This window comes from Neolamprologus brichardi, chromosome 1 (genome assembly GCF_056152115.1).
Source record: "Neolamprologus brichardi isolate AB-2024 chromosome 1, ASM5615211v1, whole genome shotgun sequence".
NCBI classification, from domain to species: Eukaryota; Metazoa; Chordata; class Actinopteri; order Cichliformes; family Cichlidae; genus Neolamprologus; species Neolamprologus brichardi.
In genome coordinates, this window is record NC_142104.1 from 37,611,434 (window position 1) to 37,719,278 (window position 107,845).

The 107,845-nt window shown below is 40.7% G+C and overlaps 2 protein-coding genes across 7 annotated transcripts; both read right to left on the reverse strand.

The window, feature by feature from the left end:
* Nucleotides 1–797: 797 nt before the first annotated feature.
* Nucleotides 798–63,554, reverse strand: ksr1b (kinase suppressor of ras 1b). Of its 5 annotated transcripts, none has more exons than XM_087841638.1 (21): nt 63,506–63,554; nt 62,634–62,866; nt 44,256–44,396; nt 19,956–20,103; nt 17,401–17,803; nt 17,029–17,192; nt 16,843–16,909; nt 12,912–12,995; nt 12,751–12,812; nt 11,382–11,494; nt 11,051–11,225; nt 10,232–10,286; nt 8,139–8,184; nt 6,812–7,063; nt 6,519–6,715; nt 6,222–6,318; nt 5,769–5,902; nt 5,546–5,677; nt 5,009–5,144; nt 3,429–3,559; nt 798–2,788 (listed from the first exon to the last, which is right to left on the reverse strand). In XM_087841638.1, exons 2-21 carry the CDS (start codon nt 62,826–62,828, stop codon nt 2,707–2,709), a joined length of 2,814 nt encoding a protein of 937 aa, XP_087697764.1. In that variant the 5' UTR covers nt 62,829–62,866; nt 63,506–63,554; the 3' UTR covers nt 798–2,706. The 5 variants fall into 5 exon arrangements, with proteins under 5 accessions (XP_087697764.1, XP_035767268.2, XP_087697767.1 ...); XM_035911375.2 differs by having other exon boundaries at nt 798–3,296; XM_087841641.1 differs by lacking the exon at nt 63,506–63,554 and having other exon boundaries at nt 62,634–62,957.
* A 20,856-nt stretch (nt 63,555–84,410) lies between these two features.
* On the reverse strand, nt 84,411–105,461 carry wsb1 (WD repeat and SOCS box containing 1). Of its 2 annotated transcripts, XM_006799296.3 has the most exons (9): nt 105,057–105,458; nt 103,619–103,787; nt 95,833–96,116; nt 94,397–94,528; nt 93,108–93,208; nt 91,031–91,203; nt 87,344–87,457; nt 86,518–86,625; nt 84,411–86,321 (listed from the first exon to the last, which is right to left on the reverse strand). In XM_006799296.3, exons 1-9 carry the CDS (start codon nt 105,094–105,096, stop codon nt 86,159–86,161), a joined length of 1,284 nt encoding a protein of 427 aa, XP_006799359.1. In that variant the 5' UTR covers nt 105,097–105,458; the 3' UTR covers nt 84,411–86,158. The 2 variants fall into 2 exon arrangements, with proteins under 2 accessions (XP_006799359.1, XP_087697791.1); XM_087841665.1 differs by lacking the exons at nt 84,411–86,321; nt 86,518–86,625; nt 87,344–87,457 and adding an exon at nt 88,312–88,585 and having other exon boundaries at nt 105,057–105,461.
* Between the last annotated feature and the right edge of the window lie 2,384 nt (nt 105,462–107,845).

Consider the following 107,845-nt stretch of genomic DNA (forward strand, 5'->3'; position numbering starts at 1 on the left):
TCTTCTATAAAAGTGCATAACGCCACAGCTGCTGAAACTCACTGTCACAGATATTGTTGTTATATAGCGTAGGCCGTAAGAATTAAAATCAATATATGTCAGAAACCGTAGCAGCACAAACGATAATTTTACCTGCACAAATCAGCACAAACGAAAGACTAAAAACGTAGACCATTTTGGTCCGTTTTGGAGCAGTCTGGGGGGATGGTGACCTTTGAATAACCTATAAAATAAAGTTTAATATCTCAAAAACCAAAGCAGCACAAATGATAACTGTACCTGCACAAATCTGCAAAAACGAAGCACTATCCACTCTAATGCCTCTCTAACGCCTATTTGCCTTTACTTTTCATGTTGGTGGGGGGTCAGCTTCACTCTGGCTAAAAAATCCCCTCTTGCCCCCTCCAGGCGGTCTTTATCCTTCAAGTTCAGGTCCTCTACCAGAGGCCTGGGAGCTTGAAGGTCCTACGCAATATCTTTTATTTTCCTAGGACTGTGCTCTTCTGGACAGAGATCTCCAATGCTGTTCCTGGGATCTGCTGGAGCCACTAGCTTGCGGGTCACTGCACTGAGTGCTCCGATTACCACTGGGACCACCGTTACCTTCACCCTCCAGATCTTCTCTTCTCTGAATCCTTAGTACTTCTCCAGCTTCTCGTGCTCCTTCTTCCTGACGTTGCTACGGCCCTCTTCTTCTGCATCTCTACCACCACTATGTCCAGTTGGTAGTGTAGATTCATTTAAAATAAATGTATGGCTATTTTTACAAACACTGTTATAAAATAGTGAACACCAAGTCACTGTTCAAAATATCAAGTTTAATGTCTTAAATTGTTCAGACAAAAAGCCTTGAAAGTATCAACAAAAAACAGAAAAATGGAAACAAGAAAAGGAAAACAATCCACCAACAACAGCCTCATACATAAATATAGTACCAACAAAAACATTTTAAAACTCAACCCTTGCACAAACATGTATAAAATACAACGTGCAGTAAAATACTGTATTTACATATATGCATTAGTTCAATTTTCTCATCATAGATTGGGCTTTGCCCAACTGGTGAAACCATTACATACAAACACTTTTGGTGAATGTACAGCCTGAGGAAAGAAAACTCACAAACACAACAGTCATGTCTTGCTCACTAATACAAATTGCGCAAGGGTGCACTGCTTCTTGTCACAATCTTCCTTATACTATAATGAAAACATTCTTTCTATTACTGTGCTTCCGCTTACTGTTGTCCTATAAGAAGTTAAAGTAGACAGATAACTTGTATCTCTTCTTATATCCCACTGTGGGTGGTATCACTCAGTGGTTTGCCCTCTGATAAATTAATGATGACTAATCAGGTGGCAGTGTGCGACAGCTGCATTCTGTCAAGTGTTGTTGGAGCACTGCAGTGTCTTTCTATCGTGGTTTCGACACCACAACATTCGTCATCTATTCATAACTACTTAGCTATTTCATAGCTTCAGGGAATCTTATAAAATTGCAACAGAAATTAAAAAAAGCAAAGTTGTTATTTTGAGGGAATTGTTTTTCCAAGGGTCAGTTCAATCATCTTTATCTTTCATTGTGCCAAAGTGGAACATAAATAGTAACTCATATCTGATATTTATTACTTTGGTAGAGAAGTAAATGACTTCCGTGGTGCCTTTTGCACTAAAGTGAACTCAGTCTAGGCAAACACTTTCAGTTTTGGAGATATATTATGAATCAAAGAGGCAGAAATTCCACATTAGAACAGTGGTAGACTGAGAGACTGTTTGAGTCAGACTGTTAATGCTAAAATTATATCTATACTCATATTCTTCAGTGTGTAGAAAATTTGTAAAAAACAAAAAACAACAACAACAACAAAAAACCAACCAAAAAGCAGTTTCTGCTAAGAGCTGTCGGTTTCTCTCCACTAGATGTCACTAGATTGCAGCCAACTGAATTTTGTTTTCTTCTCTTCCAATTCAAGTACCTAATGGTAGCTATGGTGGCTGCTGTAGGACAATAAACTCTGGAAAAAACTAAATCAACAACTCAAGATTAGAAGAAGATTAGAAGAAATCTGCACTGATGTATCTTATTGGACTAATTCTAAGTTTATGAGACTGCATCATAATTACATAATAATCAATGTATATTTATAAGCACAACACTTTTTCTGTTAAGTAACTTAAAAAATTACTGGGTGTATATTGTGAACCGACCCTTTGAAAGTAAACTCTGGTGGAACCCTTGAAATAAATTGTATTTTTAATTAGAGCTGAAACCAGCAGCTCTTAGTTAACTATGCAGATAACTCAAACAGCCATGAGACTATGCCTACACTCACATTTAAACATATATAAGAAGAATTACATTCACTGAAGGTTAGAAATGTGGGGGGAAAGTAGGCACACAGGTTAATCAAGGGAAAAGAGATAAAGATGAAAGCAAAGCATTTTTAGACCCAGGTATTATGATGTCACTGTTTTCAGTGGTGTCCGAAATTACTTCCTCATTTACTTATAATCTATAATCTTCATTCATTTCAATTACATTTTGAAAGGGCTTCCAAACTCGTGAGCAGAAGTGACATCCCTGACAGAACTTAAAAGGTTTCATCTGCTGGTTTTCATCTAGAATACAAATTTTGGCTAGTGCATGCATAATATCCGATCTTATAGGAAATCTGTCAGAGCTGCATCTTTCATATCATATTTTCAGTCAATTTAACAAGCTTTCACTGCCTAACTTAGTGATATGCTGATGGCAGTGATGTCTCAGGCATTCATAAATTTCCAGTGGCCTTAACCAAAATAGGAGTGGACCCAGGAGACAAACAGGAATGTTGGAAAACAAGTAAGCAAATAGAAAGATAAGGAAACAAGATCATAGATAAAGATGGAAATGCAGGACCCAAAGGAAGCCGTCAGGAGATGAGGCACAACAGGAACAGGCCAAGGTGAATCAGGCAACATCCAGAGAAGAGGAAGTTGAAGACAGAAGAAAAAGAGAAATGCAGTACATTACAGACTGTGATAAACACTATCACGTATCAGAAGAAAAAGTAAAGATAGTGCCTAATTTGCCAGTTAAAGTAGAAAAAATGCATTTACTTGATACATTATTCATTCGTTCCTCAAAACAAAACAGTAGTCACATTAAAAACAGTCTAAGTATGTACATATATATCATTTGATCATCAGCAGGCCAGCTTTACATTTTTCACATTTCTTTAAAAAACACTATTTACAGCATTTTTGTTGACTGATGGTGTAATGGTTCCTCTTAGCTTCATAAAATTTCAAATTTTTCTGAAATGAAAATGTAGATTTTGATGAGCAATGACTAAAATAAACAGGTAAACATTTTGAATGTTGATGTTATATAGTGTAGTGGGTTGGTTCACCCAAATTATGAATTTACTGTCACTCCATGACACTTACTCTGTTGTTTTCCAGTGTCCAGGGTGAGAAAGCCTGCGGTTGAGTTTAGGGAGTCTGTCCAGCATGCCTGCCAGCTGGGTGAAAGGTGGCCTGTCATCTGCCGTAAGGGACCAGCAGGCAGACAGGATCTCCTGTTGGGACGGTAGGTAACAGATAGAACATGGTGATTGGTTGGTAATCAAATTTTAATCAATATGAAAATAATAATAATATAATCAATATTAATACTTTTAATACTTTACACGTGTTGCTATCCAGAAGATGCCTTTTAAGAAAAGATTTTGCTTATTTCAAGACGATGCTAAACAAAATTTGTTGAGAACTGAAAACATTTGATGCATGGTGATGAAACTGAAATTTTACAAATTTATGCCTTTGCTTTCTTTCTTTACTTTTCTTTACTTTTCTTTTTGATGTCCTCTGAAACCCGAGTTGCTGCTTCAGCTACCGCCTGAGCCACATTTAGTTTGGCCTTTTGGTACCCATCAGCTTCCTCTGAAGTCCTACAGGCTAATCCAACCTGATAGGACTCCTTTTTCAGCTTGATGGCCCCATCACCTCTGGTGCACAACTTCTGGTTCAGGGATTACCACCACAAAAGCCATCAACCACTTAGGAGCAACAGCTTGAAACAAGTCCTTGGCGGACGAAGTTTGCCCTGAGTTCCAAAAGCCTATGGAAGCTGTAGGGCTGTCTTGGTTGACACGGCTCTACAAACATGGCATAGAATTGTGGGGTGGTGCCTCTATACTGGCAGACTGGGGTGGCGGTTCCTATCTTTAGGATTGGGAACCAGAAGGTGTACTCCAGTTACAGTTACAGCAGTTACACTCCTCAGCCTCCCTGGAAAGGTCAATGCTATGGCACTGGAAAGAAGAGCTTGTCTGTTAGTTAAACCTAGGATACAGGAGGAACAGTGAAGATTTCATCCTGGTTGCAGAACACTGTACAAGCTTTTCAAACTCTTAAATATATTTGGAGGCAGGTGAGAGTTTGCCCAACATGTTTTTTGCAGACTTGGAGAAAGCTTTTGTCTGTATCCCTTGGAGTGCTCTCTGAGGGCCGTCTGGTCCGTAACTATGAGCCATTTGGTCTCTGTACAACTGTTGGTCTGCCTTACTGGCAATAAGTCAGAGTTGTTCCCTGTGGGTGTTGAACTCAGCTGGGCCTGAATTAGACCAGACCAGTGGTGAAAGTAACAGCTACATAGCCCATGTGTATCCTAGAACCGGATGTTGATGTAGTGGAGAAGTACAAGTAGCTGGGTGTAACATCAACAACAGTCTAAACTGGGAGACCAGCACAGAAGCTGCATAAATCACATTGAACAGCTGTGTGGCAAGGAAAGATGTGTTCGGTGTTTTATTTCTACCATTCGCTCTTACAACACTAGTAATGTCATTATGCTGTGCTGTGTTGATGTTGAAATGCAATACTTATGATTATTATGATGATTATTATTAATACTGCTGTTACATCAACAGCATTTCCCACATTGGGAACAAAGGAAATATATATTGTAAATTGGTGACAGTTACCAACAGGGTCAGTTTTTTCGTAGACATGATCTTCAGACTCACCGTGACCTCCTTGCCCAGATTGGACTCTAACAGCACATTCTTAATGCCTTCATTACGACCCACTAGCCAGATTATAGTTTCCACAGGCTGGTTGGTAATTGGCCAGTCTCGCATCTGCAGCTCATACCAGATTGTGCTGGAAATGACACAACATCCTTTCATGTACTACATTCTTTTACATTTTCTTACGTCATGTGCTCAAATATGCAACATGGAGCATGAATAAAATAGAAACAAAGGTTTTAAAAAACTGTGTGCAGTTCTAGCTGTTGCACATCATGTCTGGATAGCTGAATTTATGGTTCTACAAAAACAATTTTACTATGTTAGCTGGCAACAGTAAAAATCCTGATTTAACTTCGAGAAAACCAAACAATTAAACAATTGTTATGTACCACAGAAAACACAAAAACAAGCTAATATGAAATTATAACAAAGTAAAGGTTAAGAACCTAAACAAAGGCAGAACTGCATAATATAAACTATAGCTTCAATATCACCTTAATAGTTTCTAGTATAAATGGCACTAGTCAATACCCAAAAGCATAAATATCAGCAGCTTTGGAGAAAGGCAGCTGGTCCTCATCAACCTCTGGGCTCAATTTTCGAACAATTTCTGGAGCCAGGTAGCAGATCCAGCCCTGTGGTATCCGCAGCACATTCTTTCTTCTAAACACAGAAACACGGAGAAGAATAATTAGGAGAAAAAACATGGCTCACCATAAATTTATTGCCTAGATGCAGTTTCTTTCACTCTTACCTGCCTTCTTGTACCACACCAGACATTCCAAACAGGCCAAAGTCTGTAATCACCACCTTGTTTGTGTCGTAGAACACATTCTTGGACTTCAGATCCTTGTGAATGATGCCTTTAGCATGAAGATAACCCATTCCCTGCAACAAACAAAGATTTTCTGAACAAAAGATATTCCTACATTCACAAAAAGAAAATGAAGATGACCCAACAGTAGATATTTTTAGTTTCTATGTTTAAAGCCTCGTTGTGTAGATTTTTATTTTACGTGTGACACTAAACTTTTTCAAATTGTGGCACTGGATGAGGGGAAGCACCAAAACATGCTGAAGTGCAGCATATTTCAATCTTGACATTGTATCCAAAACAGTACATTTTCCTACTTGTTATATAATGTACATAGTGTATGTTTGTGTGTAGTGTATTTATCAACCAATAGAATATGCAGGTATTACTTACCTTAACGATTTCCTGTGCAATCTGTCTGGTTTTATTTATGTCCAGCAGGTGACCTCTTTCTCTTACAACAGAATACAGAGTCAGACCCTTACAGAAACTGCAGAGGAAACACATGCAGTATGGTTACAAAATAAACATCACATCACAAAAAGTCAAAAAAACAGCAAACAACTTTTTGTATAGAACTTTATATACAACAGTGCACATATGCACTTGTGGTTGGAACTGCACTTGAAATGGGGGGAAGCCAGCATAAGTGACAATGCAGTGTTTAGGTGAGCAGTCATGCAGCAGTACCTGGTGATAATAGCAAGATGAGGAGGAGCCATGCATGCACCCATGAACAGGATGACGTTCTCATGCCTGGTCTGCCTGTAGTTCATAACCTCTTTTTTGAAGACTTTCAGATGATCCTGGTTGTTGCCATCAATCTCTAGAAGGCGAATGGCCACCTCACCATGCCAGCGACCTTTATGCACCTTACCCCAGCGACCCTGGACATAAAGCCAAAATTTAAATTAATAATAATGTTTTTTCTTTTCATTTTTTGAACAGGATTTTATATCTCTATGATACAAATCTGCTTTCACCTTTCCAATAAGCTCTCCCAGCTGTAGTTGCTCATACGGGATGTCCCACTCCTGGAGGTAGACACTGGTCTGGCTGACCTTACGAGAGATGGGGACCCCAGAACGGCCAACAGCCCGACGGCGGCATATAGAAGAGGGCAGATCATCCAGACCATCTTCATCATACTCTTCCTTGGAATAACTCTTTTTTGCGTCAGTCTGGTCAGCTTCTTCTTTATCCATAGCTGTGTAATCTTCCTCTCCTTCCTCTTCCTGTAACACATGGCAGAAGAATGAAAGTGCACACTGATGTTAAACACTTTGATATCTATTACTGGAAATAGCAGCACTTGGTATACAAATGTGAAATAGGTATTGCAGTCTTATAATTCTCCATTCAGACCAAAAGTATTTTGGATAGTTATACAATTCTTGTGGTTGCTGGAAGAAATATTTGATGGAATAAATAACATCCATCAGTATGAAGAGTATGAAAAGATTGCTCCACTGGGATGCTGCTCCCTTTCAGCCTGGAAAGTTCATCGTCATTAGGAGGAAATGTTTACCAATATCTTCAAAGATAATGGCAGGCAGGAAATGAGCTTAAGTTAAATAAAGAAATATAATAAACCCAACTAAACATCCCAGCAAATCCATTACAGGCTAGACCTCAATCCAATAGAGATACTGTGAAGTAACCTCATATAGACAGTCACACTGGGTGTTGTATGAATCAGCTGGATCTGAAGCAGTTCTGCGAGGAAAAAAAACGTCCCGAACACTCGATAGGTCTGATGTTAATATAGCCAACACATCATTTAATGTTTCCACCAAAAAAGTACTGCTTAATGGGAATGTTCAATACAGGACCTTGGTTATGGCTGTAGGATCATTAATGAGAAGACACGAGGATGGGTCTCTAACAAAGTACTAAAATAAAGTTTTTAATACATTAACAAAGCAGCCCAAAAACTTGCTTTTGCTGAAGTATTGTGTGTAGATTTGTGAGACAAGAATGAATTGAATCATTTGAACAAAAGGCTGAGAAATAACTAAATTAGAAACATTTGAAAGAAGCTGAAAAGTTACCAAATGGATATCAGTGTCAGAAAAAAAGGAACATGCTTTAGCACAGTGCATTAGCAAGTACTGTAAACCAAAGGAAAATGACATGAGTAAAATATACATGTAATGGAGACAAACCAGCAAATCACATCCCTTTCCCTTCATCTTTTCAATTTAATATACTGTAATCCAATCCAATCCAATTTGATTTATAAAGAACTTTAAAATACCCAACACAGGAAGTGCTGTACAGAAAATAAGTTATGTGGCTTCTATTACTTACCAGTCCCTGTTCTGTGGCTGTTATATGTGTCTCAGTAATCACCATCCTGAAACCAAAGAAATTAACAAGAATTCACCAAAATTTGTAACAAATTAATTTATCTTTAGAATAGCTACATTTGGAAACTTGCTGAGAGCTACTGGCTGCCAAAACGGCTCCTCTTTCTCCTCTTTCCATGTCCCGGCATTGTGCTGGGCAGCAAAACTATTTTGCTCCAAACCCTCCTGGAGCCTTATTTTGTAGAGTTTGCATGTGTGGCTTTTATCCAGGTGCTCCAATCCAAAAACACCAGCCCGCATAAAGAACTATATTGTCAGTGGCTGGGTCTCTGACCCAGCATTGTGAGTGTTTTATGGTAAATTTGTATTTTCTTAGAATAATATGTGTAGTTCTAGTGTTGCATTATTAGTTAGGTTTTAGTTGAGCCTATTCTAGTTTAGGTCCATCTATGTCCTCTTCTGTAAGTCTGTTCTGGTTTCCTTTATGTAGTCTGCCATGTATTTCGTGTCAGCGTATTTCATGTTGTCTAGTTGGTGCTGTCGTTTCTACGTCTGTGTTTCCTGTTGTATTTTGAAGGTCTGGCGTTTCCTCGTTCAATGTGCTTAGTTTCACACTTCTCCTCTGGTGTCACTATGCTCATGTGATTCCACTTCCCCTGATCACCTCTTGTGTGTATTTAGTCTGCGTGCTCCATTCTCTTTGTCAGAACGTCTGTGTTTCCACGTCTAGTCATAATCATAGAACTCATAGTAATCTTAGTTGCCACCGTTATCATGTTTGATCAGAATTTTCAGTTCGTTTTCCCAGAATGGGTTCCAGTTTAGTTGTTGTTCTTGTTTTGGGCTCTGTTCATGTCTACCAGTCTGAATAAAACAGCTCTCTTTTTGTTCAAGGCTCTGCTCCGTCTCCCCCAATGTCCGCACCTCATTTTCACACTCTCGCAGTCAGCTCCTGCTGACCGTGACATATATGAACAAATGGCTTACAGTGTAAGTGCCCTAAAGCTAGAAAAATGTAAGATTCTACTTTATTCTCCTGCAAGGAGGCAGACCCAGGAACGTTTCCTAAAACCACAAATAAAGGTGGTCAGTATTTTGATAGGATGTAATATCAGCAGAAACTCAGATGCCATGGTAGATTTGTTTCCAACTCATGTTATCTTAGGAGTTTTACAAATTCAAGAAAATTTTGTAAATAAACTATTTTTGAGGTTTTAGTTTATGTTTTACAAAAACATTATCAATAATAATTTTGAATATCACCATAAATACTATTTATGTACAGTGTGTGCTCTCTACATAGCAATACTGGATTTTTTTAAGAGAGTTTAAAAGAAAAACCGTAATGATATACAGGTCAATCTAACAATACTTTTAAAAAGAAATCTTAAAATTTGCGTTGCTCTGGTGGATAAAGAGAGAGACTCACTGTGTCGATATAAAAAGAGGAGGAAGGCTGTAAAACCTTGCAAAAGAGTCCAATGCAAGTCAATGTCATTGAAGCTCACCTCTGTTTAATGACAGATGGTGAGTTGTCGAAGATATCCTCAAATTTTCTGCCAGTGCTGCCATTTGTGCTGTTGTTAGGTGCTGCTAACTTGTGTTAGTGAAACTTTCTTTTTAGTGGATCAAACGCTTCAATCAGCTGTTGTTCACACAGCTCATAGTAAACTGGAAAGGGGAAGGTCGCATGTCTAATCTCGTGACAATAAGCAATTGTGACAATATTGGGGATAAATAAGTATGTTTATGTACACGTAAGCTTTCATGTGTTAGAGACGTCGATTGAGGTAAGGAGGAAGAGGATGAGGGGGAAATAAGGAAGGAGAGAGAGCAGCGGTGGAGGAGGAGAAAGAAAGAGAAAGGAGAAATATCAAACTATACCTACAAATGTTAGATGCTAATATACAGTTTGAAAGAGCCATTTGTGAACTTTAAAGTAATTTAGAAAGTGTACTATGTAAGTGGACTGTTTGGTAAAGCACTGCTACTGTTTGAATTCCTACCAAATCGGACTTGAACTCATGATAGTAAGTATAGGAATGAAATAAAAGTGCATCACTGGATCGCTACATGAATGTTGTATTCTCTTACCCAGACTCATTGTGACTGCCTGAATGCTGAACGCTGTGTGTGGAGGCAGGAACATCTGTTGGAAAACTCAGCTTGAGAGCACTGCACTACTACAAAACTACTTATCATCATTCAAAATTGATACTTGGATACTTGCAGTACATGACATGAGGACAAAGGATGTTTGAAGCTGTCAAACTATCACGTTTGAGCATTTAAAAATGTTTTTAACCAGTTTGACAATAAAACACGTTACAACAATTCTTTGAATGGTTCAAAGAGATCATGATGCTCACATGTTCAATCATTCACTTGACACTTTTAAACATGAAACTGGTTTTGCCATACAGCCCAGTTTTAAAATAAAAGTTGGTTATTCTCAAAAATCTACATAAAAACAGATTAAACTGATTTTCATATCATTTTAAACTTATTTGGAATAACTCACCAAATATTTTTTTTAATCATATTTTTGTAATCAATGTTTTTTTTTAACACAAAAGGTGCAGTTTAAGGTATACCTGGAATTCTCCAGCGTTTTTTTTTTACAACTGAAGAAGCGTCTTTGATGAGAATTGAAACATCTTCATAAATTAAAGATGTCCAGCTGTCATCTTTTTTTCAAGCTCTTTTTCAAGACTCACAGGGCTGTAAACATTCCCCTAGTCCCACATCTCAACAAAGTCTTCCTGACAACAAATGAGGCCTTATTTTTCACAAAAACACACTTTTCACTTTTGTTAGAGATGTAATTTCTACAACTTTAATATTTAATTGAATTTATAGTTAAATATATCGTTTCTAAGAGTGAAACAATGCTGTCTTTATTACGTTGCATACCTGGGAAGTTGAAGCGGTTGTCCCAGGAGCTCTGTGGTGATGGGTTAGGTGGGGGGGTGGCACTTACGCTTGGAGGGTTACTCTGCTGGAAATGTGCTGGAGAGGAAGGTGTGGAAGAGGTGGCTGATGACGGGTTACTGCTGGATTCCAGCTGGTTAATACTGGGGACAGGGTCCTCCAAACACACAAGGAGTCCATCATTTCAATTATTTCACATTATTTATTTCTTGCACACTGATCTCAACAATCTTCTCCATTTCAGTATTGAAGAATAGAAAGAGCTACAGCAGACCTGAATGAGATATAACACATATTAGAAAGCTGCACTTACCCTTTTGGTTAGTGCCTTTGGTAAGGTGCCAAACTGCACTGAGACTTCGGCTGTGTGATCAATCCGATTGTTGATGTCTGATGGTACCGATTCTGCCCTACGCATCCTTGGCACTACCGGTCAGATAAAAATACAAGCTTTGAGCTTAAAATACTTTCAAAACTTTACAATTCCTAAAATAAAATAAACAGGCCCTAACATGTTAGATTCTTGCTGATACTATCCTGCCCATTATAATATCCTTCCTAATATGCTACTAGTGTAACTGTCAAAGCTAATGGGAGTCCATTACAAAATGAATAGCATTGTTGCCAGTAATCGCTAGACTTTAATCACCTGGATGATTTGTCTACAGACATTACTAAGTGCTGTCATGTGCCCTCATCTTCCCTTACTTCCCCAGGCTGGGTTTGCATCTCCTCCCGGGGTCCATGTTGTAGTGTAGAGCGGCACCAGTTGTGACCTGGCGTACCCTTTGTTACTGATTTCTAAGAACTACAACTGACCACAAAGAAAAATATAATTTCCATAACAATTTTCCTAAAACTACAAGTTGTAGCATATTTTCCCACTTATAGAACTGAAAAGAAACCTGTTACCCACTTTTATCTAACATATTTTCCCCCACATTTCAATAGAGTTATATAACAAATCAGTGGTAATCCCAGTATGTTTACAAATTCACTAGATAACAGACTAACACTTTCTTTTTTTACTCTCCTTTACTCATAGAATTGAGCAAATGATCAAGGACTGCTGGCCCTTAGGTAGCTAAATTTAAGTGGACTGGCTCTTATTTAGCACTATTCTACTCTATCCGAGTACTTAAAGCATTTATACAGCATGCCTCATTCACCCATTCATACATGTACTTTTTTTTCCACGCAAGTGCTTTCTATCTAACTTTCACACACATTTACACTCGGCTGACTGTATCAGAGAGCAACTGGTTATTAGTATCTTGCCCAATGATATTTGGCATGTAGACTGGAGTATACAGGGACAGAACCACCAACCTACTGATTAAGGATGACCTGCTCTACCTCCTGAGCTACAGCCCCACCCATTTCTGAGCTCTGGATAACGGTTTCATCAGTCAGGACTTTCCATACTGATATATGTGCGGCTGTGAGTAAGCGCATAACTATTTGCCTGCACTGCTGTGCATGTGTTGCACATGCATGAAATGGACCAGGTAGTAAGTGAACATAGGTGAGGATGACCAACCGGTCACTGGTCAGGGCCACGAATGCTGGAAATTGGCTCGTTCCAATCTCTGGCCAGTCTAACCAGGAGATTTCTAATGTAGTCTTTAACACCACTAGACCAGTAAAGTCACACATCACTAAATTATTTTAATGTTGCTTACATGTAGCAAATGATATCCGACATGAAGGTGCATCTTTGGTACACTTGTTATGGCACTTTAACCTGTGAGGAGAAGAATACTCTAAATATTACACTAAAGAAGTCATGACAAGTTGTACTGCAGTCTGACAGAGTGCACGATCTTATCTTTACAGTTCTTACTTGCAGTGTTTACACTTGACACCAAACATCATGCTCTTAGAACAAACTTGACATGTTTGGGAGAGCCAGGACTTAGTCGAAAACCTGCAAAAGATACGGAGAACAAATATGACAAATATATTGAGAAATGTGTTTAAGAATTTAGTCAGGTGATAATAGATGATGAGTAAAACCCGAGCCTTAAATTTTGTGACTATACATCTAAATGTAGAATTTTAATTTATAATAATTTCATTTAGAATGACTGACAGTGTAAAGTCATATAGTGACTTCTGCATGCTGTGAATACAAAGGAATTCAGGAAAGAACAAAAACATCTTGTTCATCAAGCTGTTCTTAAGCTAAAAAACGTAAATTTCTCCTGATGAAGCCAAAGGCATGATGACAGATTCAAATATCATTTCAGTCTGCTAATAAGAATAACATTTCATATGTAAAAAGGAGTATAGTATTACATGTAGTATAGAGGAGTCCAGTATAGTACAGTATGAAATAAACATACTACATGTTTACATAAAATTTCACTCAAATTGGACTCAAAGGTTATTTCATGGGCAGGTATGGGCTATTCCTTTATTCCTTCAGATAAAATCAAGATCAACCTCGACCAGACTGACAGCAAGAAAAAAGTATGGAGAAGGTGTGAAAGGGCTCATAAACCAAAGCATACTACATCATCTGTAACACGGCGGAGGCCGTGTGATGGCATGTGGGTGCATGGCTGCCAGTGGTGCTTGGAAACCCGTGTTTATTGATGATGTGACACAGGACAGAAGCAGCCGAATGAATTCTGAGGTGCTAAGAGACATACTGTCTGTTCAAATCCAGCTAGATTAGGCGGCCTTTCATAATACAGATGGACAATGACCCAAAACATATAGCCAAAGCAAACCAGGGGTTTATTAAAGGAAAGGAGATGAATATTCTTGAATGGCCACCTGATCTTAACCCAATTGAGCAGGATTTCGCTTGCTGAAGACAGAAAGGCAACAGCAACTGAAAGCTGCTGCAGTAAAGGCCTGGCAGAGCATTAAAAAGGAGGAAATACAGCATATGGCGATGTACGTGATTTCCAGCAAAGGGTTTTCAACCAAGTATTAGCCATTGTAAGTAATTAATTCAACTACTTTTAAACCCTTGAAATTAAGGGATTGTTTTAAAAAAAATGTTCTAGTTCCTCACATTGTTATGCAATCGTTTTGTTTAACCCACTGAATCTGAAAGCCTGCACTTCAACTGCATTTGAGTTGTTTCATTTAAAATCCACGGTGGTGATGTACAGAACTAAAACTAGAGAATGGGTTTCCTGAAATAATGCAGTGTGAATACTGACAGCTGAAAGGTTTGAGTTAGATTTTTATAATTGCTCAATCTTGTACAGCAGTGTGTACACTGAATATGCTGACTCATCCACATGAAAGCCAAACTGCAGAACTGTTGAAAGCTGAAGTTCACACAAAAGAAGAAGTTTCAAAGTTTCAAAGTAGCCAAACATCTTTAAAATGTGCACTAGAAAAAGCTAATGACAAAAGAAAATTTAGAATCATCAAATAAATGGGAATGAATATTGAAAGCTGATTTCTTTAAATCACTTGAAGAGTTGTCTTATGTGTTTTAAACATCTAAACCCAAGAATCTTAAAATCTTGAAAGAAAAAGCAGAATATCTGCATGTCTACTCTAATCTGCTGTGTGTGCAGATCAATGACTTCTTCTCAAACAGGAAGTCAGTAAAATAAAGTCGAATGGACAGCAGCATCTTGTCAGAGGACAGCGTGACAAACACTTTAATCGAGGGTTCGTCAGCATCTTCTTAGCAGAGGTGGTGACATGCCACATTCTGCTTTTGTTGCTTCATCTCAAACAGGAAGTCAGTGACCCGCCTGAAAGTGGAGCTAAAGTTCACAAAAAGTAGCCTGTCATAAGATCCTGCAGAGTCCAGATTCTCTTTCACAAAAGGGCTTATTCAAATCTTTGGAAAGTCATCAACTGACACTAAATAACCTGCTGAGTGTGTGTGTGTGTGTGTGTGTGTGTGTGTGTGTGTGTGTGTGTGTGTGTGTGTGTGTGTGTGTGTGTGTGTGTGTGTCTGCAGGTAAAATAGTTTTTAATCTTGAACGGTTTTGTGAGTTTTATTTTCAGACCAGGTCCATGTTAGTGGGGAGATACAGACAGACGTTATATTAGGTTAGATGAGTTGAAATGTGGGAGAATCCACAAAAAGTCATCTACTGACCCCAACTTCCCAGATTTGAACCACCTATCTGCTGAAGACAAATCCACCAATAAAAAATAAGCCTGGAGTTAACTGGCCAATCAGAATGCTTTATCCAGTTACTACTGCCATACTGTTACTCTGTGGCAAATTCCTGTCAGATTTCTCTCGGTGCACTGGTTGAAAAACTGCTTCTAAATCCAAAACTGTAATGCCTAAAAAAAATTAAATTAAAACTAAAAAAAAGAAATACAGAAGATGGAATGATAATAATCATAATAAAGATTAGGATAACAACAATACTGTGAATGGTTATCTGCATTCACACTTGCACAAAGATTATGCAGATGATATCACTGATATCAAGATGATATCAATTTATTGATAAATGAATGTCAAAAGTTTTATGTTTTTAGTTCACTTTAGCTTCAGTTTCCAGATTTTACGTTTTGAAAATGTGTAATTTTAGTTTAGTTTACATTTTTGTGTTAGCCGTTTGTTTTTATATTCTAAGTGGTATCTCAAAAAAAGCCTAATATGTTTTAAGAACTACTGTACATGTCACACAGTGGAAATTTGTATTTATCTTGTATATTGTTTTTATTCTGATTTTTAGCATGTTTAGTGTTGTTTTATTTGCATGGTTTTATTCTGTTTCTATTGCATGGGTTTTAGTGTTTTATGTGACATAGTTTTTAATCCACTGTGGACTGGCTACACATGGGACAAATTAGCTGATAGGGACCACCTGCCGAGGCATGGGTGTGTCCAGAGGTGGCCTATCAGCTGTGTAAAGACCTTTTAAAAGCAGGCTAGCTGAGCACTAAAGGAGAGAAGCTTCAGAGGCTGGAAGGTTGATGCTAGAGGGCCAGCGTGACATGGCGATTTGTGAGTAGGGTCTCTACTGTTGTTTACTGGGTGCAGCTGGGTTGGGAGAAGGTCGCCATGGCCATGAGCCACGGCCGCGTCTAGGACCATTGTTCTGGCCCCTATTTGTTATTTTACAGGACACCGATGCAAGGGGAGCTGTGGCGGTGGTCGCATGATGGATTCGGGTGCAGAACGCAAGCTGGGCTGGGATATGATGGGCCAGTGGAAGGACAAGAAGATGGGAGGCTCTTCCTTGCCTGCCGAAGACGGGGCTGGCGTGGACTCTGCTCTAAAGAAGGAATTCCTGGCCTGCTGATGGACCCATAATGAACATGTGGCATAATTATAGCAGGGTTTATTTTAGTGAATATAGAAAATGGTAGTTTTACGGGTTTTAGGATTCTTTTATTTAGTTTTACTAAATTGACAACATTTTATTATGTACATTTTAAGGGTGTTTTTTATTTGTGCTCCCTGGCACAAAATAATCTGATCAGACCTGCTTCATCTCTGTGCCCTGGGTATCTCACTCGCTTGCTCCACCTTGTATTTTAAATAATCTTTCTTTTTAGTAGGACATTCTGGCGCGACTGCTTTAGTGTCCCCATGTGTTACATACAGACAGACCACTTCATGACATGTAAACATCCCAGACTCGACATGCACCAATTCCTCCTGATAGCTGTTGTGTTAACATTTCCTGTTTATTTTATTTGGCTTAAGTTAGATGCTCAAAATATCGTTTCAGTTAGTTTTCGAAACACAATATGTAAAATGCATCACCTGCAGTAGTGGCCATAACATAACATGTGATAACTAGAAGTTTTTTTTCAAACTGGTTACTGACCTGTGGGTTACAGCCAGGCCAATGTCTCTTCTTATTGTATGGGGGGAACTTCTCTGCATGGCTAGATCTGTGAAGAATATTAGAAACCAGCATATCAAAAGAAGAGATTTTGTCAAATTGATACAGAGAAGGGCCAAAAGTCTATGTGAACAGAAATCCACTCCGGTAGCTTTTATAGAAACTCACTGTCCAGTAAGATGGGGGCAACGGGCATCATGTACGGAGCTGAGGCTGGGACAGGGCCAGGTGTTTGGGCAGACAGCAGAGGTGATCTTAGACCTGAATCTTCAGGACTGATCCCAGAGCCGTTGATCTGAATAGCAGCCAACACTTGTTTCTTCTTACAGGCCCTGCAAAGACACCGACAAATTTGTAACTCCTACGGTGAAACCTCCTTACACTATAAATGTGATTCATGAATTACACTATAAGGATAGACAAAATGATTTTTTAAAATAGTTTTCACAATTGTGGAGATAGGAAATTGATTCAGGAAAGTACATAGAAATCAAAGTAGAGCTGAAAATGTATGACTGCAGAATTCCTTCTAAAACCTACTTGCGTGTCCCAGGATCCTCGTTGGTCGTGCGGTTGGTCGGCTGTGAGTCATGACTCTTGTTTTTCGTCAGTGCAATATTGGGAAGCAGTTGCAATAGTTTGCGAGAGGGTGGTGGTGGTGTGTGGGAGGACTTGAACGTGTGGGTCTTTGAGACCTGTGTTAGCGAAGGGGTGCTTGATTCCAAAGAGAACGGATCACTCATGCTCTCAGCTGGTACAGTTGGTCTCTGGTCATCTGAACAGGGTACCACTGATATAGAGATGGAGCGGCCATGATTGTTGTTGGGTTTTAATGAGGTAAAAGGGCTACCAGAGCTTAAAGAGGGTGTAACAGGAGAAAAGGGACTGCTGTCCTGTTGTGACTCAGAACTGCAGGAGCCTGAGGTATGCCTCAGATCACCTCCTAGAATTAAAGACAGTTTGGATCATTACTTGTGAAATACAATCAGTCTGATCAAACTTTTAACACCTCTGTAGGAGCTGAAAATTATACTGTATTATTTAGTGCCAATCCTCATTTCTTTATATTTTGCTTCCAAGGAATAACCCTTTTTTCTGTAATTTTTTAGTCATCAGCAATAGTCCTTTCAGATTTCTGTCTAAAGGTTTTCTTTTGACAGTGGCTGTTTCTTCACTCATCGTCAGTTCACTCCCTGTACCTGACCATTTTCCAAGAAGCATTTGTTTTGTTTGTTCAGCAACCTGAGACTGGCCTGTGAATTACTGAATGGATAAAACAGTTTTTTGTCCAAACATAACAGGCAACCTAGCAAAAAACTTTTTTAAAATTTGAATCTTTTTAATTTTAATGTAATATAATGTAATCTTTAGGCGCTTCATTCACACATCTTTAGCATGTCACAAAAACACATAATTTGTTCCATTTTCTTTTAGCTTAATCTATGAAAAAATCCAGTTACAAAAAATTTGACACACATAAAATAGTATTTTTGCACCAACAAGTCCCGAAGAGTCTTATATACTGTACTTCCATGTATGCACACATTTCAATAAATTGTTTCCCAATTTCCTTGCAAAAATATGATTAGAGGACTGACTCATTACTTTTGAACAGTGCTGCATTTTAGTAATAAAACAATTAGTACAACACAAATGGCAAGAAGAAATCCAAACAAAACTAGAGACAATGGGTACATTCAAATACTTAATTTTGTTAAAGAAGGCTCTAAGCAGAGTGAAGTGACCCTGAAGTCTCTATGCAGCAACCATAACATGAGCTGTTCAAAGGCTCCAAATGCTCAGGAAAAGAACTTCAATGCTTCATTACCTCCTTAAAAGAGAACACATCAGCTAGGGCTGCTCAATTAATCGAATTTTAATCACGATTACGATCTGGGCTTTCAACGATCATTAAAAATGACTGAGCTGATTATTAGCCCCTCCCTCATGCTTTACTCTCGCGCTGCTCCGTGTGGCAAATCGAGCGCACCTCTCTGCATTTCGAACACGTGTCACAACAATTAAGAGCAGCGGTCCCCAACCTTTTTTGCGCCACGGACCGGTTTATGCCCGACAATATTTTTATGGACCGGCCTTTAAGGTGTCGCGGATAAATACAACAAAATAAAACTAGTACCGGTACTGAAAAAAAGAAAATGTATTCATAACACATGTGAAAAGACCAAGGTAAACGATAAAAACGATAACAAAATAACGCTGAAAACCGATAAAAACCCTGAAAACTATACATTTCACACCTGAGCCTCAACTCTCGCGGCCCGGTACCGGTCCGAGGCCCGGGGGTTGGGGACCGCTGATTAAGAGGACCCGAGGGAAGCTCGGAAAGCTCAGCAGAAGTTATTTGGAGAGGAGAGTGACTGCTGTTGGTTGAAAAGAGGTAAAAAAACTTCAGTGGTTGGAAACATTATGGGTTCGTGGAGTCAGACGTGGATCAAGTAGACACAGTGTGTAAACTTTGCTACAGTGTCGTAGCTGCACCACAGAGCAACACTGCAAAGTTCACTAAACATAGATGTTTACATTTTTCATTTATTTCTTATATTGCAAACATTTGCACTGTTATCAGTATTTGCACACTATTTTATATTATTTTTTGACAATCTTTAAAGTCATTATTCAACACATTGTTATTGTTAAATAAATATCATCAAATAATTGAGATCTCAATTTCAGTGAAAATAATCGTGATTATCATTTTTGCCATAATCGAGCAGCCCTAACGTCAGCTGTCCTTTATGTGACGGCATCCTTCACAATATTACCCCACAATTCATAGCTGCGCACAATCTGACCATTCATGAAAAAAGTCAACATATGCTAGATTACATCTACCAGGCCACTGACAAAATTCATGGAAATGGAAATATATTAATTTTCTTCAGTGGAATTTAGTAAGTGGGGTTGTTTTTTCAGCATCTAAAACAATGTAGTAGCCACCTCAGATGATTAAAGTATGAATTGTAGCACTGCTGTTAAAAACATTCTTGTATATACCTCCCAAAATATCCTCTGATGAATTATTCTACAAATGACTCATGAAAAACAAAACATAGACGGGGAGGTTCTTTGGTCACCTGTTTCATTAACACTCTTTAGACAGGAGAGAGCAGCAGTGAGGCGAGAGCGATCCTCTGAGTTGGAGCTTAGGCGTCTCATCATGTCCTGCAGCTCAGAGCTGGACATCTGCAGCAAGCTGTCCACCGAGAGCTTCCCTGCTGCAGCCTGCATGACACAAGGATGACATATATCACCGACACTCGCTTTTATTTATATGCCAGATTTTACCCAAAGTGTATTCCCGTTGACTTAAAATCCAAGTATACCAAAATATAAGCAACACTGCAACCAGCAAAAATGTGTAAACTAGAAAACGAGAGAAACAAAGAAAAAATGATGACCAAAAAACAAGAAAACCAAAAACAGCTAAACAAGAAATATATATTTTTAAAATTCAATAACTTGTATTTTGTGGACTTAGAGACATTCATCCCTCTGATCATCCTGTGGGCAGCGGTTCAGGAGTACCAGGTGACTAACGTGTTATTATGGGCCATTTAGTCACTGCAGTAAGTCGGACTCATTCCAGTGAGACCTGGACTCTGCCAAAACTGCCCTTTCTAAAGGCTAAATGCTATCCATAACTTTTATGAAAAGAATTTGTGGGCCAAGGTCTATGAGAAAGCCCAGTAGCCTAGGGTTTCTGATTTGGTAGCCTCAGGATCATGTTCCTGGTCTTCACAGATGTTGTTGGCCTCACCAATGAGTGACCTCCAGCTTGCACTAGGGTGGTTTGCAGCTGAAGTGGCTGGGATGAGAATCTACACCTCCAAATCTGAGGTGTAGATTCTCAGCAAGGAAATGGTGGAATGCTCTCTCTGGGCCAGAGATGAATTGTTGGCCCGAGGGAAGGAGTTCGAGTATCTCAGGGTCTAGTTCACAAGTGAGGGGAGAGTGGCGCAGACGACTGACAGACAGACTGGCACAGCATCTGCAGTACTGCAGATGTTGCACTGGCCTGCTGTGGTAAAGAGGGAGCTGAGCGTGAAAGCAAAGCTGTCAACTAACTGGGTGATCCATGTTCCTACAATCACAATGAACAATGAATAAATGAATGTGCTTCTCCCAAAGCGTGTCTACATCGGCTGAGGGGCTTGATCATTCAGGAGGGGCCTAGCGTACGCATGGAAATTGAGAACCAGTTCTTGTAGAGAACCAGTTCCCAGTAGTTCAATTCCTTGGAATTGTTAGTCTGCTTGCCTATCGATTCTGCTTATTGGTTTCACTTGTACGTATGCTACAATCAGCTAATTTCAGTTTGTATGCAGAAAGAGGCAAAGAGTGGTGCAATCTGAAGTGTGGATATGAACATTACTTTTAATTTTATTGCAAAAAAGGACACGAGAACAATGATAAACTGCAAACTGCAACCAAGACAGGAACAATGCCATTTTGCTGCTAACACAACTTCAGCTCTTTGCAAGCATCTGTCTGCATGACTGCAAACATTTTCTTCCTCACCACAGTGATTCTACTTTAGAGTCACTGTGGCGATCACTTTAAAGTCTCTTTGTGCTGGCTTCATCATTGCTTTATGCTGTTATATTCATACCTAAATACTAAGAGAAAAATCATGTGTGTGTAGAACAGGGATTTATGTTGGTGCCTCCCATGTGCGGGTGAGGCCCAGGATACAGTGAAGCAATTATGACTTTGTCTCAGCTTAAACTGCTGCCCCCGCAAACTGAGCCCAGATAAGCAGCAGATAAGCGACAGCTCACATTCACACACTGTCATTTTGTTCCTGTGTTAAGATGCAGTATGACACTATTTAGCCAAAGGCAGGTAGGTACTTCATTTTATAACCCATGGACATGTTGTTTCATCCCTTGTTACTCCACTATATCTTTACTCCAGCCACCTTCAGCTACTGCTCATTTCTGGCCTTTTCTGTATTCAGTTTTATATTTAATGATGAAAAAGCATGTTCCATTTAGTTCAGATCAGGCAACTGGCTTGGCATTTGAACAATAATTCATTTCTAAGGAAGAAAGCAACTGGAGGCTTCTTCAGTTCCGAAATGAAGAAGCCTCTTGGATGACAGGTGAAATATAAAGAACTTCATTCAGCTTCTTTCCAAGCATCTTAGTCTACTACAGTCCCGATCAAAAGTTTAACACGATCTTCGATCCCAGGCTGCCTCCTGGCTGCATGCCAAATATCCTTGGGCAAGATACTAACCCCATGTTTGCCTACTGGTGGTGGTCAGAGGGCCCGGTGGCGCCTGTGTCAGTGCACCCCAGGGCAGCTGTGGCTACAATGTAGCTTGCCATCGCCAGTGGCCAATGGGTGAATGACTGAATGTAGTGTAAAGCACTTTGGGGTTCTTAGGGACTAGTAAGGCGCTATATAAATACAGGCCATTTACCATTTACCATTTTACTCTCAGTTAAAAGTTCAATGTCTAGCGAGCAGAGACATTCCTTCACAGTAACATGTCCTGGATCTTTCATCAACTAACCCTGCAATCCCTCCACCTTCCTTCTTACTATTCAGCTGGGCATCTCTGTCGCGTGAAAAGTGAAAAAGCCAGGTGCAGCCATGTCTCTGTGAAGCATAATATACTGCACTCCCAATACTCCCTTTGATGTCTTAACAGCCTACTTAACAGCCTACAGTTTCCTTTGAGATAACAATGAGCCTGCACATTAGAGGATGAAATTAAGATATGAGGAGGCAATGTGATATCACAGGGATGTTCATTACAGTCAAACAGAATGGTTTCTTAAATCACACATATCACAAAGGCCACCATCCCTTATTATGGACTGGTTCTTATATAGCGCTTTTCTACTCATCTGAGCACTCAAAGCGCTGTACACAACTTGTGCATTCACCCATTCAGACCCATTTGCACAAGCACATCTTTCTAAGTGCTTTATAGCTAACATTCACACACATTCATACTCCGATGGATGCATCGGAGAGCAATTTGGGGTTAGTATCTTGCCCAAGGATATTTGGCATGCAGACTAGGGGAAGCCAGGAATCGAACCACCAACCTTCCAATCAGTAGATGACCTGCTCTACCACCTGAGCTACAGCCACCCTGAGCCAGAGACCTCACTTTTCCCATAGTGACCGATGGAACGGACGGTTTATATTTTCTTCACCTCACTTTCAGCCTCTCTCCAGCCCGGCACCTGCAACGTCTCCTCTGATGTTCTTGCGGTATGACCAAGCTGGCTTTGGTCAACAGCGGTGTTTTGGAGATCACTAAAATCCGGCTCCAAGTGTATGTAAACACACAGAGCCACTACGCTCAGCGTGCCCCCCCCCATCATGAAAAACGTAACAAAGACTGTGAGACCATAAAAACAAGGAAGAAACGACTAAGGTCCAAAAACTGAAAACTTGGAGAAAAAAAGACTAGATTAGATACAACTATAAATAAAATATATAGAAAAACTAAACTAAACTGAAAAAACTATGGGAGGCACTGCAACAGATCGCCACTCTCACAGTGAATGAAAAAATGAGGCCATTTATCAGACTGAACCTCTGAAAATAGGGCTATATATATAAAAATGTCTGTAATTATAACACTTCATGCAAAATCTTAGTAATATCCCTCAAACTAAGCTTGCAGTTTAATCATATTGATTGTTTTCAATTTACAGTCTACTGTGGTGAAGTACGAAGGCAAAAATTATGTCTTTGTCCCACACATTAAAAAGGGCACTGTAGCTACAATATTATCAGACATTCCCCGGAATACAGAGTGAAAAACACATTTAGGGAGAGGCAGAGGCATTTCCTTTGAGATAACAATGAGCCTGCACATTAGAGGATGAAATTAAGATATGAGGAGGCAATGTGATATCACAGGGATGTTCATTACAGTCAAACAGAATGGTTTCTTAAATCACACATATCACAAAGGCCACCAAAAGTAAACTTCAAAATGAAAAGTGGTAGAAAGGGATCTTTCAGCCAGTTGTGATGTAGTCTACTTTGTTCTCATCATGGTCCAAAAGCAGACAAAACCTATTTCACATCTAGAAATCTAGAAGTAGTTGACCTTCAAGAGCAGAGGTGTCAAACTCAAATACACAGTGGGCCAAAATTCAAAACTAATGTTAATATTTATTGAAATATATTTATTCCTCCAGATATAAGAATGAATCTTTTCTTATGGACACATTTTGCTGAAAAACTGAATATGGAACAAGCAAAGCTTAATACTAAACAATATATATATTAGCTGTATAATACCAGTAGGCCAGCTCTAATAGTAATTTGGTATGGCTTCACGGGCCAAATGTAATTAGGCTGCGGGCCAAATTTGGCCCGCGGGCCAGAGTTTGGCACCTATGTAGAGGGTTCTCTTGTCTCCACAGAGCAACACTGGTGCACTGTGTGTGTGTATACACACAAGGGTCACAAATTAATATCATTTTAAAATTTCAAGAGTTTCAAATGTTTTTAAGACTTGGCTGTAAATCAGTCTACAACTGGGTGGAGTCTAGAACACAAAAGATGTGGTGGTGGAGCAAGCCCATGCAGAACTTTTTTTAAGTAATATGGGTCATATTATCTCAAATCAACATAGGCCTTCTGCCTGACAATCTCCATGTGCATAGAAATTTTGCAGTCTAAAACTATATGGCGTGGTGTGAAGATATATATATTTATGTGAAAAGGTGAATTCAGCCTTTCACCACCACTTACATTTTTTATTGCAGACTGAAATCTGAGGCAATATTTGCATATTACCATCCATCAAAATTAAACAAAAGTTGTCCTGTAAAATCCCATATTTGAGCAGACTCTAATAAAAACCTTCACATTGCAAAAGATAACTATTAATGCATAGTTATAGGTCACAAAATCCAGAAGAAAACACGTAGAACATATTTTAATATAAAATCCTTAGTCACAAAAATTAAGAAAATTATATTATATTGTCATTCTACTTTCATGTTGAATTTAACAAATATAACAAGCTATATATTTTTTGTTTTACTGATAAAACAAAATATTAGTAAATAACTAATCTGGATTTTCCAGATGGTGCTCTCATTTTAACTAGGGAAATATTAAATATGTACATATTTTTCATTTTAGAGAGGTGTTGTCCTGGGGGAGTGAGGTACAGTTTTAAGCATACTATGGGGGATTAAAAATTCAAGCAGCAATGTAAAAAAAATCATACATAATAATTAATATAGCAAAATAATTAAACAATTAAAAGTGATGAAAAAGGGATAATTTTACATCAGTACACTTGCCAAGCAAAGCTGCTGTGTCTACGTGACACATTTGGAGTCTCATACAAGATGCCAACCCTTAACGCTTAATCCTAACACTTAACCCAACCCTAATGCCTAAAACCACAACCGCAATCAGTAAGCTGGCTGTCTAAATGAATGCAAGAAAAATTGCAATAATTTTATATATATATATGAATGACAATTTTTCTCGCATTCATTTAGACAGTCAGCTTACTGATTGCTGACTGTATATAACTGTATATATATATATATTAAAAAGAAATTCCTGAAAGTGTTGCACAATTTGCACATTGTTTTGCAGACTACTGAATCTCTGCTGATCTCCACTTCTGAGAAACTGTGATTCTCTTTTTATAAACCACCTGTTTCTTTTAGTAATACTTACTTTTCCACTCTTTTGTTGCTCCTAGCTTTGAATAAAATACATACACACTTGTGCACCCTGTATGGTTTAAAGTAAAACACAATAACTCTAACAATCTTTGTGAAGCACAAATAAACACATTCTTGTTCATGTTCTAACTGAGGAATAGGAAGAGTTGGAAACCAGGAATCTTCAGGAATCTATGTGTACGGCAACTAATTCAGTTGCACAGGTTGAGTCAGGTTTCCAAATTCATGGCATGTGTCTGAAACAGGCATATCCGAAAACGTTAGAGCACTTATGCAAATATGTGATGTCTTGATGAATCGAGCAGATATTTGAAGTTTACACAGCACCATTCTCGCATAAAAATATCTTAAAAGTTTATTTTGTGACCCAGACAGAGTTATATTTCAAACTCTGCCACTCTGTGTTCCTCCGCCACTGCCTCGTTTGAGTTTTGGACGAAATGAATTCTGGGATATTGCATTTCGTCATTTCGAGCTGATTGGAGACCAGAACAGCCAATCAGATTTTTTTGCATCCAAGTCTGTGATTGGCTGGTTTTGTGGCACAACTATAACGGTGTAGAGAAAGAGTTGAGCGCGCACGGGCAGAAATGTTGAGAGCGCGAGCAACACATTGCGAGCGAGCGCAAATGCAAAAACTGAGCGAGAGGGGCTGCTGTTGTGTGTGTGTGGATAATAGCAAACACTGAAATAAATTTTTTGCACGCAGCAATGAATTTTGTTCACTCAAATTCAGCTTTTCTTCGCTCAAAATAAAAATAACGCCATAGCAGCACAAGAGTCCACATCTGGGCACTCTACAAGATTATTTCAAACAGCTGGAATACCTGGGGAGTAGATACACTGGAGAGGAGGAGAGGTGTGACACCATGTTCCAGATAACTTGGATATTGAAACTTAGGAGTGATGTCACTCCTGAGTTAGCGTGTTCCCGAAAAAGCACGGAAAACAGGTTTGTTTTGGTTCTTAAGAAGGTAGAGTCATTCAAATATCACTAACAATATAGTATACTGCTTTTTTGTTTCATTTAACTCTGGGTTGGCTGGGGTTGTTCTGATATTCTGAGTAGGAAAATTTAGTCGAAAACTTGGAAATTCCAACTTTCAACTTATTCAGGAACACACCATGAGTCCATAGCAAGTATGGAAGAAAGAAGCACCCAACTTAAAATATAACCATTAATCATTCTATTTCTTTTTAAATCCATATTGCAGGGTCAGCAGTCTAAACACCTGGACACGTCTTACAGCTCTTTTGATTCAATTCAATTCAATTCAATTTTATTTTTAAAGCACCAAATCACAACAACCATCGCCTCAAGGCGCTTGGAGGGACACCAAGCCAGCCAAGAGATATAATCTCTCCAGCACATCTTGAGTCTTCTCCCAAGCCTCCTTCCAGTTGGACAAAATGACTCACTGCCAGAAATCCTTCTGTCCAGATGCCCAAACCACCTCAACTGTCTGCGTTTAGTGTGGAGAAGTGCTCTATTCTGAGTCCCTCCTGAATGACCAAGCTTCAGCCAGTTTCTAAACAAGAGTCTAAACATAGATTGACCGGTCAATTGACAGCATCAATTTCACAAAATATAAAATGCACCACACAGGTCCATCACTGGTGATGTTACAGCATTCTGTTGGTCAATCTTAAACTCCACTCTCCTCTTACTCATGAAAACTCCTCCACTTAAGGTAGCACCCCTTCATGAACCAGAATGTGCACTCCACCCTTTTGCAGCTGGGAACTATAGCCTTAGACTTGGTGGTGCTTATTCTCATCCAAGCTGCTTCACATGATTGCAAACAAGTCCAATGTGACTTGGAGTTCATTGGCTTGATGAAGCGGACAGTCTTAGGACAAGATCCTAAGACTACCAAACCTCACACTTTCTAAAAACGGGGCTGTACCTACATATTCTATTATGAAGAGAATTGGTGAAAGGGCAACCCCAGTCCAACACCCAACAGGAATGTCTGACTTAGCCCATACTTCCAATCTGAACTCTGACAAAACTTTTTAAAGCTCAGTATTCAATGTTATCACCAAAACTTAGGTTCAGAATAGATGTTTCATTTAGAAAGGATGAAGCGCCATACTCACATCTGTTGTTTATGTAAAGCAGTTTTCTTAAGCCATTGTACTGCATTTCTGCAATATTACCATCTTTTCCAAACCTTAACCAGAACTCCCAGAGGCTAATCAGAAAACATTTAAACAATGATGTTGCTGCTAAAAACGAACAGAGTTTTACTTTGATGTTTTGGTGTAAAAAACCTGATGTTAGTGCAGTTAGTTGGTGCAGTATTACACTGTTCCAGAGCCTTGGCACCACAGACTGAGAGGCTCTAACATCCCTAGACTTCAGCCTTGTACAGGGAGAACTAATAGATATTAAGCTTGTCAGCGAAGACAGCGAGCAGTAGTCTATTTCACAAGAAGTTGGAATAAATAATCTAGATGTGATGATGTCATTTTGCATCACGAGCCACTTACAGTCCAATTTGATCTTAAGAGGCCTGGACCAGTGAATTTCCCTTCACTGAGATTGATTTTACATGTGATTCAAAGTCCAGAGAGCAATCAAATGTTACACCAGATTATCAACACTGGTCTTCACAAATAAGCAAAAGGAAGCAATCATTTCTAATTCTTGAATACATATCACGAGGAGTTATAATAATAGCGTCAGTCTTGTTAGAGTTTCAATCAAGGCAAACATTCAGCTACTCTGGTCTATCCAGCTGGTGAGACTTCAAAGATTGAATGATGCTGACTAAAGGAAGGGTGTAAAAGGAAAATTACAAAGGACCCAGAATTGAACCTTGTGGAACCCCTTTGGTTAGAGAAGCAGTGCAAGCTGAACTTGGAGAACTTGCTCGGCCTAACAGAGAATATCCTTCCAAATAAGTAGTAGGAAAACCAGTCTAGTCATGATATAGAGATACTAGCCAAAACCTTGAGCCTGTTTGTGGTCAACAAGATGCATGTCCCATCACCAGCAAAGACTTTATTGTATAAAACTGTTGCGAGTTCCTCTTTTAATAAACAACACATTACACCTCCCTGAAATTATCCCAACACAGCCACTGGCCTTCAAAGTATTACTGTAATGGTCAGAATAAGTATGCAGTGAAAGAACAACCTATATATTAAATGTAATTTGTGTTCTACACGTCTCATCCAAAAATATGGAAAAAGTTAAAAAGACTGGCGAGACAAGACAACATTTCACACTTCGCAAAACTGATGCATACCGATACCTGGGTACTGCCTGGGCATGCCCAAGCTGACGATGTTTAGGTGATGAAACCCACCCTCCAAAACAGAAAAAAGAAAAAAAGAAAGAGGTAGAAACACTAACAGAGAGACACTGCAGTTAAAACTTTTCCTTTAACCTTCGATATCCAAATGACACTAATGACTGCTTAGTGCCTTTTCGGACATTCTTAGTCACACAGAAATACATTTCTGAAGAAAAGCCAGAGCTGAATGACAGAGTCGGTACTGACAGGCATGTGGGTATTCATAGTATGTCAAAGGCAAACACAAATCTGTATTGATACCCACCACTGCCAATAACGACACACACACACACAACTGTCCAGAGTACACACGCACTGAGAACACGCAATGTGACTATCTGAAACAGCAACAATAAGGAAATGAAGGAAACACTTTTCCTAACATCTGTATCACAATACATACGCTGAAAACCAGCAGACAGAAACAGCAGAGCTTTGATTATGTACATTACCATGAGGTTGACAGTATCTTTTAAACATTTGAGCCCCCGCTCTCATAATCCAGGCACTGTACCAGAATAATCCGTAAGCGCAACAGGCTGCTGGGAAACACACAGAGAGCCAACAAATCTTCCCACAGCTGTTATCACACTCCCTCTTTTTCTCCTCCCTCCTTCTAGCACTACCCTCCCCCTCTTTCTTTCTCACTCTCTCTCAACAAGGTTTTTCGCACGTCTCCTGACTTGCAAACACGGTACATAAATGATCATTGACTCTCCATGCATACGGTTTCATTTTCATTTTTACTTTTATGCGCTACCCTTAGATTAACATTTGTAATACTGTAATAACTGACAGCAAGTGCTTCATCATTATTATCATTCTTATAGTTATTTTTATTATATTGTTTAATCTACACTGAAATGCACACTAGACTTTTATTCAAAGCAGAGCCCTGATTTTAAGAACCTTTTTTCTGGTAACACTCCATTCAAATGGTTATCTATTTGATAAGCTTTAAAGCATTTTTTATAGTTACATTTCCAAAAGCTACTCTTTTTGAGTGTATGTGTCTAATCAGTGCTAAACCCCACCCTGCCTCAGAAGAAATCCTCCAAATGAATAAGATGTGCATTAGCGTTGTATGGTAATGCTAACTCCGGCTAACTAACTCCTGCTAAATGCAGTTACATGCAAAACACCTGCACTGAAAATGTTACTTAAACTTAATTTACACACATTTGAAGAAAGGTAATAGGAGTTAGGAGTGTGCCACATCATATCATCAGCTATAATACCAGTTTAATTTTTATGGTATAAAAATGTGATATCATGATATAGGCTGGCATAGAAACGCCATGCATTTACATTCCCTGCTCTGTGCAACAATGAGACAAGCTCGGACATGTATAAGAGAGTTGCAAGAGTGACGCTGATTACTTAGTACCAAAAGAGCTACTTCAACAACCTCCTACAAAGTACAGTACTTTGCAAGACAACTGCTCCCGCTGAAGGTGGAAACAACAAACTTGTTTTGCCAGTAGAAGATAAAATATTGTCGCATACATATGGGCTAGATAGGAGAAGATGCTTGCAGCTGCTATTGTGACCCAAGCATGAACAAATGGCTCCACAGTTGGCCCACTCACTGACTGCACTCGATATGACAGGAAGAACAAATAGTGGTTACATGATGGAAACAAAGGACTTTAAGAAGCTACTCAAAAAGTTTGACACAAGACACACTACGAAAGTTAGAAAACATTTTTCAGTTTTATTATGTGACAATATTACGTCACATAGTATTAGTTATTGATTTATGCTGTGTCACTGGATATAATGGTGTCTCACTATTATTGCACTATAATGCTGCTGGGACCTTGTTTCTATATATTCATACTCCAAATTAGGAAAAGTGTTATCAATGGCAATCACTGGAAAAGAAAGGTGGAATATGCCCTTCAATTACTTATAAATGCTGTTGCTTTCAATTCAATTCAATTTTATTTATATAGCGCCAAATCACAACAAATGTCGCCTCAAGGCGCTTCATAGATACAGAGAAAAGCCCAACAATCATATGACCCCCTATGAGCAAGCACTTTGGCGACAGTGGGAAGGAAAAACTCCCTTTTAACAGGAAGAAACCTCCGGCAGAACCAGGCTCAGGGAGGGGCGGGGCCATCTGCTGCGACCGGTTGGGGTGAGAGAAGGAAGACAGGATAAAGACATGCTGTGGAAGAGAGACAGAGATTAATAACAGATATGATTCAATACAGAGAGGTCTATTAACACATAGTGAGTGAGAAAGGTGACTGGAAAGGAAAAACTCAATGCATCATGGGAATCCCCCGGCAGCCTACATCTATTGCAGCATAACTAAGGGAGGATTCAGGGTCACCTGGTCCAGCCCTAACTATATGCTTTAGCAAAAAGGAAAGTTTTAAGCCTAATCTTAAAAGTAGAGATAGTGTCTGTCTCCCGAATCCAAACTGGAAGCTGGTTCCACAGAAGAGGGGCCTGAAAACTGAAGGCTCTCCCTCCCATTCTACTTTTAAATACTCTAGGAACAACAAGTAGGCCTGCAGAGCGGGAGCGAAGTGCTCTAATAGGGTGATATGGTACTACAAGGTCATTAAGATAAGATGGGGCCTGATTATTTAAGACCTTGTATGTGAGGAGCAGGATTTTGAATTCAATTCAATTCAATTCAATTCAATTTTATTTATATAGCGCCAAATCACAACAAAAGTCGCCTCAAGGCGCTTCACAGATACAGAGAAAAACCCAACAATCATATGACCCCCTATGAGCAAGCACTTTGGCGACAGTGGGAAGGAAAAACTCCCTTTTAACAGGAAGAAACCTCCGGCAGAACCAGGCTCAGGGAGGGGCGGCCATCTGCTGCGACCGGTTGGGGTGAGAGAAGGAAGACAGGATAAAAGACATGCTGTGGAAGAGAGACAGAGGTTAATAACAGATACGATTCAATACAGAGAGGTCTGTTAACACATACTGAGTGAGAAAGGTGACTGGAAGGGAAAAACTCAATGCATCATGGGAATCCCCCGGCAGCCTACATCTATTGCAGCATAACTAAGGGAGGATTCAGGGTCACCTGGTCCAGCATTTTGGATTAGCTGAAGGCTTTTCAGTGAGTTTTTTGGACATCCTGATAATAATGAATTGCAGTAGTCCAGCCTGGAAGTAATAAATGCATGAACTAGTTTTTCAGCGTCACTCTGGGACAGGATATTTCTAATTTTAGAGATGTTGCGCAAATGGAAGAACGCAGTCTTACATATTTGTTTAATATGTGCGTTGAAGGACATATCCTGGTCAAAAATGACTCCAAGGTTCCTCACAGTGTTACTGGAGGCCAAGGTAATGCCATCCAGAGTAAGAATCTGGTTAGATACCATATTTCTAAGCTTTTCAGCACCGAGTACAATGACCTCAGTTTTATCTGAGTTAAGAAGCAGAAAGTTAGTGGCCATCCAAGTCTTTATGTCTTTAAGACATATTGCTTTCAAGCAGTAAGCATCAATAAATCATAATTCAGCATTTATTTTTCTATATATATTCACAAATATATAATATTATCACAAATGTTCTTGAAATATTCTGATATACATATAAGTTACATTGCCAACACCTGATGACAAGCAAATGCTGTTTGTCATTAGGGTGGGCGATAAGTCAACATACAATCCAATCCAAATAGAAAATAAGTAATCTATAATTACTATAGATAATCCAGATAATCCATACATATAATGGACACCTGGGTGAAAATCAAATCTCAGGATGTACCACATTTCACGGATCACATTAACTTGGTGGACCGAGACATCAAATTCACCAGGGAGGATATGAAAAACGGCAGGTTAGCCTTCTTAGACTGTGAGAGTTCCATTAGTAATGGGGACATCTAAAACCTCATGTGTACCGGAAACCTACGCATCAGTATTTAAGGTTTGACTCTCATCATCCACTGGAGCACAAACTGGGTGTCATCAGGACGCTACAACACAGAGTGAACACCATCCCCACAGACACAGCGGCCAGGGAAGCAGAAGTCTCATCACACATCACATCAAGAAGGGCAAAGGGAAAGACCATCTCTGAATCGAGGAGGGGGCCTAAGGGTACGACTTTCGTCATCGTACAATGCTGTGATTGCAGCCATTCCCCAACTTTCTGTGAAGGGTACTCATGGCCATTGATCAGTGGGCTTTGATCAGTGGTTGTTGATCAATGGTCATGAGAAATTGCATAATTATGACACTTTTATTGTGTCAGCAGACTATTTGGGGTCATTGTCATGCCAGAAAAATGAGGCCTTTGCCAATCCAACACTTTCCATATGGTGGATCAAAATCTGACAGAAGTTTACTGTTTTCATAATTCCATCAATTACGAATACAGTTTCAAACCATGACAGTTTTTACTTATGGCTGTAGACACTCCTCTCTATACACATTGATAATAACTTGATTCATCATTTCATAAGACCTGTTTTCTTGTACGCTCAAGTAATTTGAAGTGATAATAATTTACTTTTGCTTTGATGTAGAAGGTTCCTGAAAACAGATAAAATCTTTAATTTAATTTACAAGAATAAAAAGTACAATAATTAAATATAAATTAGAGCACAACAGGTAGTTAAATGCTTACAGGACTAAATGCCTTTCCAGTTATTCAATTAATAAAACAGATCTGTTTTAGTTTAAAGTGAGCATGTAAGTACACCATAAAATAAAAAAAATGCTATGTGCTGAATTATTAAAGCTGAGGTTCACTTCCATAGTTCATCAGGTAAAGGAGCCTTATTTTTTCCAATTACTGAATACAACAGAAAAGCTTTAAGTTGTCAGCTTACTAAGTTCTGCCTCCTCATGCATTTTACTAAATTGGCATAGTCCTGTAAGTGTTGTAGGAACATGCCTGATTCTAGCTATACCCCTTGGGGCAGTGCTTATCTCTTACACAGTAATAAATGACAGGAATGCACATGCAAAATGCAAACCCAGAGAGAAATGCGCACAAATATGGGTGGGTGTGTTATAAATCTTTTCATTAACAGTTTGTTCACATATAGATCAAAGAGCACGCTGCAAATGACAAGTCTAGTGTCCTTGGACCTCTCCCTTTCTAAAAGGAAATGAAAAATTTAGAAATAAATAAAATAATATAATATAATAATTAAAAACCTGTAGCAGCTGGATAGCATAGTGGTTAGACTACACTCCTTTAGAGCAGAGGATCAGAGGACAGCTGGATACTGGAATGCCTAGAATTGTACAAGATCAACAGGACCCTAAGAGCCTTCATCAGGAACTCAATGGGGATGTGGCGTACAACACTAGAGGCCAACTCCAAGCCCATAGCACAAGTCACAAGTCAAGTGCGGGATCTGCATAGGCCTGAACCCCCTCAGTGAGATCATTAACAAGACTGGGTACAGATACCGACTATGGAACGGAGCAGTTGTCAGCCACCTCCTGTACATGGATGACATCAAGCTGTATGCCAAGAGTGAACGAGACATCGATTCACTGATCCACACCACCAGGATATACAGGATATATTCGGGCTGGAGAAGTGTAGTCGGATGATAACAAAGAGAGGGAAGGTAGTCAGAACTGAGGGGATCGAGCTACCAGAAGGCAACATTGCAGACATAGAGGACAGTTACAAGTACCTGGGGATCCCGCAGGCGAATGGGAACCATGAAGAGGCCGCTAGGAAAGCTGCAACCACCAAGTACCTGCAGAGGGTCAGGCAAGTCCTGAGGAGTCAGCTGAATGGTAAGAACAAGATCCGGGCTATCAACACCTACGCCCTGCCCGTGATCAGGTACAATAAGTACCCGATCACCATATATATATATATATATATATATATATATATATATATATGCGCACAGAAAACAAATGGCAGGAGCAAAACAGCACCAACTGGTAGATAGAGCAGTCGCCCGAGACTACAAGACCAGACTGACCAACCTGTGCACTGCCTAGATCGACTAGAAGAAAGCCCACATATGGATCCTGGAATGCCTAGAACTATACAAGATCAACAGGACCATAAGAGCCGTCATCAGGAACTCAATGGGGATGTGGCGAACAACACTAGAGCCAAACTTCAAGCCAAGTGGCAGAAGTCACTGTCAAGTGCAGGATCTACCAAGAAGATGCTCTCTCCCCACTGCTCTTCTGAATAGGCCTGAAGCCCCTCAGTGAGATTATCAACAAGACTGGCTACAGATGCCGACTACGGAATGAAGCAGTCGTCAACCAACTCTTCCACAAGGATATCGTCAAACTGTCTGCCAGGAGTGAACGAGACATCAATTCACCAGCGATAGATGGCCATGGTGATAGATGTAGATATACTGAGTGATGCCAACACAGGGCATACATGTAACCAAGTGGCTGGCATAATATACAAGAACATCTGTGAGCAGTATGGCCTGTAAGTACCAAGGACTCCTTAGCCTCCTGTGAAGACATTTCATTTCTGGAAGAAATGAAGAAAACGTGTATGTATGTATATATGTGTGTATATATATATATATATATATATATATATATATATATATATATATATATATATATATATATATATATATATATATATATTAGGGGTGCAACGATACACAAAATTCACGGTTCGGTTCGGTTCGATACTTTGGTGTCACGGTTCGATATTTTTTCGATACAAAAAAAATGTTCATGCTTTTTTAATTTGTCATTTATTAAAATTATAAATATATATTTTAACTCAAAAGTACAGTTTTTAAATTTAATGTTGCTGAAACAACAAAGTAATAAAAAAATTAAATCTATCTGATTGAGGAATCACTCATCTTTGGAAAAGAGAGTTTATTACAGAGAAATGGCTCTTTCCAAAATAAAAGCTATACTATACGCTTCTTCTGGGCTATATTCTCAGCAGCATATTAAACATATCAGGTCCCCATAAGGAGAATCATGTGCTAACGGCTGTCTAAATGACTCTGGTAAAGTTTGTAGCATGCGTGCTTGTTGTTTTTGTCTGCTTCCACTTGTCTTTGCACTAGGATGATGTCGGTGTAAATGTGCAGTCATATTCGTTGTGTCCCCACTAGTGCTGTCAGCGTTAATCTCGTTGAAATGACGTTAACGCCACAACACGGCAAATCTCCGTAAACGAGCTACCACGGATCGCCCCGTGCGTGGGGCTGGACGGCGTCAACACGTTAACGAGCTAACTGCGTTAACGCACTAGTTCCCACCAATGTAATTGAGCATTGCGTGGCACATCCAACATACTGTTTTACTTTGTCCATGACGCGCTTACCTTCAGGGTCATACGTCACATGAAAACCACAATAGTTCCAAAGGCCAGATCTGAATGAGGGTGGGGGAGGTTCAATTTGCCATGTTGCAACGAGAGCTTAAAGCTTAAAGCTTAACTTCTGTCTCGCTAGCTTGCCCTGCGCTCAGTGAATCTGTGTTCGACTAGTCCGCCTAGGCTGCACTGTCGAGCGCAGATCCACTGAGCGCTCAACACAGACAGCATCGTCAGAAGAAAAGTTGATAAAATAAATTAAAAATTTTGTATTGTTCGATACATATGCGTACCGAACCGAAAGCACTGTATCGAACGGTTCAATATCGATACGAGTATTGTTGCACCCTTAGTATATATACATATGAGATGGGCAACTCTCCCCCTTATTTAGAAATGTGTAAGAAAATATGGATGAACTTTTTATCCATTTATTTCTCACCTGCACTATCTCTACTCCATGCAAGTTCACTTTTCCACCCTCCTTCTCATTCACACACATATATTCTGTCTTGCTTCTATCAACTTTCATTCATTTTTGCTCAGTCTTTCCATTTCTACATTCATCAGTTCCTCAAAGTACTACTGCTATCTTTTCAATAGAGGTACTCCCACTCTTTCATTTGTAGCACATTTTCATTTCCATTTCCTTAATAGCTCAATCTTTCTGCCTAGCCAAATGATACAAGTCCCCTTCTCATTCCTTAGTATTCAGTCTCACATTCACTACAAGCCATCTCTTTCTTTGCTGTATGCCTGGCAATCCAGCACTACTGTCTACTTTCTTTAACTCCCTGACTATTCTTTGCTAACCCCTTCGTTTAAATACTTTCCTTTACTTCCTTATTCCACAACTTCCACAACAAGTCTCCTTCTCCTTTTTCTCTATGTGGAGGATGCACCAAATACCAAAAATCAAATCACCTTTTCCAGTGAAACAATATGGTACTCTCTCTGAGCTTTTAATCTGAACGATCTTAATCCAAAAGTATGCATTAAAGAAATGTTAAACCGCCTGTATACGCTGGCGTCTTGTCCTACCTCAGTGTGCTACATATGATTCCAGTTTGCTATGCAGCGCCTTCCATGCGGGCTGACTGTCAGCCCGATCGCCTCCTGCTATTAGCTCCTTAGCGCTTCCTTGTCCACCTGTCACTTCCTCCTCAAGCCAATGTCAGGGGAAAAAAACAAAACTGAGTCACCCTGAGGTTTGAACACTACCTTCACTGTTTGTGTGCACTTTTGTTTACAAAGTGCTTTCAACATGTGTATATCCTTGAATCACTGTGTGTGTGTTGGTATGTGGCTGTGGCTAGTTTGGGTGTGTATAAATAGCTCACTGGGGAGGGACAGAGGCTTACAAAGCAGCTGACTCAACACATTCTAGTTTGAGTGTGTGCTCATCACACAGCAGTATGGCTGGTGCTCTTGAAAACACTGCAAAACTCTGTCCAGCCAAAGTACGACATACTTACTAACTATAAAACCTTACCATTCTGCTTAGACACCTGGAACAGTACATCAGAAAAATAAAACATATTCAGTATAATGACGTCAAGCTAAACTGTGAATGACAGTTATACATCTGACTAAACTAAAATAGCAAAAAAATGTGAAATGTTAGGAAATACTTTTGTCTTTGTAGCATATCCAATAGCAAAGAAAAACCCACACATATCTCTGACATAGAATAACATCATGTTAGGAAATCTTGCTACCTTTAGGAGTCACCGCAATGTATCATTAGCCTCCATCTCACCCTATCCCAAGCATCTTTCTCTGTCACATCAACCCTTTGCATAGCCTCCTTCACTACATCCATGAACCTTCTCTGTGGTCTTCCTCTTTTCCTCTTGGTTGGTAGCTCCATATTCAACATCCCTTGTCCAATATGTCGACTGTCCCTGCTGTATACATGTCCAAACAGTTCAGCCTTGTCTGTCTAACTTTGGCTCCAAACCTCTCAACTTGAGCAGTCCCCTCGTTTTTATAAACATTTCCCTTCTTATATTCATTTCTAATCTTGTACATCCTGGTCACTCCCAGTGAAAATCTGAACATCATCAACTTCACATCCAGCTCCACCTTATATCTTTTTGTAATTGCTACCATGTCCAAGCCATACATCATATCAGGTCTCAGTGCCATCTTGTGAACCTTCCCTTTCAATCTTCCCACTATCCGTTTCTCACAAATCAATCTCTTCTTCACCTCTCTTGTTCATTGTTTTGGACCATTCGCTTTAAATTGGTTGACAGTGACAATGTCATTGTTGGCGTATGAAGAGATCTGTGCACTGGGGCCCTTACACCTATCTCCATCTCAGTTACACATATGTGTCGCCAGAAAACCACATCATCTGTAAAACACTGACATTTATTTCACTTATTGAAGACTAAACTTTGGACAGAAAGGCCCACAAAGAAACAGCAACTGAAGCCGCTGCAGTAAAAGCCTGGCAGCACATTAAAAACAGGAAACCCAACATCTGGTGATGTCCATGAAATCAAGACTTCAGGCACCATTGCCAGCAAAGGGTTTTCAAACAAGTATTAGAAATGAACATTTTGTTTTCAGTTATTTAATTTGTCCAATTACTTTAGAGCCCCTGAAAGAAAGGGATTGTGTTAAAAAATGCTTTAGTTCGTCACATTTTTATGCAAGCTTTTTTTTAAACCCACTGGATTAAAGCTGAAAGTCTGCACTTCAACTTCAAGTTGTTTCATTTAAAATTGACAGTGGTGATGCACAGAACCAATATTAGAAAAAGGGTTGTCTCTGTACAAATATTTATGGACCTGACTGTGTCTTTGGACTATGAGAGGAAGTACCCAGAGGGAATAGGTAGAAATGAGTGCTTGTATGAATTGATATAAATGAATGGGGCATGTTGTACAGAGCACTTTGCTACATATGAATATGTCCATTTACCACCTATGGTATCAATTTCAAAATCCTACGTTGCCTTGAACTAAGCCTGGAATGGCGCAGCTACATCTGCAGCCTGTCCACAGCTTGGACACAAGCATTTCACTACATGTTGTAATGTGTATGTGACAAATAAAATTAGAATTTGATCTTTTAGTTAACCCTAGAACAAGATCATGGACAGAAATGAGCTTTCTCTGAAGGGTGAATGGGCTTTTCCTTAGCAATAAGGTGAGGAGTTCAGCCATTTGGGAGGCACTCAGAGTAGAGTCACTACTCCATATTGAAAGGAGCCAGTTGAGGTGGTCACCTCCAAAGTAAGGTGTTCCAGCCAGGGTACATCCTACCGGGAGAAGTGCAGGCTACACTCTGGACACGCTTGAGCGATTACATGCTTCGGCTGCTGACTCATGACTCAATTTCAGATAAGCAGAAAAAAAAATATAGCTAGATATTGTTATTTTAGATTTTAACTTTTATTAACGTGGCTGTCATGAATTTTCGAATAACATACACAATGTGCATGATTTATAATGCACTGTACAATGCGCCACACTTTTTAGTCAGAATATATTAGTTATTAGTTATTGAAGTAACATGCTTTCATATCATATTTAACATCGGTTTAAGTGGCAAGTTTTTTGTTGTCTGTTTGGAGTATAACCTGTTGCGTTCATAATGCACGACCCGAGGTGCCCCACATAACCGGCATGATTCATTATTGAAGAAAATGCCTTTTTTTGGTTTTCTGACATTATCTATGAAATAGTTTAAATTTAACTTAATATCTGACTGTTTCTTAGTTTGAGACTACTCAGATGTTTTTTTTTCTCTAGTTTAGTCGACTTGGAAATTAGTCACCAGCCATTCCTAGTTTAAATCAACCTCTGCTTCGTTTTTCCCCTTGACGCACTCGGGTGTGGACCAAAACAACCACACCAAGACCCTTTGTAGGAGGTGGCCTAAGCTGTTCATTTATGGAATGAATGTGATCAGAACTGATCCAAACCAACTATCAGATACCCAAATTTGAGATAAAAAACATCCCGTTGCCACTTATGCTTTATATTCAATGTGGCAAGGTACTATAAATGCGCAAAGGTCATATGCAATGTTCCCTCTAAGCTGCGCGCATGCGCAATTGCGTACTGCTGGCACGGTCTCTGTGCACAGAAAATCTGCGTTGAGCACAAAAAAAAAATCTAACCTGAATTGCAATTAAAATTAAAACTTTAACAATTCTGTTTTGCAGTGTTAGTCAGTAAGTGACTGGCGGTTCCCATATGGGATTAGAACGATGCCACCTTATCCCATAGTCCAGCCAATAATGCGATTCACATTCTTATATACGCAGCTAATCAACGTGGTTGACAGCGTCCTTATGTGCGACACCGGTGTTTTAGCTAGCAAAGCGGCGTGGATGATGTGGAGTGAAACCACGTTAATGACAACGTGTACAACCATTGGAGATGTGAGCAGGACAGACGGAACAATTGACGGAAAAAGTGTGGACTTTATACCAGTTTTTAAATTGTGTTGATCGGTCGCGTAAAACCAGAGTTATGATAAAAATATCTGCAATGTTAGTTTTATACCTGAATATTATCGTTGTTTATATTTACTGTGGGAAGAAACAGTAAAAACGGCGTTTTATAAGGAAAACGCTTGAAAGAGCTCTCCGCCTGTGAGCAAAAACAAAACCAAAAAAACTCCACCCTTTCCTATTGGTGGAAAAATGTACCATGTCGACCAATCAAAAAATGATATGGCAACATGGCATTTAGATGTTTAGGAAGGGGGAAAGTTTTGGAGTGACGGCGGTGGTTTGAGATTTACAACGTTTAGAGCAAATCTTGTGTTATTAGTGTGTAGTGTAGTCCAAGGGCGTAGATTTGGTTTTGGCATTGGTGGGGACGGATGATTCAACCACCAAACTCTGCCCTGTTTCTTTTTGTTTTTCCCTTTTTGACTTTGCTTCTTGATATATATATATATAAAAAAAAAGGAGAAATATACTTGCCTACATATGCTATTCTATATGCTTTTAAACCATTTAAAATTACAATTCATCTTTTTTATATGTGAATTATATAATGTTAAATTACAAAATACATGCAGTCACATATGTGCACAACCAAGTCATCATCCAATTCCACCTGTGATCTTGTGTCACCATCACTCTCTGAGCTTTGTGTTGGTTCTTCTGTCACCTGACAAACAGGACAAACATGACAATAAGAATAAAATGTGGAGCTGCTTCAGTGTTTCTGTCACTTTGTGCAGATCTTGACTCATCAGTAATGTTTGTAGGGTGAGTGCATTTTTAACTACCTCATGATATTTTGTCTCAAAACTTAACCCTATGAATATGTCAGTGCCATTAGGATGAAATTATTGTGTGACCAACATTTTAACGTTAGACATATAATTTTAACAGCCTCTGTAAACTAATATCCTGGCTCGCTCGAGGCTGCCGTTTTCTCTGACAGTTTCAATCAAAATTAGAAATGCTGCTCTGAGACTGAGAGAACTAATAGTGCTGCACGTTGTGCAGTTAGTTTCCAAAACAAGTTATTCGTGGTTACATACAATTTTAGACTGATGTGGGCCAAAGCCTAGCATAGCCTGTAACGTTATTATGAAGGACACATTTTATTATTTTTTTTCTTTCTATCGGTTTTGTTTTTCTTTACTTGAAGAGATCAAATTATTGGTGAAGACAATTCAATAATAGCTGAATATTGGTGGGGACACGTCCCTTCCGTCCATGCCAAATCTACGCCCTTGTTGTAGTCAATAGTTTTGTTGTGTGTGTCAGAACAATGAGGCGACTGCTGAATGTTACAGGAGTTACAGCAGTGATACATCTCCTGTTGTCAGGCCTGCAGGTATCAGGCTGTTGTTCTCATTTATCTCATAGTGGACAGAAATCGTTTTTTTGGAGTGGCACAAATAATTTGTGTGGCATCAAATTTGATGCAGAAACACCTGCTTGTTCTGTAAATAGTTTGAAATGTTTATTTAAAAAAACCTCTTGGCTGCATTTCTAGGTAAACAGCTGCAAAAAACATGTTTGCAAAACTGAGTTACTTTTTTGAAGAAGTAACTATATAATTAATTGCCCAACATTGGTCATTATATACTGTATTTTGCAGACAGAGAGTTACAGGACTCTCTCCCAGACCACAGACCACAGACTCATAATACAAGTCAGAGCTTTATTTTAAAAAAAAAAGAAAAAGAAAATAAAGTTGTGTTTTCAAAATTGGAGTTCAAGTTATTTTTACTTCCAATAGTGTTAACATAATACACAGGTCATGAACAAGATTTAAATTTTCATTGTAAGTGGGCTAAAGCGGTTAATTAAAAGTAGTCTAACATAAATGTAAATGCTGTAATTTGATTACTTTAATAAAAATGTAACTTGGATGGATTCAATGCTGGCGTGACCACAGTGCACACGTCTGCTGTCGCTCACAGTGGTCCAAGGGACGCTCAGGGAGTTTGTGTGTTTGCTCAGACACATGAGAAATTAGAGGGAACATTGGTCATATGGCCTAGCAGCTAGCTGTGAAATGAACATAAATTCTCTATGTTTTTCAATAGTGTTATTGGGTAATACCCCAATAACACATCAATCTTTTGTGGCGGAGGGGTAAAAATATCAGTAGGCAGAACAAAATTCTGGAGTTTCCAGATGGTACTCGAATTAGTCTACAGCTAAGAAATAGATTTTGTGAAATGTATGGATATTTTTCATTTGTGACACCCACGTTGTAGGTATGGAAGTAGGGGTGGGTGATATATCAAATATACTCAATGTATCACAACCTTTTTGACATATGCTGGTTAAAATGGTTTTATCGTAACCATCCACTATAAATTTCAATGACACTATTAAGCTGTCTATCAGTTTTTTTTCTCCCACATGCTGTGAATGCATCATTAATCCTCTCCCAACTGGAAATATTTCTACCTGGCATGCATGTTTATATACTACCAGATAGGGAAAAATATGTAGACAGTGGGAGTTTCAGATGAGCGAGGGAATGAGACTCGCTGTAATTTGGATTTCACAAAGAGGACGACAAACAAAATGTGGTAATTTGCAAAACATGCTGTAATACTACTGCCACTAAAGGTATAGGTACCACAAATTTATCCCAACAGCTGAAAAGTCATCCACTGTAAAATGAAGAATGTTTTAAAGTCTGCATATCAACCTCTCCCCACACACCAAAGAAAACATGAAATAATTCTAGAAATAGTTCTTTTGTTTCTGTAATTTGAGACATACTGTGACAGTACTGTCATTGTGAAAAACCTCTGTGTGCAACTGATGGTTAAAAAATGGTTAAAATGAAACATTTCAATTAATTCAGATTTTTTGTATTCAAAGTAGGAAAAAAATATTGAATTTTTGATTTGATTGAGTATACCAATCCATTTTAAGCACTATATGATTGAAGATAAATAATTATTTTAACATATCGTAATATGTATCGTGTATCATGATATAGCCAAAAAATATTGTGATATTAGATTTTCCTCATATAGCCCAGCCCTATATGGAAGTTTAAAATAAAACAGCATATAAAAATATTTTATATATTTTATTTTCCATTACTGTGAAATACAGCTAGTATACCATTCAGAAATTGTCCTTGGATATCTATTGCAATGTAAATTTTTCTATTAGTGTTTAAATATGGAATATTAGATTACGGCTTTTTAACATATATTTTAATTAGTCAATACACAAGCATTTAGTGTATCTGTCCCAAATTCCAGATCCAGGTTCAATTTTGAAAAATTTCAAACTTTCAACTTTGTTGAGTTCAATAGATGAAAAAAAGCATGAAAGTAGATGAAAGGCCCATTGTTCAAAGTATTTCATATAGGAGGCTAAAATTTCACAGCAATCATTATATATGTCCAAATTTTAAACCAAAAAAATTTACAGGCAAATCAGTGACGGGACCAAGAAAATGTAATGATTTGAGATGGATTGACCCTAGAAATGTAATGCAAGGTGAAAAAGGCCTTGAATTGTGTATAATAAGATGTGCACTAGTAGATAAATAATGTGTAATAATAATGTGTGTTTTTCCATATACAAGACAAATTGTGTTCCACAAATATAGTCAGGTCAAAAAAATAAATAAATAAAAGTACACATACAGACCTGTATGAACTGTGGCGTGAGGTCAGCTGTGAGGAGCCAGTCCTCCAGTCTTGGGTATTGAGCGAGAGCTTCAGGTCTTTCTCCTTCTGGTATCCTCTGCCTCAGCTGTAGCTGTGTCCACATGTACTTGGTCAGCTTCACCTATAGTGGAAGGCAACAAATACAATGTTTCACTCACTAAGGCACATAAAGAAGAGGATAAAGTCTGATAAGGATTGTGCTCCAGTGACATAAGCAGTATTGTTTTGGAGGAAGGAAGGTTCAGGGTTTAAGTAGTCATCATCATGGGCTCATCCAATTAGAATGAGAATAAGCAGTCATCAATCATTTGCAGGTTTTGTCTTTTTATTGGATAACGGGTAAAGGAAAGACACACATGAAGTGCTATCTCTATAAGGACATGAAGTATGATTTAAGCAATTCAAAATGATACATGAACTCAGGAGACTCAAAGAAAAACTCACCTCAGCTGCCGCCCCATGTGGGAGTGAAGAAAGAGTGAGGGGTAGGTGAGTGCAATTAAGGCCAAGCACCACACCCAATCAAAGGTGAGGAAAAGAAACAAGGTGCATCTGGTGAAGTGAATGTGCTGAAAGGTGAGCCTTTACAACAAGTATAATGGAACAACTTTAACCTCCTAGGACCTGGTGTCCACATATGTGGACGTCACATTTTGGGTTGTCTAGACCAAAATACTAAATTTTGCTCTACAAGGGCCTAATATCCACTTATCCTGCCACTGTTCTATCGAAATTTAAAACAAATGTCCTCATATGTGGATCTCATTTTTCTCAGAAACAAAAATCAGGTAAAAAATAAAACTCAGGTAATCCTTGTTTTTACATTCATCAGGTCCCAACCAGCCCAAATAGCAAAGAGAAATTAAAATGCATGCCATGAAAGAGTTCGGGTCTAAGGAGGTTAATGTACAGTTGTGTCAGTGTCCAAATATATATGACCTAAGTGTTGTTGTTTTTGGGGTTTTTTAAACCTGTTTACTGAAAACATATTCCAATTACAGCTAGATAATTCACACTGACATAATGTGTAGACTCTCAGCTTTCATTTAATTGTATCCACATTTAAATTGGATGAAGGGTTTTTAGGAGTTTCAGCTCCTTAACATGTGTCACCCTCTTTTTAAAGGCACCAAATGTAATTGGACAGCTGACTCAAAGGCAATTTCATGGGCACGTGTGGGCAATTCCTTCATTATGTTATTATCAGTTAAGCAGATAAAAGGCCTGGAGTTGATTTGAGGTGTTGTGTATGCACTTGGAAGATTTTGCTGTGAACAGACAACATGCATTTAAAGGAGCTCTCCATGCAGGTGAAACGAGTCACCCTTAAGCTGCAAAAACAGAAAACACATCTGAGAAATTGTTACACTATTAGAAATGGCAAAATCTACAGTTTAGTACATCCTTAGAAAGAATAAGAAGAAAGAAAGAAAGAAAGAAAGAAAGAAAGAAAGAAAGAAAGAAAGCACTGGTAAACTCAGCAACACAAAAAGACAACACCAGTGGATGATCACAGAAGGGGTAGGCTTATCAATATCCAAGTCAACCAAAAAGGAAAGACTGCATAAAAGTAAATACAAAGGGTTCACCTCAAGAATAGAAAGGTTAGACTGACTTCGCTTACAAAACAAACAAACAAACAAAAAAAAGCAACATCTAAAAAAGCCAGCACAGATCTGGAAAAACATTCTTTGGACAGATTAAACCAAAATCAACCTCAACCAGAATGATGGCAAGAAAAAAGCATGTTGAAGGTGTGGAACAGCTCATGATCCAAAGCATACCACATCATCTGTAAAACACAGATGGCTTGAGCTTGGTGCTGGCTTGAGCGTAGCACTTGGTGCTCCTCCCAGCCCCCATAAATAAACTTGTGTTTACTGATGATGTAACACAGGACAGAAACATCCAAATGAATTCAGGTTGGTGTTCAGACACATACTGTCTGCTCAAATCCAGCTAAATGCAGACAAATTAATTGGGCGTATTTCATAATACAGCTGGACAATGACCCAGAACATACAGCCAAAGCAAACCAGGATTTTATTAAAGCAAAGAAGTGGAATATTCCTTCCTTACAAAGAAATATGGAATATTTCATATTCCTTTGTAACTACACCTAATAGCTTGGGTACTCATTTTAATTAAATTAAAATAAGCAGTAGCTAAAGGGCAGGTAGGACATATTTTAAATTTAGACCTGTGTATCATATCAACCATAAATGTCAAGTAACGTACATGTAAAGCAGTAGTAAGAAATGACACAGACCAGCCTGAGGAAATCCCCCTGACTAGTGGTCCACACCAGACATCTGCTCTTTAACGGTCATATCAACTGTTAAACTGAGTGTGAAGTAACTGATGTCTCTGACATCACTGGCACACAGCTGATGATGCCCACCAGCACTGTTCCATTGGAAGAAACACCTCTTTGGACGCTTACCCTAACCCTTAAATGTTGCTACAAATGAAGCAACAGACACAAAATATAATAGCAATCAATGAAGCGAGCAAAAAGCTAGTTTTATTATACTAAGCAAGAAAAACACAAAGAGTGACAAATAGTAGAAATACAAAACAGGAAAAGGTACTGTCTGCTGCAGGCCCAAATAAAAGGGAGAGTTTGATGCACCATTTGATGCACCGATCAAGTATTACCTACAGGAGAAGCAGGTGATTATGTGACACAAGGTCTACAAAAAACACGCAGAGGTGGTACAAAGGCAAAAAATCCAAAACGTTTGAAGTCCAGTGCGATGTTTCTACAGTTTGTCATCTAACTTGTAGAAGATTTTAGAGGACTTTAACACCTACTGACATCAAAATGCTGACATTGTTTTCCAGCAGGACTTATAAGATCCCACCTTCGTGGTTCCAAAACTATTAGCAAACAGTTTACTGACCCCTTTATTACTGTGCTTAATTGACAGGAATCCCATGAAAAACACCCAATTCAGATTATAAACAAGCTAAAACCACTATAAGAGAAAATTGGGCTTAAATAGTACATTTCCAGTGGCACAAGCTGATTACCTGCATCCTGGCATATTAGAGGCCACATTAAAAAAAACATATATCGCTCATCTTAGAGATGAAGTCGAAATTCTGAGATAACATCTAAATTTCTCATTTACTTGAGAAAAAAAGTCAAAATATTATTTTGCGAAAAAAAGTCAAAATGTACTGCTGAAAAAATGTTGCAGAATCTGCATCTGAGCAGAAGAAGAAAACCTAGCATTAATCTAAAGTCTAATCATTTTACGTCAACAGATCTAATACACCTACATTGTTCTAGGATAAATCATCTATGTGGTGACAATATTCATCTGAAAAGATACACAAAAAAAGAGGGGGGTGTGCAAACGAATCTGTTCAGACAAGATAAAAGAAAAGGTACAAAAAGGTCAGAAGGAGGAGGAAAACTTCTAAGAGGAAACAGAAAAATGACAAAAGAGAAAGCAAGAGACTGCAGTTGGGAAACCACATGGGGCTTTCCGAACTCTAATCAACACTTTACAGACTACCCTATTCAGCCACAGAGAAGAGCCTTACTGTGGCTAAATTGTTCCACTATATTAACTGTGTTCAAAGTCCCCTCAAAATCTACCTTTGCAGAATTATTTTAACTGAAATTCCAGCAACAACTGTCAAGTGTGATCTGTATATTGGCTTGAACAAACAATAACTTGACTTCAGATAAATAAAAACCTACCAACAATCTCATACATGTTGTATATCTACAATGTAAAGTGCCTTGAGGTAAACGTGTGAATTTATGCTACATAAATAAAATTGAATTGAAATTGAATTCAGTATTCGCCAAAGGAAAGGGAGAAAGAGAACGAAGTGATGAGCAGACAGCGTTACACCAACTGTAAACACCTTTGCCCTATAACATGCAAGGCCAGCCAGACGAGGAACACGTCCTTCTTCTCCTCCCACTGTCTTCCAAGTCAGTTGACTTTCTTGCCAAACAGGCCTTGCTCATAATGCGTGGGGAGAGCCACAGCTAAATTTAGCCTCCTGCTACACATACACACAACAAGCACTTGGTGCTCCTCCCAGCCCCCAAGAGAGTGAGCAGTAACAGCTACTCCTCAGTTGCACCGCATATTCACATGCACACAAAATATATTGAAAAACTCAGACCAGCCCATCTGGTACCATCTTGATCTTGAGCTGGTCAGTTAAGTTTTTAATCAGTTTAACTGCTTTGGTGTTAATGAAATCAACAGGTGCACTAGAGGGGCAACAATAATATAACCCAAACCAAAACAGGAATGGATTTACTTTTCTGACTGAAAGGGTCAGTGTCACTACTGCATGAGGCAACACCTGGACCCTACAGTATAGGTAGTCCAGCGGCTCCAGGATGGCACATCAATAGGTCCCAGAAGATTTACTTTGTCTTCCAGCACAGTCTTAAGAACATGGAGGAGATTCGTGGTAGAAGGTCATTAACCCATCAGCAGGACATCTACTCTCTTTTATGCAAGGAGGAAGAAGAGAAGCATTGCCAAAGCCTTACAAACATCCATTCTATTCATTTTATATAGCGCCAAATCACAACAGGTGCCTCAAGACACTTTATATTGTAAGGTTAAAAACTTACAATAATTGAGAGAAAAAAATCCCATTTAACAAGAAGCAAACCTCTAGTAGAACCAGGCTCAGTGAGGGGCAGCCATCTGCCACAACTGGTTTGGGTGATGGGAGAGAGACAAGACAAGCGGTGTGTTAGCAAATAGACAGTAAGCTAGCAAGCAAACAAGAAACATTCATGGGAAGCCGCCAGCAGCTTACTGTGAGCTGGTTCCACAGACAACGGGTCTAAAAGATGAAGAACCTGCCTCCTAGGAACCACAAATAAGCCAGCAGTCTGAGACCAAAGCACTCTGTTAGGTGATGAGCCCTATGCACATTAAAAGATGACGGGACCTGGAGGAACGCACTGCGGAGTGGTAGAAGCAGCGCAGAGCTAGCAGGGCCAATGAGAGAAAGTGACTGTGACTGGTGTAACGACTACTGTAAAGAACTCCCAACAAAGGCTGCCCTATGTGTTGTGCTCGTTCAATAGTAACCCATACATGTTATAGTGGTAGCCACCTGTCTAGCACAAGCCTTGCCGTCAGCGGAGGCATCAACTGGGATGGTGGCTGACCTCACCGCCATGCACCGGTAGCATGATACAGTGCACCAGTGCCAGCTGGAGAGACTACGATACCAGTCCAAGTGCCAGACAAAAACACTGGAAGGCCTGGTTGCTCGGGCGGGCTCCTCTCCGGCACCTATGCTGCTCCCTCCAGAAGTGACAGGGACACTCCACAGGATGGGGGAGGGAGATGATCCCGAACATTCTGCTAACATTCGCTACACCCGCCGGGACATCGGTGACCAGTACCAGATATTTGTTTCGTGTGTCTTTCATCACATGCATAACATCCCAGATCACATAGCGAGACCACCGGGCTCTCCGTGGATTGATGTCGGATCTAGAAGGCAGCACAGATGGAGGTGGGAGAGGAAGCAAACAGGCGTCGTGCTATGGCTAAGGAATGAACCACACAAGCCACCTCTTCTGAGCCTATATCTCTCCAATGCCAGATCCCTTGTGCATAAAATGGATGACCTGGAATTGCAAAAAGTGGGAAATCGCTAAGTTCATGACTGCTGTGCCTTAATCGTCACGGAAACCTGGTTTCAACCGGGAATACCCGAAAGCTTGTGCAACAATGGGGCAATTATAAACAGACACTGCTCCTTGAACCTCAAGTACATGTCTGTAAGATGCTGGCATTTTTTTCTTTTTTTACCAAGAGAACTAACTGTAGTGATTATCACAGCTGTGTACATTCTTCCTGATGCCAATGTAAACATCCATCCTGCTGAATACCATTAACGAACACCAGCGTCCCACCCTGCGGTGATTTTAATAAGGTCGACATGAAGACTGTATTCCCAAAATTCTATCAGCATGTCAAAAGTCCCACCAGGGGAGAGGACTAGGGGTGGGCGATATAAACGATATACGATAGAAACAATATAAATTTGGCCAACTATAGAGATTTTGACTATATCGCTCTATCGCGATAGTGCTTGTTGATGATGTCATCAAGCTGCGGCTATTTTGGTCAAAAGCATCGCAGCGGCTACAACCATTATCATCTGCAAATTATGGCGGGCGACAGTCATGGCAAAGAGATGAAGCACTTTTGAAATATGGGGAAAGCCAAAAACTGCGCTTCCTGCACTTCCGTAACATTGATTCATTAATGTTGAATTCTCTTGCAGCTGCTCTATTCCCATGTTGTTTCAGTATATTAATAACTAAGCTTGTATTGTGGATGAATAATCTCAGTTGTCCTCCTGACTGAAGTTTGGCCCGTGTAATAGCATCCTGTTATGCGATTGCATTTGTCCCTGACCACCAGAATCCCTCACGTTAACTTTTATCGAGTGGAAAAAAAGTTAGCGTTCATCCTTCAGCTTCACTGTGCTAATGTTATGCTAACATAGCTGTGTCGCTAGCAATCACGTAGCACAACATTATATACCAGGTAGTCCAACTTCAGTAACCCTGCAAATGCCACTGCTGTTTAGTTTTCTGTCTTCATTTATGTTGGAAGTGGTAGCAGAGCTGTACGTTTTAATTAGTTTCAAAAATCTCTCAGTCAGAACATGCTATATCATGTTTAGGTGTAAACTAGCGAGCTAACTTCCTGTTAACTTCTAACTCCGTTAAATTTAATAAATTCTGTTTTCATGGATGCATGGATGTAAAACTTAATTGTTACACCCGATAAAGCAGTAACGCTGATGATTTAATTAAAGATGAAAGAATTTAGACCGTTTTTAACTGTTAGTGTTCGTTTGACTTTGGGACCTGAAGGGGGACGGAGTTTAAGACCCAGATTACTCCGCGAAGCTCCTCACTACGGCAGCCGTAATGCTCTGACAATCCATCAAGCGGTGCAGCATACCAAAGTTGTACTAAAACATTTTTTTTCTGCATGCCAAAATCGGTTCGAGATCAGTAAGCACAACCAGAATTCATACATAAGGCTCTTGATTTTTGAGAAAATTAAAGGATTTTAAGTGTGCCTTATAGTGTGGAAAATACGTTATACAGAAGAAAAGAATATATCGTGATATATATCGTTACTGCACATGCTTCAAATTATACCGTGATATGAATTTTAGGCCATATCGCCCAGCCCTAGAGAGGACACTCTAGATCATAGGTGTCAAACTCTGGCCCGCGGGCCAAATTTGGCCCGCAGCCTAATTACATTTGGCCCGCGAAGCCATACCAAATTACTATTAGAGCTGGCCTACTGGTATCAGGGCTCGCAAAATCGCTAGCCCGACGTCCCGGGGCTAGCGATTTTTCCAGTCGGGCTACCAAAATCTATCTCTGCCCTGCCCGTCGGGCTATCATAGGAAGGAAAAATGTATGTCAATGCTTTTGCATTCTTTCGGAAATGTAGCTGGGTAATTATGTCATTGGCATCGGTGAGCCACTGTCAGTATGTGACATATTGAAATCGCGTTTGAATTTGCACTTGTTTTTTGCTTTCACTTTGCAATCGCTGAACTGTGTATAGAGAGCGACAGTACTGATTGGTGAGTGACGATAATTTGCGCACCAATTCCTCTGACATCGTCTTATCAATCGTTAGCTTACTATGCAAACATGACAAGTGAAATCTCCCGCAGCAAGCTTAAACATGTGAGAGGTTGATCGCACAGAGAATCGCTGAGCGTTATGTGAGTGCGTGTGTAAAAGCAGCAGGATATATATTTTAGTTCTGCTGAGCCAAATAAGACAGGTCAGGGTGAAGAAGGGACAGCCAAAGAAAAGCTTACCACAAAACGGAAAAGTTATGACAAATCAGACTATGAGGCAAAAAGAAAGCGCAGCTTTATGGTTTCATGGACAAAAGAATTTCTGTGGCTGCAATATGACGAGCTAAATAACCAGGGCTGCACAAGTGGTCCGCAGGTGCGCATTCGCTGTCAAAATACAAAACGCGCACAAGATAAGAAGTTGCAACGCGTGTTTGCGTACATAAGATTTTCTGGAGGAGGACAGACATTTGTTTAGAACTCTTAAAGATGTTGAAGAAGCAAACTCCTTTAAACAATTACTTTGGTGTTCCTCCACCTCCAAAGAAATGTCAGAAGGAGTCCGAACCATAAAAGAAGCACGTATTCTCGGAAAAGTGGTTGCAGGAGGTGAGCTGGCTTCAAACAAATGATGAACGCACAGATGTGGTGCGGAACGTGCCGTGAAAATCCCACTCTAGCGGACAAAAACAGCCTTTTATATGGACGCAAACGCGCGTTGCAACTTCTTATCTGGTGCGCGTCTTTTATTTTGACAGCGAATGCGCACATGCGGACCACTTATGTGCACCCGTGTAAATAACATAATGTTCTGCCGGGTGTGTTGTTGGTTTTCCCTCGATTTCTGAGTCGACAAGCGCCTTTGTTACTGGGACCAGTAATTTTAAGAAAGGCCCCCGTTAGAACCCATGAGAAATGCAAGAAATGCATTATTGCTCAGTCTGCAATATCTTTCCCAGAACAAACACCAATTGCAAATAACATACTAAAAATAAACCTGAAAAATCTGCTTAGAACAGCGTACTATGTTGCAAAGAGTGAACTACCACTGGCAAAATTTAGCAGTCTTTGCAAACTTCAAAAACCCGTGACTTCAGTGGAAAATTCAAATTCAGGATCTGACACAGACTGATTCATGTTCTACAGTTCTTACAAGTTCATAGAAATTTCTGTTTAATTAGAACCAAGTATTTGAGTTGATGATTGTAATTTTTATACAATGTTGTAATTTGTGTTTCAACAATTTTTTGATTAACATCAATCAAAAAAATTGTTCTCTTTTTTATTCGGGCTACTTAAATTTATTTTGGGCTACCAAAGACTGAAGAGTCCCAGCCCGAAGGGCTACCAGGGATTTTGAAATTTTGCGAGCCCTGGGTATTATACAGCTAATATATATATATATTGTTTAGTATTAAGCTTTGCTTGTTCCATATTCAGTTTTTTAAGCAAAACTTGTTTGAGTCCATAAGAAAAGATTAATTCTCATATCTGGAGGAAGATTTTTTTTCAATAAATATTAATGTTAGCCCGCGACTTTGTTCCAGATTTGAATTTTGGCCCACTGTGTATTTGAGTTTGACACCCCTGCTCTAGATCATGTTTACTCCAACATTAAGCACACTTATAGAGCCAAACCCCTCCCCCAGTCTGCCCACCTCTCCCTCCTGTTCTCACCAACCTACACCCCTTCAGGTGCAGTCCAGGCCTACCACAAAGACTATTACAACCTGTCCTGGCCTGCTTCACAAAGACAGACTAGAACATATTTGAACACCAGGACCTAGAAACATTCACAAAATCAGTACTGGACTATATCAAGCTCTGTATCGGAAATGTGACTGTGGACAAAAACATTCGGGTTTTCCCAAACCAAAAACCATGGATGACCAGCCATGTCCGCACACTACTCAAAGCCAGTACGCTGTCTTCAGGTCGGGCGACAGAGCTTTGTACAGGGCTGCTCAAGCTGATCTGAAAAGGGGAATTAAAAAAGCCAAGACAGACCATAAAAGAAGCATAGAGTCCCACCTGTCCAGCAACAACACATGGGAGGCGTGGCAGGGCATACACCACAGAGGCTGTGCTGTGAAAACAGAAAACCTGAGTAGCTGGCAGAAGATTAATTGCTTCTTCGCCCGCTTTAAAAAACACCACACTGCCTCAGCAGAGCAACAAAAATCATCAAGGACAGCTCCCACCCTGGTTTTGACCTGTTCAGCCTGCTTCCCTTAGGAAAGCGCTATAGGTGCATCAGCCCAAAGACTGACAGACTTAAGAACAGTTTCTTCCCAAAAGCCACAACCACTCTGAACTCACACGCGCACTGACAACACGGTTTCACCCCCCAATCCCAATGACCCCTATATACAGACTACACAACTACCATCACCACTGTGCAACACTTAAGTTGCATGCAATAGCCCACACTGTAAATATATAACACTATTTTTTTCCCAGTTATTTGTATATTTGTACATTTAATATTTTTGATCAATATTTTTGTTCATATATATATAGTGCTGCAGAACTGTGCACCTGTGCACCCCCCTTTCTTTCCCACCTGTCTGCACTGAGTAGGAGGATGCTCTGTAAGCTTATTGTACATGTGTATAGTGACAATAAAGACATTTTACTCTATTCTATTCTATTCTATTCTTCTACTCACACCCAGTTGTTGGTGCCAAAATGCCACCAAGAAATGATTTTCCAGACAGCTCAGTACAACCGGATGGCTGACCACACGGGATATGATAAAACTCCAGAATGAGTCATAGCCTGATTCTATTGGCCAGGTATCAGGGGGAATGTGCACCCCAGCATATCCTGCCTGACATTAATAGTATCTTTGTGCTTGTTACCATTAACGGAGGTTCCATATTTTTTTAATAAAACGAAAGTTGTAGATTGGCCTATAATTAAGACAGGTGGGTCAAGTGATGTTTTTTTAAGTAACGGTTTAATTACTGCAGTGTTAAAGGCCTGTGATATGTAGCCCATTAATAGAAATAGACCGATCATATTTAAGGACTGGCAGCACGGTGGCACAGTGGTTAGCACTGTTGCTGCACAGCAAGAAGGTCCTGAGTTCAATTCCACCATCAGTCTTTCTGTGTGGATTTTGCATGTTCTCCCCGTGTTTGCGTGGGTTCTCTCCGGGTACTAGGGCTTCCTCCCACCGTCCAAAGACATGCAGCTTGTGGGGATAGGTTAATTGGAAAATCCAAATTGCCATTAGGTGTGAATGTGCGAGTGAATGTGAGTGCGAATGGTTGTCTGTCCCTGTGTGTTGGCCCTGCGACAGACTGGCGACCTGTCCAGGGTGTACCCCGCCTCTCGCCCTATGACAGCTGGGATAGGCTCCAGCGCCCCCCGCGACCCTGAAAAGGATAAGCGGAAGCGAATGGATGGATGGATATTTAAGGACTGGTAGGACATCTTTTAGCAGTCTTGTATGAATGGAGGTCTAATAGACACACTGATTAATTGTAGGAAGTGATTATGAAAGTTACTCAGAGAGATCAATTGGACAAAAAGTCTAAAAAAATATCAAGAGTATCAACAACAGCTGTACAAAATGATACATCTGTAACACAGTTCTGAATATTTTTTACTCTAATGGTTAAAATTTTATTTGTGAAAAAATTTATGAACTCATTACTAGTTAAAGTTAACCTCCTAGGACCTGGACATCACATTTTGGGTTGGCTAGTCCACAATACTAAATTTTGCTCTACAAGGGCCTGATTTCCACGTGCGAGGCCATTATGCTGCCACTGTTCTATCGAAATTTTAAACGAATATCCTCATATGTGGATCTCATTTTTCTCAGAAACAAGAATCAGGTAAAAAAAAAAAAAAAAACTCAGGTAATCCTTGTTTTTGCATTCATCAGGTCCCAATCAGCCCAAATGGCAGAGAGAAATTAAAAATGCATGCCATGAAAGAGTTCAGGTCTTAGGAGGTTAAAGGAATGCTTGGCTTAACAGAGCTCTGACTGCACAGTGGGAAGAAGCCTAGGCGTTGTTCCAATTTTCTTCAAATTTAGTAATGAATAGTGAGCTCTTCGATCTAGACAGAGGTTTTTATAGAGCAACAAAACTATTCTAAATTAGTGAGACCCCATTTCCTCTTCAGATTACAGGATATCTGCTTTGCACGTTTGAGAATTATACCAGGGAGTCAAGTACTTCTGATTTGAGACTTTTTTCCCGAGGTGCCACATTGTCCATGGTTGTATGCAGTAAAGAGGTAACACTTTTAACAAGATAATCGACTTTTGTGGGAGTAGAGTTTAGGTAGCTGATCTGCACTGCTTTGACACATGGTACTGAAGTAGGTAACGGTGGAGGAATTATATTCTTAAATTTAGTTACAGACACTTTCAGAAAGATATCTACTATAATGAAATGTATTCCCAACTGCTGTATAATACATTATTGTAAAAGTAAATGTTATTAAGAAATGATTAGACAAAAGAAGGTTTTCAGGGAAAAGGAAAAACAAAATGACACTGAATAGGCCACTGGTGCAAATGTCTTTGAACAAACAAGCAGAAACAGACTTCATGAGGATGGCCTGAGGGCCTGATGTCCTCCAGTTGGCCAAGTGCTCATTGCCCGGCACTATGGAGCCGGACTGGCATTTGCCATAGAATAGCAAAATGGTTAGGTCCACCCTGTGCTTTTCACAGATGAGAACTGGTTCATTTTGAGCATCTGACACTTTCAGGTTGCATCTAAGAATGTCCAGGAGCTCCCCCAGGACACAGACTGTCATCTCATTAAGAGCATGCTCCGACGTTGTCTGGCATGCATGCAAGTACACAAGTATATGGGGGCAATAAACTAATGAGTACCATTTTGAGTTGCTGTAGTGAAATTTCGACAAAAGACTAGTGTGTGTGTGTGTGTGTGTGTGTGTGTGTGTGTGTGTTATACCATGTGCTGTAGAATTTTTTATACAACCCAAACACCGTAAGATGATATGAGAGATGGACATAACACAAAATAACAATGCTCAGTGGCTAGTGCAGCTAAGAGCAGGCCATAGCAACCTCCCTGAACAGGGTCCAGTAACCATCACAGTGGCAGACATCCAAAAAACAGGTCTCAAGTATGAAAAATTGGAAAGCACGATGCCCAGATATTATTCACAGCTACTGGCTAAAGAAGTTAACTGCACTCCATGGATGAGATGCAACCAGAATGGGCAGACAGTCCTGATCCCTAAGGATCCTCAGAAGGCACTGGTCTCATCCAACTATCAGCCAATAATGTACCTCACCACAACACACCCACATAGCAAAATTGGTATGGCCCAGATCTGGTTTGCCAGATGTGGCCCACACATGGGCCAGCACAAGGCCAGTTGCAGACACACCGGTGGTCCTGTGCTGGCCCAGAACAGTTTCAGCTCTGGCCCCAGATGTCAGCCTAATGTGTACCTTTTTAAAGCCATGTAATAACAACATGCGCAAAACTAACATGACAAAACTCTATTCAGACAGGGAATGGACTGATTCTTACATAGTGCTTTTCTAGTCTCCCGGATTACTCAAAGTGCTCCATACAACATGCCACATTAACACAATCTCTCTAAACTGAGTGCCTCCTAACTACATTTATACACATTCACACTCTTGACATGCAGACTGGCAAAGCCAGGGATTAAACCACTAACCTTCTAATCAGTAGGTGACCTGCTCTACCTGAGCTACAGTCACCCACTGGCAATGATGAGTAAACCCTCACTAGGTTTTGGATAAAGTGTACACTCACAAACCAGTCAAACCTGCATTTAAAACATTGGCTACCATAGCTGTATAGTATTGCAACATGGCATTTGGGTGTTCTAACTAAAATAGGAAAATAGGAACTAGGGCTGGGCCATATCATACCGTTCACGGTAATACCGGTATAATGTTGGACAACGATAAGAAAATGAAATATGGCGATAGAATATGGGTAAAACGCGCATGCGCAGTGCCTTTCTTTTCATACGCACATGGCGGCGACGGAGAATGAGAAGGGGGAAAGCGGATCATTGAATGAAACGGATGAACCAGAACTGGTTTGTAAAAATGCTGCAACTTCACTGGTGTGGAACTGGTTTGGCTTTCGTCCGTCAGATACACAACAAATAACTATTTTTGGTAGAGCATGCTAGCGGGCCGTCGTTATTACCGTGTTTTCTGGAAAATACGGCACACTTAAAATCAATCCTTTCATTTTTCTGAAAATCGACAGTGCCCCTTATAATCCCGTGTGCCTTATGTATGAACTCTGGTTGTGTTTACTGACCTCGAAACGATTTTATGTACACGGCGCTTGAAAATTTGTCAAATGTTTCAGTACGACTTTGCTAAACTACGAAGCTGCACCGCTTGATGGATTGTCGGAGCAATACAGCTATCGTAGGCGGAGCCTCGCGGAGTGATACGTACTGTGCTTCAACATAATATTACCGTACTGTGTGTGTATAACCTCTTTTTAAGTTTTGTGGATATTATACATGGTTATGCTGAGGATATGTCGGCCAATTTCCACTGGAAATACCTTTTTGGTTAAACTGTCAGCAAGGAATTTGCATTTGCACTGTTAAATTTTTATATAACTTTAATGCACTTAAAAAACAGCTGCTTGTTTAAGTGGAAATACATTGACGGGTTTTTTTTTCCACTAATAAAGTTGTGGAGTTGTAAAGTATTTTGTCTGGTGTCAATTATAGCGTCAGTTATATCGTTATCGCAAATTTTCAAATGTATATTGTGATAAATATTTTTGGTCTTATCGCCCTGCTCTAATAGGAACATAAATAATACCATCATTGCCAGACCTGGCCCACATCTGGTTGACATACACCCTGCCATGACACCAGTCAGTCAAAAGTACCACCTTGATGCCGAATCCAGGGAAGACCTGTTTTCTATGGGCCTGGACCACATAAACAAAATCACAATCGAGCTATATATGGCATGCCATCACATAGACAGTGCCATGTATGCCAAGCCTGGCCCATATCTGGATGACATAGGTCTTATCATGCCAGAAGTCAGCCAGCAGTGCCGTCTTGATACCAGATCCAGGCCAGACCTGCTTGCTATGTGGGCAGAAGCTCCTCTCAGGCATCATACTAGCTAAGATGAACAGACATAAGGCAGGACTCAGAAGGGAACTGGCAGAAACACCTAGAGGGGCAAAACATCAGCTACTGGTAAACAGAGCATTCACTGTAAGACCAGACTAACCAACCTATGCATCACCTGGATTGACTACAAGAAAGCCTATGACTCAATGCTCCCCACATGGATCCTGGAATATCAGAACTGTACATGATCAAAGGACCATAAGGAATTCAAGGAGGAGGAGCAAGAAGAGGAACATCATGAAAGGACAGGCCACTGCACGGTATGTACCACTAGCAAATAGAAGAAGTGACTGAGATCGAGTTGCAGGAAAACACTGGACTGTCACACAGCAAAACCACTCATGGCAGCACAGGAACAAGCGCTAAGCAGAAAAGCCATAGAGGCTGGATTCTACCGCACCAGGCAAGACCCCAGGTGCAGGCTGTGGAAAGATGCCCCTGAGACAATCCAGCACATAACTGCAGGTTTCAAGATGCTAGCAGGTAGCACATATATGGAACGTCATAACCAAGTGGCTAGCACAGTATATAGGAATATCTGTGCACCTAGTAGAGGTGGGAATCACCATACATCCCACGATACGATATTATCACAATACTTAACGCACGATACGATATTATTGCAATTTTTAAAAATATTTTGCGATATTCAGATTCTGTACATAAAGGTAAACTTTATCAATATTCATTTTATCTAATATCAAAGTCTCACACTTGTGGCCTTCATTAGGTGACCCTGATGAAGGCCACAAGCTGAAACGCGTTGGTCAAATATTAAAGTTGTTCATCTTCCCTCAAGTGTTGCTGGAGTTCCTGCTTTGTGAATTCTTTCATCCTCTCCATGCACCTTGGAAGCAGGTGAAGTTGTGCCAGAAAATTTTTGCTGCGAACTTTCAGATACAGACAGCGTTGGGAAGATTACTTTTAAAATGTATTCCATTACAGATTACAGAATACATGCCCCAAAATGTATTCTGTAACGTATTCCATTACGTTACTCAATGAGAGTAACGTATTCTGAATACTTTGGATTACTTAATATATTATCATGCTGTTTACAACTACATGAATGTACTATTGCTGTGATTTATTACTGTTACTGAAGGTCCGCGGCTCCGAACCGTAGTAAAGGGACCTCTGGCTAATACGGTGGGTTCTGTGTCGGGCTCATAGCCGAAAAATAGCTTTACTTTGTTGTCTGGGTTAACCTTGCTTGCCAGAGACAGAGAGGTGCGTTGACAGGCTGCTCCAACAGAACTTATTGTTTTTGGAGGAAAACACGAACACGGTGTACAGTCGAGTCTTAATAGCTTACTTACAACTGGGCTCGTCAGGCACTCTTCTTGGCTGCAGTGGTTATTATTATATTTACATGCTTCCAGCTCCCGTTTTTGCTCGATGACAGCTCGTACTTTTCCTTTTTCTCCCTCCCTCACTCACAGAAACATAACGTGTATGGCAGTCCATTCTCCCTGCAGCACAGACTACACTGCCCATGATGCTACATTCTTTAGAGCTATACCTGTAGCATTCTGCCTATTAGCTTAGCACAACAACAACAGGCGCTCTCTCACCCAGAAAACACGCAGAGAGAGAGCGTCACCCTGTAACCATGGCAACCGTAACGCTGCCGCCTGGAACAACAGAACGTAGCTGTCAAACAAAACCCAAACAGTCCTGACCCGCCACAATATGAAACAGGGAAGTACCGCCGTGTAATCCATTTATTTCAACAAAGTAACTGTATTCTAAATACCACCTTTTTAAACGGTAACTGTAACGGAATACAGTTACTCATATTTTGTATTTTAAATACGTAACGGCGGTACATGTATTCCGTTACTCCCCAACACTGGATACAGACAGACAAACTGGTGATGGCAAACAACAGACACAGTAAAGGTGGACAAGCAGAGTAACGAAGCGTAATGATACATGTAGCTTTACCAAGTGATAGCAACATCGGGAAGAAGGAACATGAGAAGCTTGAGAAATACCAACAATGTGGAAAGTTAAGCAACAGTGGTCCCTGGCATCCGAGATCTCTGTCCAGAAGAGTGCAGTCCTACGAACAGCAAAGATACTACATAGCAACACACAGCTTGAGAGTCCTATGTGTGTAAATATACACACATACACATGTACAATAATCCATTTTATATATGGGAACCTTAAAGACTATGAGGAACATTGTTATGCTTTGTTTAACCTCTGATAAGATTTTAAGAGTCACTGATGGTCTGTCTATTCTAACTTTCTGCACCGTACCAGGTTTGAGCAAGTAGTGCATTTATTGTGTATCTGGCATATTAGCAGCTCACGCAGCCATATACTTAGGTGGTAAATGGTAAATGGACTGGTTCTTATATAGTGCTTTTCTACTATATCTGAGCACTGAAAGCACTTTATCATACATTCACACACATTCGTACTCCAATGGATGCTTCGCAGAGAAACTCGGGTTTCATATCTTGCCCAACGATATTTGGCCTGCAGACTGGAGCAGCCAGGGATCAAACCACTAACCTTTGGTTCAACATACAATTTTATATGTGATTTGATGTGCACAAATAATAATACAAACCTAAGTGCTAATTGCTGTCAAAATATTCACTTTACATCTTCAAGGAATTTGAGATCATTTTCAGTAACCAAAGGCAGCTCACAGTCACGTGAGCTATTAAAATGTTAATATTAAAGTGATTCCCTACTATCGAGTGCTAAAGTGCTAACTCAAAATGATTCTTTCTATAATATTATAAACTTTACTTTTTTTTTAAATTTACTATGTAAAAGGCCCAGTGATGAATTGTGTCATTATTTGGTGCTATGTAAAGACATTTTATTTTTCCTTAGCTTAACAGAACTGAGCTGTGTTGAGCAAACTGGAATGTTGGTGGCAAATGCAGGAATGGCTTTGCAGAAAATAAACAATAACTTGCATATTGAGATATTGCATTTACTATCTGGGACACATAATAACTTTTTGTACCTTGGGAGGAAGTGGTGTCCATCAATGTTGCAACAGACTTTGAGATAAAGTAAATATTTGAGGTGTCACTGTAGGAAAAGTACATGTTACAAATGCTAACCTCCTGAAGAGTCCTAGAAAGCCACAGTAGTGAAGACAGGCACATGACTGACAGGAGCACCCTGGACCCGAAGAAGCTACATTCAGTTCATCCTTATAATTTTTTGTTTGTTTTGAATCTGTGCTTTACCGTCTGTGGCATATGTCTTTGAAGGTTTTAAGAAACCTGCACTTGAAGCTAAAGTTAACTCCTGTGTGACTGCCCAACTTTAAATTCGAGAGCCCCACCCCATCCACCTCGCCCTTTCATAGTTATTACAGTCATATTAAAATATAATATGAGAGGGTAATTTAAAAAAAATAAAATAAAAATAAATAAAAACTTGCTGCAAAGTGAACAACCTTTTCTATGTCACGGAATCTAGGAGATAACATGGCGTAGCATGTCTTTAAATCGCGAATACAATACAATCATTCTCCTGCTTTCAAAAAAGCAAAAGACTGGATAAACAGCTGGTAGAAACCCGGGTCACCTCTGGATCTTAAACGTACCTCTAAAGTACGGATCTCCCGCCGGGTGAAGTCGTTGGATGCGGCGCATCTTGTCCTAAGAGACAGGAGGCTGCTAATCGAGATGTCCACCAGATTCTGGATGAGTCGGCACTGGTGCAGAGCTTCCTGAGCTCCTGTTGGTTTCGACGTGCTGCTGAGGGCCGACCTGTCTCCTCTGTCCACAGCTCCGTCCATTCCACCACATTGGCGCGACTTATGTCATAAACAGCGACCTGAAGACGTTTCGCACACTGCCGTCAGCGCTTCCTCCAAACACTGCATGCTTTGACAAGTTTCCGTGTTTGTACTTCAGCTGCTACTAGTGTTCAGTGTCTTTCACCAAGATATGTAAGAATAAAACAAATGCAGCAGCAAAACCTCCTCGTTTAACTTGTGTCTGTGTACTAGGAATAATTAATATAAAGTAGCCGAAGCTGCAATATGTGTATGTATGTTTTGAGGGTCGGTTCTTCAACAGGTTATGTTTCCCAAATAACATGAAAACTTTCCCTGTTTTATTGTTGATTTGAACAAAAACACACCTAAAAACCAGCTTGTCTCTGTAACCAGCTTGTTCTTAAGGATAAAATTAAAACGAGAAAAAGTGGAGCAAACCGGAAACTGAGACCTTTCGCATTCAAAGTAAAAGTTTCAAACTTTTAACGTATTGCAACCTGACACGTGAAAAAATAAGAGGAGCTACCCCCCCCCCCCCCCCCCCAAAAAAAAAAAAAGTACAACTAGCTTAAATATTAAATATCGTTCAAATGTTTTCGTCACTTTTGAAAAGCATGAATGAGTGCGACCATCGGAGTGTTGTCAATGTTGTGATTTGGGTGGAATGGCCATAGACTGCAAATTAAAGTACCCACCATAAGCTCACACAAGCGATGTGTCGTGTCGGTCAGGAACAAACAGCTCTAGAGCCGGCACTTTGAAGTGAACGATAGAATCCGGTTCCTGCCTAGGAATCGGATACGCTTTTTCCCCCTCCCCGCCCCCTGATTTTTACCCCGTTCAAGTCGTACGTGATTGGTCAACTACGTGACGTCTGAGTGTCCGCTGCAAACAGGTATTGGTCCACTGAGCAGGAAGGGGGCAGGGGTTACAGACCCAGCACATGCACGCACACAGAAGCATAAGGGAGGTACGAGTTTAAGAGAGTGAGGGTGAGAGAGAAAGAGAGCAGCCACTGCACAGACAACAAGCAGGAAACGCAGTAAAAAATTATTCTTCTCAAAGAGAATTTTTTCCAGACAGGGATATATTAAATATTTTAATCTCTTTTGTTGCGTGATTCTCTAAGTTGTTTCACTGTGAATAGTTAGTTTATAAATATATATGAGGTAGAGCTATGTTTTGTATGTTTTTTTTGTAGCACTCTGTTCCATGTTGAGTATAATAAGCCATATAAATATTAAACATTTGCTATTATGTATGTTTTGTATATTACTAATTCAAATGAATTTATTACACATAAGTTTGTTTTTGGTAATGCATTTATTTAAGAATTCTCCTATCTAAAACACTAGATGGCTATATTTACAAAACAGACTAAATTTTCTATTCAGTATGAGTTACAATGGTGCTTATTTATGTGTGCATGGAAATATTCTTACACAAAATTACAATCCGATTCATGAAACAGCCACATAAGTTTTTCGGGTTTTTTTTACCACAAAATAACAAAATAGGTCTTTCTTATATTAGTAAGGCTGAAATATTCTGAACCAAAAGGCTTGTGCAATCTGGCTACATTGTGCATATTATCTGCATACTGACATGCCATTTCTCTGTATTATAAAATAAATTTATCTTCAGGTGAATCTGAGAAAGAAGTCAATATCTTTTTATTGTCACTATACTCATGTACAATGAGATTAAAAGCAACTCCTAGTAGGGCTGGGCCATGTCATACCGTTCACGGTAAAACCGGTATAATGTCGGGCAACGATAAGAAAATGAAATATTGCGATAGAATATGGGTGAAACGCGCATGCGCAGTGCCTTTCTTTTCATACGCACATGGCGGAAAAAGCATGGCGGCGACGGAGAATGAGGAGGGTGAAAGCGGCGCGTTGAATGAAACGGATGAACCAGAACTGGTTTGTAAAAATGTTGCAACTTCAGTGGTGTGGAACTGGTTTAGCTTTCGTCCCTCAGATACACAACAAAACACTATTTTTGGTAGAGCATGCTAGCGGGCCGTCGTTATTACCGTGTTTTTTGGAAAATACGGCACACTTAAAATCAATCCTTTGATTTTTCTTAAAATTGACAGAGCCCCTTATAATCCCGTGTGCCTTATGTATGAACTCTGGTTGTGTTTACTGACCTCGAAACGATTTTATGTACACGGCGCTCGAAAATCTGCACCGCACCGCTTGATGGATTGTCGGAGCATTACGGCTATCGTAGGCAGGAGCCTCGCGGAGTGATACGTACTGTGCTCCAACATAATATTACCGTATTGTGTGTGTATAACCTCTTTTTGAGTTTTGTGGATATTATACATGGTTATGCTGAGGATATGTCGGCCAGTTTCCACCGGAAATGCCTTTTGGTTAAACTGTCAGCAAGGAATTTGCATTTGCACTGTTACATTTTTATATAACTTTAATGCACATAAAAAACAGCTGCTTGTTTAAGTGGAAATAGTTTATGTTTGGTTTTTTTAGCACTAATAAAGTTGTGGAGTTGTAAAGTATTTTGTCTAGTGTCAATTAGATTGTCAGTTATATCGTTATCGCAAATTTTCAAATGTATATCGTGATAAATATTTTTGGTCATATCGCCCTGCTCTAACTCCTGCAGAGGGGAAGGAGGTAATGTGCACAGTTCTGCGGTGCTGTATACATTTTCAAGAAGAAATAAGGATTTTACATACATCGTGGGTTATTGCATGTATTTAATATTGCATAGTAATGATGATCAAATGCAGTGGGTAGCAGATATTTGGACAGAGAGAGTAATGGTATTGCACAGTACACATATTATACAGTACTTTAACAAGATTTCAACAGATTAAATATTGCATAGTCTGTCTATAGAGGGAAGTCCTTGGGTTGGCGGATTAGACCAGCGGTCCCCAACCTTTTTTGCTCTACGGACCAGTTTATGTCCGACAATATTTTCACGGACCAGCCTTTAAGGTGTTGCGGATAAATACAATAAAATAAAACCAGTACCGGTACCAAAAAACAGAAAATTTATTCATAACACATGGGAAAAGACCCAGGGAAACCGAGTTAACGATAAAAACGGTTAAAAAAAAATAACGCTGAAAAACGATAAAAATCATAAATTTCACACCCGAGCCTCAAACGACTCGTCAGCACCCGGGAGTTGAGGACCACTGGGTTAGACTGTGTAGTCAGTGCATGTATGAGCTCAGGGTGGTTATGGCTTTGGAAAAAGCTGTTCTTGAGTTTGTTAGGTTTTGTACTGATGCACTTGTAGCACGTCCTCGAGGACAGCAGGTTGAACAGGTCAAAACCAGGGTGGGAGCTGTTCTTGATGATGTTTGTTGCTCTGCTGAGACAGCAGGGCGGGGGGTGGGGTATAAATGTCCCACAGTATGGTACGGCAGCTGAAGCCTCTCCCTGTCTGCCATGATGCACCTGCCGTACCATACTGTGATACTGTATGTCAGCAGGTTCTTGATGGACGAGCAGTAGAAGGTCAGTAGCAGGTTGTGCTTCCTGAGGACCCTCATGAAGTTCTTGACCAATGCTGTGGTGTTGTTTGTCCATCTCAGCAGAGATGAGGACGCAGAGAAACAGAAGATGTGGACTCTCTCCGCACACTCGCCATTGATGTACAAGGCGGCTAAGTGGGTGCTGTGCCTCCTGAATATACAAGGATCTCTTTGATTTTCTTGGTGTTCAGTGCCAGGTGGCTTTCTGAACACCAGGCTGCCACCTGCAGGACTTTCTCTTTGTAGGCTTCCTCGTCTCTCTTTGAGATGAGTCCAGTAACTTTAGTGAGAAAAATATAACTGCCAGCTTTGCTCGTGCACGTAACTCCCACACCTGTCTCCACCTAGTGGGTGTGTTTACTTAGGTTTCAATATTTTATCTCTTTTATCAAGTGTCTATTTCGGTTTTTAGTGTGCTTTTTTCAAACAGGAATTATTTTTATTTTTATTGACGGAGGATCCAATTATTAAATGTTGCTGTATCCTACTACAGAGAAGCCTTAAAGGAAGACTTACCGGTACTTGTTTTTTTTAGACAATGATCTAAAAAGTAAATTTTGTTCTTTAGAAGCAGCCTTGTTGGATTTGTTTTTTAACTTGGTAAACGGAGAATAAAGCCTTTTCATGTATAATTGTGGAGTGGAAGACCTATTTGGTTTTTGCATGTTAGAAGTTGCTTTGTTGGATTTGTTTTACCTTGGGAAAACATAATGTGACTCTTTGACTGTGACTGTTTAAACAGCATGTCTTTTTCTCAAGTAAAATGTCCTTTTTATGGTTGTTTACTTCACCTGTTCTGGTTGTGAGCTTTGCATGAAATACTGTGGATCATGCAGGAAAATATACAAGAAGACAAAAAAAGAAAAAATGGGTTTTATTATACCCCAAAAAGGACAAGGTGATTAAAAAAAATTCACCCCATCCCGCCCTCCAATTCACTCCCCACACTCTCATTAACATAAGCGGTCATGGACAGTGTTGGGAAGATTACTTTTAAAATGTATTCCATTACAGAATACAGAATACATGCCCCAAAATGTATTCTGTAACGTATTCCGTTACGTTACTCAATGAGAGTAACGTATTCTGAATACTTTGGATTACTTAATATATTATCATGCTGTTTACAACTACATGAATGTACTATTGCTGTGATTTATTACTGTTACTGAAGGTCCGCGGCTCCGAACCGTAGTAAAGGGACCTCTGGCTAATACGGTGGGTTCTGTGTCGGGCTCGTAGCCGAAAAATAGCTTTACTTTGTTGTCTGGGTCAACTTTGCTTGAGAGAGACAGAGAGAGGCGTTGAAAGGCTGCTCCAATGGGACTTATTGTTTTTGGAGGAAAACACGAACACAGTGTACAATCGAGTCTTAATAGCTTACTTACAACTGAGCTCGTCAGGCTCTCTTCTTGGCTGCAGTGGTTATTATTATATTTACATGCTTCCAGCTCCCGTTTTTTCCTTTTCCTTGTACTTTTCCTTTTTCTCCCTCCCTCGCTCACAGACACATAACGGGTATGGCAGTCCATTCTCCCTGCAGCACGGACTACACTGCCCATGATGCTACATTCTTTAGAGCTATACCTGTAGCATTCTGCCTATTAGCTTAGCACAACAACAACAAAAAGGCCTCTCTCACCCAGGAAACACGCAGAGAGAGAGCGTCACCCTGTAACCATGGCAACCGTAACGTTGCCACCTGGAACAACAGAACGTAGCTGTCAAACAAAACCCAAACAGTCCTGACCCGCCACAATATGAAACAGGGAAGTACCGCCATGTAATCCATTTATTTCAACAAAGTAACTGTATTCTAAATACCACCTTTTTAAATGGTAACTGTAACGGAATACAGTTACTCATATTTTGTATTTTAAATACGTAACGGCGGTACATGTATTCCGTTACTCTCCAACACTGGTCATGGATACATACACATACACCCCCCCCCCAGACAGCAGCCTCCAGGCTGGGCACACAGCTGGAGGGAGGCAAAGAAGCCCCCCAGCCAGGCTGAGAAGACCCACAGAGCCGCAGCAGCCACGGTCGATCACAACCCCGGTGCAAATAGCACAGACGAGGACCATACCACTGAAAAGCTGCCTCTCCGTGAGTATGTGTCCTGACTTTAGGAACGATCAAAAGGCCAGTACCAGAGGACCTCAGGGTCCGCGAGGGTTCATATGATAGAAGCAGATCTGAAAAATAAGAAGGCCCAAGACCATTAAGACATTTAAAAACCAATAAAAGAACTTTAAAATCGATCCTGAAACACACGGGGAGCCAGTGCAGCGATTCTAAAACCAGTGTAATGTGGGCCCGCCCTCTGGTCTTCGCCAGCACATGAGCTGCAGAGTTTTGTAAAAGTTGTAAAGGTGAAATATTCTTTTTGGGGAGACCAGAGAGCAGGGCATTACAGTAATCAATGCGACTGGTAATAAAAGCATGCATCAACATCTCCATGTTGGCCCGAGAGAGAATAGGGCGGACTCTGGCTAAATTTTTTAGATGATAAAATCCAAGTTTGGTTACATGTTTAGTATGTGGGATAAAACCAAGCTCAGAGTCGAAAATAACACCCAGGTTTTTCACTTGTAGCGAAGGGCGTAGTGAAAATGCCTGTAATTTAGACAAGAGTATCTCTCTGAGCCTCAGAACCGACGATTAAAACTTCAGTTTTGTTCTGGTTAAGCTGTAAAAAGTTTTCTGCCATCCAAGATTAAGAACCAAGTGGGCCCATAAAAGAGGTTAACTTAACAAAACTCTACTCAAAAGTCACTTAACAAAACATAACTCAACAAACTGACCTGCCCAAATGAGAAACAGCTCCAGTTATAAATAATATAATTATAGGGAATAAACCATTATATACCAAAGGTGAAAACTAGAGAGATAACAGCTAACCATCATTCAAGAAGAACCCCATTCCCCCTACATGATCGCAGTAGATGGTCCAGTCCATTTTATTGGCTTCTGCATTTAAACCAGCTCCACCCTCAGCCTCCTCTTTCAGCCAAACCAGGAAGGACTGGAGCGGAGGCCAGGTAACTCAAAAGAAAAAAAAAAACAGAAATATAATTAATATAACATGTACCCATATAAAATAACAATACAAAACAGAGTCTATGCCACCATTTGGACTATATCTTAGTGCTTTCATGCATTACAGGTAAACTCAAAATGTTAAGTTAGTTAACTTATGATCACAGAAGTTTTAGAGCATGATGTAAACATAAGACAAAAAGATAAAATGAATATTACCCAAGTATTTCAATTGTGTGGTTGCATGCAGCCATCACACAGGCACTTGCTGAGATGCGTGGGGGAAGTTTATTGCAAAACAAAAACACAAGGCGAGGATGGCTAAACAGAACTAAAAGTAACCTGAACTGGGAGAAACGAAACAACTAAACAGCAAATCTGAACACGGAGGAAGGAGAGCAGAGATGCATGAAGGATGACAGCAGGGAGAACACGTGGTAGATTCACAGACTGACCAGTAATCAGCACACGAATTCACACAACCTAAATACACACTGAAGAACACTGGGAATTACACACAGGTGGGGAACACAGCTGGACCTGATGAACCTGACGAGGCAGGGCAAACACTATCATCAGGGGCCAACAGAGGGAGCAAAACCATAATAATAATAATAATAATAATAATACACAAAACCAAAATCACTGAGTTCACGGACTCAGGACAAGTTTTGTGTGAAGATGGACAGAAGAAATTCTGTTTGAACACATTAAAGTGCGTGGCTGCATTCATCTTCCACTAAATGCTATTTTGTTAATACTTTGTTAAACAAGGTGTAATAATGACATGGCAGACCCGTCCACACATACATGCTTTTTAGCATTCTTTAGTAACTTATCATGGTTGCTGCTACAAACACGCTCAGTCGGCTGCAGCTCTGCAGAACTTGTGCCGAAGAACAGAACCAGCACAGTGATTGTGTGCATGGTTAAAGTGAGAGACAATTGTTGGTTTGTCCTTTGAACTTGAAAAACTGTATCAGATATTCTGCATCAGTAAAGTGTGGCATTCTGCTAACAAAACTGACACACTGTTAAAACTATGTCAAAACATTTTTGAAATTGAAGCAGCAGCCATCTGGTTACCCAAAAAGTGTGAAAACAGCTGAGGAACAGCAGAAGTATGTTGAAGACTATTATGAGAGAGGGCGTCAGACTAGACCCCCCTAAGATATGTGAAAACAAAGCAATCAGGGATTGTAATAAACTGTTTTTGGTGACGATTCTGCATGCGAACAAACACGCCATCATGTGAGTTGATTACAGATCCTGCCAGATTCAGGCAGCTGATGTTTAGCAAATATTATGATGTACATCAGTTTTGTTCCATCTCTATTGTATTGTATTGAATCTTTATTTTGAACATGTTAAAATAGTTCATAAACAGAGAGAAAAAAAAGAGACAAAGCAAAATGAAAGGAAACAAAGCAATAATAATTATAAATAACTTACATGTTCCAAAAGGAGTAGGAAGAAGCATAAGCTTATTTAATCCCACCCCCTTTCCACTATTTAGCAATTACTACAAGAAGGCCCTGAGTAAATGTGGTTATCCCAGCTGGACATTTGTCAAAGCTGGGAAGGCGCCTAAAGAAAGCTCCAGCTGATCCAGGAGAGAAGGACAACTGCCAAGGAGGCGATTTACGTGAAAAGGGAAAGTCCATCTCTGAATCGAGGAGGTGCCCTATGGGTTCATGTTTCCATCTTACAATCCCTAACTCTTTGTGAATGGTACTCATGGCCATTGATCAGTGGTTGTAGATCAATTGTTATGACACTTTGCATATTAATGATCAAGGAACTGACCTCACAGCCAATTGTTCATTTCAGTGGGCTGGTTTCAGTCATTGTGCAAATGTACTGTATATAAGGTTGGGGAAATCTGCAGCCAGCTCAGACTAAAGAAGTCACTTGGATGAGTGACGAAACATTTCTCCCACTGAAAGCGCTACATCCAGATGAACAGAATCAACTGTTTTGGATTTACTTACCTGGATGATTGAGCATGCATCAAGACACCTTTGTGAATGGAATACCAGAGTCTCTGAGTGACGATGAGCTTTTACCTCCAAATAACAACAACTTGCTCATTATTGATGATGTGATAAGTTCAAAATGTGTTCACACAATACATTCATCATAAAAATGAATGAGAGTGACGCTGAAAAACTAGTTCATGCATTTATTACTTCCAGGCTGGACGACTGTAATTCATTATTATCAGGATGTCCAAAAAACTCCCTGAAAAGCCTTCAGCTAATCCAGAATGCTGCAGCAAGAGTCCTGACAGGGACTAGAAAGAGAGAGCAGATTTCTCCTGTTTTGGCTTCCCTTCATTGGCTTCCTGTTAAATCCAGAATTCAATTCAAAATCCTGCTCCTCACATACAAGGTCTTAAATAATCAGGCCCCATCTTATCTTAATGACCTTGTAGTACCATATCACCCTATTAGAGCACTTCGCTCTCGCTTTGCAGGCCTACTTGTTGTTCCTAGAGTATTTAAAAGTAGAATGGGAGGCAGAGCCTTCAGTTTTCAGGCCCCTCTTCTGTGGAACCAGCTTCCAGTTTGGATTCGGGAGACAGACACTATCTCTACTTTTAAGATTAGGCTTAAAACTTTCCTTTTTGCTAAAGCATATAGTTAGGGCTGGACCAGGTGACCCTGAATCCTCCCTTAGTTATGCTGCAATAGATGTAGGCTGCCAGGGGATTCCCATGATGCATTGAGTTTTTCCTTTCCAGTCACCTTTCTCACTCACTATGTATTAACAGACCTCTCTGCATTGAATCATATCTGTTATTAACCTCTGTCTCTCTTCCACAGCATGTCTTTTATCCTGTCTTCCTTCTCTCACCCCAACCGTTCGCAGCAGATGGCCCCGCCCCTCCCTGAGCCTGGTTCTGCCGGAGGTTTCTTCCTGTTAAAAGGGAGTTTTTCCTTCCCACTGTCGCCAAAGTGCTTGCTCATAGGGGGTCATATGATTGTTGGGTTTTTCTCTGTATCATGAAGCGCCTTGAGGCGACTTTTGTTGTGATTTGGCGCTATATAAATAAAATTGAATTGAATTGAATAGAACTTTACCTGCATGTATTTAGTTCAGAATTTGTTTATGCAAGGAAAATCCAGTAGAATATCACGTGGCACCAAATGCCTGTACAAAACTGGACTCAAGTGCAAGATTGATGTGGAGAGGCAGTACAGTTAACTTGATACAAAACCTTATTTAACACAAAACACAGTTATACTTGACGGGGGGGACATAACCTGGAAACCTAGCGTGTGGTAAGGGTTCTAACATGGTAGCCTAAGGCAGGTAACACAAGGGGAGACTCGTGGCGTGGTGGTCGCAAGGTCACACTCAGGAGAGAGGAAAAGGGAGTGAGAAGGTGTACGGTCTGGTTCAGAGATAACAGTGGAATTTGAGCTCATATGGCATCATCATATGCTTTATGCATATGGAATCTTAGACTTGGAGGGGCAGAGGTCCGAGTGGCAGGCTGAAAACAACAAAGACAGGTTGACCTGAGTTCCAGAACTCCTGGTGAGCTGCGGTGGCAAGAGGGCAGGCAAGTGAGTGTGGCTGGCATTTTCTTCCTGAAGTGTGGTGTGAATCCGGTGAGGGTTGTGACCAGTGTCCAAAAGGTGATTTCTGTTGCAGTGTGGAGCTGTGGCGTGTCAACAGAGCTACAGGCTATAGAAAGCAAGGTATGTCATACAAGGACGTGGATTCAGAGTGAGAAGAGTGAGCCTGTTACCAACATAGATGAGTTGACGAAGGCACCGGGACGGTAATGCTGGTCATAAATAACCTCTGCTGATTGCCCCAGATTAGCTCCTGGTGAGCTGCCCAGGTGAGAGGATGGGAGCTCTGCCCAGAGACAGACACCAGAGGAAAGGGCGCACACAGGAAAACACCTGGCTGCATATGCGCACCATCACAGTAGAACAATTTCATTGAACACAATTTAATTCTGTTTAATAACCCTGGAGATGAATATCAAATTTCACTTTTAGTCATACAAATGATTTCAGATAAAACAAAATACTTTTTAGAAGCTTTTAATTATAAAATTGAATTAAAGTATCTATATAAAAAAGATAGAAACACTGGAAATTAGTTTCAGGCAGGCATTCATTTTGTGGATTATATGAAGATGGCTTGGGTGCAGGGAAACAAAAGGTCAGTAAGGGGAATTCTTAGACATCCAGGATCTCAAATTTATTTTTGAGCTGGATATCTGATTGATGTTAGGAGTAACTGTCACGGTCCTGGGTCAGTGACCCAGTGTTTTGGTCTGTATTATTATTATTATTATTATTATTATTATTATTATTATTATATTTATTAATATCAATCTTTGGTTTCATTTTGGTTTATTACTACCAGTGTTTTGGTTTCTGTTTTGTATTTTGAACTCCCTCTGCTCTGTGTCCTTTGCGTCTGTGCCTGTCGTGTGCTTCCTGTTTTACTTTGAAAGTCTATCTCATGTCAGTGTGTCTGGTTTTGCTTCCCTTGTCTCGTGAAGTCTGATTTCTCTAAGCTGTGTTTCCCTCCTGTCTCCTATTCCCTCGTTTCCCTCAGTGTATTTAAGCCCTGTGTTTCTCTCTGTCAGTGTTGTGTTGTTCCTTCTCCGTGCTGTGTTTTCTCCTCTGTGTTCCTGGTAACATTTTAGTTCTCTGTTCACAGTTTTGTTTTCTTGCTTTTCACTTTAGTTTCCCAGTGTCTTAGTTCCTCATCGTTTGTTTCTAGTTTTCTGCTTTTGGATTTTCATTTCTGTTTTGCTACAGCGCAATAAAGCTGCTGCTTTTAGTTTACCCTTGTGTTACTGTCATGATGTGCTGTGTGGCAGGCAGATTGGACCCAAACGCAGAACTCACAGAACACGACTGCCTAGAATAGAGAATAGAATAATCCTTTAATTGTCCCACAAGGGGAAATTTGGTTGTAACAGCAGCAAGAAAAACACATAAACATAACATAAATATAATTTTTTTTAAATTTTTTACATCAAGGACAATAGTTACCAAAAACAGAGTACTGTACAGTTATTAATATTAAATAAAATGAAATACAGATAAGAGGCAAACCCAGGTTGTAGTGTGAATCAGTTGATAAGATAGTGCAAGTTATAGCACGGATGTAAACATCTGTTTGTTGGGAGCAGTTTTGATTGTACATTTTCACTGCTATGCAGATGACACCCAGCTCTATCTGTCCATGAAGCCAGATAACACACACCAATTAGTTAAACTGCAGGAATGTCTTAAAGACATAAAGACCTGGATGGCCACTAACTTTCTGCTTCTTAATTCAGATAAAACTGAGGTCATTGTACTCGGCGCTGAAAAGCTTAGAAATATGGTATCTAACCAGATTCTTACTCTAGATGGCATTACCTTGGCCTCCAGTAACACTGTGAGGAACCTTGGAGTCATTTTTGACCAGGATATGTCCTTCAACGCACATATTAAACAAATATGTAAGACTGCGTTCTTCCATTTGCGCAACATCTCTAAAATTAGAAATATCCTGTCTCAGAGTGACGCTGAAAAACTAGTTCATGCATTTATTACTTCCAGGCTGGACTACTGCAATTCATTATTATCAGGATGTCCAAAAAACTCACTGAAAAGCCTTCAGCTAATCCAAAATGCTGCAGCAAGAGTACTGACAGGGACTAGAAAGAGAGAACATATTTCTCCTGTTTTGGCTTCCCTTCATTGGCTTCCTGTTAAATCCAGAATTGAATTCAAAATCCTGCTCCTCACATACAAGGTCTTAAATAATCAGGCCCCATCTTATCTTAATGACCTTGTAGTACCATATCACCCTATTAGAGCACTTCGCTCCCGCTCTGCAGGCCTACTTGTTGTTCCTAGAGTATTTAAAAGTAGAATGGGAGGGAGAGCCTTCAGTTTTCAGGCCCCTCTTCTGTGGAACCAGCTTCCAGTTTGGATTCGGGAGACAGACACTATCTCTACTTTTAAGATTAGGCTTAAAACTTTCCTTTTTGCTAAAGCATATAGTTAGGGCTGGACCAGGTGACCCTGAATCCTCCCTTAGTTATGCTGCAATAGATGTAGGCTGCCGGGGGATTCCCATGATGCATTGAGTTTTTCCTTTCCAGTCACCTTTCTCGCTCACTATGTATTAACAGACCTCTCTGCATTGAATCATATCTGTTATTAACTTCTGTCTCTCTTCCACAGCATGTCTTTTATCCTGTCTTCCTTCTCTCACCCCAACCGTTCGCAGCAGATGGCCGCCCCTCCCTGAGCCTGGTTCTGCCGGAGGTTTCTTCCTGTTAAAAGGGAGTTTTTCCTTCCCACTGTCGCCAAAGTGCTTGCTCATAGGGGGTCATATGATTGTTGGGTTTTTCTCTGTATCTATGAAGCGCCTTGAGGCGACTTTTGTTGTGATTTGGCGCTATATAAATAAAATTGAATTGAATTGAATTGAATTGTACAGTCTGACAGCTGCAGGAGGGAAGGATCTGCAGAAACGCTCATTCATGCATCTAGGATGCAGCAGTCTGTCACTGAAGGAGCTCTGCAGTTCAGCAGCATTTACATGCATGGGGTGGGAGGCTCTGTCCATCAGAGATGTTATTTTGGCCAGAGTCCTTCTGTCTCCCACCACCTGCACTGGGTCCAGGGTGCATCCCAGAACAGAGCTGGCCTTCCTTATGAGTTTATCCAACCTCTTCCTCGCAGCTGCCGATAAACTGCTGCTCCAACATACAACACTGTAAAAAATGACAGATGCCACCACAGAGTCATAGAAAGTCTTTAGAAGAGCTCCCTGGACACCAAAAGACCTCAGTGGCCTCAGAAGCCCTTCCTGTAAAGAGCATCAGTGTTGTGGCTCCAGTCTAGTTCATTATTCACTATCTCAATGTCCACTCCCTGGATGTTCACTGGTATCAGTGTGGTGGGTCTGCATCTCTGGAAGTCCACCACCAACTCCTTGGTTTTCCCGGCATTGATCAGCAGGAGGTTCTGCTGGCACCAGTCCACAAAGTCCAGAGTCCACTGTCTGTACTCTGCAAAAGAGGGTGAAGAGGAATGGTGCCAGCACAGTTCCCTGTGGGGCCCCCGTACTGCAGACCAGCGTATCAGAGACACAGCCCTGTGTCCTCACATACTGTGGGCATCCTGTGAGGTAGTCCAGTATCCACTGGAACATGTGGTGGTCCACTCCTGATAGCTCCAGCTTGTCCCTCAGAAGTCGTGGTTGGATGGTGTTGAAAGCACTGGAGAAATCAAAGAACATGATCCTCACAGTGCTTCCAGGCTTCTCCAGGTAAGTCAGAGCTCGGTGCAGGAAGCAGATGATGGCGTCCTCCACCCCGATGCCAGGCTGGTAAGCAAACTGCAGCGGATCCAATGAAGAACTCACTCAATGCCTGCCACTATCCTTACCTTTACTAACTATAGTCCAACCATCAGCTGGGCCAATTCAGTTTGGAGAGGTGTGGCTGGGACCTCTGTTTTTTCTCCTTGGACAATCCAGGAATCTTGAGACAGATCTGAAGAAGCCACTGGAATTCCAGTGGTAATGAAACTGAACCATGGTATTGTCACTGTCCATCGGGGTTGAGGTTCAGTGATTTTTGGGGCAGCAGGTTATGTTGGTCCTGTCCTGGTGTTGTGCCAAAAATGATTTCCAAAGTTTCTATGTATTTTTTTTGTCTGAATATTTATTCTTTACATTCTGTATTTATTTTTACTCTAATGTGGAGACAAGTATTATGATTGCTTTGAGTTTTAGGAGACTGACGACTGCCCTGTGGATGCCATTTTATGTAAGTTCTTAACTCTTTGAATCTCTGCAGTGGAGGTAGTGATAGCAATATTAGCACAACTATCAAACACAGTAGCTACTTTTATGTGGAATACAGCAGGTTTAAAAGTACCAGATTTCCATTCAAATCAATTCTTTTATAATACAAAATAACAAGCTCTTGTTTTGATGTCACTGGTGAAAAAGAGGAATGTAGAAACTGTGTGAGGCTATTTTATCAAATCTGCAAAGGTTTGGAAGATCAAAGAAGAGACAATAACACTATAGTCTCCAGCACAGCAGTGAGTCAAAGGAACTGGAATTCTCAAGACAATACATGTTCACATCATCCCACTCCCATGGATTACACCTTGTTTTCACCAGTACACCACTTATATTCTCGCTTACACTACTTTTTAGTTAGAAGTTCCATGAATGCTTTAAAAGCATCAACATCAGCTCTTCTCTGACAGCATGGTGGGAGTTTCTAAAAATGACAGTCTTCATTAATCCCATGCAAACGTACACCTATCTGGAACAATCCGGACATATTACAAAACAATAATATGATAAACTTTCCAGATTGGAGTTGCAAAGGAATTAAATACTTGGAACATATATTGGAAGGAACAGACTATATTTCGTTTGACAGACTAGTTACACAATATGGGATCAACAAGAAACAATTTTTGGAATATCAACAAATTAAATCCATAGTAAAAAAAATAAATTTAATCCCAGTGAAGTTGAATTACAAACACCACCAAGTGTGGTACAATTTTTTAGTCTAAAACCCCCCAAATTATTGTCTAAAATATACAGAACACTTTCTAAAATAGATGAATCAATATCCCTTCCTATTGCAAAATGGGAAGCAGATTTATCGATCAGCTTAGACCAAAACCTTTGGTCTCAGATATGCTTAAAAACCTTTCAATGGATCAGAAATCCCAGTTTGCAATTAATACAATACAAAATATTACATAGAGTGCACTATACTGGTCATAGGATGTTCAAGATGGGCTATACGCCTTCCAACAACTGCTCACACTGCACAGCAAATACACCGGACAATTACATCCACGCTCTTTGGTTCTGTCCACCAGTTCAGACGTTTTGGCGTGAGATATGTGAAGACTTATCAAAGTGTCTAAAATGTAACATTCCAGCCTCCCCTTTAGTATGCTTGCTGGGCAACTTGGATGAGGTCACTGCAGAAATAAACACAGCCCACGTTGTTTTTACGGCCCTATGCATTGCCAAGAAAATGGTCCTTATTAACTGGAAAAATAAAAATAATCTTAATTCTAACCAATATAAAAACCATCTAATAGATCACATTAGTCTTGATACAGCCTCTGCCATCACATTTGATCAATCCCTTTGGGCTCCTTTGATCAGCTTCATCACCTAGTGAGGGTGGGGGGTCATGGTTTGGTCCTTCCTTCGCTATTGTGGTTGATATGGGGGTAGGGACGGCCTTTGGGCGTCTGGGGAGTCCCTAGGGACGTTTTACCTGGAGGGCCTAACCCGGGGGATGTGGCCATGACCTGGTTTGGGGCTCTGTTGGCTCTTAGATGGTGTTTTCCTTGCGTACAGCAGAAATGGGGGAGGGTCTGTGCTGGCGAACGTTGGTTACTGGCCTGGTAGCCTGGCTGCCCCTGGGTGGGTCCGGGACGGGTGTGGAGGCTTGGGGGTCTGGGGGTGCTCCGTCCCCGGTCTGGGTGCTGGCTGGGCCTTGGGGGCTTGGGTCCTGGCTGTTGTGTCGCCAGAGCTGTGGGCGGGTGGGTGCAGGGGGGCTCAGCCGCAGTGCAGGGGACCTCTGGTGCATTGGCCCAACTAGGGGGCTCTCTAACTGGTGGGGAGGTTGTTATATCTTTGCAGGTGGTCTCCTCTCTACAGGAGCTCACTCTGCAGGTGGGGGAGAAATATAGGAGAGGTAGGGAATGAACTCAACCTGGGTGTCTATTGTCTTGTGTAGTTTAGGAAATGATTGGATGATGGGGTGGGTGCAGTTTTCTCTGGGGTGGAGTCGGGTGGGCTGCCCCGGACTCTGTGGGGCTGGGCGGTGCTGCTGCTGCGGGCCCCGGTCCGGATGGGCCTGGGCCCCGGTCCGGATGGGCCTGGGCCCCCTTGCCCTGGTGGGTTCCAGAGTGTGGGGGTGCCTACTGGGGTCAGCGGGGGAGCTGGCCCCAGGGAGGGGCCGCTTCCCCCTCCCTTTCTTCCCTCCCCATCCTCAACTGCCTCCCTATTCCCGCTCTACCACACCCACCCACACATGCAGGGCTTGGGGTGCAGGTATGTCACCAGGGTGCAGGGGGGGCACTCCCCCTCTGTCCCCTTCTGGCCGCCTGTGCCTCAATTTTATTCTGCAACCTAGACATCCACATTACTCACACTCTCACATAACACATACATATAGGGCCTTGGGGGTGGGCACGTTTTACAGCATCCAGAGGATGGTCGGTGTATTCCAACCCACCTCTGGCGCTGGTGCCCGACCCTCAATTTTAAATGCATATAGACACTGAGGGTTTTCGGGAGGAGCCGTGCTGCTCTCTGATAGGAAGCAGGAACCATGCTCTCCTGTGTTTTAAATGCACTTTAGAACAGCACACAGCAACACTACATACAGTGGGGCAAAAAAGTATTTAGTCAGCCACCGATTGTGCAAGTTCCCCCACTTAAAATGATGACAGAGGTCAGTAATTTGCACCAGAGGTACACTTCAACTGTGAGAGACAGAATGTGAAAAAAAAATCCATGAATTCACATGGTAGGATTTGTAAAGAATTTATTCGTAAATCAGGGTGGAAAATAAGTATTTGGTCAATAACAAAAATACAACTCAATACTTTGTAACATAACCTTTGTTGGCAATAACAGAGGTCAAACGTTTACTATAGGTCTTTACCAGGTTTGCACACACAGTAGCTGGTATTTTGGCCCATTCCTCCATGCAGATCTTCTCAAGAGCAGTGATGTTTTGGGGCTGTCGCCGAGCAACACGGACTTTCAACTCCCGCCACAGATTTTCTATGGGGTTGAGGTCTGGAGACTGGCTAGGCCACTCCAGGACTTTCAAATGCTTCTTACGGAGCCACTCCTTTGTTGCCCGGGCGGTGTGTTTTGGATCATTGTCATGTTGGAAGACCCAGCCTCGTTTCATCTTCAAAGTTCTCACTGATGGAAGGAGGTTTTGGCTCAAAATCTCACGATACTTGGCCCCATTCATTCTGTCCTTAACACGGATCAGTCGTCCTGTCCCCTTGGCAGAAAAACAGCCCCATAGCATGATGTTTCCACCCCCATGCTTCACAGTAGGTATGGTGTTCTTGGGATGCAACTCAGTATTCTTCTTCCTCCAAACACGACGAGTTGAGTTTATACCAAAAAGTTCTACTTTGGTTTCATCTGACCACATGACATTCTCCCAATCCTCTGCTGTATCATCCATGTGCTCTCTGGCAAACTTCAGACGGGCCTGGACATGCACTGGCTTCAGCAGCGGAACACGTCTGGCACTGCGGGATTTGATTCCCTGCCGTTGTAGTGTGTTACTGATGGTGACCTTTGTTACTTTGGTCCCAGCTCTCTGCAGGTCATTCACCAGGTCCCCCCGTGTGGTTCTGGGATCTTTGCTCACCGTTCTCATGATCATTTTGACCCCACGGGATGAGATCTTGCGTGGAGCCCCAGATCGAGGGAGATTATCAGTGGTCTTGTATGTCTTCCATTTTCTGATGATTGCTCCCACAGTTGATTTTTTCACACCAAGCTGCTTGCCTATTGTAGATTCACTCTTCCCAGTCTGGTGCAGGTCTACAATTCTTTTCCTGGTGTCCTTCGAAAGCTCTTTGGTCTTGGCCATGGCGGAGTTTGGAGTCTGACTGGTTGAGGCTGTGGACAGGTGTCTTTTATACAGATGATGAGGTCAAACAGGTGCCATTCATACAGGTAACGAGTGGGGGACAGAAAAGCTTCTTACAGAAGACGTTACAGGTCTGTGAGAGCCAGGGATTTTCCTTGTTTGAGGTGACCGAATACTTATTTTCCACCCTGATTTACGAATAAATTCTTTACAAATCCTACCATGTGAATTCATGGATTTTTTTTTCACATTCTGTCTCTCACAGTTGAAGTGTACCTCTGGTGCAAATTACTGACCTCTGTCATCATTTTAAGTGGGGGAACTTGCACAATCGGTGGCTGACTAAATACTTTTTTGCCCCACTGTATGAGCGGGCGGAGGGAGGTTTGGGGTCTTCACTCACTCCGGTTCTGTTAGCCATCAGGACTGGGGGGCTGGGAGGAGGTGCTGGCCGTCAGATTGGGGTCTGGGATGCGGGGCCTCCCTGCTACTGCAGATAAGGAGGTGGTCTGCTTGCCTCCACCCCACAGAGAAAGGTTACATCTCCTGGGTCTGGTGCGGCTTGCCCCTCTGGGGGCGGGGGTACCTGGACCTGGGATATAGAGTATGTTTGGGGAGTGTGACTGTCTGTGCAGTGTCTGTTTGTGTCTGTCTACACGTTGGGTGAGTGCCGAGTATTTGGTTGTGTATTTGGGGGTGGGAATGCACGTTTGTGTCCACGTGCGCCTGTTCGTCTGTGTCTATATGTCAGGTTGGGACTCAACCTCTCTGGGTACATCTCAGGCCCTCCAAAGTACGGAGGCCTATCTCCCCTCACCACACTCCCTGCCGGTGGCTGATGCCCTCAGACGTTGGTGTGTTGGTGGTTCTTGTCGACTGGGGCTGGGTGCTCATGTACGTACCGGCTCACTCCTGGTGGCCGATTGGCGGGGCCTGGCGCCTGTGGCCCGGTTGGGCCCCTTCCGGGGGGAAGGGTGCCCTCAGGCCTCTGGCCTCTGGGCCTGAAGCTTGGTCCTCTCTGGCACAGCTGGCTGCCGGCAGAGCCCGCGGGCACGCCACTGCAACCCCTTCTGGCCTCTGCTCCGTAGCTGCTGGGTGACCTCTCGTTTGGGGCTCTACTCAGCTCTTCCCAGGAGGGTGGCACGGTTCCCCCCCTTTTGGTGGTCCTCCTCAGGTCCTCGTACTCTGGGGCCTCTGGATGTCTGGAGCCTGGATCTCCTCCATACCTGCTTCATACCCTGGGGGACGGGGCTATGGCTCCCCACACTCCCTAGCAGATCATTACATGGAGAAACCTTTGGAATACAAGCATGCTGATCCACACATTCTCGTTTGGCTCTCGGCGAAGGCGGTTGCACTTTTTCTCCTCTCTTCCTTCCCCTTATCTTCCCTGCTTAGCCTCTTGTGTCCTTGTCCTGTCTCATGTGTATTACTTTCCCTGGAACAGTCTCTCACTGTCGTTCTCTAAACCTAAAAGAGAATTATGGATTTGATCAACTGGTCTCTGAATGATATTGACACCCTTTTCTCAACGAGAAGTCTGGGCTCGGGAGAGCCTGAGTGCCCTGGAGGGACTTTCCCTGCCGGATACACGATGGACGGGTGGCAGAAATGGAGGATCATCTGCCTGGCGGGACTGTCGATCGAGGACGCTGAAGATATCTACCTATTCGGAACCATGATAACAGGGTTCTTGCTGATCGGAGCTGGCTTGGCCTGGCTTATCGGAGAATTAAGAGAGCGGAACTGGCTGTTCAAATCCCCCCAAGGCTGCCCGCTGGGATTGAAACGATGGGACGAGGCGCGACTTCTCACAACGAAAGCAGTATGGCTAACACCTTGGAGATGCTTACAGCTGCCGTGAAGACTCAAAATAACACCATTGAGCATATATTGGGATACATCAAAGAGAGGCCTGCTCAAAATGACAACCTTGAGCGAAAGTTGGATCACATCGCAGAACGGCTCACTGCAGTTGTGGGGTCTCAGAATCACAAGAATGACAACACCACGGAACGGAAGTTTGATACTATCATGGGGAGGCTCGCGGTTCTCCAACGGGAGATTGAGAGACCAGTGTCGGAGTGTTAAAGAACAGCTTTGAAATTCTCCTGAGCTGCTCGCATAAAAGAAAAATCAACAACATCAACATGCGGATACCTAGGTGCCAGCTGCGGGCCCAAGGCTGGAGCCGAACAAAAACTCCCAGATAACGACTGTGTGTTGACTATTCTTCCCATCCCATGCAAGGCCACCTGGGTTGGCTAGCAGACTGTTTACTTAGCCTGATAGGGTGAAGGACACTGTCTCAGCTGAACTCTGGACACGCACACACATACACTGATAAGCACGCACTCATCCCCCTCCCTTTCCAAACGCCTTCGATGCTTGTTTCCTGCGGGGGAACATGGCTGGTCTGTGTGCCGTGCTGGAATGGTAGTGCTGTGCAGGGCGGCTGCTGTCTTCGCTTCGTATTACTCCTCACCCCCCAGTTTTTTTGTTTCCTGTTCTCATGCTGTTGCTGCTCTTGTACTTTCCCATTGTTGTGTATATTTCATTGTTTTTCTGTACCGATCTCCGACTTGTATCCCCATGTAATGTCTGTGTTGTGTCTGTAAGGTCGGGGGGGTCCCATTTCACTGCAGGGCATACCTGCATGTGGCGAATAAAGCTTTGATTGATTGCTTGATTGATTGACAGGTGTGCACACAGGCGTACACACGGGTGTTCACAGACGCAGACCCACACCTTTCTTGGCTGCTGCCTCAAAGCACATTGTGCGCTGTCTATCTTGCGTGCTGCACAATAGCGTTTAATATTTAGTATCTACTGTTATCTACTGCTAGCTAGTTTATTGTGATGGTGCTGTATTTATTATGTTGCTCTTTTTTTTTTGTCTTTCTCCCTGTCCTATCCCCCAGTCATGTCTGTCCCGTTTGTAGCAACCGAAAATACATTAAAATAAATACATAATTATAATAAAGGTCAATCAAATGGACCAATATGGCAAGGCCATGATGATCCACTTGGTAAAGTAAATCCACTTGGCATCTTTCTTGGCTTTAAGACAACAATTCTGATGGCTAAAGATCCAAACGGGACAACAAAAAAGAAAAAAAGATAAACTACAGAAGCCCTTGCAAACCTGATAAAGCTAATCAGAAGAGAATAGAATGACAAGAATCTAATTACCATACAAGTAAATGCAATTTCTGACATTAAAGATGAAATAAACCTTGATGGCAGTGGTGATTTTGACTGTGGCACTATTGTATCCCTTGCTTATGCTGGCAGACTCATGAAAGATTCAGATCATAAAATCATGAAAGTATAGAAAGCTGCAGATGGATGGATTCTTGAAATAATAACCACCAGTACAGAATGTCAAAAAACATCTTTATTGAAAATTTAAAAAAAAAAAAAGAGATTGCAGGAAATTAATACATTCATGTATTTTGGAAATATTTACCGCTTTATACTCCATCTGAGGCAGGAATGTATTTCTCTAATCACAATGGTAACAGCTATATGAACATCATGTAATGCCAACCCATAACGATTCTAAATCCCACTCACACAATTAACACTATCAGAAATAATAATCCCTACCATTTCCACACTAATGAAAGGACACAACTTTGGCATTAGCACTGTCAGAGAACTTATTGCCACAAATGATTGACACCTGCTCCATCCACCCTCCTACAAAACACCTGGAGCTCCCATCTCTTCTCACAGACAAACTAAAAACAATAAGATGATCAAGAAGATTCTAAAAACGCAGCATCTGTCCAAGTTCAGTGAGTATGAAGGTCTGACAACCACATGGCCCAGAATGGCAGTTGATTGGTTTTAATTACTTTGGATTATTCCAGGTTGCAAAGACTGCTTACTGTAGTTTCTATAAACAGAGTCCAAAAGCACAAACAGTCTACATTTGAGCCACACACACAAAAAAAAAAAAAAAAAAAAAAAAAAAAAACAACACAAAGATGTGCAGCTGTTTTAAGGAGAACAAGAACAAATTAATAAAATACAAATCTTCAACACAAGAAGTAGATATAAAAAGGAGAAAATAAAGGTCACAATTTTGATATGTTTATGGACAAAAGACAGAGTCATGTATTTACACACAAGGTTCTGTCAGATTCTGTATGTTCAAATACAAATAGTTAAGAAGCAGAGGTGCTGTGCTTTATCTAACACTGGTCTCTGTAACACCCTCAGGCAGGGAACTGAAAAAATTAACCATACTGTAAACATACTAGGGTGGGTGTGAGTAGGTTACACCTACAAGTTTGAGGAAAAATTAGCAGAATATTTGCAGTTTACCCAAACGGCATCTGTTGACTTGGACAGAAATATTAAGAGTCATTCAATTTCTTGCCAAGGGATGACTACCAAGATGGTGGATACCCTATTCATCAGGCTCTAGCTTGATAGCTAGCATCTTTTACTGACAAATGCTGTCCTTTCATCAGAAATAAAAGCTGCTACAAGTTTTTCAGTGAGCGAGTATACCATGGTAGTGTAAATACTGTTTCAGAAAAAATTGAAAAACCTCCAAAGAGACCATGTCTGCATCATTACTTCTTTAGTATTGATAAGATGTAAATAATGGGCTTCAAGACCCTGCATCCCATACCTTTTCCCTTTAGTTCCCGCACCAAAGCAGAAAAGAAAACCTAACATTAAAAGCAAGCCCCACTGCAAAGCCTGTGTTAAATGCAATACCTATTCCAGGTCTGTGGAACTAATGCAGAGCTTAATAATAATGCAGGTGGACAGCTGGAGGCAGATGGAAGAGCAGCCGAAAAATTACTGATAACCACACTGATACAGAGGAGGAGACCTGGCAGTATTGACCTAACAGGTATGGGTGATGTGCCGGACCCTGTACACTCATTTACAAAAGCACTTACAAAAATAAATATGTACAAGATAAGGTAGTGATGGGCTCTGGCGAAGACATGACCCTGGGCTTTCAGAAAAACAAACTTTTTCTTCCTGTCCCGATCTTCTTAGATTGTTCAGAGTTTTATGAAAAGCTTTTCAGAAAAAAAGTGTTTCAATGGTTTTTCAGTATGTTGCCAATACAAATGCAGTCAGATCAGCCAATGTCAAGGATTAAATGACTTTGTAGGTTAGGTAGTCACAGAGGAGTGCAGGAATGGCCAGCGCCTCCACCTGCTGGGTGCTCATCACTCGACGGAGAGCCATTCTGCACATGTGCTGCAGACTGGCAATGCTACGTGGACACTCCCAGAAGTGCACGCTACCATCACGAGTCCTAAAACATAAATCAAAAGGAGAAAAAACAGAAAACTGAGCTAATATTTCAGAGAGCTCTAAATGTAGTAAGGTGGTGCAAGGAAGGGAAAAAATGATGAGGCTTCCTTATCAAAAGTCAGGACGTGCCCAGGTGTAGTTTAACTTCAAATGTGTGTGTGTTAACAGAGCATCGCCAACATGTTGTGGCATCTTACCCAGCAGCAAGGACACTTCCTTGAGCAGAGAAGGCACAGCAGAGGCCATTAGAGACAGAGGCAATCGCCAGAGGAGCCCTTTCCTCAATGCTCCAGAAGCGAACCAGCCTATGCAGAGAGAGAAACAAAAAAATTAAAAAAAAATTGTCACAACCTAAACCGCAAACATTTTGCTACCACCAGACCAATATCTGACCAGTGACCAAGCCAAATAGTTTCCTGTACTTCTGACTGGTTAACACATTTGTCTTAAACCTTTCAATCTTCCCATTTTTCTCCAACATTCTGAATAATAATGTGGGGATGTTGTGAAGCTTCCTCTCGACACTTTCCCAGCAATTCAGTGCTTGGACAGTTAGCAGTCAGAGTAATTGATAGCCACCTTGTTACAGTCATGTAACCCAGGACAAGCCAAATAGACAAACAGTAGCTCTGTGCTCTCTCTTCAACACTCATGTCTTCTTGGAAGTTTCAGAAGCAAACTGCTGACAGACAAGCTTTTCTGGTATGCTCCAGTTATTACATATCGGCCATGAACAGAGAACAGAGCCTCGACTGTACAAACATACTCTAGAGAGGCCCAAAGACAAACACATGTGGGTTTGTCATGGCTCACTGTAGTTTTGTGTTCTAAAGTATTGTAAATAGACCACTTGCTTATATGCTGCTGAAACTGCTCATGCTGATGCATAAAAAAGATCATTGTCTTGTTTCTCGCCTTCTTTGTCTTTAAATCATTGACCAGACAAAAACAGTGAAAAACAAACAAACAGATTTTAAGAACAAAGAAAAAAAATATATATATAATAAATTATATCAATATTACCTGTCATCTGTAACACTGGCAATGTGTCGGCCATCAGGGCAGAAGCTCACAGAGCGAACCCAGCGGTCATTTGCTCCTCCTGCAAAAATGGGTGAAGGAGGGGGGAAGAGGTGGCTGGGAGAAGACAAAAGCAGAAGTTCATAGAGCATCAGTAATAGAGCTTTTTGTGGGTCCACACACACGGACCAGTACCTCCTGTTTGACTCCCATCACCCTCTGGAACACAAACTTGGAGTAATTAGGACCCTACACCACCGGGCAGAACATGTTCCCTCTAAGCCTGAAGGGGAAAAGAAGGAACACACATGTAAAGGAAGCACTCGAAACGTGCGGCTATCCTAAATGGGCATTCTTAAAGTCAGCAAAGAGGCACAGAAAAGAAGATCAGACACCAGCGAGGGAGGATAAGAAGGACAGACGCAACAACATTGTCATCCCCTATGTAGCCGGTGTATCAGAGAAACTCAGGAGGGTTTTCTCCAAGCATGACATCCCGGTGCATTTCAGACCCAGCAACACACTCAGACAAAAACTGGTTCACCCGAAAGACAAAACGCCAAAACACAGACTTAACAATGTGGTGTATGCTGTACAGTGCAGCGAGGAATGCCCAGACCTCTACATTGGAGAGACCAAACAGCCACTTCACAAGCGCATGGCACAACACAGAAGAGCCACCTCCACAGGACAAGATTCAGCTGTCCATCTGCATCTTAAGGATAAAGGTCACTCTTTCGAGGATGCCAATGTTCACATTTTGGACAGAGAGGACAGATGGTTTGAAAGAGGAGTGAAAGAAGCATCTATGTCCACTGTGAGCGACCATCTTTGAACAGAGGCGGTGATTTACGACACCAACTCTCTGCCATCTATAATCCAGTTTTGAGATCCCTTCCCAGACGCCTTAACACCCACTCACATCCTGGGCCATCTGACCTCAGGAATTCGCATGATAGGGTGGGGCCAGGTTTCACAATGAACTCACCCGAAACTCTGGCTGATTGGGACCCACACCCAGTTCCACACCTTGGCTCAGGCGATTAGAGGATCATCAGGGGGTCCTTTTGTCCCTCTGTGGGGGGACACTCCCACCAGGTTTATATCTGGGACTCTCCACCATTTGACCTTAGAACTGAAGAAGCTTCTCGGATGAGCGGTGAAACGTCTTCAAGTAACTTAAAGAAGTCCAGACGCTTTTCTTTGCAAGCTCCTTTGACTACGATGACCTGGATGACTGAGAACCTTCACAGACAATTTTTGTTGATGCATTATATACCAATACCACGTGAATGTGTTTATGTAACTGCAAAACACAACAGGAAGCTATGGGGGCAGTGTCGCCTATATCGTCTGCTAAGACTGCAGTCAATAGAAACAAAGAAGAACATAGCATGAATGGCAAAACAGAAGGATGGAAGAAGATTGAGGTGGAGACTTAAAATGTGAAAGCATTTCCCAGAAAAACAAAAAACAAAAAGTTGAATGCAGACTTTCCTGCGACAACAGCACTAATGCAATGCGCGAGCATTTAAAATGCTGGCACCCCGGAGCTGTGACGTCAACTCTGAATCGGTCAATTTTAGAGAGTTAAGTTAGTGTGTCGGGTTGATACCTTGTTTTTGTATCAACACATACATAACATAATGCTTAGCAAGGATGATGCTTGCTAAGCAAACATCATTTCAGTTTTGTTAGCCAATGAGTGAATTGTGATAGTAATGCAACAGTAAACCTTATTTTAACATTTTAACATTGCACTCAACAACAAACAAATCCTCCCTAACAAAAGAAAAGTAGTGTTGAAGGCCAAATTGCAATGTATATTTTCATGTCAATTATTGTAACTATTCCACCTGAAATATGTCAGATCACAAGCCATTCCAGTTACTAAGTTATTGTGCTACATGCAGTGTTGGGGAGTAACGTAATACATGTACCGCCGTTACGTATTTAAAATACAAAATATGAGTAACTGTATTCCGTTACAGTTACCGTTTAAAAAGGTGGTATTTAGAATACAGTTACTTTGTTGAAATAAATAGATTACAAGGCGGTACTTCCCCATTTCATATTGTGGCGGGTCAGGACTGTTTGGGTTTTGTTTGACAGCTACGTTCTGTTGTTCCAGGCGGCAGCGTTACGGTTGCCATGGTTACAGGGTGACGCTCTCTCTCTGCGTGTTTTCTGGGTGAGAGAGCGCCTGTTGTTGTTGTGCTAAGCTAATAGGCAGAATGCTACAGGTATAGCTCTAAAGAATGTAGCATCATAGGCAGTGTAGTCCGTGCTGCAGGGAGAATGGACTGCCATACACGTTATGTGTCTGTGAGCGAGGGAGGGAGAAAAAGGAAAAGTACGAGCTGTCATCGAGCAGAAACGGGAGCTGGAAGCATGTAAATATAATAATAACCACTGCAGCCAAGAAGAGAGCCTGACGAGCCCAGTTGTAAGTAAGCTATTAAGACTCGACTGTACACCGTGTTCGTGTTTTCCTCCAAAAACAATAAGCTCCGTTGGAGCAGCCTTTCAACACCTCTCTCTGTCTCTGGCAAGCAAAGTTGACCCAGACAACAAAGTAAAGCTAGTTTTCGGCTACGAGCCCGACACAGAACCCGCCGTATTAGTCAGAGGTCCCTTTACTACGGTTCGGAGCCGCGGACCTTCAGTAACAGTAATAAATCACAGCAATAGTACATTCATGTAGTTGTAAACAGCATGATAATATATTAAGTAATCCAAAGTATTCAGAATACGTTACTCTCATTGAGTAACGTAACGGAATACGTTACAGAATACATTTTGGGGCATGTATTCTGTAATGGAATACATTTTAAAAGTAACCTTCATAACACTGGCTACATGTGCAAATGTACAGATCACATTTTTATAGCACATAGCAACATTCAGGCATTAATATAACACATTTACACATATTCATTGATAGCTGTGTTTTCACAAACATTTCACTTTTATTCGCTACAGAGCCAGGAAAGAGAAGTTGCTTGCTGTTTGTGCACTGCTGAGAAAAAGACAGCTCAGTTTAATTAATTTCTGCTTCTGCTTTAAAAAAGCAGCATTATTGAGGAGCAGTAAGTGGGGCTCACTTGTCAACACTCAGCGTGACGACTGAATGAAGAGTTTTTGGCACTGGGATCACAACTCAGTCATCCACAGAAAGTGCTAACATACATGTGCCGATAACATCTCCCCCACAAAACTCAAACTGCGCCTCTTTAGTAAACCCAGTCAAAAGGCAGCTTTGGGCTGCGGCAGATGTTAGTAAACATGTCTCTAAAACTTCCTTTTGCTTTAAAAGTGCAGTTCTCATTTAAATGACTTGCATAAAACCTAGTGGTGAATAATCATGTCTCAGTAGATTCAACACAGCGAACACTCGGCATTACATTCTTAAGGAGACTAGTGTAAAGCCGTTCGGATTCTCCTCCTCTCCTCTTCTCTTCTCTTTTCCTAAGTCCTTATCTCACCTTTCCTTGATCTCAATTAAACCTCAACGTCAAGGAAACAAGTTGGGCAAAGCCAATGGGGGACTTTTGGAACACTTTCTCTAAAGGAGATTTAATTTATTTTAGTTTACTTAGGGCTGCCGCTCAAAAGAGCAACATTTTGTTTACCAAACAAATGTGTACTAACATAATATTGAATATCTGTGTTGTTTGGATTTCTTCTTACCCCAGTTCCAGGAGGACTGTGGCCTTATGGTGGTCCCAGACAATCACTCGGGTGTCATAAGAGGCGGTAGCTAACAATGCTCCATCTGGTGAAAACTCACAAGACACCACATCATGGTGATGTCCCTCCAACTTTCGGATCAGCGTGAACTTATCCATGTTCCATAGGAACACCTGCAATAAAGAACGACACGTTATAGCCCATGGAATGATTTAGACTGTATGACTATAGATGTGTTATCTTACACTAATTATCACTAGATGCACAAAAATCAATTAGAAATTAAATTAATTAAATTAAAAGGAATTAAATCAGAAAAATAGTTATGCTCAAATTATGCTCAGTGTCACTATAATGCTTTGTAACCTTAAACCAGGCAGAAAAAATAAATAGCAGAGCCTTGCTAACGTGCAGTGTGCTACACATCACCAACACTATGCCAAATGAACACTTTCCTACAATGACAATAAAAATATCATTTATATAACTGTAAAGATTCTACATTAGAATTTACATTCATACATCTTTCATTACATCAGTAAATGAGCTAAATGTATACTAGTTTAATAAAAAGTCTACACAAAAAAGAGAAAATAAAACAAGTAGTAACTTAAGGTAACATAAAGTTACTCCACTGGTTTCCCCTTTCAGAGATTTAGTTCACTGTGTTTACAATAGGCTCGCATCTCCGGCAGAAGCCTACGAAGAGAGACTGCAAGAGAAAAGAATATTTATGGCCAAAGGATCGATACCTCTGGCAGAGTACACATATGCACGCACATGCGATTCGCGCGTGCCCGCACACACAAACAGACACGCACATACAGGCACACAAACACACACACACACACTCACACGCAAAAAGTGACAATCTGCATAAGCCATGTCAGCCATGGTCAGAATGTTTATTAATAATGTCTTTGATTTGTGGCATTTATCACAGAACTGTACGAGTATGAAACCTTTAGGGCCTGCCACTGACTAATTATAGGAAACTATAAATGATGCTGGTCGTTAAAACCTTATTTAATGGTCTATAAAAATACAGCTTGCAATCTAATACTACTGTTTAATCTTTCTGTATCTTTTCTTTTTTTTGTCGTCATTTTTCAGTTAAAAGAAACATTTTTCACAGCTGAATTCCTAAAATGATGGCAGAAAGGTTGAGGTAAAAAAAAAGAAAAAAGAAAGAGCATAAAGTATTGCTGCTCCCTTTTATTTGCTTAGCGATGGCAGTGCATGTGTGTTTGGGTGGGGGGTGGAGACTAGGGCCACCATTTACATGACAGTTTTAAAACTACAATTAATAAAGTAAATAGAGCAACCGCGACAGCAGAAGTAGACAGACACGGAGCAGCACCTACGTACAGAATGACCTTGCAGGTCAGGATGCCAGGCTGCCCCTGGCCAGGCCTTTGGGCATTGCGCACTGTGCGTCCATGGTTTACACCAGCTGCTCAAAATGTCAGCGCAGCGCTCCTTTCAAAACCAATCACACACTGAGTTTTACCACCACCTGTGACAAGGAGAGCAAGACACACACTGTAGGGACATAAAACCTAACAAAACTATCACCACGTTAAGAGTAATCTTGGTTTGTGATACTATGCATAAGGTTAGCCAAAGCTGGCCAGTCCATGGAATTGCTATTCAGCATATGTTTGACTTGTAAATGATTTACAATGATTTCGATTTTTTTAAAATGAAAAGAGTATTTTTGGGGCAATTTATGTTTAAGTTAAACATTCCCCAGTATTAAAGAGGTTTTTTTTGTTTTGCCTCTCCCACTTCCATGTCCATACTACAAGATTAACTTCAGCTATATAACATTCATAAAAACAATTGTTTTCTTCATACATACTTCAGAACAAAATCCCTTTTTCACAGCATACAAAAGCCAAACAGAATCTAGATCCAAGCACTTGACTGTTGACACCGAGCACAGTTTATATTAAAGGTAGACAAAGAGGTTATGGGGTCTAATTGAGGTTTGATTGAGCATAACTGATCACAAGCAACTGCACAAGATTAGCTAGGACACTCATAAAAATAAGTACAAAGGAACTTGTTTACGCACCGACTTTCCTGCACCAACCGAGCACAGAATGGAAGAGTCAGGGGAGAAGGCGCTGCAGTACACCCAGTTCTGATGGCCCCTCAAAACCTTCACCATATTACCTACAAGAGAAAATGACCAGGCTCATTACTCTCAGTGCAACATTTCTGTCACAACCTATATGCCAGTCTTACATTTTGATCATGTTTATATTGTTTTTGTTTTATTTAATCAATATTTAACCAGGATATTTAGTTTCCCGTGAAGATCGTGATTAGAAATAACTGGTCACTATATTTTTGAACCACTGCCGTGTTAAGAGTTAAGTGTTAGCTGCATATTTGCTAAAATTGCTGCTACTCATCTACTAAAAACTAAGCAATTGGTCTTTTCACAACACTTATTTACACTGCACTTTTATTTTGCGATATTACTTAGTTGCATTAACATTTTTAACTGACACAATGTATGGAAGGATTCAGGGTTCTGGTGTTGCATCCAAGGTTCCCATGATCTGCAAATACTCTCAAGGCAGCATGTGGTTAGTGTTTTAAGTGGGATTCATGGTTCAGCATGGGTAGCGTTCTGGGGTTGGGCCTGCAAAGAGCTCCATTGTCAGATAGAGGCAGTTTACAAAGTTTGTGGTACAACTGGTCTATGGGTCACGCTTGCTTGTGCTATGTTGGTCTGCTAGCAAGCTGCAGAGAAGAGCGAAGTTACAACATACAAATTGCTGATGTGAAACAGAGTGTTAAAAACAATGGAAAGTGCTTACTGCAGCTAGTTTTGCTTTTTGCAATTCTTCCATTCCTAGTGAACTTTGTTATTGCTTCCCTTTCTTATTCTGGCCCACTTGTCAACCAATAACCAGACACAGAGGTCATGTGTATCCAGTGATGTGCAGCTAGGATTTTGGAAAACTGCAGGACTTTGTGTGTCAGGATGTCTGCTCTGCTAACTATCTAAACAGCAGTATGAATGCAAACAGATGCATTATTTGACATAAATTAATCTTGAAGCAGCACCTGGGTAATGTCAGGTTGCATTTTCTCAACATTAAAAAATATAATAATAATAATAATAATAATAATAATAATAATAATAATAATAGGGACTATATCACTTCACTTCTTCATTCTGAACTCAGTGTAACTGTAAACACTGTTTGCTTTTCTGGTTTTAAAGACCAGGGGCCCTTAACTGTGAACAGCATGGTCTCAGTTAAGAAATGAAGCTATTACTTATTTGCACTGGAAAGAAAAGCAAAGAATAAGGTTGGTTTTAAAATCAAAAACAGCTCATCCACTTACCATCATCTTTGAGATCCCATACACGAAGGGTCTTATCTCTGGATGCTGACACCAGCATCAGACTGCCATCAGGAGCAAAAGTTAAGTCTCGAACTACATCTGTATGATCCATCAGATTCAGCAGCAGTTTTCCTACAGAAAGCAAACCAAAGAAAGTAGATTAAAAGAAATGTCAGTCTTCAAAGGCAACAACACAATTTCAGTTCTAAAGCTCCAGCTTTGTTTGTTTCAGGGACGAAAACCACAAGGTTAAAAATGAACGAAAAACAGATTTTAATTGCCAACTGAAAATTAAGAAAAAATACACTTGTGTTGCAGATAACAATGGTACCTGAAAGGCAGGCATAATCAAGGACATAAGGTGTTAACTTGACTTTCTTTTGGAGCATTTAGCCCTAGGGGTTGGGTGAGATGGAGAGATTGCTGATTTCTCACGGTGCCTCCAAAGTGACATTTTTTTTTCTTTTTTTCCAATTTTTTTTAATTAAGAACAAAATCCGACATCTATAATTCCACAGAAGCCACACATTAATCAGATAAATACTTTTAGAAATTTTGTTCGTTCACTGCAAAGCCGACCTATAGAACTGTAGTTCCATCTCCAGCTTTAAATTGGTCGTATATTTGTATATCTTCCCAATCTACAAACCAAATACCAAAAAGAATTTTTTTTTTTTTTTTTAAAAAGTCTCTAAAGGACTGTTGTTTCACGGCATTTTAAACTCTAAGGTAAAAATCCTATAATAATACAGAGAAATTTTAATTGCAGCATTGATGAAACTGGGATGGGGTTATCACAAGGGACAGGAAAATTAGTGGTACTACAAGGAAACAGCTAGAGAAACATTTAACAAATTAATTAGCTTAATTGGCAACATTGTGTGCCCGAGGTACCATCTGGCTGGTTATCAGTGATCAGTTTTCTGACGGTATGGGGGCACACTAGTGCCTATGGAATTGGCAACTTGCACATCTGGAAAGACCATTAACCTCCTAAGACCTGGCGTCCACATATGTGGACATCACATTTCGGGTTATTAAGACCACAATAATAAATTTTGCACTACAAGGGCCTGATATCCACTTACGAGGACACTGTTCTATCGAAATTTTAAATGAATACCCTCATATGTAGATCTCATTTTTCTCAGAAACAAAAATCAGGTAAAAAAAATAAATCTGGTAATTCTTTGTTTTTACATTCATCAGGTCCCAATATGCCCAAATATCTATTTAAAAACTAATCATGCATATCAAGAAATAAAAAAAAAAATCAGTTTAAACCTTTGATATATTTCCAATGCAAATCTAATGCAAATAAAATGCCCAACATTTGCAGAGTTGGGTTTATATTTCATAGATTCATTTATCTAACATGATTATCAACTGGTGAAGCTTTAGAGAGCTACTTCTAATTAATGATGATGTGTTCTCACCAGTGTAAACATCCCAAATCTTGATGCGACCATTGTTGAGGCCTGTTGCCAGGAGCAACTGATCCTGTCCAAACTTGAAGCGATGCCACTCAATGTTGACACAGCGGCTGTGCTTTTCTGGTACTGAGGAACCAAAGGCCAATCCCCAGACAATATCACCACAATCTATGGCGTGTTCTGGTGGCTGGCCTGCTGCTGGGACTACTTGACCACCATTGCTGCTCTGACGAGACAAATGCCGAGGGCTCAAGGCATTGGTATCCTCTTCTCCATGGCCCACTGAACTACAGCAAAAAAGAGTGGAGAAAGAAGGATGTCAATTATGGAACATGGTCAAAGAAAGGAAAGGTAAAAAGCTAATACAAGTCTAAAACATGTAGCCTAACTTTGGTAGATGTTTCCAGTAGAGCTGCAGTGATACAGAGTAACTCGAATAACTTGATTATGAGAAACCATTGATGCAAATTCCTTGCTATGATGTTTTATTTAAATCCATATAACCAATGTACTAGTCAGTAGTGACCATGTGTCCATGAGCACAGTGTGACGTATCACATGTGTAGCAGCCATGATTTGATGGCGGGATGGAGGCAATTGCTCTTGGGTATACATGAGGCCCAGTTTTAAGGAAAGATTGACTGCAGCAATCTACTGCAGATGTCAAGAGATCTTAGTTTCCTTAACAAAAACAGATGACACACTCCCTTTTTTCATAGTTCATCTATAAGCAGTAATTAAGTAAGTTTGTTTATCTCGGTGTAAAACCACCCCAAAAATTTTCACAGGGTAAAGAAGGAGGCCTGAATTTCCTTGGCTTGGCTCAACTGATGGAGCTGGTTGTCCTGGAGTAGTTGGTGGTGGAGCTTCCGGTAGGCACCACCCAGTGTGTCTGCTGCCACCGGCCCACCAGATTGGACGAGGCGGTAGCCCTGGCAGGGGGCCATCTAGTGGCCCGGCAAATGTGAGTCGCTGGGGCTGTTACATCCGTTGCCACGGCGGCTGGTGGAAGCAGAGCATCGGCCACTTTCTCCAACTAACCTAGGCTGTATCCCAATTCAGGGTCTGCAAGCTCAAAGGCCGCGTTTTAAGGCCGATTACGTCACAGCGACACGACGAAGGCTGTCCCAATTCAAAGGCTGCTCGAAATGCAGCCTCAAATGCGTCCTTCATTTCCCTGAATTTTAAGGACGTGGCGGTGTAGACTTCGTGGCCCAACATATCCCAGAATGCATAGCGCGACGGTGGGTGTGGATAATTTTGCTGGAAAAAAAACGGCGGAAGACGGGCGCCCGAAGAGTAAACTTTTAAAAGTAAGTACTCAATATTATGTCACTTATTTATGTGCAAATGTTTAATAATGAAGAACAAAACATTAATGTTGGCCACATGTCAGCAAAGTTATGTGACATTAGTGATGTTTGTACTAACTTGGTTTTAAAGCCTTTACTTTAAAATATACGCCGTTCAATAGTCGACCTTAATCTTACAGAGAATGTGATGATTTTATGGATAATTAAAGTCAGTCATACATCCACAAACACAACAGTCCTGCGGTCCTGAATATCACGGCACAAGCAGGATTCACTGCACTGTTAATGTTAGCTTTGTTATATTGCTGCCTCTGTTCGGTGGTGTCGAGCCAAACGGACTTTAACGTGTGTTTGAAGGAGCTGATGGTTCACTGGTTAAAGTGAAATAAAGATGCTTTAATCAAAGCAGTCACACATGTGTCCACTGTAGCATCTGGGAACTCTTCTTGTTTAGCACTCGTAATAACACAAACACTAAATCCTCCTTCACTCCTCGCATTCCACCAGTGTGTGAATACTAGAGTGAATGAATAGTGGCATTGTAAAGCGCTTTGGGTGCCTTGAAAAGCGCTATATAAATCCATTATTATTATTATTATTATATTCTGAGGTAAGTTGATCTATAGTGTTACATCATATTCTATAAGGATGTTATGTGTTTGTATACTTTCTGCCCAGTTTGACCCATTTAGCAGAAGTCAGCCTGTTTAAGGCTCTGATATCTATTCTGTATGACTTACAGCAGTTATGACATGGTCTGATTTTCTCACCCAATAAACAAATATTTAATATATCAGTCTACTCTTCATTTCATCAAAAACAGTTATCACAGCTCGTACATTTGCTTTTTCCACATATATGTAAGCATTGAGACAAATGTAATAATGCCAACATACTGAAAGAACAGTATTTGTCTCTTTTATATGATACATCTATATATACACTGTCAAAGATACTTGAGTGTCTTTGAGTGAAGATTTAAGGTGATAGGATATATAAATAACTGCAACTTGAATCTTTACTGAAGCTCAGTATTTGACACAGAGTTCAACCCTCCGACTCCCTCCCCCGACCCAAGAGAGACTTACTGCGTACTGGTAAGGTGCCAAAGCGTTATACAACAGGCTATGGTTCATAAATATCCTATGGTACCAGTGGAAATTTTATATATGGGCAAAACTTAGAGGCTGAATGCTACGGTTAGCACGCACCTATTGAATATGAGAATGAACCAGCATGGTTTCAGTAGGCTAATAGGGCAGTGTGTAGGGGTGTGTTCTCGACACAGGTCTGTGCTGAGCTCAGCGGTGACATGAGATCGTTCGACATGGACTCTGGGGAGGAGGAAATGGCAGGGCCTTCATGGGAGACCCCGCCAGCTCCAGCAATTAGCTCCAATGAAGGTGGAGCTGGTGAACCAGCTGGCTGTTCCAAAAGCACCTTTGCAGTGCCACAGCGCACTTGTCTTGCAAAGAGTGTGGTACATGCACAGTTTCAGGTCATCTCTTGAGTTGGGATGCCGAAAGAGATACCAACTGACCAGGGCACATTGTTTATGTCTAGGACACCTAAAGAGGTGTACGAATTACTGGCCATTAAATCTGTTCAGACCGGTGTCTACCACCTTCAGACAGACGGGTTGGTGGAGAGGCTGAATAAGCCTTTGAAATCCATGATTCGTAAGATCATATAAGAGGATGAACGCAATTGGAACCGCTGGCTGGACCCTCTGTTGTTTACACTGCCAGAGTTCCCTAGGACTAGGATTGTCTCCCTTTGAATTTCTCCTCAGCAGGAAGCCACATGGGGTGTTGGACCTAAATAAAGAAAACTGTGAGGAAGGGCCAAACCCTGGTAAGAATGAAATTCAATACATTCTGGACTTGAGAGCAAAGCAATACACACTGGGGAGGTTATCTGAGAAAATGTGCTCTAGGTCCAAGAACATCAGCAGCTCTTGTATTACACACTTCTTTTAGCTCAAAGTTACTCGCCACGTGTCAAGGATCCTACATGGTCACACCCTATATGATAAAACCCAACAAAAATAAAGTTTGCGTAAAGATCAGAGCTACCAGACCAGTTGACGCGCATGTTCCAGAATCTATAGATTACAAGTACAATCTATACTTTACTCAATACACATCAGCTGAGTGGTTTCAAATATTTTCAAAACAAATAGCAAACAGACTCAATTTGGCAAAAAATCAAAAATCATGAGGTTATAGATTTCTTCAGGGTGACTTAGATGTTCTGTAAAACAGTTTAAACTTGTACATCGTCTTCATTGATCTAATGACAAGTTATCAAAAGTTCAAAGAGATCCTACATGTAACCAATGCAGTCACACTACTGCATCCTTGTTATTTCCAAAACTACATACAATTTTTGGAATTCCTTTTTGAGACCCTAACCTGTCGTTCACTGCATCATTAATAGCAGAGTAATAGAACTTGTGAGGTGTCTTGAAAAGCATTTACAAATAAAATGTATTACTATTAACTTAAACTCCACAATGCTGTAAAACATGTCACATATTTATTAACTCCAACTCAAAATGTGATGTTGACCTCACTAAATGGAACAAAATTCCTCTTTGCCTGTATGCACAAACTGCACACAACACTCTGTTGGAAAGCAGAAAATAGAATGTCATTAAAGACTTCTTAGGAATCTATTTTGTTAATATAATATTTATAATATTGATTCTCTCATTAAACAAAGAATTTTTTTGTTACTGCATAATTTCATATTAAAGTGGTATATCTGGTCAAATGGCACCAAGTGGATGCAGGACTTATTTCTGTTTTTTTTGTTTGTTTTTTATTGTTCTGTTTGACTGTTTGAGTGTCTGAAGAGCAAAAGCATGAGACTGGAAATATTACACTGATTAATTTAATTAACAAGTACCCAAAATTAACAGTCCCATTAATAACTGCATTTTGAAAGCCATGTGGTCAGGGGTGGAAATAGAAAATGTTCCTGGAGAAAATTTTGCATCTGCCACAGAAATGTAACACCACATTGAGTTTTGCTCTTTCTTCTAATAAAGGCATTTAGAGCAGACTAGCAGCAACCCACGCTGCCTACGACAGGTCAGGAGTGTAAACTGAACATAGTTTTTTCTGTTCAAATTTAAACCCACCACGTAGGCTTGTGCATTCTTCCAATTTACAAGCCCATCCATAAATTTACCCCCATTTGGCCAGTGGCAGGAGCTAATTTCCACCCCTGCATGTGGTATTCTGTCATTCAACCTACTGAAGACAGAAAGAAATATGAATTTTACCAAAAGGCAGTTTTCACTGTGTACCATCTCTGCAGAAATGTGACTAAAAGCCCTAAACACTGGAATCTGCTCTCTAAAAAGGAAAACATGATACATTATTGTATGCATCTTGCATTTGAAGTCTCCTCTTCACTGCCTCTGAAGCTCCCTTAAGTTTAGTTCAGCTCAGCTGATCACCAATATTGCTGTAGAGCAGGACTAGGTGAGGCTTGGCTCTAAAGACTGCATACCATACCACCTTTATTTATAAAGCACTTTAACATAAAACCAGAGTTCACAAAGTGCTGTACATGCTAATAGCATAAATAAATAAAAATTAAAATGAGATAAGATAAGATAAGATAAAATAAAAAACTAAAATAAATTGAATTGAAACATGTTAAAACAAATAAATAAATAGAGTCAACCCCTCTAATCAATGCCAAAGGCTTCAGCGAATAAATATGTTTTAAGAAGACTTTTAAATTCAGAAAGAGAGGAAGCCTGCCTAACATGCAAAGGTAGATCATTCCACAACTTTGGAGCAACTACAGAAAAAGCACGATCACCTTTAAATTTAAACTTAGTTTTTGGTACCTTAAGGAGCTGCTGATTGGCGGACCTAAGGGAACGGGCAGGTGTATATGGTTGTAGTAGCTCCGAGAGGTAGGGGGGGCCAGGCCATTAAGAGATCAGAGCAAATAAGAGAATTTTAAAAACAATCCTAAAATGTACAGGTAGCCAGTGGAGTGAAATTAAAATTGGGGTAATGTGCTCAGACTTTTTTGTTCCAGTTAAAAGACGTGCTGCAGCATTTTGCACAACCTGCAGGCGCCTAATGGACGCATCACTAACCCCAAAATAAAGTGCGTTACAATAATCCAGCCTAGAAGTAACAAAGGCATGGATTACTGTCTCAAAATCCTGTTTCGATAAGATAGGCTTTATTTTGGCTAATTTTCTCAAATGAAAAAAGCTAGATCTTACAACAGCTCTGACCTGGCTTTCAAATTTAAGATTTGCCTCTATTTTAACTCCCAGATTAGTGATGACTGGTTTAACATACTGTGCCAGCGACCCAAGATCTATAATAGAGGCCTCAGAAGCGCCACCAAAAACCATCACTTCTGTTTTCTGTTCATTAAAATGTAAAAAGTTCAAAGCCATCCAGGCATCTGAGCAGCGGGTCTACTGAGAAGCCATTTATCTTTTTAAGTGGGAAATAAATCTGGGAGTCATCGGCATAGCAGTGGAAAGAAATCCCACGTTTCCTGAAAATAGACCCAAGGGGTAGGAGATATAGAGAGAAAAGAAGCGGTCCTAAAACTGAACCCTGTGGGACCCCACATTGAAGAGAAGCAGCAGAGGATACAAACTCCCCGAGTTTCACAGAGAAAGTTCGCTCTGCCAAATAGGATCTGAACCACTGCAGTGCGGTACTCCTAATACCCACCAACTGCTCTAAACGGGAAATTAAAATATTATGATCCACTGTATCAAAAGCAGCAGTTAAATCTAACAGCACGATAATAACACAGTCACCTGAGTCATTTGCCAAAAACACATCATTAAAAACTCTTAAAAGGGCAGATTCGGTACTATGTAAAGCTTTAGATTGGAAAACTTCTAAAATACCTTGTTCTTCTAGGAAGGACATTAATTGCTTATAAACTACCTTTTCAAGAATCTTTGAGATAAAAGGCAGTTTGGAAATAGGTCTGTAATTCGCAATAATATCAGGATCAAGAGCAGGTTTCTTGAGTAGAGGCTGAATCACTGCATGCATGAAAAAGATTACATAACAGAGCCAAAGTTTTGGCACCATGCTTGCAGCTTTGAGCCATCCACTACTGCCAATAGCGTCACACTCGCTCGGACAACATTTCATATACATTTGCCAGCAATTATTTGCAAACATTTGCCAATCTGTCCGAGATTGTCTGCAGTCTGTAGTCTGTACAAGTCCAACTAAGATTAGCTGGCAACGGGTTGCCTCTCATCAAGCAACCTGTACAATTGCCTTGCAATTGAAATTGCAAGTAGTTGCACAATAATTCAGTGTGCAGCACCCTCAACCTCTGCGTGACTGCCTACTTACAATCAGTTACAGATAGAAAATCAAGTGTTATCACACAGAGGCTGCTGTCCTTCTTTTCCTCTAGTGTCACTGGGGCCCAACAGGCACTTCTTTCTAAAGATAACTTCAACATGTGGCTCAGAGTCACAAGACCCTGGTAAGCGGAAAAACACCCCATTAAGCAGAAAGTGAGCTGGTAATTCAAACCATGTGTTCTCGGCACTGACAAATACATCTGATCTTTTAGCTTGAGGTCGGCAGAGACTGATTCAGAAGACAATTAAACAGCTAGAAAGCATACAGAGTTTTACGTGTATGTAATCATGTAAAACTCATTCTGCTCTCCATCCTGCAACACAGAACAGCAGCTCATGCACCAATGTAATACTAATGACAAAATTCAGCTGGCTGTTAATCTCAAGAATTTGCACATTTCCACAATACCAGCCATTTGTTACCTAAAAGCAGTTTTCAACATGGAGGAGGAGCAGCTGTAACTGTGAGCCCCTCCTGCATGGCTGAGCTCCTCACCCCATCTCTAAAAGAGATGCCAGCCACCCTTCGGATAAAGCTCATTTCCATCACTTGTATATGCAATGTACAACGGACAGTACAGTGTCCGCATCACTGTAGCCGAAGCCGCAATCTGTCTGTTGATCTATCCCTCCCCTCTCAAATAAGACCATGAGATACTTGAACTCCCCCACTTGGGGCAGCAACTTATCCGTGACCCAGAGTGGGCAATCCACTCTTTTCTGGCTGAGGACCATGGCCTCAGACTTGGAGGTGCTGATTCTCATTCCTGCTGCTTCTGTATGAATGTCAAAATTAAATCATGCCCCCCCCAAAAAAAAGCAGCCCAGCAATGGTAAATGCTCTGTTGTATGAGATAGCACAAAAATTAAATTGTAATCCAATCAAAAAATAATTAAATTAATTATCCTAAAAGCCTCAGTGTCTCATTTTTTTCCATAAATTTGAAGATTTTTATAATTAGTTGGGGGGTTATCTAAGAAGCAAAACAACAACACAGAAAACATGTACTCCATTACTATAAAAAAAAAAACAAAACAGGAAAACATACTACCAAGGTAGTTATGCTAGTGATATAAAAAGTGCTAAGAAACTTACAAGCTGTTCAGGCATTTTGTCCAAGGGATAAGCCTGACAATGCGATGCCCCTGAGACCAAGCAAAGTAGGAACCATTGGGTGCAAAGGCCACTGTCCAAGCTTCACGCCCAGACTTCTGGTCAAAGGGAGCAACAGGCACCAGGAGTTCGCCAATGAACTTTGCCTTACCTGGAAAAAGCAATAACATAACTTTTTTTCAGCTACATTCTGTAACAAACTGAATGTGTGTCATTTTTCAGCCCAAATAATACACATGAAACTAACTTCTTTATCTGGCACAGACCCAGTTTGTTCACTGGTGCAGATACCTGACTGGCTAATGTGTAAACCATACCATTTGTACAACAGGGGAGGGGGGGAGACATCTCATCTCATTCTCTCAGCTATAATGGGCTATACGCTGATATATGAACTGTCTACAATTAACCTCCGCAGATCCACTATTAACTTTTTACGTTTGGAAATGTACTTTTTTCAAGTCCATTTCTACAGCATATCAAAGTCTACGTGGCAAAGTAACCTTTGGTTAACTTAAGTCTTAAATTCCGGACACACAACATACTGGCAGTTTCATAACTGCATTCTTCACATAGCGCACAAAATGGAATCTTTGTGCTCAGGTCTGTATATATATCGGGGTTACTTGGTAAGACCAATATATAAGTTAATGTCAACACATTTTTGCAACAAGTAAAATAACAGCAACAATAAAACAAATACTGCATTGTGTACATGAGTGAGTAGATAAATATAACTCCGACAACGTCTATACAGTTATGAAGGTTGTCTTTCTGGGTGCAAGAATGTGTGAAGGTACGTGCATTAAGTAAACCACTAAAGGCCTACATGGGGCTGACGTTTATCAATTCTGATTTTAGGATTAAATAAGACGTTTAGTACCTAACTACGGTTATAGCTAATAAATAAGCAATAAATAAAAGTAACAGTTAACATGCTAAAGCTATGAGCTCGGTTTATTAGCCAAGCAACGTTGGCGTGCAAGCACGCACGTACATCCCTGGGCGGCTATGGTTCTCGCTGTTGTAGGAAGAATGGCTCTCAGCCAGTGTTTGCATCAGCAAACCAGCAACAGGGAAACGCTGCACTAACGTATAAAACGGCTTTATCGTGGATATGCGTCGAAATAACCAACCGCACTGAGCTAATATAACAGCAGGGATATAAACCCAAGAAACACTGACAAATAAACGACATCTCTTAACTTAATTAAACTTTGCTTTACCGGTTTAAGCTAAGTAGCCACTAATTCGACATCTTATTTAGTAACAATGTTTTGAAAGTCCACATAGTCTGGTGGAAACAAAAAAAAGTTTTACAGTTCGGCATTAGATAAAAAGCACTAAGACTAAAATACCAGGACATCGTTCAGCGTTCTCACCTGCATTCACAAAAATACATGTAAAATGTTTTACTTACCTATATCATTTTCGTTCACAGAATCTGGGAAGCTTGCCATCTAAATAAGGGCACAGACCTAAGAAAAAGTCGGACACGCACTATGAAACAAAGATGTTTGACAGAAATCTGGGTGCGGATTTATACGGCGAATTTTTCGTTAAAAACGTATGCTAAATTCCGTTAAATCCCTCCGCCAAGCTTCACGTCTGGGGTGGAAAATACAATCTTCGTTTGGCGCGTCTTTTTACTTGAGTCCTTCGGCAGTAGACGTTATCTTTGAATCTATAATTATATTGGTAGTGTTTTAAAACGCCGCGTTAAAAACTATATGACTCGCTACGCTTTAGATTTCTTACGATCCGTAAAAATACAATGGCTGCTAACTGAACGGTACAAAGGCTGAATAACGCCGTGGGAGGGGTTACATTCTACGTCAGCACAGTTGCCATGGCAATTTAGCCCCCTCCCCACACACACCCCTTTTTGTCTGACGTGTCCTGCGCATCCAGTCATTTGACGTTGTCGGCAACTAACAAAATGGCGCACCCGTAACCATCTGATGGAACACTTTTTCATGTTTATGTCACAATTGACGCCACTCACAGACAACTGCTCAGTTTACCAGTATATCTTTAAAAATTACAATATTGTTTTCAATTCATTTCGGTTTTATTTATTTAGCACCAATTCCCAACAACAGTTGCCTCAAGAAAAATATCTTACAACAATACAGAGAAAATTGTCCCGATTATCGATTATCCCCTATTAGCAAGCGCTTGGTGGCAGTGGGAAGGAAATACTCCCTTTTAATAGGAATAAACTTCAGTCAGAACCAGGCCCGGGAAGGAGCAGCCATCTGCCATGACTGGTTGGGGGTGAGAGGAGGAAAACAGGACAAGACATCCTGTAGAAGAGAGCCAGAGATTAATAATAACTAATGATTAAATGGTAAATGGCCTGTATTTGTATAGCACTTTTACTAGTCCCCCCTAGGGACTCCAAAGCGCTTTACACACCCAGTCATCCACTCATTCACACACACATTCACACACTGGTGGAGGCAGCTACAATTGTAGCCACAGTTGCCCTGGGGCAGACTGACAGAAGCAAGGCTGCCATATTGCGCCATCGGCCCTTAAGTGTCCAAAAGTTGATTCTGTTCATCTGGACGTAGCGTTTCGTGGGAGAAACGTTTCGTCACTCACCCAAGTGACTTCTTTAGTCTCAGCTGACTGCAGGTCAATCTTATAAACAGTACATTTGCATAGCTCCTTAGTTTAAGGAACTGACCACCCAGCCCATTGTTCTCCAAGAACCCCAACCATTCACAGCCACATCCACACCTACAGCCAATTTAGAATCATCAACTAACCTTTGGCTTCTTCTACTTATAGACCTAATAAAATATTCCTAGATTACTATTTGTTTGAATTTACTCAAAAATTGGTTTACTTACTAAAGTTGGATCATATTATTCAGACACATTCACTTCTTTGACATGTTAGATAAGCAAATTAATTTTTAGCTTTGAGAAAGCAAATCGATGGAACTGTAGACTTCCACAACCCAAGTGAGGTGAGGTATATACATCAAGGAACATTTAAATAACCTTCATGACGTTTTCAGTGTTCCCTGGTGTCAGAAACTGTAATTGAAGATATATGTGACCACGGAGTGTCTTCATAGTGTTTACCAATTTTAGAACTGAGTAACTGAGCAAGAAGGGCCATAGTCAAGACAGTGACCAAGAACATAACAAAACTTCTGCAAGGACAGAAAAACCTGCCACAAGAGGAGCCATCTCATCAGCTACAGCCTGTTTGAAGCTAATCCAAATGTTTTTAAAACTAAAAGAGTAAGAGAAAAAAATATTTTAAGATATGAGATCAAATGTTCATGTTTTTGAGCTGAATTACAGGTACTCCATTGAACTCCATGGCAATCCTTCACGTTGTGGTGGCAACATTATATTTTGAAGCTGGTTCTGACCATCAGTGATCAGTGTTGGGGAGTAACGGAATACATGTACCGCCGTTATGTATTTAAAATACAAAATATGAGTAACTGTATTCCGTTACAGTTACCATTTCAAAAGGTGGTATTTAGAATACAGTTACTTTGTTGAAATAAATGGATTACACGGCGGTACTTCTCTGTTTCATATTGTGGCGGGTCAGGACTGTTTGACAGCTACGTTTTGTTGTTCCAGGCGGCAGCGTTACGGTTGCCATGGTTACAGGGTGACGCTCTCTCTCTGCGTGTTTTCTGGGTGAGAGAGCGCCTGTTGTTGTTGTGCTAAGCTAACAGGCAGAATGCTACAGGTATAGCTCTAAAGAATGTAGCATCATGGGCAGTGTAGTCCGTGCTGCAGGGAGAATGGACTGCCATACACGTTATGTGTCTGTGAGCGAGGGAGGGAGAAAAAGGAAAAGTACGAGCTGTCATCGAGCAAAAACGGGAGCTGGAAGCATGTAAATATAATAATAACCACTGCAGCCAAGAAGAGAGCCTGACGAGCCCAGTTGTAAGTAAGCTATTAAGACTCGACAGTACACCGTGTTCGTGTTTTCCTCCAAAAACAATAAGTTTCGTTGGAGCAGCCTTTCAACGCCTCTCTCTGTCTCTCGCAAGCAAAGTTGACCCAGACAACAAAGTAAAGCTAGTTTTCGGCTACAAACCCGACACAGAACCCACCGTATTAGTCAGAGGTCCCTTTACTACGGTTCGGAGCCGCGGACCTTCAGTAACAGTAATAAATCACAGCAATAGTACATTCATGTAGTTGTAAACAGCATGATAATATATTA

Coding starts and splice junctions, on each gene's coding strand:
- ksr1b (XM_087841638.1), bottom strand. CDS start 62,828: ATGGACGGAGCTGTGGACAGAGGAGACAGGTCGGCCCTCAGCAGCACG. Junction 44,397..62,633: donor GGGAGATCCGTACTTTAGAG/GTACGTTTAAGA, acceptor CTTCCACTATAG/GTGAAGCTGACCAAGTACAT. Junction 12,996..16,842: donor GGCCTGGCTGTAACCCACAG/GTCAGTAACCAG, acceptor TATCTTTTGCAG/GTTTTCGACTAAGTCCTGGC.
- wsb1 (XM_006799296.3), bottom strand. CDS start 105,096: ATGGCAAGCTTCCCAGATTCTGTGAACGAAAATGATATAG. Junction 86,626..87,343: donor GCCAGTGTTACAGATGACAG/GTAATATTGATA, acceptor CTCTCTGCATAG/GCTGGTTCGCTTCTGGAGCA. Junction 86,322..86,517: donor GGAAGTGTCCTTGCTGCTGG/GTAAGATGCCAC, acceptor TTTATGTTTTAG/GACTCGTGATGGTAGCGTGC.